General features: G+C 42.8%; 1 protein-coding gene across 1 annotated transcript; it reads right to left on the reverse strand.

Annotated features, from left to right (window-relative positions):
* Nucleotides 1-3,757: 3,757 nt before the first annotated feature.
* On the reverse strand, nucleotides 3,758-56,728 carry LOC126416962 (cytochrome P450 4g15-like; the record flags this gene model as incomplete). Its single annotated transcript, XM_050084842.1, has 4 exons — nucleotides 56,195-56,728; nucleotides 43,183-43,347; nucleotides 21,712-21,978; nucleotides 3,758-4,105 (listed from the first exon to the last, which is right to left on the reverse strand). Coding segments are annotated over exons 1-4 (1,062 nt in total), but the record flags the coding sequence as incomplete, so codon positions are not given.
* Nucleotides 56,729-144,179: the final 87,451 nt, after the last annotated feature.

Here is a 144,179-nt window from a genome sequence, read left to right on the forward strand (position 1 = left end):
GAGAAAATACGTATATGAGGAAATAATTTGAAACTAATAAAACCAATACAATTACGCATTTGCGTCATCAACCAGAAACGTTTTACATGCTTAGTGACAAATGTTTAACACATCTACTAATTTTCAAAGTAATGGGTCGTTTCAAGCTATTTCATACATGGGAGTTCGATTCTTTAAAGAATCGGAGTGTGTCTGGACGTGGGAGGAGTTTAAGAGTATCAATGCGAACCCAGGTCTCTCTCATTTTATTTCAGTCGTGAAATGCGTGTCTCTCTGCGCAGGCCGCAGTATAGAAATGGAGGACAGAAAGAAGGTCAGCTTTGATCTAAAAAAAAAAAGATCTATATTTCAAGTGGCAGTGCAGCTGTTATCAGTGCGTTGTAAAAAGTCATGTAGACGGAATGTAACTACAGCGACACATGTTCCACGTTCAAACTTAGTCCAACAGTCATTTCCATGGAATCGAACTGTTCGTAATTGCAATTCCCACTTATATACTCGTAAATGAATTGACAGCCTTTAGATTTAACGTGTTTCTTTTAGTACTTATGTAGATGTCCTTACACTTTCCGTTATTTATGGTCAATTGGAACTTTTCGCACCATACAGATACCTTGTCTAAACCAATTTGCTGTTGATTTTGATCTTATGATGACTTCACTACATGGTAAATGACAGCATCATATTCAAACAATCTGAGATGGGTGCTCAATTTGTATCTTAAATAGTCTTTATAAAGGTTGATACAAAAGCAACTGTACATATTTCAACGGTGTAATGTATGCATCAAAATAAGAGTCAAATGTAAAATAAAGTTTATTCTGAAATTGGTTCATTTCAGAGTTATGCAGTTTAGAAGGAATTACAAGTTAAACAAAAACACAAAAATAATTTTTATCAGAATGCAGCGAAACGAAGGGACCCGAAATTCAATGCACTGTACTTTTATCCCAGGACATGTTCAAAATGATGTCTATGTAGGGGAAGACAGTTTCGTGCTAGGCATCTTACCGCTCTAGGAATGTTGGAGCCTCACTCTGAATAATTGCACAGCCATTTTGAGTTTGCTGCTGTAGTTGCGCTATATTTTCAGTTGCATCACCGAACACAAGCTCCTTCAGACTGCCCGGAAGTTAAAAGTCCAGGGGGCTTATATCCGGAGATTTGACGGCGCCGGCAATTGGTCTTGCGCGACCAATCCAAGTGTATGGGTAAGTAACAATGAGATACTCTCTTGCCTCCCGACTGAAATATGGAGACGCACCGTTGTGCATAAACCACAAGTAGGTTCGTGTAGCAAGTGGGTCATTATGAAGGAGATCACCAAATTCATGTCCAAAAACTATCGATACACCCTGCCAGTAAGGCACTGTGGAATAACATGCGCTCCGAGTTAACCGATTGTCCACTACAGCACACCAGATGATCACTGCAAAATGATTTTGATATCCTCTTATTGCAGGTACACGAGGATTCTCATACAGGTAGACGTGCATCTTATGAGCTTTCACGATACCCGCACGGATAAAGAGGCTCTCATTCGTAAAAGGTACCCGAGGACCGCACAGTCGCGCTCGGGTAACCACCGACAGAAAGTCTGATGTCTAGGATAGTCTGTAGGTGCCAGTTCCTGTACTTTCTGCAGGTAAAGAGGGTGGAATTGCTCTGTCGGCAACAGGCGACACACAGTTGAATGAAGTGTCACTGCGGTATCACTTGCGTAGCGTGTACTTCACTATGTGATCAAAAGTATCCGGACACCTGGCTGAAAATGACTTACAAGTTGGTAGCGCCCATCATCGATAACTCTGGAATTCAATATAGTGTTGGCCCACCCTTAGGCTTGATGACAGCTTACACTCTCGCAGACATACGTTCAATCAGGTGCTGGAACGTTTCTTGGGGAATGGCAGCCCATTCTTCACAGACTGCTGCACTAAGGAGAGGTATCGATGTCGGTCGGCGTGTCCTGGCACGAAGTCGGTTTTCCAAAACATCCCAAAGGTGTTCTGTAGGATTCAGGTCAGAACTCTGTGCAGACCAGCCTATTACAGGATTGTTATTGTCCTGTAACCACACCGCCACAGGCCGTGCAATATGAAGAGGTGCTCCACCGTGTTGAAAAATGTAATTGCCATCCCTGAATTGCTCTTCAACAGTGGGAAGCAAGAAGGTGCTTAAAACATCAATGTAGGCCAGCGCTGTGACAATGCCACGCAAAACAAGGGGTGCATGCCCCCTCCAGGAAAAACACGACCTCACCATAACACTACAGCCTCCGAATTTTACTGTTGGCACTACACACGCTGGCAGGTGACGTTCACCGAGCATTTGCCATACCCACACACTGCCATCGGATCACCACATTATGTACCGTGATTCGTCACACTACACAAGGTTTTTCCACGGTTCAATCGTCCAATGTTTACGCTCCTTGCAGCAAGCGAGGCGTCGTTTGGCATTTACCGGCTTGATGGGTGGCTTATGAGCAGCTGCTCGACCATGAAACCCTAGTTTTCTCACCTCCCGCCTAAGCGTCATAGTACTTGCAATTGATCTTGATGCAGTTTGGAATCCCTATGTGATGCTCTCTATAAATGTCTGTCTATTACACATTACGACCCTCTTCAATTGTGGTTGTCTCTGTCCGTCAACAGAAGAGGTCAGCCTGTATGCTTTTGTGCTGTACGCGTCCCTTCACGTTTCCATTTCACTGTCACATCGGATACTGTGGACCTCGGAATATTTAGGAGTGTGGAAATCTCGCGTACATAGTATGACACAAGTGACACCCAGTCACCTGATCGCGTTCGAAGTCCGTGAGTTTCGCGGAGCGCCCCATTCTTCTCTCTCACAATGTCTAATGACTAGTCAGGTCGCCGATATGGAGTACCTGGCAGTAGGTGGCAGCACAATACACCTAGTATAAAAAACGTATATTTTTGGGGGTGTTGGAGAAGAAATGGTTCAAATGGCTCTGAGCACTATGGGACTTAACTGCTGAGGTCATCAGTCCCCTAGAACTTAGAACTACTTAAACCTAACTAACCTAAGCACATCACACACATCCATGCCCGAGACAGGATTCGAACCTGCGACCGTAGCAGTCCCGCGGTTCCGGACTGAAGCGCCTAGAACCGCATGGCCACCGCGGCCGGTGGTGTTGGATACTTTTAATCACATAGTGTATGGTTGGATCTTTCCAGGATGTTCTCAAGAGCCATTTTGTAATGCTTAGCACAACTGATAACACGCGTCGTAACTCGGAAATAATGCAATTTCAGAAAAAAATTTCTTTAACAGTTCAGGCTTATTTCGATGCATACATTACACCCACGAAGCTTGTACGGTTACTTTTGAATCTCCCTGTAGGTTAGGAACAGCAGAAGGCCTATATCACTTACTTGGAGAATGTCGGCTATCACTTCTGTTTTGCAAGGTGATTTTCCATCATCTACTACGAATTGCCGTCTTTCCCGCAGCAAATCACTCATTTGTAAGGCAATCTGACGTCTGAAGCTGGTTTAGACAAGATAGCTCTCCTGATTAGGGTATCGGTAGTTGACTGGTCGAGACTCTTTACCTCCATACCTTGAGGTATCGTGGCCGAGATGTGAGCCGCGGAGAGACGCCTGTGGAGGAGGCCGCAGACGGGCGGCGCCGGCGCCGGCGCCTCCGGGCGGTAGTAGGCGGGGTAGCGCGGGAACAGCTCGACGGGGAAGCCGGCCTCGAGCTTGAGCACGATGCCGTGGGCGAGGCCGCGCAGGTCCTGCCAGCTGAGGCGCGACTCGACGCGCAGGCGGCGCAGCACGGCCGCCACGGCCGCCTTGGCCAGCAGCAGGCCGTAGGCGCGCCCCACGCAGATGCGCGGGCCCGCGCCGAACGGCACGTACGCGTACGGGTGGCGCGGCCGCGCGCGCGGCTCCGAGAAGCGCTCCGGGCAGAAGTGCTGCGGGCTGTCGAAGTGGTCGGGGTGGCGGTGCGCCGAGTAGCTCAGCACCAGCACCGAGGCGCCCACCGGCAGCGTGCAGCCGCCGATCTTCAGCTCCGACGTCTCCACCTCGCGGTGGATGATCGGCGCCGGCGGGAACAGCCGCAGCGTCTCCTGCCGCGCAGAGGGCGGAGGTCACGCGGATGTGCCAGCACCGGAGTGACCAATTTTGCGTCGGGAAACAGTGAGTGGAAACCACAAATCCAAGGAAAGGCACTTCGCATCCTCTCCGACTGGATCAGTGAAAGAGGCTTAAGGGGAACTTTACTATCTTTGTCGCGAAAAAAGCATGTTCTTTGAGAATTTTTTTCACAGGATGCGTTATAGGAATCTATATCAAATTTGGTCAAAATTTTTACTGATATTTCCTGTACAAACTGAAATTATTTCGACCGGAAATGTCGCAGAGCAAAGGCGGAAGTGCCGTCGGAACGAAACAAAATTTCGATGTAGACTTTCACTCGCGGTATGTCACACGTCAACCGACTCGTCTGAAATCAAAATTGAGTTGACTTTAGCGAAGTATATAATATTCTGTAGGAGTTATACCTGGCTTAAGTTATTTGGACCATAGGAAACAAAGTGGCGGCCATTTGAAGAAAATAAGTTTTTTTTTCATCGACTTTTCGTCTTCATCGGCCAAGTAAAAATATTTCTAGTTGATGGATCGGAATAAAAGTGATACAACTCCTAGACAATTTAGTTAGCTTTGTCTGAAACAAAGAATCATGCCAATCGATTCATTAGATTTGAAGTTACCATACCGCGCCCAAAGAAAGTCATCTCGACAAAAACGCTTTTGAAGTTTTGACTACATGTAAATATAATAGTATGCAATGTAAGTTCAATCTGCTATTCGGGGTCCATAAACTAGTTCTTCCTCTTCCTCATAGAGGGCGTTCTGCTCGATCTGGGGCATCCTGCGCTGCTCCAGAGCTGCTCGTACGGCCGGTGACAAGCGGTTTTCGGCCGCTTGTTTCCGGTGGTCGACCGAATGCTTGGCGAACAGGATGACGTCCATCGTTGTCATGGACTTCGGAATGGCTGAATACCCTACGTCGAAGGTGCTCACTGCCAGGAAAGTCGCAGTCTACACAGTCTTCGCACCATAATGGAAGTTCTTTGGGGCTAACTTTAAACACACGCGTTCAAACTCTAATTTGAATTTTGTGTGTTTCCTCCCAAGCACCGGTACAATAACTCGTCCTCCGAAACAAGAAAACTGGTTCGTGTAAAAGGCCTGTTTCAGGCAGGTGTCGCCGACTTGTGTGGCCGAGCGGTTCTAGGCGTTCCAGTCTGGAATCGCGCGACCGCTACGGTCGCAGGTTCAAATCCTGCTTCGGGCATGGATGTGTGTGACGGCCTTAGGTTAATTAGGTTTAAGTAGTTCTAAGTTCTAGGGGACTGATTATCTCAGCAGTTAAGTCCCATAGTGCTCAGAGCCATTTGAACCAGGTAAGTTCATTTTTTTTTCAACCACGAATAACAAGCATTTCCGTTCCGTATTCGGAAAAACCGTTTCGGGAGTCGATTCTAAACACTTTTATGGATCGAAAAATGCAATTTAAACCGATTTTTGAAACCAAAAGATAGTAAACCTCCCCTTAAACACTACCGGAACACTCGGTTGCGAAAATTAGGTCGGACTCAAGCACTAAGATTTAAATTCTTACGTACTAGTATTTTAGAAGTTCCTCTTCAATAAGACAGCAAATCTTTCCTTTTTACCAACCAAATTATATCCCCACACTGTCTCTGTTTGTAGCAGATAATTAAAAACGCACGCTAAAAATCATTGTCTCCAATTTTTTATGTGAAAACTTTTAAAGCTTTTTAAATAAAACGAACTTTATTACTATTCTACATATTTATTTTTCTTGCCTACACATTTATTTCTCAGCATAATTACACTGGCGATCAACACATTTCTCCCAACGGGATCCCACTTTGTTGATACCTTTACTGTAGAATGTTAAACTTTGTTGACGTAGCCACAACCTCACTTCTGCTTGCAACAGTTCTACACTATCAAAGTGAATTTCTCGAAGATGTTCTTTAAGTTTTGGAAACTGATGAAAATCGGATGGCCGGCCGCGGTGGCCGTGCGGTTCTAGGCACTGCTGTCCGGAACCGCAGGAATGCTACGGTCGCAGGTTCGAATCCTGCCTCGGACATGGATGTGTGTGATGTCCTTACGTTAGTTAGGTTTAAGCAGTTCTAAGTTCTAGGGGATTGATGACCTAAGTCCCATAGTGCTCAGAGCCATTTGAACCGTCTGAACCAAAATCGGATGGGGCACGTTGGGGCTGTATCGGAGGATGATCGATGACAGTGAACCCGAGGCGTCGGATTGTTGCAGATGTCACAGCAGTAGTGGCACCGTCGTGATGAAGGAGAGAGTGCTACATGTGTGGACGAACTCTTGGATTTCGAATCATTAGAGTACTCTGTTCCTCACCCAGTGAATTATTTACATTACACACCGCCATGTTACATGCTACTATTAGGAGCCCGTTAGTGGCAGAGGCTGAAAATATGTGGACGTGAGGATTAAAAATGCAGAGTGTTAATAACGTTTCTTTCACTTAAAAAGTTTCAAGAGTTTTCACATAAAAATTCGGAGGCATTACTTTTCAGCACGCCTTCCAACAAGCGCTTTAATAGACCACAGGTCCCGCAGACTACATAAGTGCCTCCATTCCTTTCAGTATTTTGCTCCATTCCTGCAGGTGTCTTCAGTCACCAGGGCTGCCAGCACGTACGTCTAGTCATTCACCTTGCGCTGCCTTGGTTGTCCCGTGGGGAGTCTGGTGTTTGGTCTCTCGTCAAGTGCTTTCTTCGTCTGCCTATCTTCTACCACACGGGCTCTATGGCACACACACTTTATTCTTTTGGGCTTCGGCTTCTGAAGTATTGTTGGTTGTTGCATTAGAAGCTAGATTTCCTCGTTCTATCTCCATCTTCATTCTCTTTTATCTAAGATGGGTACCCATATCTTCTCCATTACTCTTGTTTCAAATATTAGAGGTCGGGGTGTAAATGTGGAAACGAGTGGGTAATGTGTATACGTCTGGTATCTGGCCTGCAGAGTACTGCTCTGTAGCGGGGCAGCCAGAAATTGTTGCAATAGTTCCTTTTCGTCACGGTAGACGGTTAGCAGTCAGTTGAGCAACAGACGCCGTGACAATGATGCAGTTTACGTTCGCGCATTTTCTAAACCTTTTTCTAAGTAAGTTTTGGTGTTACATTTATCTACATACTTTGTAGTTATCTTTTCTTTACGTCTGATAGCTTATAAAGGGAGGTGCATAGAAGGCTTTAGCAGTCGTTTGTCAACTTGAAATGGATAGTTGCTTAATGTAATGTACTGTAATTTAAAATGGCCGTTGTGTAGGTAATGTGGAAGCATACATACGATGGCATTGTGGAAACATTTCCACAGTACCAACATCAAATACATTACATCCAATACGTTTTGCGTCTGTTTCTAGATGTCACGATAGCTAACTGATCGGAAACCAAGAGCTATTGTGAAGAAATGGGATGCTGGAAACATGATTAATGCTATAATAGCCTTAAGGGAAAAGCATATGGGGTTAAGAAGAGCAGTAAAAACTTTCAGTGTACCTCAGACGACACTTCAAAGGTTTGTGCATAATGATATGTCATAATGATATGTCACCTGAAGAATGTGTTTCTTTGAGACTTGGACGTAAGCCTGTACTACCTGATGCTATTGAGAAACAGTTGGTACAGTATCTCATTGAAATGGATAATCGTTTCTATGGCCTTAACAGATTAGATGTCAAGACAAAGGTTACCAGATTAGATGTCAAGACAAAAGCATATCAGCTAGCGGAAAGAAATAATATTAATCATCCTTTTACTTCAAATGCTGCAGGTAGAGATTTGTTTGACCTTTTTCTTAGATGACACAGAAATAAACTCACAATCAACAAACCTATGGGGACCTCATTCTCAAGAGCAAATGGGTTCAACAAAGAAGCTGTAGACAAGTTTTTTGGTATTTTGGAAGCTGAGTACGGTAAACACTCCTTAAGTTACCTGAGGATTCAGATGAAGAGCCAAATGCACGAACTGTCTCTTTAGGCAAGTCAGATTTGGATCTCCCAGTTGGGGAAGAATAACCTACTGAAGAAGATGCCATTTGTATTTCTTGTGGAGGTGCAGTTTCCAAAGACGTTCTGGGAGAATTGTGGATTAAGTGTGTAGTGTGTGAGGAGTGGAGTCACTCTTTGTGTACCTGAAATGAAGGAGATATTAACATATGCGATTTTTGCAAGTGAACTTCACTTATGAAGCATTTTTCTATTGTAGTTGCGTTTAAAAATATTTTTGTGCAATTTAAATTTAATATAAAATAAAATGGTTCCTAAAATTTGTAATAGTTTTCGTTTGAAGCAGTCAGTTTCCCACAAATTTAAGGCGTTTCCACATTATTCGCACTTCCTGAAAAATTAATGAGTTGTTGTGCAAGCAGAAAATGTTTTTCAATTTTTAACATATTTAGTTTTTGTGTTTAATAATTGTTAAAACATTATGATTTAGCTTGGTCTAATTATTGAAGCTGAAAGAGAAGTAAACATTTCTTTTATACAGCAAAAACAAACTGGGTTTCCACATTTACACCCCTACCTCTAATAGTTTTTCCTTTTCTCATTTAGTAATGCTCTACGTTTCTCAACCCCACATGAATACTGGGTATATATCTCCGTCTTATACCCTAAGGTGACGAAAGTCATGCATTACCTCCCAATATCCTGTCGGACCACCTTAGTTAGCCAGGCGTAGGGCAGCAAATCGAAGTTGTCTGGACTCAACATGTCGCTGAAAGTCCCCTGCAGAAATACTGTGCCATGCTGCCTCAATAGCTGTCTGTATTTATGAAAGGGTTGTGCACGAATTGACCTCTCGATTATGTCCCACAAATGTTCGATGGGATTCATGGCAGGCAATTTGGATGACCAGATCATTCGCTCTAATTGTCCAGAATACTGTTGAAACCAATCGCAAACAACTGTGGCCCGACCACATGTTTTGAAACACAGTGTTCACGAATGGCACCAAATGGTCTTTAGGCAGCGGAACATAAACATTTCCAGGCAATCACTGGTTTAGTTGCAGCAGAAGACCCAGTCCATTCCAAGTGAACACAGCCCACGCTATTATGGAACCACAACAGCTGGCACAAATGCCTTTTTGAGAACTTGGGTCCATGGCTTCGCGGGGTCTGTGCCACACTCTAATCCTGCCATCAGTTCTTACCAACCTAAATCGGGACTCGTCTTACCAGACCACCGTTTTCAAGGGTCCATGCGATACGTTCACGAGGGCAGGAGAGGGTTTAAAGGTGATGTACTGTTAGCAAAAGCATTCGGGTAGGTCGTCTTATGCCATAACCAGTTAACGCCAAATTTAGCCGTACCTGTCCCAACAGATACGTTCGCCGTACGTCCCACATTGATTTCTACTACTATTTCACGCTGCTGCTTATCTGTTTGCATTGACAGCTGTAAACGAATGCAGCCGCTCTCTGTGTTTACGTGAAGGCCGTCTTTCTCATTCCATCAATTCCTCTCACAACTTTCTGATGAGCCACTCTTTCGACTAAAAGTAAATATTGTCAGAGCATTGCAGCTCACTCAATTGCAGTCTCACTGTGATGGTGTTTCCAATGTAATACAGGTGCCATTACGAGAAACGTATTCTTTTCTTTTAATATGGAAAGTTAGCTGTGTCCTTTTTATAAAACATACAGATCAGGTCCCAAGTACTCTCTGTTATACAAGATGACATTTGTTCGTTCGGTGAATTCATTGTTGGAGAAGTTGTTATACTCATCTGCAGTGATGGGTCACAGCCCAAACATGGTTTTACGCGGAGAAAGGGTCAAAACTAGCGCTCTGAGACGGCTGTGTGAGTAGGAATGTTGTTCTAAAACCAGTCCCCTTTCTCATCGTTAGTGATGAGGTCAGGTTCCGCCATCACAGCTTTGCCGATTACGTAAATGTGCATCTACGTAGATCTACATCACTACTTTCAAGTGACAGATTTTTTTTTTTTTTTTTAATCTTGTGGGACTTCACTGCTAAGGTCATCAGTCCCTAAGCTCACACACTACTTAACCTAAATTATCCTAAGGACAAACACACACACCCATGCCCGAGGGAGGACTCGAACCTCCGCCGGGACCAGCCGCACAGTCCATGACTGCAGCGCCCCAGAACGCTCGGCTAATCCCGCGCGGCCTAGTGTTGATAGAGGGTTCACTGAACCACCTTTACACTGTTTCCCTACCGTTCCATTCTGAGCTGTGCGCTGAAAAAACGAACAACTTAAACTTTCCGTGTATGCTCTGATTTATCTTCCTTTACTAAGATCATTATTTCACCCTATGTGGGTGAGCACCAATAAAATATTTTTGCATTCAGAGGACAAAGTAGGTGATTGAAATACTGTGCAAAGATTTCGCCGTAACGGAAAATGTCTGATTGCCGTTACAACTCGCGTAGCATATCCGTGACACTATCTTCTCTAGTTCGCCATAATACAAAAAGAGCTGCCCTTCTCTGAACATTTTCGATGTCCTCCGTCAATCCTATCTGGTAAGGATCCCATACCGCACAGCAATGCTCTACCACTGACAGAGCATAGTGTAGGCAGGTAGTAGATTTATTGCATGTTCTAAGTATTCTGCCAATTAAAAGTAGTCTTTGGTTTGCATTCTCCACAACATTAAATGTCTTACTGTGCCTGTGCTGTTCATAAGTGCGATACAATTTTCCTTCGGATATGCATGCATGTCAGTAGCAGCACTGCATCGTACTTCTGGAGAACACAGGTACCGCAATATCGTGCTTATCCGCCGAGACCGGGAAAGCAACTTTCAATTAAAATGTCTTCTCTGTACAGGAATACACATAGTGGATGTATGAGTGCAGGTTGTAGACACATGGGTGATGAAATATGGGAGTTTGGTCTGGTCTTGAGTCGTGATCGGATAGCCTCATGTTAAGAATGTTAAGGTGATCGCTCGTGATAAGTGGGTAAACCACACCTGCCACAAATTTGCATTTTCGTCATCCCATTATACAGATGATGGCAGTTCATTATTCGCAAATGCGGTTTCATTTCATGTATATCAACTATGTGATCGTTCGAATTTTCGCGCCGTACATATATTGTGTTTAAATCATTTTGCAACTGGTTGTGATCTTCTGACGACTTTACTAGACAATAAATATCGCCCACATTGTTCATATAGATTACGAACAGCACAGGGGGTATAACACTTCCTTGAGGATATCACTTCTGTTTTTCTCGATCACCCTCCGCCACTACCTATGGACTGTGATCTTTCTGACAGGAAATCACTAATCCAGTCCCACAACTGAGACAGCACTCCATGGGCGTCCAATGTGATTGGGAATCGCTTGTGAGAAACGGTGTCAAAAATATTCTGGGAACCTAGATATACAGAATCGTTCGTGATAAGTGGGTAATCCGCCCCGTCACAAATTTTCAGTGTCGTCTTTCCATTATACAGCTGATAGTAATTCATTATTCGCAAATGCGAATTCATTACTTCATGAGAATACAGAGCTAGTAATACAGAGCTATTATGTGGCACAAGAATTATATTTTATGAGTCCTTGCCGACTGTGTCAATAGATCGTTTTCTTCCAGGTAGCTCATCATGTTCGGACACAGTGTATGTTTCAGAACCTTACTGCAAATCGATATCAGTTATATGAGTCTGTTATTCAGCGGATTACTCCTGTTTCCATTTTTGAGAACTGATGTAACCAGTGCAACTTCCTAATCTTTAGGCACCGGTACGGATCTTTCGTCGAGCTAGCAGTTGTATATGATTGCTAAGTGTGGTGCATACTATGAAACGAACGTAACTGGTGTGCAGTTTGGACCAGAAAATTTATGTTTAGTGCATGATTTGAACTGGTTCACTACACCAAAGATGTGTAATTTTAAGTTACTCGTGTTTGCGGCAGTTCTTGATTATAATTGTGGGACTTTAACTTCGTCTTTTCCTCCCGTGAACTATGGACCTTGCCTTTGGTGGGGAGGCTTGCGTGCTTCAGCGATACAGATGGCCGTACCGTAGGTGCAACCACAACGGAGAGGTATCTGTTGAGATGCCAGACAAACGTGTGGTTCCTGAAGAGGGGCAGCAGCCTTTTCAGTAGTTGTAGGGGCAACAGTCTGGATGATTGACTGATCTGGCCTTGTAACAATAACAAAAACGGCCTTGCTGTGCTGGTACTGCGAACGACTGAAAGCAAGGGGAAACTACAGTCGTAATTTTTCCCGAGGGCATGCAGCTTTACTGTATGATTAAATGATGATGGCGTCCTCTTGGGTAAAATATTCCGGAGGTAAAATAGTCACCCATTCGGATCTCCGGGCGGGTACTACTCAAGAGGACGTCGTTATCAGGAGAAAGAAAACTGGCGTTCTACGGAGCGGAGCGTGGAATGTCAGTTCCCTTAATCGGGCAGGTAGGTAGGAAAATTTAAAAAGGGAAATAGATAGGTTAAAGTTAGATATAGTGGGAATTATTGAAGTTCGGTGGCAGGAGGAACAAGACATTTGGTCAGGTGAATACAGGGTTATAAATACAAAATCAAATAGGGGTAATGCAGGAGTAGGTTTAATAGTGAATAAAAAAATAGGCGTGCCGGTAAGCTACTACAAACAGCATAGTGAACGCATTATTGTGGCCAAGATAGACACAAAGCCCACGCCTACTACAGTAGTACAAGTTTATATGAGAACTAACTCTGCAGATGATGAAGAAATTGATGAACTGTATGATGAGATAAAAGAAATTATTCAGGTAGTGAAGGGAGACGAAAATTTAATAGTCATGGGTGACTGGAATTCGTCAGTAGGGAAAGGGAGAGAAGGAAACATAGTAGGTGAATATGAATTGGGGGGAAGAAATGAAAGAGGAAGCCGTCTGGTAGAATTTTGCACAGAGCATAACTTAATCATAGCTAACACTTGGTTCAAGAATCATAAAAGAAGGTTGTATACATGGAAGAATCCTTCAGATACTAAAAGGTATCAGATAGATTATATAATGGTAAGACAGAGATTTAGGAACCAGGTTTTAAATTGTAAGACATTTCCAGGGGCAGATGTGGACTCTGACCACAATCTATTGGTTATGACCTGTAGATTAAAACTGAAGAAACTGCAAAAGGGTGCTAATTTATGGAGATGGGACCTGGATAAATTGACTAAACCAGAGGTTGTAAAGAGTTTCAGAGAGAGCATAAGGGAACAATTGACAGAGGTGGGGGAAAGAAATACAGTAAAAGAAGAATGGGTCGCTCTGAGGGATGAAGTAGTGAAGGAAGCAGACGATCAAGTAGGTAAAAAGACGAGGGCTAGTAGAAATCCTTGGTAACAGAACAAATATCGAATTCTATTGATGAAAGGGGAAAATACAAAAATGCAGTAAATGAAGCAGACAAAAAGGAATACAAACGTCTCAAAAATGAGATCGACAAGAAATGCAAAATGGCTAGGCAGGGATGGCTAGAGGACAAATGTAATGATGTAGAGGCTTATCTCACTAGGGGTAAGATAGATACTGCCTACAGGAAAATTAAAGAGACCTTTGGAGAGAAGAGAACCACTTATACGAACATCAAGAGCTCAGATGGAAACCCAGTTCTAAGCAAAGAAGGGAAAGCAGAAAGGTGGAAGGAGTATATGAGGGTTTATACAAGGGCGATGCACTTGAGGACAATATTATGGAAATGGAAGAGGATGTAGATGGAGACGAAATGGGAGATAAGACACTGCGTGAAGAGTTTGACAGAGCACTGAAAGACCTAAGTCGAAACAAGGCCCCGGGAGTAGACAACATTCCATTAAAACTACTGACGGGCTTGGGAGAGCCAGTCCTGACAAAACTCTACCATCCTGTGAGGAAGATGTATGAGACAGGTAAAATACCCTCAGACTTCAAGAAGAATATAATAATTCCAATCCCAAAGAAAGCAGGTGTTGACAGATGTGAAAATTACCGAACTTTCAGTTTAATACGTCACAGCTGCAAAATACTAACGCGAATTCTTTACAGACGAATGGAAGAACTGGTAGAGGCGGACCTCGGGGAGGATTAGTTTGGATTCCGTAGAAATGTTGGAACACGTGAGGCAATACTAACCTTACGACTTATCTTAGAAAATAGATTAAGGAAAGGCAAACCTACGTTTCTAGAATTTGTAGACTATGAGAAAGCTTTTGACAATGTTAACTGGAATACTCTCTTCCAAATTCTGAAGGTGGCAGGGGTAAAATACAGGGAGCGAAAGGCCATTTACAATTTGTACAAAAACCAGATGGCAGTTATAAGAGTCGAGGGACATGAATGGGAAGCAGTGGTTGGAAAGGGAGTGAAACAGGGTTGTAGCCTATCCCCGATGTTATTCAATCTGTATATTGAGCAAGCAATAAAGGAAACTAAAGAAAAATTCGGAGTAGGTATCAATATTCATGGAGAAGAAATAAAAACTTTGAGGTTCGCCGATGACATTGTAATTCTGTCAGAGACAGCAAAGGACTTGGAAGAGCAGTTGAATGGAATGGACAGTGTCTTGAAGGGAGGATATAAGATGAACATCAACAAAAGCAAAACGAGGATAATGGAATGTAGTCAAATTAAATCGGGTGATGCTGAGGGAATTATATTAGGAAATGAGACACTTAAAGTAGTAAAGGAGTTTTGCTATTTGGGGAGTAAAATAACTGATGATGGTCGAAGTAGAGAGTATATAAAATGTAGACTGGCAACGGCAAGGAAAGCGTTTCTGAAGAAGAGAAATTTGTTAACATCGAGTATAGATTTCAGTGTTAGGATGTTGTTTCTGAAAGTACTTGTATGGAGTGTAGCCATGTATGGAAGTGAAACATGGACGATAAATAGTTTGGACAAGAAGAGAATAGAAGTTTTCGAAATGTGGTGCTACAGAAGAACGCTGAAGATTAGATGGGTAGATCACATAACTAATGAGGAGGTATTGAATAGAATTGGGGAGAAGAGTTTGTGGCACAACTTGACAAGAAGAAGGGACCGGTTGGTAGGACATGTTCTGAGGCATCAAGGGATCACAAGTTTAGTATTGGAGGGCAGCGTGGAGGGTAAAAATCGTAGAGGGAGACTAGGAGATGAATACACTAGCCAGATTCAGAAGGATGTAGGTTGCAGTAAGTACTGGGAGATGAAGCAGCTTGCACAGGACAGAGTAGCATGGAGAGCTGCATCAAACCAGTCTCAGGACTGAAGACCACAACAACAACAACAACTTCGTCTTTTTTGGTGAACGAATTTCGGAAGTTTGCATTTAGTAGCTGTTCTTTAGTAGCACCGTCATCGGTAACATTAACATCGCTATCGTGCCGTGGAGGTATTTACATGCGACTAAATTTTCTTTTTTTTTTATATTCTGCTACTTTGCGAGATAGATTTTCGGGTTAAACTATTAAGAGCACCTTTCATTTAATTACGCGCTGAATTTCTAATATCTGTAAAACTCCGGTCACCTTCTGGATTTTGCGTTCTTTTAGAATGGGTATGCTTTTCTGGTCGCTTCTGTAACACTGTTCTGATCTGTTCTTTGTACGTCTGGGGATCAGATCCGTCTCTTATTTATTTATTTGATATAGATGTCTCTCAACTGCTGTCGACATTATTTCTTTGAACTGAAGCCATATCTTGTCCATGCTTACATAGTTAGGACGGATAGGAAAATGTCTCTTAGGAAGTCGTGAAGTGAATTTCTAAATAGTCATATTTTGCTCTTATTTTTGGTTGATTTGGATGTCACGGTATACAGTCTCTTTGCAACAAATTTTTAGTCATTAATTCCTGTATCAATAATGCTCCCTATCTGTTCGACATTGTTTGCTACAAAGAGGTCAAGTATGCTTTCGTAATCACTTACATTACGAGTGGGCTCCTGAACTAATTGCTAAAAACAGTCTTCCGAGTAAGCGTGCTGTACAATTTCCGACGAAGATTTATATGTAAAACAGGCATTGAAACTGTATTTTCGTCAACAGATCGAATGTTCATTGACATCACCACCGAATGTAACCGTATGAGTTGGGTTCCTATTTGAGATGATAAGGAAGTTTTCTTTGAGCCTCTGAGCAACTGTATGATTTGTGTCGGGGGTGTCAGCAGAGGGAACCAGGAGCACTCGTGAACAAAATTACGACCCCGAAACCAAGGAATTTCTGTTTAAAGAAATGCTTCATCAATTACGGTCACACAAATAAAATTTTCTATCAACAATAATGTAGACGATAACGTAGTATATGTTCGTAAAGCAGATGTGTTTGTAACAAGTTTTGAGAGTTGTCGTTGAGAGGGTAGCAGTTGTGAGTTGTCACAGAGACGGTTGTGGATGTGATTGCTGACAGCTAAAAATAGTAGTTCTGAGAGTAGCGCTTGTGAAAATGTCGGTTTTGAGAAAAGTCATTGACAAATTATGATCCAATTTGACCTTGCGAGTCCTGAGAGTAGTGGTTGACAGTGTACCCGTCATGAGGACAACAGTACAGAAAATACTTGTTATGAAAGCATCCATTGTGAGGGTAGCCTCTGTGAGAGTGTCGATTAAGACAGTATCAATTGTGAAAGAGGCAGCTTGGAGAGCAGAGAGGACGGACTGTAAGAGTAGCAGCAGGGAAGGAAATAGCTGTTGAGAGCAGCAGATATAATGGAAGCAGTTGGAGTAAAGATGTTCTAGAGTAATTAGGTACGCGGCATGATTCGGAATAAATTTATCATTAAGTTTGCACATACAATAGGGTCCACATGAGATAAATAAATTCCCTGTGTGTGTAACAATTTTATACTGTATCGTAGTTTCTACTAGTCTTCACAATGTCATGTGCCAAATGTAACTGCAAAAAATGATCGTAGTATAAATATCAAAACAATTATAATAAGACATTTAAGAGTCCGCAAGTACGAGACGTGTGTGATAGTGGGATTTATGGGAAACGATTTCCTTACAATCTTGCATCTTCACAATGTAGACATTAACATAATGTCTAGCATCCAGCTAGATGACCAAAATTAGACAGAGCCACTGTTGGGAGTGATAGGTTGTAAGACGTGATACAGCTGGAAGGTATCCGTATTAGAATCCTTGCAGTATCATGTAGGAATCGTACCAATAACCCCGTCGTTGCCGCCCCTGGCGACAAACAAGGTAAAACAAAGTAATAAACTGCCAGCTGTTTCATCGAATAAAACCATGACGCTATACAGAGAGGACATGATTGCTGAAATAACAACATAGAAAATGAACCAAAACTGAAAATAAACCAGGGGAGAATGCTGTACCCAGAGGATAGTGTAGGTAAGAACACACCGCGATAGCAGTTTCTTGATTGGTGTTTCAATCCCGCGACTGATTTTTTAATCACGCGAAGGAATGTACATTACAAACTGTCATAAGCAGATTTCGCCATTTTCTACTGTTTTTGTTGTTGCAATACATGTGGTTGGGTTTTTTGTATCGCCTGAAAGTAATATAACTTCTACATATTTAAGTACTGTGTAGTACATTTCCCCCCCTCCTCCCCTGAGCCGTGGTCCTTTGCTGTCGGTACGGTGGCTTTCGTGCCTTAGTGATACAGATAGCCGTACCGTACGTGAAACCACAACGGGGGTATCTGTCGAAAGGCTAGACAAACGTGTGGTTCCTGAAAAGGGACAGCAGCGTTTTCAGTAGTTGCAGGGGCAAAAATTTAGATGGTTGACTGACCTGGCCTTGTGCCATGGTGCTCCTATAGGCTAAAAGTAAGGGGAAACTACAGCTGCAATTTTTCCGACGACTTGCATCTCTACTGTATGGTTAAATGATGATGGCATCTTCTTGAGTAAAATATTCCGTAGGTAAAATAGTTCCCCGTTGGTATCTCTGGAAGAGGACTACTCAGGAGGATGTCGTCATCGGAAGAAACAAAACTGGCGTTCTATAGATCAGAGCGTGGGATGATGGATTCCTTAATCGGACAGGAAGGATAGAAAACTAAAAAGGGAAATGGATATGTTGAATTTAGGTATAGTGGGGATAAGTGAAGAACAGGACTTTTGGTCATCTAACTACAGGGTTGTAAATAAAGTCAAATAGGGGTAATGCAGGAGTGGGATGCGAGTAAGCTACTATGAACAGTATAGTGAACGCATTATTGTAGCCAAAACAGACACGAAGCCACGCCTGTCATAATAGTACAAGTTTACATGTCAGCTAGCACCGCAGATTATGAAGAGATTGAGGAAACGTATGATGAGAAAAAAAAAGATAGTTAAAGGACACGAAACTCTAAATGTGATGTTTGTGATGGGGAACTGGAATTCGGTTGTAGGAAAAGGAAGAGATGGAAAAATTGTAGGTGAATATGGACTGGGGGAAAGGAATAAAAGAGGAAGCCGCCTGGTAGAATTTTTCACAAAGCATAATCTAGTTATCGCTAAGACTTATGATAATAAGGTTTCAGATGGATTATATAATGGTTAGACAGAGATTTAGGAAACAGATTTTAAATTGTAAGACATTTCCAGGAGCGGATATGGATTCTGAGCACAATTTAATGGTTACGAACGATAGATTAAAACATAAGAAACTGGAAAAAGCAAGGAAATTAAAGAGATGAGGCATGGATAAATTGAAAGAACCAGAGTCTCCTGAGAGTTTCAGTGGGAGCGTAAGACAACGGTTGATTATGACAGAGGAGAGGAGTACAGCAGAAGACGAATAAGCGGGTTGAAGAGGTGACGTAGTGAAGGCAGCAGAAGATCAAATAGTTAAAAATACAAAGCCTCATAGAAATCCATGGATAATACAAGAGATACTGAATTTTATTAGTGCAAGGATAACATTTTAAATCATTCAGTAAATGAAGCATGCGAAAGTGAATATAAATGTTTAAAAAATGGGATCAGCAGATGTACAAAATTGCTAAACAGGAATGCCTAGAGGAAAAATGTAAGGATTTAGAAGCATATTTCTCTAGGAGAAAGATAGACACAGCTTAGAGGAAAATTATAGAGGCCTTTGGGGAAAAGAGAACCAGCTTTATGAATATCAAGAGCTCATATGGTAAACCACTGCTAATCAAAGAACGGAAAGCCGAAAGGTGGGAGTATGTAGAGGGTCTTTACAAGGGAGATGAGCTTGAAAGCAATCTTATAGAGAGGAAAGTAAACGTAGATCAAGATGAGATGGCAGATAAGACAATGCGAGAAGAATCTGATAAAGCTCAGAAAGATCTAAGTCAAAACAAGGCCCCTAATAGTAGAAGATATTCCGCCAGAACTAGTAATAGCCTTCGGAGAGCCACCCATGACAAAACTCTTACATCTGCTGTGCAACATGTACGAGACAGGCGGAATACCCTCAGATTTCAAGAAGGATGTTGTAATCCCAATTCCAAAGATAGTAGTTGCTGACAGGTGTGAAAATTACCGAACTGTCAGTTTAATAAGTCATGGCTGCAAAGTAAAAACTCTAATTCTTTACAGAAGAATAGAAAAACTGGTAGAAGCTGACCTCGAGAAAGATCAGTTTGGATTCCAGAGAAATTTAGGAACACGCGATGCATTATTGACCCTACGACTGATCTTAGAAGATGGCTTGCGGAAAGGCAAACAGACTTTTCAAAAATGGCTCTGAGCACTAAGGGACTTTTGAGGTCATCAATCCCCTAGAAATTAGATCTACTTAAAACTAACTAACCTAAGGACATCACACACGTCCATGCCCGAGACAGGATTCGAACCTGCGACCATAGCGGTCTCGCGGTTCCAGACTGTAGCGCCTAGAATCGCTCGGCCACCCCGGCCGGCCAATCAGAGTTTTACAGGATTTGTAGACTTAGAGAAAGCTTTTTAGTGTTGAGTAAAATACTCTCTTTGAAATTTTAAAAGTAGCAGGAGTAAAATACAAGGAGCGAAAAGCTATTTACAATGTGTACAGAAACCAGACGGCAGTTATAAGAGTCGAGGGACGTGAAAGGGAAGCAAGGATGTGAAGTGATTGAGACAGGATTGTAGCCTATCCCGATGTTATTCAATATGTACACAGAACAAACAGTAAAGGAAACTAAAGAAAAATTTGAAGTAAGAATTAAAGTACAGGGAGAGGAAATAAAAACTTTGTGGTTTGCCGCTGACATTGCTAACTCTGTCAGAGACAGCAATGGACTTGGAAGGGCAGCTGACAGTTATTTGCAGTGTCTTGAAAGGAAGACATAAGATTAGCATCAACAAAAGCAAAGAAGTATAATGGAATGCAGTCGAATTGAAACTGGTAAGAGAATCAGATTAGAGAACCAGACACTTACAGTAGTAAATGAGTTTTGCTATTTGGGAAGCAAAATAACTGATGATGGTGGAAGTAGAGAAGATATAAAATGTAGACTGTCAATGGCAAGAAAAGTATTTCTGAAACAAAAAAATTTGTTAATATCGAAAATAGATTTAAATGTTAGGAAATATTTTCCGAAGGTAATTGCTTGGAGTGTAGCCATGTATGATAGTGAGACATGGACGATAAACACTTTTTATAAAAAATAACGGAAAACAGAGGTTACCGAAATGTGGTGCTACACAAATTCTGAATATAAGGTGGATCGATGAGGAAATTTTGAATAGAACTTATAAAACAAGATATTTATGGCACATCTTGACTAAGAGAAGGGATAGGTTGATGGGACACATTCCGAGACACCAAGGGATAACCAGATAAGTATTAGGGAATTATATGGGGTAAAATTCGTAGAGGGAGGTCAAGAGACATTTACAGTAAGCAGATTCAGTAAGATGTAGGTTACAATAGTTATTCTGAGATGAAGAGAATCGCACAGAATAAAGTACAATCAAGAGCTGCACCAAACCAGTCTCTGTACTGAAGACCACAAAAACTTCATAATATATTATAGCTATTTGGAGGATGTTGCTATTTCTTTAGTTAGAGAGTCTGACAGAGAAAAATTCTACATACTTTTAAAGCTAGTCACGTAACGTGTGGACGGTTAAAACTTACTTCATCCGTCATACATCATTTTGTGCCTTGAAACAGAAGAAGGTCTTCCACTGATCACGTATTAAAGGGAAATGAAATGAGATGCTCTAATATCTTAATAATTTTCCCTGTCTTGAGAACAGTATTTTGTGTTAGTAGCCACTAGCTTCAATTTTAAAAAAATTGATTGATTTGTAACAGATTTTTGTGGTATGTAGTAGAATAAGAAAGTAACACAAAACTATTAGATACGGCATCGACAAGTATCGATATATATGGCCATGTTGTATATTGAAACACATTTTCACATTAGGAAAGACATTACCTTTCCGCAGTAATTTTTGTAATTTCAGGATTACACTGCACCGCACATAAAGTGATTTCTATGATGCCAAAATGGAATAAGAAAATATATCTCACTTCTATTATAGGACTGGGTAGTGGCGAACATTCGAAAAGTGTTCGTGCGTACGACACTGCCCGCTGCTCACAGAAACTACAAAAGTGTGTGAGCTACTAAACCGCAAACATTAAATAGAAGAGAAGATGGGGAGATTTGCTTTATGCAAATGCCACAGTGGAGCCAGTTACAGTGGGTACAGTTAGGTAGCGGTGCAAGTAGCTCACTTTAATGACAGCGTCGAGATAATGCAGGCGACGCAGGTCAGCCGCTGTGGGGGTTCGCTGCGGGTCGTCTCCGAAGACGGCGTCCAGCTCTGCGACCAGGTTGTCCTGAACGCGCGGGTACATGCCGAGCAGCAGCAGCGCGAAGCAGATGGTGGTGGCCGTAGTCTCGTAGCCCGCCGACAGCAGCGTGTTCACCTCGTCCTGCAGCTCAGTCTCGCTGAGGCGGCCGCCAGACTCCGTGGCCGCCAGCAGGTAGTCCAGCACCACCTGCCAACGGTCAACACCTCATTGGTGCGGTTCTGTTTTAGGACAAAAGTATCTGAGAAGGGACCCGGGCGGGGAGGAGCGCCTGTTCCCAGGCACGAATCCGACCGGCGGATTTGTGTCGAGGTCCGGTGAACTGGCTAGTCTGTGGATGGTTTTTAGGCGGTTTTCCATATGCCTCGGCGAATGCGGGCTGGTTCCCTTTATTCCGCCTCAGTTACACTATGTCGGCGATTGCTGCGCAAACAAGTTCTCCACGTACGCGTACACCACCATTACTCTACCACGCAAACACAGGGGTTACACTCGTCTGGTGTGAGACGTTCCCTGGGGGGCCACCGGGGGCCGAACCGCACAATAACCCTGGGTTCGGTGTGGGGCGGCGGAGGGGTGAAGTGGACTGCGGTAGTCGTCGTGGGGTTGTAGACCACTGCGGCTTCGGCGAGGACGGAACCTCTCCGTCGTTTCTAGGTCCCCGGTTAACATACAATACAATACAATACAATCTGAGAAGGGCATAATAAATCAGAAGTGGAGGTAAGACATTAACTGTCCTCAGCAGCCACTCATCAAACACGGAGGAAGAAATCCTTCGATATACCGTAAGTGGGATGTGGAACACACTTCTTCCGATAGCCATTTTTGCGGAGTCTGGGCTCTTGCTGGTATAAGCCACCATCTGAACGAATACGAAGGCAGAGAACCTTATTGTGCTGACATAGTGATCTGTAGCTTAGCCAGAGGTGGTGGATAGATTGGAAAGGTGACGATTGATTGTGACTTGACGAAGGAATGTGAAAGCAAAAAACTACCTGAAGTGTCTTGGGCTCTGCAGAAATATCAACACATGCCATCTCTGCACAATTCTCACTCCACACAACCGCCGCTAAATCACCATAATTTCCTAGGTGGTTGTCTAAGAACCTGGGCTGATTTGATCTCAAAAGTGTGTAGAAGTGGCTATCATTGACACTGAGTCCATACTTACCGTATGGTTGGGTCGGTGACATGTTTTCTGACGTATTGGGGGTTTGGTTTTGAAAACACGATTTGTTTACATAAAGCACTTCAAGCTGCTTTTACTGCTGTTTATTTACTTTCCTGTTCATTGTTTTTCATTCTAGTTGTTCTAAATACACTCGACAACTGGTTCTTCCCTTCACTTGAGCTCTGGAAGGTGGTTTTGTAGCTACTGGCTTGTAGGGAACATTTCTACTCCAACAACTACACGTAAATGGACTAAGATTCTCTGATGTATGTATGTATGTATGTTAACTGGGGATCTAGAAACGACGGAGAGGCTCCGTTCCCGCCTCAGCCGCAGTGGTCCACAACCCCACGACAACTACCGCCGTCCACTTCACCCCGCCGCCGCCCCACATCGAACACAGAGTTATTGTGCGGTTCGGCCCCCGGTGGGCCCACCAGGAAACGTCTCACACCAGACGAGTGTAACTCCTATGTTTGCGTGGTAGAGTAATGGTGGTATACGCGTGCGTGGAGAACTTGTTTGCGCAGCAATCGCCGTCATAGTGTAACTGAGGCGGAATAAGGGGAACCAGCCCGCATCCGCCGAGCAGATGGAAAACCGGTTCACCGGACCTCTACACAAATCCGCCGGGCGGATTCGTGCCGGGGACCAGGCGCTCCTTCCCGCCCGGAAAGCCGTGCGTTAGACCGCACGGCCTACCGGGTGGGCAAGATCCTCTGATAATTGGAGACAATATAAAATGTAATCGCTGAATACGAACATTCGTAACGGCCTGTCAAGATATTCAGTGGCCCTAGAACTGGTTGAAGATGTAGATGCTGCGAGAATTGTGCATAACTGTCCCTCTTCGTACTTAGTTCGTCAGTATGGTTCCAACACTCTAGGTTCACAGTGTTATGTAGCGTCGTATCCACCAAGTAATAAATTGTCAAGGTCTCTTTACCTCTGAATTCGGAGTGTCAATTAATAGCTTTGCGTCCTGTTAGATTTTCAAAATATTAACGTTCGCGCAGATGACAACTTTGGAATTAGAGCACATTTTAATTTACACTTAACCACGACAATATTAATATTGTATGGAGAAGTAATCAAACCACAATTAGTTCATACACCGTAGTATTTCAATACATTATTTCCTCGTCTGGAAATCTGTATGTGCATCTAACAATGTTTCACCATCTAATGGAGAAATTGATGAAAGGAGATTTGAAAGTTAGTTTGAAAATAAATTGCAGTACTAAAAAATTTATGTGCAATGAACACATCAAGAATTTGTAAAGTTTACCGATGTAATTAAGGAACCAGTTGATGCGTTTTTGTCTTTAGAGCAGATGAAGACAACAACTGTTGGAAAGAGAAACAACAAGAAAAGTATGGAAGTGGTCACACAGCCGTTTTGATAATCCTAAAAACTTTCTCAAATATAATCTTGCGATATACCTGAAAACTAGAACTTCCAATCACTGTAAGCGTTCAGAGTTACGACAGTGAGATGTGGACTTCAATTCAAAACCATTCGAAACAGAGTTTCGCTCCTCTTCAAATCACAGTAGATTGTTACGTCTCCCTCCCGCCGCTCTTCTCCCCCCCCCCCTCCTCACTCTCTCTCTCTCTCTCTCTGTCACTCACACACACACACACACACGCGCGCGCGCGCTCACACACACCAACATCCCCACTTTTACCGTACCACGTTTACGTACGAGTTTAATAACAATAAACAAAATATACAGAGTGATCGCGTGATGAAATTAGTACTTTCAGGGATGACAGAAAATTGTATATGTATCAGTCTGAGGTGAGGAACACTGGTCTCGAAACGAGTGAATCGAAAGTTATAGCGAAAATCTTCCTGATAGCTCCTCTGACAATGCAATAAATGTACCAGTACTGTTGTTGTTAAGACTGTAGGGTAGGCAATCCCTATTAACACATTGGTGTACAGGTTGGGATAATAACTCAGCTAATCTACTGCAGATGGCGTACTGTGAACTGACAGGAGCAATCGTGGTGTGCAATATCTGTAATGTGCGAGACTGGCGTACATGTCTACAAGTTTAAGTAGGCCTGCTAACGTTGATCAGCTGTAACCAAATGCAGCTGTATCTAGCGGCGGAACTTGGCAGACGTGATTTTCGTATATGGGCAAGTAAATCTAGCAGCACGAAACCGGAATGGTTGTACAGGACAAAATATCCGCGTATAATACATCCTGCTCACACCATATTTCCAAGACTGTTCCAGCGATTAAGTGCAGTTGTTAACACAGTACAACGACCGAGAAGGACGACGAGCTACACGGACTCCACACAAAGATGCAGTGCTTGGTCCAGTGGACAAGGCGCTTGAAATCAGCACTCGATCAGCTGCACCTGAAATGGATTATTTCACAGAGTGCTATGTAGCGAGAATTACGGGAAATGCAGCTACACCCCTACCTATCAAAGAAACTGCTTGCTTTGAGTTTTGCTGACTTCGCACCCGGTGTCGCGTTTAGTCAATGGTTCCGGCACCGCCTTACAATCGATCCTCACTTTCTTGCGAATGTACTTTTCATGAATAAAGCCTGTTTCACCTGCGGCAGTTGTAGATAGGCACCACTGTCATGTTCGACCCATCAGAGTACCTACGATACAGCTGTGAAGAGGCATAAGCACAGATTACCGGTCACAAAATAAGGGCAGGCTTAATAAATGGTTGCTTACTAGGCCCGCTTCTTCTTCTCTCCGCTAAAATTCACATGGGTACACAGTTTGTATTAGAGATATGCTATCCACTTCCCTGGATCATATGCCTTACGTTATTCGTCAAAGGATATGTGTCTAATATTATGAAGCCTTATCTCACTTTGCAGTGATGGGTCTTGAACACCTGGATCAGACGTGCCCTGAAAAATAGAGAGGCGGAGGAGGTACTGTTTCGTGCCCAGCACGTTCACCTGATCTCGCCACAAATGATTTCTTCTTGTGGTGCCACGTGAATTGTCTTACGTACGAGACGCCTACCGACACTAAAGAGGATCACCTGATAAGAAATCTTGCTGCCTGTGACATTGTGCAGAGGACACCGGGAATATTAGAATGCATACGACAGAACTCTGTGCGGCGATGCCATGCCGGTATTGACCCTGGAGAACGCAATTTTGAACAACTATTGTGAAGTTAGCAGCTTGTGAAGCTTGTGCATTACTGTGCCAATGGCTTAGGATTTTCAGTCTCTCTAACATCAAGTTAAGTGCGCTGTTAGTAGTCCATCAACAGGGGAAATAAATTGGGTAGTATTCAGTGGGAATTATGTACGTCATGACCAGGTTTCAAAAGTAGGGGCCCTTAGTTTGAGCGCCGTGTGAGGCTAAAACGGAACTTGAGTTGATTTTCGCTGATAGCCTTCGACTCTGTCGTTTCCGGATTATGGTCCCTTACCTCAAATTGATACATTTACCCTACTTCACCATTTCGGAAAAAAAATATCTTAATAAAGTAATAAATTAATTGTACATAGATTTAGCACAACTGAAACTGTCAATCACAGAAATAATTTCCTAATATGAAAAACATTGATCAGAAAAATTCCGAAATAGGGGTCATGCGTGGGATTTAAGAGCTGTAACAGCCACAGCCTCCAACAGTTTTGACAATGTCGTAAGTTACTTGAAATAAATTCGAATAGTTCAGTCACCCTAATTAGTATTTCACTTAGTACTGCCGTTGTGGACGTACGTCAGATAACTTTGCTGTGCGACATTATCAGTATGGTCATTAATATTTGTCTGCCGACGAAGCTGTGAGAGTTGTTATTGGGATAATTCTATGTACTTCTTTATTTTCGACCTACGTTCTACTACGTTTCTTAGCAGGAGGTCTTATGCTTTCTGTCTTCTCTGATTCATATTCCTGTTGTTTGCCGATGTTGCTAGTGGACTCACGAACCGCATCGGATTTATTGTTGGCAGCTGGTAGGATTAGGCTGTGAACTGCGGCCTTTAACTGGCAGGAATGTCTTCTGCTGCCGGTCGGGCCGCACACCGATCTACGTGGGCTACCCTTCAGGCTAACTCTGTAAAATATGCTATAAGTCATAAGTTTATCCACAAAGTTTCGGTTACAGCAGGGGCAGACCAGTGCTTGAACTGTTCCTTTTCCCTGTAGTTTTTCCCATTTATGCATTTGATATATGTATTGAACACACCTCCTCCTTCCTCTCCGTGTAAATTTCTTCCTCCATCTCTCTGTCCGCCCCATCCTCTCACCTCCGTCTATCCCGTCCTCCTCACTCTCTCTTTCTACTCATCTCCTCCTCCCCTCTCTTTATCCTTTCAGTCCACTGCCTCATTCTGACCATACCTTCCACCTCCTTCTCTCTCACCATATTCTCCTCCCTCCCTGTCTTTCGATCTCCACCTCCCCCTCTTGATATTCCACCTTCCCACTACCTCCCTCTATCTTCCACCTGCCTCAGACCTCTCCCGCTCCTCCCCCCCCCCTTCTCCTCATTTCCTCCTCCCCTCATCCTATCCATATTCTCCTCTGTCCATCTCAAGCAGTCTCCAGTCACTGTATGTCCATCTTTTAGGCGATGGTTGCGGGACTCGATAGAGCATGTCAATTTTCAACCTTATTTTACTGGGCTACCAGTTTCAGCATTTTAATACTCCATCTTCATGCCTCTAAGAGACGTGTAGGAATAATCTAGCACGCTTGTGATCAAAACAGGGGCCAGCAATGGTGGTATTAGTAGATATTTGTTGCAGTGACCACTTAAGCCATCACCTGCCGACTATTATCTTTTTATTAAAATAGTAAATGTTACCCCTGAGTCAATATTGTCGAAAATTATGCAGACAGGAGAAGACTACCGATACGTTGGATGTTCTCAGTCCGCGGAGTTGTGTGGAGGCATTTATGTAGCAGTGTATCACTATCGGCTGCTGCCATTGCTGTTAATGATGTTATGGAGTAGGCTGTATCAAATACATGCATATGCTTTGATGTGGCAAAAAAAAAAAAAAAAAAAAAAAAGGTTCAATTGGCTCTGAGCACTATGGGACTTAACATCTGAGGTGATCAGTCCCCCAGAACATAGAACTTCTTAAACCTAAGTAACCTAAGGACATCACACACATCCATGCCCGAGGCAGGATTCGAACCTGCGGCCGTAGCGGTCGCGCGGTTCCAGACTGAAGCGCCTAGAACCGCTCGGCCACATCGGCCGGCGATGTGACAAAAGTCATGGGATAGTGACAAGCACATATACAGATGGCGGTAATATCACATACACAGGGTGTAACAGGGCGGCGCATTGGTGGAGTTGTCATTTCTTTGTGATGATTTGATTTGTGTGAAAAGCTTTCTAACATGGTTTTGGCCGCACGGCAGGAACTAACAGACTTTGAATGCGGAATGGTAGTTGGAGCTAGAATTTGGGACGTTACATTTCAGAAATTGTTAGGGGATTCACAATTCCGAGATCTAAAGTGTCAAGAGTGTGCCAAGAATCCCAAGTTTCAGGCACTACCTCTCATCACGGACAACGAAGTGGCCGTCAGCCTACACTTAACGACCAAGAGCAGCAGCGTTTGCGTAGAGTTGTCTCAGCGAACAGGCAAGCACTTCAGCATGCAATAACCGCAGAATTGAATGGGATCGTATGTCGAACGAAGCCGATTGGATTAGGACGTGGAAATTTGGCGTTAAAGGACTATGGCAACCGACGACCAAGGCGAGTGCCTTTAATAAACGCTAGACTCTTGACCATATCGGTTCGATCATACATGTCTGAAAATCCAAAGCCTGGTCAGATTAGGCTCAACTTCAGTTGGTAGAAGGTGATGGTGGAGTTTGAGTGTGGCGCAGACCCCATTGTGCAATCTGGTGGTGTCTCCATAATCGTGTGGGATTTATCTAGAAGAAACAGACTGGATCTTCTGGTCCAATTGAACCGATCACTGACTGAAAATCGATATGTTCGGCTACTTGTAGACAAGTAGCAGCCTTTAATGGATTTCATGTTCCAGAACATGTTACCATGGCACAATTGTTCGCGACTGGTTTGAACAACTGTTTGGACAATTCGAGTGAATGATGTGATCACCGATCGAGCATTAATGGGACGTAATCGGGAGATCAGTTCATGCACAGAATCCTGATCGGCAACAATTTCGCAATTATTCTACATCTACATCTACATACATACTCAGCAATACACCATACGATGCGTGGCGGAGGGTACCTCGTACCACAACTAGCATCTTCTCTCCCTGTTCCACTCCCAAACAGAACGAGGGAAAAATGACTGCCTATGTGCTCCTGTACGAGCCCTAATCTCTCTTATCTTATCTGTGTGGTCTTTCCGCGAAATATAAGTTGGCGGCAGTAAAATTGTACTGCAGTCAGCCTCAAATGCTGGTTTTCTAAATTTCCTCAGTAGCGATTCACGAAAAGAACGCCTCCTTTCCTCCAGAGACTCCCACCCGAATTCCTGAAGCATTTCCGAAGCACTCGCGTGATGATCAAACCTACCAGTAACAAATCTAGCAGCCCGCCTCTGAATTGCTTCTACGTCCTCCATCAATCCGACCTAATGGGGATCCCAAACGCTCGATCAGTACTCAAGAATAGGTCGTATTAGTGTTTTATAAGCGGTCTCCTTTACAGATGAACCACATCTACCCAAAACTCTACCAATGAACCGAAGACGGCTATCCGCCTTCCCCACAACTGCCATTACATGCATGTCCCACTTCATATCGCTCTGCTATGTTACGCCCAAATATTTAATCGACGTGACTGTGTCAAGCGCTACACTACTAATGGAATATTCAAACATTACGGGATTCTTTTTCCTATTCATCTGCATTAATTTACATTTATCTACACTCCTGGAAATGGAAAAAAGAACACATTGACACCGGTGTGTCAGACCCACCACACTTGCTCCGGACACTGCGAGAGGGCTGTACAAGCAATGATCACACGCACGGCGCAGCGGACACACGAGGAACCGCGGTGTTGGCTGTCGAATGGCGCTAGCTGCGCAGCATTTGTGCACCGCCGCCGTCAGTGTCAGCCAGTTTGCCGTGGCATACGGAGCTCCATCGCAGTCTTTAACACTGGTAGCATGCCGCGACAGCGTGGACGTGAACCGTATGTGCAGTTGACGGACTTTGAGCGAGGGCGTATAGTGGGCATGCGGGAGGCCGGGTGGACGTACCGCCGAATTGCTCAACACATGGGGCGTGAGGTCTCCACAGTACATCGATGTTGTCGCCAGTGGTCGGCGGAAGGTGCACGTGCCCGTCGACCTGGGACCGGACCGCAGCGACGCACGGATGCACGCCAAGACCGTAGGATCCTACGCAGTGCCGTAGGGGACCGCACCGCCACTTCCCAGCAAATTAGGGACACTGTTGCTCCTGGGGTATCGGCGAGGACCATTCGCAACCGTCTCCATGAAGCTGGGCTACAGTCCCGCACACCGTTAGGCCGTCTTCCGCTCACGCCCCAACATCGTGCAGCCCGCCTCCAGTGGTGTCGCGACAGGCGTGAATGGAGGGACGAATGGAGACGTGTCGTCTTCAGCGATGAGAGTCGCTTCTGCCTTGGTGCCAATGATGGTCGTATGCGTGTTTGCCGCCGTGCAGGTGAGCGCCACAATCAGGACTGCATACGACCGAGGCACACAGGGCCAACATCCGGCATCATGGAGTGGGGAGCGATCTCCTACACTGGCCGTACACCACTGGTGATCGTCGAGGGGACACTGAATAGTACACGGTACATCCAAACCGTCATCGAACCCATCGTTCTACCATTCGTAGACCGGCAAGGGAACTTGCTGTTCCAACAGGACAATGCACGTCCGCATGTATCCCGTGCCACCCAACGTGCTCTAGAAGGTGTAAGTCAACTACCCTGGCCAGCAAGATCTCCGGATCTGTCCCCCATTGAGCATGTTTGGGACTGGATGAAGCGTCGTCTCACGCGGTCTGCACGTCCAGCACGAACGCTGGTCCAACTGAGGCGCCAGGTGGAAATGGCATGCCAAGCCGTTCCACAGGACTACATCCAGCATCTCTACGATCGTCTCCATGGGAGAATAGCAGCCTGCATTGCTGCGAAAGGTGGATATACACTGTACTAGTGCCGACATTGTGCATGCTCTGTTGCCTGTGTCTATGTGCCTGTGGTTCTGTCAGTGTGATCATGTGATGTATCTGACTCCAGGAATGTGTCAATAAAGTTTCCCCTTCCTGGGACAATGAATTCACGGTGTTCTTATTTCAATTTCCAGGAGTGTATATTTAGAGTTAGCTGCCATTGTTTACACCAAGTCATCTTGTATCCTCCTACAGTCACTCAACGACGACACCTTCCCGTACACCACAGCATCATCAGCAAGCAGCCGCACATTGCTATCCACCCTATCCAAAAGATCATTTATGTAGATAGAAAACAACAGTGGACCTACAGCACTTCCCTGGTGCACTCCAGATGATACCCTCACCTCCGATGAACACTCACCATCGAGGACAACGTACTGGGTTCTATTACTTAAGAAGTCTTCGAGCCACTCACACATTTCGGAACCAATTCCATATGGTCGTACCTTAGTTACGAGTCTGCAGTGGGGCACCGAGTCAAACGCTTTCCGGAAGTCAAGAAATATAGCATCCGTCTGATACCCTTCATCCACGGTTCGCAAGATATCATTCAACCGATGACTGACTGGAAATGGATATGTTCGGCTACTTGGAGGCAAGTAACAGCCTTTCACGGATTTCATGTTCCCGAAAATGTTACCAGGGCACAATTGTTCAAGTTTGGTTTTAACAACTGTTTGGACAATTCGAATGAATGATATGATCACCCTTAGAGCATTTTTGGGACGTAGTCGAGAGATCAGTTCATTCACAGAATCTTGCACCGGCAATTATTGACGGCTATAGAGGCAACATGGGTCAATACTTCTGCAGTGAACCTGCAACGGCTTCCTGAGTCTATTTCACGTCGAGTTGCTGTGATGTGCCGGGCGTATGGAGGAACGACACGATGTTAGGAGGTATCCCATGACTTTTGTCGGCTAGGTGTAATTACCAATGTTAACAGGGGTCACGTTGTGCTAGGCACCTGCTTGTCTCGACTGTCCCCGCCCGCAGCCTCCTGCCGGCGGCAGGCGCGCTGGGCGATGACCTCCTCCGAGAAGGCGTTGAGCTCGGCGAGTGTGCGCGCCTCGTCGCGGTAGAGTGCGGTGCGGCGGTAGAGCCAGCCGCAGGCCCACAGCCAGGGCTTGCAGAACTTCTCCTCGACGATGGCGACGCTGCGCGCCAGCAGCTGCACGTAGCGGCGCTCGCCCGCCGGCGCCGGCGCCGCCCCCATCGTGGTGCGGCACACCGCCTCCAGCACGGCCGCCGCCACGTACGGGAACACGTCCAGCGTCGCGCCGTCCGCCAGGTCGGCCAGCGTCGCCGACAGCTGCTCAGCCTGCCGCGACAGCTCGGGCACCATGTCCTGCACAAGCGCGTCTTACCATTCCACTCACCTTCCGCACGTCCATTGATCACTGGTACCTTACAGGGCCATTAAAGGCACAGTAAGGTCCATTTTCTCTACTAAAAGCTCTAGAGTTTTAATTGATTTCTTTAATCCTTTTTCGGCTTAGGTTGAGGTGCCGGTTATTCTGTTATGATGAAGCCGATGATGATCAAGTTTCCGTATAACTTCCTGGCAGATTAAAATTGTGTGCCGGACCGAGACTCGAACTCGGGACCTTTGCCTTTCGCGGGCAAGTGCTCTACCATCTGAGCTACCCAAACACGACTCACGCCCCGCCCCCACAGCTTTAATTCAGCCAGTACCTCGTCTCCTACCTTCCAAACTTTACACAAGCTCTCCTGCGAACCTTGCATAACTAGCATTCCTGCAAGAAATCGCACACCCCGCTGCAGAGTGAAAATGTCGTTCTGGAAACATACCCAAGGCTGTGGCTGAGCCATGTCTCCGCAATATTCTTTTTTCAGGAGTTCTAGTTCTGCAAGTTTCGCAGGAGAGCTTCTGTAAAGTTTGGAAGGTAGGAGACGAGGTACTGGCTGAAGTAAAACTGCGGGGACAGGGCGTGAGTCGTGCTTGGGTAGCTCAGTTGCCGGCCGGTGTGGCTGAGCGGTTCTAGGCGCTTCAGTTTGGAACCGCGCGACCGCTACGGTCACAGGTTCGAATCCTGCCTCGGGCATGGATGTGTGTCATGCCCTTACGCTAGTTAGTTTTGAGTAGTTCTAAGTTCTAGGGGACTGATGACCTCAGATGTCCCATAGTGCTCAGAGCCATTTGAACGGTTTAGCTCAGTTGGCAGAGCACTTGCCCGCGAAAGGCAAAAGTCCCGAGTTCGAGTCTCGGTCCGGCAGACAGTGTTAATCTGCCAGGAAGTTTCATATCAGCGCACATCCCGCTGCAGAGTAAAAATCTCATTCTGAAAGTTTTCGGCTGTTCACTTAAGTAATAAAATGAAATTCTTGCAGCCGTTGTTTTGATGTGATTTTATCGTATGGCAACCAGTTTCTGTGACTCAACAAACCATCTTCAGCCTCTCTGTCGGACGGAGTTGTCAACTCTTATTCGCACTCGGGCATAGTTGGGAGTGACGCCTTCATAGCGACATCTTTTGTTGTAGTTGATGGCTGATGCTATCTTCATTAACTTGATCTTGTTACTTATAAATCCGCACGACTGTCACATTACTTAGTAATATACATCAAGTTTTTTTCCATGTCCCTACAAATACTTGATATACCTTCCCGGATAATGGGACAGTCTTTAGGATATATTACTAACAAGATAAAGCTAATGAATTTAGCATCAGCCATCAACTTCACCTAAAGATGTGTCTCTGAAGGCGTCACCCCCAACTACGCCCGGGTAAGAACAAGAGGTGACAACACCGACGAAAAGAAAGCCTGAAGATTGTGTGTTGAGTCACCGAAACTGATTGCACTGTAATAAAATAACATGATCTGTTATGATTAAAACTGAGCTCTGGCGAGCTACAGATAAAGAAAGCACCTCATATGATCATGCAAGTTAATTGTTGGAAATAATAACTGCGCGCAACAGAAATGTCTTACTGAATGGAATTTAACAGGGTTCCAGTCAAACATGTCAGTGTGGGTACCACATCGTGTACATGGACTAATTTATGGGAGGAAGGATCATCTAATCTATATCGGAAACAAGTGGTCATTACAACGGTCGTAAAGCAGGGCACGTCAAACTTCACACCTGCAGCATGCGCAGGCCATGTGGGGTCCATGGCCGGGCCCGTGACACGGCTTTGTTCCGTCCCTCTCGGAAGTGCACAGGAAAGTGTGACGTACCATAGAGCACTGCAGTGCGCCATTTTTCGGTCGGCACAACTCTCTGAGTTCGGCAGAATCGAGCTGTCAGAGCTGTTTAACCTTCGTGGAGTGAAAGGCATTCACAGTTCCAGTGGCTGATTGCACAAAAAGAGGTAGTCTAGCGACCTATTGTCGCACTTTTTTTAAATGAATGGGAATGACAAACGATCCGGATTACAATACTCAATTCGCATTAGCGACAGTTGTTGCATACTTGCTACGGCCGGGAGAGTAGCATACTGACCACACCCCCTTCCATATCCGCATCGAGTGACGCCAATGGGGTGAGAACGACACGGCGGTCGGTCGGCACCGTTGGGCTTTCATGGCCTGTTTGGGCGGAGTTTAGTTTATTTTATGCATGTGAAGCACCTTTTTCAATTGTGAAACTAATGAAGATACGATTACGTGGCAATTTGAGCTAGGAACTCTGTGAAATTGTCTGCATCTGCCCATATACTAATAGTTTGTACCAGATAAAAATTATATTGTGGTTAGAGCGCTCCAAAAATAGTTAAATAATACTGAAAATTTGTTTCGTTTGTCACCTTTGTAGTTACAAATTGTGAAGCATAAAGCCAAGCAGTATCGCTCTCAGGCTTCGTGGCGTGCCGGTTGGGGAAATGTGAAGCGATGTTGAGCGCTTTGGCACTCGTGTCGGGGCATGGCCCACGAGTCAAATTACTGGCCGATCCTACATAAAGTGAATCACACTAATTTACCCACTCATATGAATAAATGAACATTCAAATCTTGGACAAGATGTTTTTAATGGTGAGCGATAGCCTTCGCACAGGTGAGTGGACACGGTAAATGCAAAATTATGCAGATAAAACACGAATATGGACAGTGACTGTAAGTATTTGTAAATTACAGGAACAAAACGCAAAAACAGGCTCGAAGACTAGTGAGATTGGTTCAAGTGGCTCTGAGCACTATGGGACTCATCTGCTGAGGTCATTAGTCCCCTAGAACATAGAACTAGTTAAACCTAACTAACCTAAGGACATCACAAACATCCATGCCCGAGGCAGGATTCGAACCTGCGACCGTAGCGGACTTGGGGTTCCAGACTGCAGCGCCTTTAACCGCACGGCCACTTCGGCCGGCACTAGTGAGATTGCCAAAGAGCATACTAAAAGCCAACTAGTTGGCTGCGAAGTATTAAAACGATATAGCTGGCTCCTCAGTGGACTGAACAAAATACCGCGTACCTACGAAAGTGCCGATCGCAAAAATGGCACCTCTTACCAGACTCGCATCATACAGACGACAGGTCTGTAGAAACTGGCTACTCAGAGGTCAGCTCTCTTTCTGTTCTCTGTCCTCGGATGTTGTTGTTGTTGTTGTTGTCTTCAGTCCTGAGACTGGTTTGATGCAGCTCTCCATGCTACTCTATCCTGTGCAAGCTTTTTCATCTCCCAGTACCTACTGCAACCTACATCCTTCTGAATCTGCTTAGTGTATTCATCTCTTGGTCTCCCTCTACGATTTTTACCCTCCACGCTGCCCTCCAATACGAAACTTGTGATCCCTTAATGCCTCAGAACATGTCCTACCAACCGGTCCCTTCTTCTTGTCAAGTTGTGCCACAAACTCTTCTCCCCAATTCTATTCAATACCTCCTCATTAGTTACGTGATCTACCCATCTAAACTTCAGCACTCTTCTCTGGCACCACATTTCGAAAGCTTCCATTCTCTTCTTGTCCAAACTATTTATCGCCCATGTTTCACTTCCATACATGGCTACGCTCTATACAAATACTTTCAGAAACGACTTCCTGACACTTAAATCTATACTCGATGTTAACAAATTTCTCTTCTTCAGAAACGCTTTCCTAGCCATTGCCAGTCTACATTTTATATCCTCTCTACTTCGACCATCATAAGTTATTTTGCTCCCCAAATAGCAAAACTTCTTTACTACTTTAAGTGTCTTATTTCCTAATCTAATTCCCTCAGCATCACCCATTATCCTCGTTTTTCTTTTGTTGACGTTCATCTTATATCCTCCTTTCTAGACACTGTCCATTTCGTTCATCAGCTCTTCCAAGTCCTTTGCTGTCTCTGACAGAATTACAATGTCATCGGCGAACCTCAAAGATTTTATTTCTTCTCCATGGATTTTAATACCTACTCCGAATTTTTCCTTTGTTTCCTTTACTGCTTGCTCAATATCCAGATTCAATAACATTGGGGACAGGCTACAACCCTGTCTCACTGCCTTCCCAACCACTGCTTCCCTTTATGTCCCTCGACTCGTATAACTGCTATCTGGTTTCTGTACAAGTTGTAAATAGCCTTTCGCTCCCTGTATTTTACCTCTGCCACCTTCAGAATTTGAAAGAGAGTATTCCAGTTAACATTGTCAAAACCTTTCTCTAAGTCTGCAAATGCTAGAAACGTAGGTTTGCCTTTTCTTAATCTTCCTTCTAAGATAAGTCGTAAGGTTAGTATTGCCACACGTGTCCCAACATTTCTACGGAATCCAAACTGATCCTCACCGAGGTCCGCCTCTACCAGTTTTTCCATTCGTCTGTAAAGAATTCGCGTTAGTATTTTGTAGCTGTTACTTATTAAGCTGATAGTTCGGTAATTTTCACATCTGTCAACATCTGCTTTCTTTGGTATTGGAATTATTATACCCTTCTTGAAGTCTGAGGGTATTTTACCTGTCTCATACATCTTCCTCACCAGATGGTAGAGTTTCGTCAGGACTGGCTCTCCCAAGGCCGTCAGTAGATCTAATGGAATGTTGTCTCCTCCCAGGGCCTTGTTTCGACTTAGGTCTTTCAGTGCTCTGTCAAACTCTTCACGCAGTATCTTATCTCCCATTTCGTCTTCATCTACATCCTCTTCCATTTCCATAATATTGTCCTCAAGTACATCGCCCTTGTATAAACCCTCTATATACTCCTTCCACCTTTCTGCCTTCCCTTCTTTGCTTAGAACTGGGTTTCCATCTGAGCTCTTGATATTCATATAAGTGGTTCTCTTCTCTCCAAAGGTCTCTTTAATTTTCCTGTAGGCAGTATCTATCTTACCGCTAGTGAGATAAGCCTCTACATCCTTACATTTGTCCTCTAGCCATCCGTGCTTAGTCATTTTGCACTTCCTGTCGATCTCATTTTTGAGACGTTTGTATTCCTTTTTGCCTGCTTCATTTACTGCGTTTTTATATTTTCCCCTTTCATCAATTAAATTCCATATTTCTTCTGTTACCCACGGATTTCTACCAGCCCTCGTCTTTTTACTTACTTGATCGTCTGCTGCCTTCACTACTTCATCCCTCAGTGCAACCCATTCTTCTTCTACTGTATTTCTTTCCTCCATTCCTGTCAATTGTTCCGTTATGCTCTCCCTGAAACTCTTTACAACCTCTGGTTTAGTCAGTTTATCAACGTCCCATCTCCTTCAATTCCCACCTTTTTGCAGTTTATTGAGTTTTAATCTACAGTTCATAACCAATAGATTGTGGTCAGAGTCCACATCTGCCCTTGGAATTGTCTTACAATTTAAAACCTGGTTCCTAAATATCTGTCTTACCATTATGTAATCTATCTGATACCTTCTAGTATCTCCAGCATTCTTCCATGTATACAACCTTCTTTTATGATTCTTGAACCAAGTGTTAGCTATGATTAAGTTATGCTCTGTGCAAAATTCTACCAGACGGCTTCCTCTTTCATTTCTCTCCCCCAGTCCATATTCACCCACTATGTTTCCCTCTCTCCCTTTTCCTACTCTCGAATTGCAGTCACCCATGACTATTAAGTTTTCGTCAACCTTCACTACCTGAATAATTTCTTTTATCTTATCATACATTCTAATTTCTTCATCAACTGCAGAGCTGGTTGGCATATAACCTTGTACTACTGTAGTAGGCATGGGCTTCGTGTCTATCTTGGCCACAATAATGCGTTCACTATGCTGTTGTTAGTAGCTTACCCGCACTCCTATTTTTTTATTCATTATTAAACCTACTCCTCCATTACCCCTATTTGATTTTGTATTTATAGCCCTGTAACCGCCTGATCAAAAGTCTTGTTCCTCCTGCCACCGAACTTCACTAATTCCCACTATATCTAACTTCAACCTACCGATTGCCCTTTTTAAATTTTCTAACCTATCTGCCATATTAAGGGATCTGACATTCCACACTCCGATCCGTAGAACGCCAGTTTCCTTTGTCCTGATAACGACGTCCTCTTGAGTAGTCTCCGCCCTGAGATCCGAATGGGGGACTATTTTACCTCCGGAATACACTCCTGGAAATTGAAATAAGAACACCGTGAATTCATTGTCCCAGGAAGGGGAAACTTTATTGACACATTCCTGGGGTCAGATACATCACATGATCACACTGACAGAACCACAGGCACATAGACACAGGCAACAGAGCATGCACAATGTCGGCACTAGTACAGTGTATATCCACCTTTCGCAGCAATGCAGGCTGCTATTCTCCCATGGAGACGATCGTAGAGATGCTGGATGTAGTCCTGTGGAACGGCTTGCCATGCCATTTCCACCTGGCGCCTCAGTTGGACCAGCGTTCGTGCTGGACGTGCAGACCGCGTGAGACGACGCTTCATCCAGTCCCAAACATGCTCAATGGGGGACAGATCCGGAGATCTTGCTGGCCAGGGTAGTTGACTTACACCTTCTAGAGCACGTTGGGTGGCACGGGATACATGCGGACGTGCATTGTCCTGTTGGAACAGCAAGTTCCCTTGCCGGTCTACGAATGGTAGAACGATGGGTTCGATGACGGTTTGGATGTACCGTGTACTATTCAGTGTCCCCTCGACGATCACCAGTGGTGTACGGCCAGTGTAGCAGATCGCTCCCCACACCATGATGCCGGGTGTTGGCCCTGTGTGCCTCGGTCGTATGCAGTCCTGATTGTGGCGCTCACCTGCACGGCGCCAAACACGCATACGACCATCATTGGCACCAAGGCAGAAGCGACTCTCATCGCTGAAGACGACACGTCTCCATTCGTCCCTGCATTCACGCCTGTCGCGACACCACTGGAGGCGGGCTGCACGATGTTGGGGCGTGAGCGGAAGACGGCCTAACGGTGTGCGGGACCGTAGCCCAGCTTCATGGAGACGGTTGCGAATGGTCCTCGCCGATACCCCAGGAGCAACAGTGTCCCTAATTTGCTGGGAAGTGGCGGTGCGGTCCCCTGCGGCACTGCGTAGGATCCTACGGTCTTGGCGTGCATCCGTGCGTCGCTGCGGTCCGGTCCCAGGTCGACGGGCACGTGCACCTTCCGCCGACCACTGGCGACAACATCGATGTACTGTGGAGACCTCACGCCCCACGTGTTGAGCAATTCGGCGGTACGTCCACCCGGCCTCCTGCATGCCCACTATACGCCCTCGCTCAAAGTCCGTCAACTGCACATACGGTTCACGTCCACGCTGTCGCGGCATGCTACCAGTGTTAAAGACTGCGATGGAGCTCCGTATGCCACGGCAAACTGGCTGACACTGACGGCGGCGGTGCACAAATGCTGCGCAGCTAGCGCCATTCGACGGCCAACACCGCGGTTCCTGGTGTGTCCGCTGTGCCGTGCGTGTGATCATTGCTTGTACAGCCCTCTCGCAGTGTCCGGAGCAAGTATGGTGGGTCTGACACACCGGTGTCAATGTGTTCTTTTTTCCATTTCCAGGAGTGTATTTTACCCAATAGTACGCCATCATCATTTAACCATACAGTAAAGCTGCATGGCCTCGGGAAAAATTACTGCTGCAGTTTCCCCTTGCTTTCAACCGCCCGCAGTACCAGCACAGCAAGGCCGTTTTGGTTACTGTTACAAGGCCAGATCAGTCAATCATCCAGACTGTTGCCCCTGCAACTACTGAAAAGGCTGCTTCCCCTCTTCAGGACCCACACGTTTGGCTGGCCTCTCAACAGATACCCCTCCGTTGTGGTTGCACCTACGGTACGGCCATCTGTATCGCTGCGGCACGCAAGCTTCCCCACCAACGGCAAGGTCCATGGTTCATGGGGGTAGGCACTCGGATGCAGACACGTTTTCTGTGCGACAGCAAGTCATGCCTCTACAGTTGTCCAGCAAAAGGCCTTTACTCCATGATATCCCGGCAAGTGCTGTCTGTGTGGACACTGTGTAGCTATACAGCTTCTCTGGTAATTCATCGACGATGTGGGACAGCAGCCGGACTGAAGTACTTGAATAATGGTAACTGAATTGTCGTCTGACTGTTGGTGGGCTTGTTACTGCTGCGAAGATACGAAATCCAGATGATTTCAGCCTGATGCTCTCAACTGCACTTGGTGGCGTAACTGGCTTAATAAGGTGTACTGTTCCATTTCAAGACTCCGTTGGTCTTTGTCAGTGTGATTCGTAAGCTGATGACAGATTACACTTGGGGGCTCAAGATGACGCTTTTTGGCGTCGAAACTGGTAGAATGTTTCGAATAAATGACGTCGTATTACAATACAGCAGTCGGTTTCGAGTATCATTCCTCTAGTGCTCTATAACTTGACTGCTTTTCCCCCGGAGCAGGTACTTGTTGGCTAGTGGTGGCAAAGATTGCCATTTCCGTGCAATAGAATTTAAGTAAAGATTTTAAATACTCTCCTGGTATTGTGAACTTTTACTATTTTTAACTAACAGTGCTCTGAGGTTGGGAGGAGGGCAGTAAATCTCTCTTACTAGATGTCACAATATAAAAAATGGGCTATAAGGAAACTGATACGTTGGCACAGCCAAGAAACTGTGTACTCTTGAAAAAATACAGTAAGAACAAAACACCACACTGGCATGCGAAAGTTTAAACCGAACGTCATTTCGAGGAGTCGTAACGAAAAGTCATGAGGTCCTCTGGGAAGTGACGATATCTTGTCTTGCTAAAAGGCGTTTGCGAAGAAGTCTACGCTTTCTCGACATATAGTTCACGATGAAGCAACAATTGTAGAAAGGAACACCGTGAACGAATGAGTAGTTACTGGGAATTCAAACTCACTCCTTGGTTGGACACAACGAATAAAAAATGTCTTATCTTCCTTCGTTTTCCAATTATTAATGAATGTCTTACAATTTTTGGATCAGAAAAGCACAATCAATATTCAGATCTTCCTCCTCTTAGATCTACAAACCTATGAATTTAATCGGTTTACACGTTCTCGAACTCCCCAGAATGGTGTCGAATGGTTTCGAGGGCTTCTGTGGAACGTTGATGGTGCATCAGTCCATTAAGACTGTCTGCTGTACAGATCGAATATTGTCGGTAGTGTCATAGATAATAATCTTAGTAATCCACGCAATGCCAAGGTAACGTAGTGTGTGTGTAACTGGCCCTGTCGTAAGCGTACACTCCGCTGCAGAGTGAAAATCTCATTCTGGAAACATCCCTCAGGCTGTGGCTAAGCCATGTCTCCGCAATATCCTTTCTTTCAGGAGTGCTAGTTCTGCAAGGTTCGCAGGAGAGCTTCTGTAAAGTTTGGAAGGTAGGAGACGAGGTACTGGCAGAAGTAAAGCTGTGAGTACCGGGCGTGAGTCGTGCTTCGGTAGCTCAGTTGGTAGAGCACTTGCCCGCGAAAGGCAAAGGTCCCGAGTTCGAGTCTCGGTCGGGCACACAGTTTTAAACTGCCAGGAAGTTTCAATCTATATATGATTTCACATATTACCCGTGCACCTCAAAGAACGTGACTGAAATTTGCTGGAGACCCATCACGTGCATTTGTACAGGCTCTAACGTGTTTGAGGGGGAACATTCTGCGGCATCTCTGCAAAAGCGTTTTGAACAAATCCTTGCAAGTGTATGCTTCACGAATAGATCTTTTTACAGGCACAAGAATTTCTACTAACTTTTGCCTATAGTCATTCGCGAGCTCTGTTTTGAACCAGAATGTAAAATATTTTCTTTGAGTGTGGACTGTGGATCTAGCTGCTCAAGACAGTTTTCGAAAAACATATTAAAACTACTTAAGCACAACACTACCGGTCCGTACCACCTGCACTGAGTCCATAGACTTTTCAGTCTATGCTCGGTAGGTTAAAGTCGCCTCAAATTAATGTAGCATGATATCGGTATTTTCGTGCTGCTGAGCGTATAGTTTCCTTTGATGATACTGAAACTCTCAAGGCGGAATCTGGTGGCCGGTAAAAACATTCGACTATTATCTTCGCGTAGAATGTTACAAACGTCCATATAACTTCACAGTCTGACTCAATTTCAACTTCGATAGTCAGAATTGTTTTGCTTTGCAATGAACGTTCTCCCTCCCGCCGGGTCTGATGTATCTTTTCGATATGTACTCCGTGCTTCATTAACTATTTGGACCTTTCTCCTTCGGGTTTCAACTACATCTCGGTTCCGAAATTAATTTGAGCGTGACAACTGCCCCGGAGGGCAGCAACATCGAGAGCTTTGTTATGAATAGTCCGACAGTTTACTGTTATAAAAACACCACGTGCGCTCTACAGGTACTCTGCTACATGTGTGTAGAGCACCAACAACGTATCAAGTGTAGTCCTACAAGTCTCCATCCCATAACGCAGTTTCAGAAATCTGCAGTCAAGACCGTTGCAAAATCGATGGAGCCGTTGGTTGAGACCCCTCTATTCGGCTCCAAACCAAAGGCCCCGCTTTACTCAGGATAGTAGTCTGCAAATTGTGAGCTCTGCTTGTACTCCGCGAGTGAGGAGAGCTGTCTTCATCACTTCCACCAGCCACCCGTACCAACTCTATAATTGTATTCAGATATACGAGGTTCGAGGAAACAAAATGTCTCTAGAAAAATTCGTTCAGTTGGTAAAGTTAAACGAACGGATGCATGTGATGGTTGGAGCATACCTGCAGGACGTTGGAGCTGAAGGCTGGTGCGACGATCTTGCGGTGCGCCTTCCACAGTTCTCCGCTGGCTGTGATCAGGGACTGGCCCATTAAATTGCTGGCTAGTCTGTTGATGTAGCTGTCACGGGAAATCACTGAAGAATTCCCCAGCACGCACGCGATGTCCTGTAGCGAAACACAAAGTCGCCATCCACTTTTGGATATTTTCGTTTATCCATAAATTTTAGAACAAAAACGAAAGATATTAGCCCGGCAGTGGTGTATAGTGATATGGTACACCCCTTCTGATGATTTTCTGTAGTTAGTTACCAGACTCCATATCATACTGCTTTGTAGTTCGATATAGCTGCTACGGAATGTAAATACAGCGGTGCAAGAGAATTTTTGTAACATTAGTTGAGAACAAGGTTTCGTGAGATGCTGTTGAAACATGTTCGAGCATGATGGGATATGTGAAACCCCAACACACCATTGTAGTCCCATAAGAAGAATCAAGGTAGCTATTTCATTGCATTTTTGTGCTTTTTTTGCATGTGATACGGTGTTTGATCACACAACTAATAGTAAATATTGTTATACATGGACTGTTATAGGCCAGGAGGGGACATAGTACAAGCGTTGGTTGAACATGATGAGGGGGCAGCAGATTCCGATGGTGGAGATGAGGAGGATGCTGTTATTAACAGTGGTCACAACACATCATCAGAGCAGGAAGCAGAAGAAAACGATGATGATAAGGTCAAAGGTAGTTGTTATCTTGGGAAAGATGGAACGAGTAAATGGAGAAAAAGATTTCCACGACGTAATGTTAGAAAAAGGCTGCACAATATTATTACTCGTCTTCCAGGCCTCGTTGGTGATAACAAAAAATGTTATACCATTAGAACGTTTCAACCTCGATATATATCCAAATATTTTTGTCTAAAGTGTTTTTTACGAATAAGCGCCTGGAGACTCAGAGAAAAAAGTATTCGCAAAACAACGTACTAAAGCTGTAACGAAGCATGAGATGATGGCAGTGGGCTTCTGTATTTAGCATGAATCTACAGGGCAAGTAGTTTGAAACTGAAAGATCTTCGGGCATCTGATGGAACCGGGCTACAGACTTACTGTCTACTACATCTCTCCAAATATTCACGTTATTCTTGGCCTGTCCTCGTTTTTATGACCAAGATATTTGAACAGCCAGGAAGGAAGTATAAGCATTGGCTCCAGTTAGAGAGTAATTGTAAGAAGCTATTCTCTGTCAGTGAATATATTACTTTGGCTGAGAAATTAGAACCTGTTACATAATATTTCTAACTAATACTAACAAACAGTATTTAATCCCTAGTAATAACTTACAATTGATTAAATAACTAACTTTAGTGTTAAATTAGTCGAAATATGTAGAAAATTAGATGAGATACAGAACACCTCACACATTATTAGCTTTAGAATTCAGTGCCAAACAAGTACCGGATTAATAGTGTTTGATGCGGGAGGTATGACTGTATGGCAAAAATAATCATGAAACAATTATCATCCACCAGAAATAAAATTACAAAAATTGTTCAAGGAATTGACCTGTCAGATACGAAATGGCAACAAAAGAACGTTTTCATCAACACAATAATCTTACTGAAAATACATATTGGATGTGGCAAGATGTTTCTGAAACTGTATTCCACAATTGCATCGTTCTAAGGTATATAATAATTAAATTTATTAAAAATTATATATTAAATATCTTACAGAAAAGGTATATGTGGTGTCACCGCCAGACACCACACTTGCTAGGTGGTAGCCTTTAAATCGGCCGCGGTCCGTTAGTATACGTCGGACCCGTGTGTCGCCACTATCAGTGATTCCAGACCGAGCGCCGCCACACGGCAGGTCTAGTCGAGAGAGACTCGCTAGCACTCGCCCCAGTGGTACAGCCGACTTTGCTAGCGGTGGTTCACTGTCTACATACGCTCTCATTTGCAAAGACGACAGTTTAGCATAGCCTTCAGCTACGTCATGTGCTACGACCTAGCAAGGCGCCATATTTCAGTAATTAGAATGGATTCTGAAACAGATAATATTGTGAATCATGTACCGTCAAGAGCGACGTTCATCATTAATGGATTAAAGTTAAGTATCAAACTAATTACATCCTGAATGAGATTTTCACTCTGCAGCGGAGTGTGCGTTGATATGAAACTTCCTGGCAGATTAAAACTGTGTGCCCGACCGAGACTCGAACTCGGGACACACAGTTTTAATCTGCCAGGAAGTTTCATACCAGCGCACACTCCGCTGCAGAGTGAAAATCTCATTCTGGAAACATCCCCCACGCTGTGGCTAAGCCATGTCTCCGCAATATCCTTTCTTGCAGGAGTGCTAGTTCTGCAAGGTTCGCAGCAGAGCTTCTGTAAAGTTTGGAAGGTAGGAGACGAGGTACTGGCAGAAGTAAAGCTGTGAGTACCGGGCGTGAGTCGTGCTTCGGTAGCTCAGATGGTAGAGCACTTGCCCGCGAAAGGCAAAGGTCCCGAGTTCGTGTCTCGGTCGGGCACACAGTTTTAATCTGCCAGGAAGTGTAATTACATCCTCTTTCTGATTTCTAATTCCTTGTCATGTTCCAGACCTCACGTCAGTATAGTTCTTCCATCTTCACGCCAGCCTGCGTGAGCTAAAACGCGTGCATTTCGGCATCCACTCGTAACACGGTGTTGGCTCTTCTGCTAACACAAAAGTATACAAAGACACACGTTTGTTTAAATGCAATGTTGCGTATAGATTTCAAAACATTCGGTAAAAATTTTCGGATATTTGCTAGTAGCAACATTCACAATTCCTATATTAGTACAAACGTAATGTTCGTTTCTTCAAAATCTCAAATCTCCGAAAGTTCTTCACAGATTGCTTTGAAATTTTGACGCAACGTTGATTTCTAATATGGAGGGTATTGGGACCCAGTTCTGTAATATATGTATACAGAGTGAATCAACTACGGGTTGCACCTCAAATATTGCGGAAATGTGCTACAGATGTGGAGTTTTCAAAGAATGGGTTGGTCAGAGGCTCTTATTGTTAGCCGATAAACAGACTGTAATAATAGTTAGGTGTACTTTTGTGCAAACACACCCTATTCCAAATGCAACAATACTTACTGATATTAACAGCTTAACAGAGTAAATTAGAATGTCAGTGGTGTTGGTTGTGGCATTAGTGAGAGTTGTTTGTGAGACACCGTATTTTGAAAAGTTTCCACTCCATCACTTATTTGTGCCATTCAACCAGGGTAGTTGATAGGTACGACGTTATGTTTCCTACCAGTGTGCTTGTGTGTGCCTTCAGTGCATCGCGACTTGCTAGCGAGTTAGTGTGTAATAGTCCAAGCAGTACGTCGTGAATGGGCCTTGGGTTTTAGCAATGCAGAAAATGCCGACATGCTCGAGCTGTAGGGTGTAGGAAGAATGTAGTACGTTGTTAGGTGTATGCGACAAGATACCCCAATAGAAGTCAACCGTCTCGACAATTATTTATCAACCCATTCAACCAGTTACGTGATAATAGTTTTGTGACACCTAGACAACGTAACAGAAGGAAATAAGTGAGGACACAAGTGGGGGAAATTAATGTTATTGCTGCTGTGGCAGTTGATCCGCACGATAGCTTCCACTTGATCCCACGAGGAATTAGCATGGGTCACGCAAGTCACCTACAGGTTCTCCTTCGACTTAGATTCTATTCATATCACATCTCTCTCCAGCAAGAGCTGCATCGAAATTATTATGAGAATCGTGTTAACATCTGTACATGGGCATTAAGGCAGTATACTCCCATTCTCCGTATTGACTCTTTTCTACGGGGAAAGCGGGGGGGGGGGGGGGGGGGGGCGCTGTCTACAGGCACATACCAACTACACCCGACGATATGAAACGACATATTACTGCATCCTACTCGGACATCTCCGTTGAAAAGCCAGCACATGTGCGGCAGTTGTTGCATACCACACTAAAAGCGTGTATTGCCGTTGCCGGTGCTCATTTTTAACACACCTTGTGATGGTCAATAGTGTCTTTACTAATGAGTATACACAAAACTAATTTACACACGTATTTTGTTGTTCAGTGTACGCTACCACGAGTATTTTACAAATGTCAATGTGGGAACTTTTAAAAACACGATATCTCGTAAGCGACTCACACTAGAAGTCAGCAAAAAACGTCACTGACGTTCTAATTTGGCGCAATGTTTGCGGTGCAAGTTTTAAGTTATTCGCCATGTATTTTAATTCATATCCTGTAAAGAAGAAACATTATAACCAAAGTCCCAAAGTCTACCTTTCCGATTTACTTTAAATATGTAAGAAACATTTAGACACGTATAGTGAAACATCGTCAAGAAACAGGAAAGTTTCATTTGTGGCTTATTGATTTATCGCGTTCACCGCGATGTCACCAAACACGGATGCGACCATCATGATGCTGTAAACAGAACCTGGATTCATCCCAAAAAATGACGTTTTGCCATTCGTGCACCCAGGTTCGTCGTTGAGTACACTATTGTAGGCGCCCCTGACTGTGATGCATGTCAATGGTAGCCGCAGCCATGGTCTCCGAGCTGATAGTCCATGCTGGTGCAAGCGTCGTCGAACTGTTCGTGCAGATGGTTGTTGTCTTTCAAACGTCCCCACCTGTTGACTCAGGGCTCGAGACGTGGTTGCACGATCCGTTACAGCCATGCGGATAAGGTGCCTGTCATCTCGACTGTTAGTGATACGAGGCCGTTGGGATCCAGCACGGCGTTCCGTATTACCCTCCTGAACCCACCGATTCCATATTCTGCTACCAGTCTTTCGATCTCGACAATCGCGAGCAGCAATGTCGCGATAAGATAAACCGCAATCGCGGCAGGCTACAATCCGACTTTCATCAAAGTCGGAAGCGTGATGGTACGCATTTCTCCTCCTTTCACGAGGCATCACAACGTTTTACCAGGCACCGCCGGTCAACTGCTGTTAGTGTATGAGAGATCGGTTGGGAACTTTCCTCATGTCAGCACGTTGTAGGTGTTTCCACCGGCGCCAACCTTGTGTAAATGCTCTGAAAAGCTAATCATTTGCATGTCACAGAATCTTCTTCCTGTCGGTTAAATTTCGCGTCTGTAGCACATCATCTTCGTGGTGTAGCAATTTTAATGGCCAGTAGTGTAGTAAGCAACAACAGCTAACTTTAGTTTTAACTGTCGTAAACATATAAAAGTAGCTTGTCGGGAGCCATGTTAGGTCAGACTGTGGTGAGTTTGAGAGGAGAAAGACCTATGTCCTCCAAAACGAGGAAATGTACAGCAGACAATGTAGCACAAATTTCAAGTCAGAAAGTGTACTGGATTTTACCGAAATTTTGTTTGTGGGAGTTTGTTTGATAATCCAGGGACTGTACTGAATGATTATTTGGACAGAGTGTGTGTAATTATTATTATGAACTGTGTCAAACTTCTATCATACTTGCTGTGAGCCAGATTAGGCTGTGAGCAGTATTAATTAGTGAGTGCGTAGTGTTTGTACCTATTTGAAATTTGGATCTGAAACACAGTGTCACAAGAGTACAATTATGTGGCTGCGTTAAATATTTATCCACCACAATTAAATTTTTGTGTACAGATACTTCAGTGTAAGGTCACTGCACATGAAGAAGCACATTATAGGTCATCAGTCGAGTGTAGTATGTGGCTGTCGGTTTGTCTGTGCATAATTTAAGTAAATTAGACTCGAACTGGCGATAAATAATGGTTCATTCAACATCTAAGAGAAAAATAAGTGTTTGAAATGCTAAAAAGTGTTTGAACTGCAAATCTGGTGTAAACTATATTATTGTCACTAGCCTATTTTCAACCTCTCATTTCTCAGCCAGATTCGATGGAGGTGCAGCTATCGAGAGAATATTTGATCGGGTAAATACAGATATCTAACAAGGGACATGTGATTAGTCAGTAAAACAAACGAAAATTGGCTAGTAGATGATAAATGCTGAAATGACGAATACTCATGCACTCAATAGCACTTTGGATGGCCACCAAAATCACCCGATATTTGCAATTATATGGGACCAATTCGAACAGTGAGTGAAATATACGTGAATATCCATAAAATATTGTTGACCGCCATTTACACAGCTTATTCAGTACGAGCACCAGAGACGTCGACGAGATGCAGCATCCATAATAGGATGTGATGAACAATATTTTTTTTTTCAATTGATGGTGGAAAGATATAGCAACCAGTGATAAATATATTGAACAGAGAGTCTAGGCTGCAAAATACGCTTCATTATTTTAAATTTTTCCAATAACGTATTCCGCCTTGTTTAAGGTATCTGCAGATTGGCTGGCACAAAAGATACGTTCATGCAAATCTCTTAACTGGCAAACACCGTTGTCAATATTTTAAGCACATTGCGTGGTGTCTTCAGGGAAAATAATGTTGAGTACTCGGGAAACCACGTTCAAAATGCATAAAACAGACAAGTGCAACTGCCTACTAAAGTCTTTTGTGCATTTTAAAACGTGACTTCCAATGCACTCAACACTATTTTGTATCAGGACATCACGTAATTTGCTTAAAACACTGATGACGGTTTTTTCCTGCTAAGACATTTGTATGGGTGCCAGCCTATATGTTCAGCACCTTTGTAAGAGGTCCATGACTAAGGGATTTATTGCTAGGGCACTCGAGTGGATGTAACTTCGATGGATTGCTCACGAGCTGCCTGCGATATTTAAGCTACAATAGAATCGTAGACCAGAGAGCAGTGTCGGCAGCAGCAGCAGAAGTAGTGGTGGTAGCTCACAGTCTGGCGGTTGGGTCAGGCTGCTCGTAGAGACCAGTTGTCGAGTTGTATAGCTCACAAAGAGCACTTGTGTCCTGGAATACGGAGAATGCAGTCCAGTAGTGGTGTTTTGTAGCTTGAGAGTAGCAGTAGAGTTATGGAATTACCAGCCGGCCGACGTGGCCGTGCGGTTAAAGGCGCTGCAGTCTGGAACCGCAAGACCGCTACGGTCGCAGGTTCGAATCCTGCCTCGGGCATGGATGTTTGTGATGTGCTTAGGTTAGTTAGGTTTAACTAGTTCTAAGTTCTAGGGGACTAATGACCTCAGCAGTTGAGTCCCATAGTGCTCAGAGCCATTTGAACCATTTTTTTATGGAATTACCAAGGCCATTCGTGTAGAACGATGGTGGTGCCTGAGCGGTGTAGTATAAGGTAAAAGCAAAATATTATTGTTCTTTATTGCCCCGCGCATACGTAAATTACCACAACTGAATTTTGTACTATTGTTATATCAAAGTCCAAAGTAAATGTTTTCAAAAATCTTTCAATAATAATCTTTATAAGAAAGATAAAAAAATTGTAAGAAATTTATTGCTAGCGCACTCGAGCAGATGTAAGGTCAATGAACTGCACACGCGCTGCCTGCGATCCTATTGTAGCTTAATTATCGCCGGCAGCGCGTGAGCAATCCATCGAAGTTACATCTGCTCGAGTGCGCTACGAATAAATTCCTTAATCATGGACCTCTTACACCTTAAACAAGGCAAAATGCATTACTGGCAAAACACAAGAAAATAAAGGCTATTTTGGGGCCAAGCCGGTTTATCTGTTCAAAAATGATCAATAGTTGCCCGCAGCAGTTCCGATGGAATCTGAGCAATATGTTCCTGTATACTGTAGTTCAGAGCAGGTATAGGCCGAACGTGTTACTGGTAAAAGCATTCTTTTAGGTATCTTCAGAGCCGAGAGTCGCATGGATTCAGATAAGTCTTGTAGGCTATGCGTCTGAAAAACTCTGGAAATAACACGTTCATGAAATATTGCCGTAAGCAGATCTTTCACCCGGAGAGCAACATGAGGTGCTGCCCCAACTTCCACAAAGAAAGTGGTTCCACACAAGTGAACTCTTCCAAAGCAGGAATCACGTGCTGTACAGGGAGATCTCAATAACGCTTAGACATCACTATGCACATGCCAGGCCCTCGGGGAGTATTTTCTTCAGAAAAGAACGGATCGAGAATAAAGATGCTTATGAATTAAGCATTCATAAACGATGAATGTTATTGCTTTTCGTCCACAATGTTCAGATTAACAGTACCCCAAATTCGGCAGTTCTCATGTTCACTCACGTTATGTCTTGTTAGATGACCGTGAGGATGCCCTAACGTCATAAAAACAGTGTATAGCGCCATAATTGCAGCGATGGACACAATTGTAACTGATCGGTTCAGAATTTACTGCAAGATGTGCCTCCATAGAATATTGCCCTGCCACACCAACCTCACGCGTGTTTTGGAAAGTTATTACTATCGTATTTAAACCATTCAACCCTTTTAATGAAGACGGGCCTCCGCTCAGGGCTTTCAGACGCCGATACTCCCTCAATGTAACACTGTCATTGCAGTCGTTCACATAAAACTGTTTCACGAACAGCGCATCGGTCTCTCTTCTCAATGGCCACGCTGTTCACTCACTTAACGGCTTAAATGACAGCGCGGATGTCATAGCGTCACAAAAACATTGCACAGCACCAGAATTTCATCGATGGACAAAATTGGAACTTATCGGTTCCACATTAACGCATTAGCATGCCTACGAAGTTTTCCTGTCATGCGATAATTACAGCCCATACTGGACCTTCGTGGGCAACTATTTTAATTATAAGTACCCGATACATAACGTAAACACGAGAGGAAAATGTCAGTCACTGCCGGGAGACACTGATCTAGTATTGAGTAATACCGACTCTAGCGATGACAACGATCTCATATCGGCAAGGAGTCAACAACTTTCTTCATGTCAGCCACATCCTGCCGAAGTCAGTCGCTGGCGACAAGCGGAAAAATGCTCCTGTCGGAGCACAGGAGAGGTGAATATGTTTCTATTTGAAAGACCCTGACAGGTAAATGGGTAACCAGCTACCTCAATCCTCATGTTGCTTTCCTCACCAAATATATCTTGGCATGCGAATATATTCGCACTCTTTTGGCGGACAGTATTCTAAATCGTTTTACCCAGTCTCTGATTCTAGTTACGCATTCATACTCAGCACCTCACTGGCTCTTTTCGTCTGTACATGTCTCACACTCTTCAATAAAATTCTTCAGGGTATCAGACCGCATCGTCATAATTTAAAATGCGCTAACGTTTCGGCCAGCGTTGCAGCTAGCCTTCATCAGGGCCTAATGCAGGCTGCAACGCTGGCCGAAACGTTGGCGCATTTTAAATTATGACGATGCGGTCTGATACCCTGAAGAATTTTATTGAAGATGACAACGGCCGCGGAAGCCTGCGCTTACATGTCTCACACTGTTTCCGTTTTCTGCCATTCATTTACAGAACATCGCACATCCACGGTCTCCAATCTCTCTTATACTTTCTCTTTTGTCATTCTTTCCCACTGTCACTGTCTCCATCGTCCCTCGGTAGCTCAAAAATGCTGGAAGGTTCAGCTTATTTTTGTCTCTATAAACACGAGTTTAAAATTTAGGTCAAAAATGCGCCCTCCCTTATACCGTCGAGTTAAAGTTCGCCTGTCTGGGAAGGCCAGACCCTTCCAGGCCTATGGGCCTATATGGCCTCTACTCATATGTATTTTTTAGTTTCACTGTCTGCTCTATCTTTGGCGCCCACTGCAATTCCCTTTATCCATTTCTCTTTCTCCTACACTATTACTCTCTCCTTCCCATCACTACGTCCTCCCTTCTATTCCACTAGCACTGCCTCCTCTCTCTTCCTCCGTCACTGTTACTCTTTTTCAACAAAAACCGTAGATATGTTCGCATCCCTTAATTTTTACTGAGGAAAGCGGAATGAGAATTGAGGTCTTTGGTTCCACCACTCTTAAAGAAGAGCATTTGTTTTTTCGTGATCCAACAAGAATATCTTTCCGCTGGTTACCTCTTTCCCTGCTACACAAGGTTTGCTGCTCGCTTGTAGCAAATTCTATAGATCAGTTAAGTTGTGACAATTCAGTTATATACTTCGATATATTTATATATTTCGACACATATAAACAACAAATAAGTGTGTGAAATACATAAGATTAACATGAAATCGTTCACTTTACGTTTTCTCTGAATACTTTGCCCTCCGATAGCAATTCGTTAAAAAATACCGGATTTTGACTTACCTTAAAAGAGCAAAAATGTTATAACAAACATTTTACTGAATGACTTTCATTTTACGTAATTTTAACAATCATTGTAAGTTATTTTCAGTCTTGTTGAGATCTTTTACAGCTCATTTTTGTCACTGCAGTACCACCTTGGGCATATATGTATAGGAATAAAGTGCCCATTGTAATGAGACGGTTCGTCATAAAGTTTTGTTGGTGAAAAAATGCACCTAAAAACTTTTGACATCGGAACATCTGCAATGGCTCTAAACCCTTTCCATGTGTTTTTTACGTCATTGCATATTTTAGGTGCGTATGTACAGTAACTTTGAACCTCTGGCTCTCCGCATGCGATAATGATATCGAAAAAATTTTCGAAGTTCCCGAAGAATGTAGTCTTAGGAAAACACAGTAAAAGTTTTGTCTTTACGCTACGAATACAAATTGTAGAAGTGGCCTTCCTCGCAGTTGGTAATTTTCGTAGTAAAAATCATGGTTTTCCGGTTTTTTTCAGTTACAACCCACGAACAAGTGATGCTTCTATAAGCCGCCTAAGATCCATCATAAATTACACCTAGTGCAAAAGAAGAAACAGATTTACTTTATTTTTGTCTGCCTTTAAGGAGGTGTATAATGTTTAAATTTTGACCCTGTATTGGTAAACAAATACTCGCTAGGCCAAGGGCTGCCAAAAACGCCTGACATGTCTGATCAACAGAGTACTATGTATGACCCCTAAAAAACACGTTTTCGCACGTGGCTTTTTGTAATAAAATGGATCCGTGTACAGCGCTACGCGGACTGATTCATCGGAGTTCCATCTGCTCGAGTGCGCTAGCAATAAATTTCTTAGTCACGGACCTCTTACAATTTTTTTTATCGTTATGAGAAAGATTATTATTGAAAGATTTTTGAAAACATTTACTTGGGACTTTGATATAACAATAGTACAAAAATCAGTTGTGGTAATTTACGTATGCGCGGGGCAATAAAGAACAATAATATTTTGCTTTTACCTTATACTACAACGCTCAGGCACCACCATCATTCTCCACGAATGGCCTTGGTAATTTCATAATTCTACTGCTACTCTCAAGCTACAAAACACCACTACTGGACTGCATTCTCCGTATTCCAGGACACAAGTGCTCTTAGTGAGCTACACAACTCGACAACTGGTCTCTACGAGCAGCCTGACCCAACCGCCCGACTGTGAGCTACTACTACTACTGCTGCTGCGGCCGACACTGCTCTCTGGTCTGCGATTCTATTATAGCTTAAATATCGCAGGCATCTCGTGAGCAATCCATCGAAATAACATCCGCTCGAGTGCGTTAGCAATAAATCCTTTAGTCATGGACCTCTTACAAAGGTATCTTCATATATACTGGCATAACGGGTGCTGAGCATATAGGCTGGCACACATACAAATGTCTTAGCAGGAAAAAACTGTCATCAATGTTTTAAACAAATTACGTGATGTCCTGATACAAAATAGTGTTGAGTGCATTGGAAGTCACGTTTTCAAATGCACAAAAGACCTTAGTAGGCCGTTGCACTTGTCTGTTTTATGCATTTTGAACGTGGTTTCCCGAGTACTCAACATTATTTTCCCTCAAGAGACCACGCAATGTGCTTAAAATATTGACAACGGTGTTTGCCAGTTAAGAGATTTGCATGAACGTATCTTTTGTGCCAGCCAATCTGCAGATACCTTAAACAAGGCGGAATACGTTATTGGAAAAATATAAAATTATGAAGCGTATTTTGCAGCCTAGACTCTCTGTTCAATATATTTATCACTGGTTGCTATATATTTCCACCATCAATTGAAAAAAAATATTGTTCATCACATCCTATTATGGATGCCGCATCTCGTCGACGTCTCTGGTGCTCGTACTGAATAAGCTTTATAAATGGCGGTCAACAATAAAATCAAGATTAAGCCTTTCTCACTTGTTTGATCTTTTTACCCATGTCCCATTCTTTATCCATTACAAATGGAAACATTTATGTACGTACTTTATTGAATTCATAGCGACAGATTTCCATCTGGTGACCAAAACTGGGACTGTTTCATTTCAGCGTAAATCAGTTCCGTTCAAAATGGTTGAAATGGTTCTGAGTACTATGGGACTTGACATCTAAGGTCATCAGTCCCCTACACTTGGAACTACTTAAACCAACTAACCTAAGGACATCACAAACATCCATGCCCAAGACAGGATTAGAACCTGCGACCATAGCAACAGCGCGGTTCCGGACTGAAGCGCCTGGAATCGCTCGCCCACAGCGGCCGGCTTCAGTTCCGTATTATCGCAATAGCCTATGTACCAAGTTTCGCTGCCATATGACAATAACAAAAAAGTATGTGAAATCTTATGGGACTTAGCTGCTAAGGTCATCAGTCCCTAGACAATAACAGTCCACATTGGATCGCTGTGCATAACTGCACTTAAATTATAATCACCCCATAGATTAGTAGAAAAGCACAGTAAAGAATCCACCACCTTTCTCGAAAATGGTTCAAATGGCTCTGAGCACTATGGGACTTAACATCTGAGGTCATCAGTCCCCTAGAACTTTGAACTACTTAAACCTAATTAACCTAAGGACATCACACACATCAATGCCCGAGGCGGGATTCGAACCTGCAATCGTAGCGGTCTCGCGGTTCCTGACTGTAGCGCCTAGAACCGCTCGGCCACCCTGGCCGGCCCACCTTTCTTGGACAAGAGTTGTTGACTACCACATACTTCGTGATATCCGGGTGAAATATTGACAGAATAACACACATTTGTCGTCGAGAAAAGGAATTTGGCCCAATCGAGCATTAAGATCTTTCGGTGAGGCCCATAGTTCCAGCGACTACGCTTACCTGAGGGTCAGTGACGACGATGTAGAGTTTGGAGCCGATCCAGATACGGATGGTGGGTCCGTATTGCTCTATGAGCGCCAGCACCGTCTGGAAGGCGCGCTGGGGATTCCTGCAGAAGAGCGGCGCGTTGCCCACCAGAGGCCATGGTTCGGGCCCCGGGATGCGCGCCGCCAGCTGCCGCAGCCGCTGCCGCCCCCACCACCATCGCCACAGCGGCCAGAACAGCGCCGCCAGCACCACAAGCACCGGCCATCCCGCCCATTGCACCTGCTGTGACGTCATCTTCAGCACCTGCTACTCCAGTCTCGTGCAGAGCACACAGACACAGGTGCAGGTCCCGTGCAGACGGCTTCTCGGCTGCGTCGAGATCTACTCACTCCACCATACCCTTCTGTCCTATGACTTGCTGCAGTTTGCTGACAGTGGTATCAATGCGGTTAATCTTCAGTTACCTTCTAACCTACTGTTTCACCAGTCAAGAACAACAAACTGAATTAAAGACGTCGGAACTAGCAACCTCTCGTAAATCTTTGTCATGCGATGCTACAGAGCTGCAGACGTCATCTGCCTGATTTACCGTGACATACTTTACACAGATATGAAATTAAGAATTTACATACACAAAAGTAGCAGTAGTCGTTAACTGCACATTTGATAACCAGGTGATATTAGACGCGATTGAAATGCGGTATTCATTTACTCACAAGTAACTGAATCACGGCCACGAAGTTTTACATAAGGATGTCTAACATGCAATATAAAATAAAGGAGAGCTTGACCATTGTATTCTACCTTCTAGTTTTACCAACAAAGGCTCAGTGCTGATAATCTTAGGAGCTTGGCGTGGTCACTGACTACGTAGCTAGTTATCTAGTTCCTAATGTCTAGTTAAACTACCTTTTGTATCTCGATAGGTGTTATTTTACGTCTTTACAGAGCCTCTCTCACTCGTTGCTTCTTTCTCATACGCAGTGACAACTTCGTCGTTTCATACTGATCACAAATATTTCATAAATTTCATTGAAATTGGCAATTCAATGCCTCACCTAAAATATTGGAATAACTTCTTAGTTTTAAATTAGTCGTTCTTTTAAAGCTCCACGGAATAACTTTAATGAGAAACTGTGTTTGCATTATATGGTGGCATTAAAATCACTGTGCCATAAATTCAATTGCAGAAAGTCTGTCTTCTTCTTTCTGCTCAATCACACTACAAAATTTACCTGCGACTGGTAGGTACAGCCTTGTACCAAAAGCTACTCCAACAACGATAGCTTGCTGTTGACTGCACCGTCTAGTATTTTCTGCCACACTATTTCAAGCTTCTTACATATTGCCTCCAGAAGACAGCTCCTGCTTACCGACACGCTGAAGCAGATTTTCCACTCTACATTCATCGGTGGCATTACCTCTACATAAGAAGCTATATCAGTCACAAAAGGTCAAAGTTTTTATAGTTGTCACGGAACTGAAATAGTAGCCAGCAGAGCAGGTATATAACACTACACTTGTGCACAGATTGGGGGAATCCTCCAATAAATTGCTTACTGATAACTCAGAAAGTGCAATGAGAGTCTCCTACAGGGTCAAGGATTCCTTTTCGTGGTTTCAACTGTAAGAGTAAATTCACAAGATCTCTAACCAAATTTTATATTTTATGAATAACCATATATCAGCTTGATAGAAGCTTCCTGAGAAAATTAGGTCTCCTTCGAATCGTTCATCAAACAATGTTTACATTTGTAAACATAGTTGCAACCTGTTTACCTCAAAATGTGAAAGAACTGCCTAGGTTGTTTCTAGACGCACTTATTAATCTTGCATTCAAGTACAGGTATTATAAAACACGAGATCAGTGGAAATATCACTTGTGTTTTTCACTGGAAACCGTCTCTTAGACCAAGTGGAAAAGCGTGGAAAACACGATATAACTGGAGTACAAAAACAGTACAAGTATATTCATTGAAAATAAACATGGGACTGAAAAACAGACGCACACGTCCAGCAACTCGTGAGAATAGTGAATACGAACTCTGAATGGTGTGATAGCTCCTGCGATCTGTGAACCGAACGATTAGGTGTTACACACTCCTCAGCTATCTTAATCATCAGATACGAAATATTTTCCAATCACCTATTACACTTCATATTAATAGCTGAATGCTCACTGCGAAGTACGGTACAGATAATCGCCGTTTACAAAATAGAAGCGAGAGATGTGCTAGTGATCCTAAGTGAACGCTATTTGAGCACACGTTATTCTGACGTTATGTTCACACTGAAAGATTCTCCACTTCTCTAGCTTCCATATATATACGCTCGCGAGAGAGTCGGTGTTCCGGGATGCTTCCCACGCATCTTGCTGACGCGAAAGGATCAATTAATCTGTTCCAAGAAAACAGAAGCAAGGTGTAATCTGGAACTCCCTAATGAGACTGATGACATACTGCTTACGTGGCAGGCGCGATAGACCTGTCTAATTACAGATAAATGCAGGGTTACCCACTTCGGAAATAACTGTATACGGAGATTACGTCTTCGAATGGAGTAACAAATATGGCTCCCTTTACATGACGAAATAAGAAAAGGATAACAGAAGTACTGCACACCACGTTCTCGAGTAACCATTTGACCTGGCGCACACACCACTACTAAGATTTCCAAAATGTCTCAGTAGAAATCTTTCTAATTAAATGAATCCAAACATAGATTTTAAATTTTAATTGGCCGTGTAATCCCCTCTGGGACGTACAAGCTTATTATTTATCCATGCATATTATAAAAATAGATGTATGTACGTGTGTGTATGTACGTGTGTACATGTGCGTGTGCATATGTCCGACATCTCCTTCTAAACCACTCCACGGATTCCAACCAAACACAGTACACATATCTCTTAACGTGATGCAACTTTCGCTGTGGGATAGGAACCAGCAACCTACCATAGTTCAGGAAATATGTCATACACACTGAGGTGCGGGAAAACGGTCGCATCATGCGTGATGTTGAAATTTATTACTTCTTTCCCATTAACTCTATTCGTAACACGTTTGGCAGACAATTTCCACGCATGCCCGCTGAATGTATCTACAGAAATATATCATTGTAGGACACATAACTCAAGAAATATAAAGACTGAGGTGCGAGAGAAAAGTGCCGCATCACGAACGAAGTTGTCTGGTAGCATTTTTGACAGCTTTCAACTACGAAGTGCAAACGGTTGTGGGCGAAAACAATAGCCGTCTACAGATCTATGAAGATGCGTTTCCATGAAGAGTTTTACAAAATCTCGTTACAAACACGCGAAGCAGCTGCGCCCAGCGTTCAGATACTTTCCGGGATACTACACTTGTACATTTGCACGTGACGCATATTTCTTTGCACGATCCTTTCATAATTTGAAAGGTGTTTTCATGAATACATGGAAATGAAATTTTTTAAATGTTACACTACATAGTCACCTTTTGTTTTCGTTTCTAATAGAAAATTGGCAAAATGAATAACAGGGTAATGCGTGGTTGGTCAGCTGATACTGTCATATTAATACAAGTCGTTGTTTAACATTGTTATCAAATTTCTGGAAAAGTACTTGACCGATTTACTCTATAAACATTGGTCGAATATGAATTCAGACGCACATAGGTGATGTATGTTTTTAATATGTATAATATATAAATATGTATACATGTCTAATAAATAAAGGGGAAACCTTGTTAACAAAAATCACAAAGTTCCGTTGATCAGTTTACTTCTGAGTTTCACATGTTTAATAAACATTCGGACGAACGTAGGCAAACTATTAGTGTCCACAAAAATGATTCTAACATTTTCTGAGGATACAATATGCATCAGAGAACGAAAAAAGGTTTCTATACACATTGGTCGTAAACCGCGTATCTTCAGAATTGTCACCTGCTTGTGTTTAAGGAGAATATCTTAAACACCGAACACTTCGGGAGGAGACAATTGAGGAAACAGCTTGCATACTAGTCGTTTATGCAGAACAATGCGTTTGCACTGGTATCAAGCACGCTCCCAGCATGTAAGGGATCCGTGATACCACGAACATAGATGTTAGTATCCGACACCCAGGTCGATAGCAGACAGGAGTCGATTGTCGAGCACTGCAAGAGGCAGTGAGACTAGTGTCGAGTGTGCAGTAGTACTGGAGAGACGAGCAAGAATGGTGGTCGAGTGAGTAGTAAACGGTAAATTCACTGGAGTATGACAAATGAGCGCGTCCCCCTGATCATCGTGTGGTAGACCCTCATCGATACCGATTCACGAGTGATATGAAACAAAGTGACAAGTGCCGAATAACGTGTTTCGCGTCAATTGCGTCGGCCAGAAACAACCATGGCTTGTAATGAGGATTGTTGTAAATGTTAACCATCATCATTGTGTGTGACAAAGTACTTAAAATCGGCAACCAATAAAAGATATAACCGTAATTAGAGGTGTAAGGCGAAGGTAGCAACTGCCTCAGAATTTGTGTGTTAGTAGAAAATACATACCAGTTTGTACATCGCAAACTTTATGGTCTTTAATAATAGACAAACTTTCAATCATTAACTATTCCGTCTCAGAACAGCCGCACTCGGTTGAAATACCCCCGAAACCACAGCAGAAATACCGATGACCTTTCATCCATTAAGCACACGGTCATATAAATATAACAATTAACTGTTTGGTGGCTTCGGTAAATCACACAAAACCCAATAGAGGACCATAACGTGGGTGTTTCATCTCGGCTCCCGTGCCAAGGTCAGTGCAATCTTCGGATCCGAACAATGGTTTATTAAGCACAATTTTTGGTTTCAGTAGAAAGACATTGCAATTATTGGACGATTTTAGTGCAAGAGTAATCCGGTATTGTCGTTACGTGATTAAAATTATAGTATTCAAACTAGAAACTGTGTAACATAACATTTATCGTGAAATTAAAAATCGCGGGAATGAAGCACATTATTTAGACAATACAGTACAAAAGTCACTGAGATAAGTAAACAATTTGTTTTTACGATTTTAAGTTACAAAAGCAGTGTTAATAAACAATGTATTGACGTATGGACACGAAAACCTGCGTGAATTACTGTAAAATTCATATTTAAAGAAAAGGCACATATGTACATAATCTCGAGTGAACCAGCCAAAATTCCGTAACGAAAGTATCAGGAGCATGTTCTCAAGTGACTTTGTATCAGAAATTATCTTTTGCACGGTGTAAATCGCTTAATTTGATGTGGACCCATAAACTGTTCCTCGTTTGCGAGTGTTGACTGTGGCGTAATTGTTGGATGACGTCACCCAGACTGTGAGCGGCTAGCCAAAGCAGTTGAAGAAGTGAAGCAGTTCCACACGCTGCAATAGCAAGGATTTGCATAGTGGAGGTGTACCACACTGACCGGTGACTACAGCGGAGCCAAGTGGCTGAAGTAGAATCAACGACGACGCGGAGCTCGGCATCTAGTGGCGAACCCCCGAAGTGTACGACGTCTGCGCCACATACCCGCCGATTAGCGAAATACGTGATAGCAGCTCCATCCCGTTGCCAACCACCGAACTACAAGACTGCGTCAGCGCGATTCGTCGCGGACGTAAGCAGTCCACACGGCACCACACCAACTGCAACGACGCTTTGCCTGACAGCCGTCGTGCCGGAGGAGCCAACGCCAACACGACCAGTAACGCGACTTCAAACGTCGAAACATCGCGACTTTGACGAGCGTCGAGGGGTGAGTGGGGACGATTTGCTGGCGCGAGACTAATTAGTATTGCACTATCTTCAGAGCGCAAAGGAGCTTCAAATTAAGTTTGTCAATTGCAGAAAATATAAAAACAAAACTTTTTAACATTTCTTTGCGAATTTGCTCTGAAGCATGGTATGCTAATATGCATGTGTTTTCATACTGTACAGCACAGAATAGTGTCTCATTTGCATTATTCATCGTAAATTACATGTTTATATGTCTTTTAAGTTGTGTGTGTGTTTGTTTTAAATGCAGTCATTGATGTTTGATCTGAGTAGGTTTCTGTAATTTATGGTGTTCAATGGACAGGTCTGTTTTGTCAACATGGATATGTTGTTCATTTTTTTAGCTAATTAGTGAGTGTTTGGGTTACTAGGAGATTATTTTATTTTTCTTGTCAGTGCATAGTGCATAGTTGAAAATGGATCCTGAATTGAAAGAAATGGTTGTGGTGGAGGTAGTTAGAAAAATGGAGATAGGGCAGGAGGACAAGGATGAGTCAGGAATCGGTGGTAGTGGAATGTCAATGGATACCCCATTGGGTCATTCAACCAGTTACCCTGAGACACCTGTAAAACCAATTAGAAAGGAACTGAGTCTAGAGGATGGAGAATCACAGATGCTCCAAGGAATCAACAAGCATATAGAAGAGATACCCAAAGGAAATGATGAAATGAAGAAAGGAAATGAAGAGATGAGGAAAGGAAACGAATAAATAAAGGAAATGAAGAAATCAAGAAAGAAAACAGTATAGCAGAGATGTCCCAAGGAACCTTAAGGAAAGGACTGCAGGAATTCCAGGAAAAGATGAGAATAGCTCTTAAGGAGAGAGATGACAAGCTGCAGGTGAAGGTAGATCAACTCCGAGAAAAAATGAACGATATGAGGGCAGAGATAATTGGAAAAGCTGAGGAAGAGGTTGAGAGTGTCAAAACTGAATTGGTAGGAAGAATGCAAATTTAAACACACCAAAACCAACGGATTGAAGACGTGGTAAAAATACAACAGCAGTGTCAGGCTAATATTGGTAAATTGCGCAATAGCCAAGTGAAACTGGAGGAGGCTGTGGAACATGTAGGGAAGCAGCCTACTCACGCCTTATAAAATTCACATCAGTCTTTCCGTTGCATGCCAGCCTAGTCCGCTGTAACTAGCTCTGACATCATAAATATTGTGCAATACTTCAAAATGAAGTAAATAACCTGAAACGTTTCTAGGATATCAGGAGTAATACAAAATCAATGTGTGTTGGATATCAGTTCAATAACTTTAACCATTTTCGAAATTTGGATGTTTTTCTGTAAAAATCATTGGCGCAACAGAAAGGAGCTAGAAACTTAAAAATTTGTATTTAGATTCCATTTGCATAATAATTTAGTGTAAACAGTATTCTGAACCTCACAAATTAAAATTTTAGTTGAAATTCATGATTTTCTGGTTTTTGTCTTAGGAATTAAGGAAGCAAGATAGATTAAGTAGGCGAATAAATAAAGCTAGGATGTTTAAATTTAAGTAAAATGGAGATTCGCTATAATCATAAAAATGTGAAAAGTTTCAACAGAATAACTATAAAACTATAGCTATAGCGTATCTCCAAAGGGCAAGTTCATAGCTTGTCTACTGTGTGTAGTGTAATTAAATTAATTCTCTCGCCCAAAATATTTGACTTAGCCACGTCAGACTTTTATTATGATTACTTACCTGTGTGCTGATTGCACATTTAAATTGAGAGCTTCATCGGCCATCAGCAAATGAAGCAATGATTTATTCGATAACTTAAAGGGGTGCATTACTAACTCAGTGGCTAGTCGATAGAACAGATTTGATCAGGCGTTCCCATAACCGCCCGCACCACGGCCTTATATGTAAGAACGCTGTGCGAGAAGAGGAAGTCCCTAGTTCCCTCCAGACGCTGATTAGCGCACCACCTGTGCCGGGAGTCGCATCGCATCGGTATCGTTGATATAAACAGCCTCGTATGCCGTAATAAGTTACTCGGGATACGCGTAACCATGAAATCGTTTTCGAATGAAGTGTTAATTTTGGGATGACGTTAATGAACTATCTTTAGTTTGCGTATGTCGTATTTTCACGTGCCACCGCAGGACAGACATTCTACCATTATTAGTGTGGCGTTTGATGAACATTATCATCAAATTATGGCGAGCATTCACTTAAACATTTAATTTGAACAGTTATATTGGCATCAGCGCATTAGACTCTGAACTGCTCTGGTAGTTGGATTGTGTGGATTCTTTTTGGTCTGGGACTTTCAGAATATAGTGAATATTTTAGAGAGAATGGTTTTTGATTATGAATCCCGGACAATCTTCTAATTCCTCAGAGCTATAAGCTGTAGCTATAAATGTATTTCTCAGATGAAGTGGGCACTAGGAATTCTGATTACAGGCTTCACGTTTTGCTAATCACTTTCTGGTTGCCAATATTGTAGTTAGAGAGCCAGTGTTGAGAACGGCAAACAGCATAAGTACAAAACATTTATTCTACTATTCCACACGCCGCCCCACATATGTTGCTAATCGGGCGGAAAACAAACTGAGTAAAAGTGAAAGTGATTTTTAAATATTCGGATTCGGAAGCGAAGTGCGACACGCAACTGAGCAATGGAACACTGATAGACAGTGTTATGTGTGTATGTGGACGACGCAATTGGATTAACAACGCATCTGGATTGATGGAGCTGGCGCTGAGTCTAGCTGCACTGCTGGCATCGCGAGAAGTCAGTCTCTCCGCACCACAGTCATCCGTCGGAGCGACCGGAGCCGCGTCTGCTGTTGCGGGCTATGCCCACAACACAGCAGTTGTCGAGGTGCTGTCTGCAGTTCAACGCGCCGTGTCACATCAGTAATCCTGGTACGCCGCGCTGACAACGCCATTTGTCGTGCAGAAGGAACTAAGTTAAGTGAAAAGCTGTTAAAACTTTTACTAACCTGCACTAAAAGGCTGTCGGCGATGGAACCGCAAAAAGAAACAGAAGTTAAACCTAAATCAGGACCTATGGGGGGAAGGAACTGTAAATCCAGACAACGGTTCAAGTGTAAATATGCATGAAAATAGTAATGTTAAAGTGAAATCCGAACTAGTGTCTCCTGACAGTAGTTTGAAAAAGGGCAACGATTCAATAGTAGAGACCCCTGTAGTAAAGCAGAAATTAGAAAGTGTTACGTTATTGGATGATAGTTTCTCTGATGAATTAAAAATGAAACAGTCATCAGAGATGGTACAGTTTAAAAAGGAGAAGTTAAATATGACTGATCAATCAGAAGTTTCATTTAGTTTTGATGATTCTGGTGTTGGAGCTAGTTTTTCGTCACCTGAGTGTGATAAAAAGCCAGCTAGTGAGCAATCCCAAGAATACTGGGGCTATTGATTTAAATGTAGTATTACAAGCAATAGCTGCCAGTAATGCAAAAATGTCAGCCAGTAATGCTAGAATGACAGCTGAGTTAAAATCTGATATAATTGAGGTAAATAATAGGATTGTGGCCAGCCATACCAATTTTAATAAACTGTTTGAGGCAGTGGACAATAAATTAGAATCCAATAAAGCTGAATTAGAAACTTCCTTCAAGACTGGCTGCAATAAGTTGAAAGAGGATCTGGGCAGTTTAAATTATAAAATTGATTACAACCATAAGGATATTAAGAAAAAGGTTGCTCAACAGTTATCTGAGATGTATAAAACAGTAAAATCCGAAGTTGCTGAGATTCGCAAAGACTTCCAAACGGAAGATGGGAAGCTGGAGCACAAGTTAACAGAAATGATCGAGGTGGAATCTGAACTGTGCTCAGATAGGTTTAAAGATGTTAATATAAAAGTGAACATATGTCAAGCAGAAGTAGACGCAGTCAAAACTGATACTACTCATATTGTGCAAAGAGTAGATGATGTTGAAGTGAGAGTAGAAAATATTAGTGCTAACATTGACAGTAAAGTAGCTTCAGTAACTTCTGGTAATGATAGTATGCAACAAGTTGTAGCTGCAAACGCCGCTTTTATCGGGTGTCGGCAGTTCTTGTAGTTTGATCCAGATAAAAATATCCACCTGCTAGATTTCTGGAACGATTTTGAAGATGTGATTCCACCAACTTGGTCTGAACGATAGAAAATCTCATTTATTAGAAGCCATTTAGCGGATGACGCCATGCGTTGGTCAGCTGATGTTATGTTGAAGTGTAAAACATTAGCGGAATTTAAAACAGCTTTCATTAATGAGTATTGGTCTAGCAGTAAGCAAAATGAAGTGTTGGGAGAATTTTGGAGTGGAAAACGCTTCAATGGAGGCAAGGAATCTATTAAAGAGTTTGCCAGGTCATGGATCTCACGTTTGTGACATTTGGCCGAAAAGCTAAAACCTAAAATGATAATACTAGGTCTTGAAGCCAAACTGCCATGATATTCGCAGACTAGAATTATATTTGACCCTAGAGACGATCTGGATCATTTCACTGAGTATCTGGAACGTGTAGAGCGTGTGGCTGCCAATGAGGAGCAAGCACGTAATAACAGAAATGCTAATAACACTAGTAGTGATTTTAAGAACGAGCAGAATGGCAATGTAAACATCAGAACAGTAGGTGTTCGCCATCCTCAGAGAGGTAGGAATTGGAGACATAATTACCAGAACCAACAATGGCATCCAAATGATAGTAATTTTGTTCCTAACAAAAATGTGCAAGTAAACAACAGTGTTGAAAGCAGTGCTGTGCCAGTTAACTATAATGGAAATAAAGGTAACAGTAGTAGGCAGAGACTGGAAAACTAGTTCCCATCTATGAGGATACTGGCGCTCACCGGGCGGTTGCTTTTCCTAAGCCAGTAATTACAGTAATTAGTATGACAGATCAGAACACTCAAACTGAGGATTCGGATGATGGGTCGGTAGCATCCAATGATATTGCAGAAATATTAAACCACTCACAGTATTTGATAGATACCGTGTTAGAGACGCTTTCTAAGTGGGAAGAGAAAGAGAAGGCGCAGCAGTGTAATGGCAGGGAAGAGCTACAAAATACTGAATTGTCAGGTGAGGGGGCAGAAGAAATTCATGCTTATATTTACGCTGAGGATGATGTGCTCTTATCTAAAGTGCCTGTGCAGGATGTTGATACTGCACTAATAGATTTAGGACAGGAGGTAAGTGAGAATGTAGAGGATAGCCTGTTGGGGGTCAATGAACCCAGTAGCTGTGACCAGTTGTCACTGGAGAAGGAACGCGACGATAATAGTGAAAGTGGTTTAGCTGTAACTAGTGTTACGCGCGGTCTGGAGACGCAGAATCGCTCAGACTACAGTAATTTGGGTCATGTTCAGCAAACTAAATGTAATGAAGTCGTGCAGTGTTTCGATTTGAAATTAAAAGACCGACTGGAAAAGGCAGCTGAAAATGTAGTTCAGGAAACCCCTACACACTTTGACCTAAATGTAATGAAGACAGATGTCGATCACTTTAGTTGGAGACAAATCCAAAAGGAACTATTGGATGAGTTTGAGGAACCACCTGTACAACCTAGAATAAGCCACCCTATTATAATAGTGAATATGTTGGGTATCAATGTACGTTGTCTCTTAGACAGTGGAAGTGAGGTGAGTGCGATATCTCAGTCCTTCTTTGATGCATTACCTGGTAAAGACAAGCTTATAGTAATGCAGGTATCAGGACTAAGAATAATTGGTGCTACTGGCAAGGTGTCAAAAACGGTAGTGCAAGAACCTTTATTGCCCTTTGATATTAATGGTAATTTAATTGATCATCCATGCTTAATTGTAGACAATCTCAGTATTGAGGTTTTAATTGGCATAGATTTCTTGTCGAAATATCAGAGTGTTCTTGACTTTGAAAGAAGCCAGTTAAAATTGGTCTTGCCGATAACCGGAGTTATTACGGTATCTTTTATTGATAAACATGTTGTAACTAATGATGAAACTTGGTAGCTGCCTATACGAGTTCTGAAAAATAGGAGATATTGGGACGAAGGTGTTAATCTTAGTAAAAGTAAGCTAAACATAGAAGAAGAAGAAGCAATTATTTTGGACAAAATAGAAGCTAAATTGCAGGAAATCGATAAAATTTCAGCTAATCAGAAGGAAGAACTGAGACAGGTTTTAAAAAGGCATCATAAGGTATTTTCAAATCGACCTGGCGTGGTCAAAGGTTTTGAATGTCAATTAATGGTGAAACCTGGCCAAGTGCTTTTCAGGAAGCCATACCAAATACATGTAACTAGGAAGGAAGCAGTTCGAAAGGAGATACAGAGAATGCTTGAGTGGGGTGTGATTGAAAAAGCGGTCAGTGAGTACAATAATCCTCTTGTTGTTGTACCAAAAAGAGACGGGAGTGTCAGATTGGTCTTGGACGCTCGTTGGTTGAATGAAATAGTGGTTAGGGAAAGTGATAGACCGCAGAACATAGACGAGTTATTGCAAAAATTCTGGGGAGTAAAATTCTTAATCTCTATGGACATCACGTGTGGATATTGAAATTTGCCACTGGAAGGAAGTACACAGCTTTCTTGTACGAAGGAGTTTGTTACCATTACCGTGTGGTACCTTTCGGACTTTGTTTGTGCCTTCGTACGTCTGATGTGCCATGTTTTAGGACCAGCATTAAGTAATAAAATAACAGTCTACGTAGATGATCTGTTAATAGCAACTCCCACCTGGGAAGAACACATAGTTTTATTAGAGAAAGTGTTAGAGGCTATTGAGAGAGGCGGCATGAAACCAAAGATTGAAAAGACAGAGTGCGTTAAAGAGGAAATATGTTTCTTGGGATATATGATAAGTGGAAAAGGTATTCTGCCTGACCCAGGCAAGCTAGCAGTCATTGAAAAATTTGAGGCTCCCAGAAACAAGAAGCAGTTGAGATCGATGTTCGGTCTTTTCGGCTTCTATAGGCGTTTTGTTAGTGATCAGGCTTTTAATTCACTCTGTCTTCACCTCCTGCTGAAAAAGAATACCCCTTGGGTTTGGACAGCAGAATGCCAACAGGCGTTCGAGGTGCTTAAGCAATCTTTAGTTAATAGTCCTATTTTACATTCTCCTGATTTTGAAAAACCATTCTGTATGTCTGTTGATGCTAGTGGCTATGATATAGCTGTGGAGATATTCCAAGTAGAAATAGAGAACGAGCAAGAAGTGCACAAGACTATAGCTTTCGCAAGTCGATCTTTACAGGCAGCAGAGAGAAATTATGGCATCTCAGAACTGGAATCATTGGCAATTGTATTTGGGGTACAGAAATTTGAGCAGTATCTATTAGGTCACAAGATAATTGTTTACAGTGACCATAAGGCGTTGACCTTTTTAAAGACCTGTAAGTTGAGGAATGCTCGTTTGGTAAGATGGTCATTGTATCTCCAGCAGTTTGACCTTGAGGTTAGATATATTCAAGGGAAAGACAATCTGGTAGCTGATGGGTTATCTAGAAGTGCCGAGCTATGAGATGACGCGGGAATTATAGCAACTGACCTAAGTGAAGTACGAATGTTTGCGTTGCACGAAGTAAAGGAAGAAAGTGCATGAAAGAGGGTCATTAAGAACTTGAGACGTGAGCAGAATGCAGATGACCAGCTGAAATTAGTGAAGAGCTATTTAGGAAATGCGAACTATCCTATACCCAATTAAAAGAGCAAATGCAAAAACGTTGGTAGGAAAAGTGGAAAAAGATTTCTTCGTGAACGTTGACGTTCCGTAGAATTTACTGTCAGACAATGGGCCTCAATTTACTTCTGATAGATTTAAAGAATGTCTGGATAAGGCCGGAGTGAAACATCTGAAAATATCTGCGTATTTTCCCGAAGGAAATATGAGTGAACGTATTATGAGAGAATTGGATAGGCTTTGCAGGACTTATTGTGCTCGGAAACGCTCAAGTTGGGCAGAGTACATGAAGTATTTTGAGAATGTAATTAAAAACTTAAGGCATGATGCAACTGGTTTTGGGCCTTGCAAATTGATGTTTGGCCAAGAACCACACAATGTGATTGCAGGTATGGTGGAATTCCCTATTCTAACGCAAATATCCACAGACAAAAAGAAGTTAAGGGCTAGGGCAAATATAAGGAAAAGAACATTAGAAAGAAAGAAGCGTCATGACGCAAAAGCTGTACCCACCAGTTTTGAAATAGGTCAGTTAGTCCTTGTCAGAACCAAGGAAAATCAAAGAAAATAAATGCAGAAACAAAGAAATTCATGTTCGTATACCAAGAACCTTTCAGGATCATAGGAAAACCACATGCCAATGCATATAGGCTGGAGTACCCTAAGAGTAAAATGCTATTCGGTCTCAGGAACGTGATCGACCTAAAGAAGTTCATAGGTAGTGAATGAATTCTGTAGGGAGGAGGTTGTTCTGTAACCTCTACAAAGTGTGGCAGCTGTGCAGTCCCAGCTGTGTGAGATCTTCTTTTCTTTTCAGGTCTCACTCATTGTTCACCTTTCTTATCCACCAAAATTTCGGCTCTTACTCTCAAATACTAAAATCTTCCGATATGACTATCAAGCCAGCATTAAGCTAATAAATTCTGTAGGGAGGAGGTTGTTCTGTAACCTCTGCGCAGTGTGGCAGCTGTGCAGTCCCAGCTGGGTGAGATCTTCTTTCCCATTTCAGGCCTCACTCTGTCTTCATCTTACCTACCCACAGAAGTTTCGTCTCCTTCTTTGCAATACAAAAATTTTCCGTTATGGCCATCAAGCCATGAGTTCTGTAACCATTCTATCCACCGATTAGTGAAGAAAGTACGTAATGTGACAAACCTAACAGTGACATAAACAACAGAGAAGTATGACGTAATTAAGATACAAAGGTATTTGAGTAACAAGTATGTATAGAACCCTGGTAATATTATAAGTACAAAGTTGTTGTTTTATTGGAAATGGTCCACCAACAGTAATTTAAAAAGATATACAAATTCGTGTACAAGCAGGACCTGAAGTGGCAGTGAAACCTATTGTATGCTGTAGAGCTAACTAATTAATAGTAAAAGAGATTGCTTAGTGTTGTGAAAAATATGCAGATAAGTTGTAAGAATGAACTCGCCTTGTGTAGCAAGGAATGGCAGTGTAATAGAATTGAACAGTGTTTGTGGTTGAGACGTGAAGGACACGTCCTTGAAATATTTACATGGTTGGAGCTGGCCGTTATTTGGTGTAGTGTGTGACAGGACACACCTACACGTATTGAGGTTATGAGTTGGAGGCGTGAATGCGACCATAGGTATCCTTATGTTAGATGAGACAGAGCAGCTCATGGTGTCCTATAGGTTTAAGGAATTTAGCATTACGCTCGGCCATAATTACTTAATGCACTTTAGTGGTAGGTCGAGGGAGACTACCGGTGGTTTCAGCATCCAATCAAGTGGAAATGGATTGCAGCATGAGCAAACTGATCAGCTGCAATACACTATAGATATGAAATAAATGTGCTATCCTATGCGTTAAATGTTAATAGAGTGAGTGTTAAATAAGTACATACACTAGCAACATGATTGAGTAACATAATGGCAGACGTGGAACATTATTTATAGCTCAGCATAAATACACTTCGATGAAGTAAGTACATAATTGCAGATGTGGAACTGACACAGCAGCAGAGGACCAATAAGTGGATTTAGTAGTGTGTTTTGAACACTCAAAACTGTACTATTACCACATGTTACTCACATGTACAAAGAGGCTGAGAAGACAACTGCTAATCAAATATACTCATACTATCTCTAAGAATAAGGTAATCAAATATGAGTCAGTTAAGTAAATTAAAATACAGATTTGTCAGGAATGTACCTAGCATTGGTTCAATGTTCTGGCCCAGAAATAATAAATTGAGATTAAATAGGATTTATGATTGTATGCCTTGAGCATAAATTTTCTCTAGTACGTGACTAACGGCGTTTTGAGCCACTTGTTTACCGATTTTATGACAGTTAAGTAACCGAGAGAGTAAAATTGAAAAAGTTCTGTTAACTTTGTTCCACTAACATATTGAAAGATAAAATGTGTATATCCCCATTTCATTGTGACCCACCCTTAGATATTAAGTGAACAGAGTCTGAGGCACTCTTTTTGTTTGTTCTACAGGTCAAACCAAATAATGGCAGCCTGATAGCTGTGTGAAAGCATGGAGTGACTTGGTCACAACTCACAGTGACCCCTCCCCTTTCCCCATGTAATTTAAAGTGAACGTGAAGGACGCACACCATAGCAACTTCCCCTCCTCTACCCTTGTGAATGGAAGTGTAAAACGCCAGCCAAAGCGGCTACAACCACATGTGTAAAAATGAAATTGTCATGATTTGTGAAATTTGCTTTCAGGTTTAGAAAAGACTGCTAAGATATAATTAACTGTTTATATATCATGAATAACTGTGTTATTTTCTTTGAATTTGTGTATGTAAAAATATTTACAGACAATTTTATAGATTTACGATTTTCATAATTTTACATATTTTTATGTGTTTGTCTGTCTAAGGCAATACGTATGCCAAAGTGTTTCATTGATTTTGCTTAAATTTTGAGTGATAATGTTGCTTAAGAGGCAGTGAACATGCCAGCAATTTAAATAATTGAAGTAGGTAATAAGTTTTCTTTTAATATTTCTATATGTTTACATTTCAATTTTAATTTTTCACAGGTAGTTAAGCTGTACTCTTGCTTCCCATTTTTGTAATTAATTTTTCTTCATTTACATTTAAAAAAATTAAGTAGAGGGTGATGCAGGGAAGCAGCCTACTCACGCCTTATAAAATTCATATCAGTCTTTCCATTGTGTGCCAGCCTAGTCCGCTGTAACTAGCTCTGACGTCATAAATATTGTGCAATACTTTAAAATGAAGTAAATAACCTGAAACGTTTCTAGAATATCAGGAGTAATACAAAATCAATATGTGTTGGATATCAGTTCAATAACTTTAACCATATTCGAAATTTGAATGTTTTTCTGTAAAAATCATTGGCGAAACAGAAAAGAGCTAGAAACTTAAAATTTTATATTTAGATTCCATTTGCATAATAATTTAGTGTAAACAGTACTCTGGATCTCACAAATTAAAATTTTAGTTGAAATTCATGATTTTCTGGTTTTTGTCTTTGAAATTAAGGAAGCAAGATGGTTTAAGTAGGCGAATAAATAAAGCTAGGATGTTTAAATTTAGTAGAATGGAGATTTGCTATAATCATAAAAATGTGAAACGTTTCAACAGAATAACTATAAAACTACAGCTATAGCGTATCTCCAAAGAGCAAGTTCAGAGCTCATCTACTGCATGTAGTGTAATTAAATTAATTCTCTCACCCAAAATATTTGACTTAGCCACGTCAGACTTTTATTATGATTACATACCTGTGTGTTGATTGCACATTTAAATTTAGAGCTTCATTGGCCATCAGCAAAGGAAGCAATGATTTATTCGATAACTTAAGGTGGTGGATTACTAGCCCAGCGGCTAGTCGGGAGAGCAGATTTGATCAGGCGTTCCCTTAACCGTCCGCACGCGGCTTTATATGTAAGAACGCTGTGCGAGAAGAGGAAGCTCCCAGTTCTCTCCAGATGCTGATTAGCGCACCACTTGTGCCGAGAGTGACGTCGCGTCGGTATCGTTGACATAAACAGCCTCGGAGGCAGTAATAAGTTACTCGGGATACGCGTAACCATGAAATTGTTTTCGAGTGAAGTGTTAATTTTGGGATGACGTTAATGAACTATCTTTAGTTTGCGTATGTCGTATTTTCATGTGCCGTCGCAGGACAGACATTCTACCATTATTAGCGTGGCATTTGATGAACATTATCATCAAATTATGGCGAGCATTCACTTAAACATTTAATTTGAGTAATCATGCACAGGGAAAGAACCAGATGTGTGATCAGAACCAAGGTGGAAATAATTACCATGAAAGTTAGTTTAATGGCCCACCAAATTACAGAAATAGAGGTGGGGGGTAATGGACATAGGAACCATGGCAATGGTCGACAGTTTTATGCCAGTCATATGAGATGATGATGACAGGAACTATGAGAGGGGAGAAGATAGATGAAGGGATCATAAGGTACGAACTGAAGAAATAAGAGACCTGGTAAACTAAACAAGGTGTAGGGAGCCAGCAACTTTTTTGCTGGTATACCAAGTGGCGAATGGTACACTCCCAGCTGGGTGAGATTTTATTCCTTGTTTCAAGTTTCACTCCTCTACCATCTTTCTCAATCCTTAGGTCAAGAAAGTTAGTATGTAGTAGTTGCAATAGGTAGTGGCTGTCCAAATAATTCAGTCAGGAACCACGTAGCAGATTTATAGTTGACTTATATTAAGGACAACCAGTTACTGTTGATATAAAGTGTGAGATGTCAAAGAATTGATAAGTTAAAAATCAGTTTAGTGTCAGTACATTACAAAATTTATAGAGCCAGAAGTAATAAAATGAGAACCAGATCAGAAAGCCAATGTTTATAAAATGTAGTGGGCAGCTAATTGGTCAAACAAGAGTTTGTGTAAGCTTATAGAGTTGTTTTATGAGGCATGAAAAGGTCAAACAATTGTAAGAGAATTGAAGTAATGTATCAGCTTGTAAAAAGAAAGGCATATAAAGAAACTAATACAATATTAGATACTTGTTCGAATAAATCATGTGAAATATGATTTACAGAGAGGCCAAGGAGCCTGGAGTAGCATTTTTATGTAGTTATTGCAGCGAATATGGAGGGTTGATGTAGGTTGATGATAAACATACATTTGCAGTTGAAGTTGCTGCTAAGTTGAGAGAGTTATGTGTAATGAAGTGTATTGAGTATGAAATGTTTGAAGTATTACAGTATGTCACTTAGCACAAAAGCAACATCTGTTTGTAGTTATTTGTAGGTATACATATTGATCTAAAGTATGCTGATAAAACAGAAAGTGTAACTCATGAGTAATGAGTAATTCTTATATCCAATTAGCTATCAGCGTCAATTATGGTTGTACTTAAGTCGAGTTTTAGAAGCATAATTCTGCCACTGTGTAATGAATAATAAGTATCCATATAGCAGATTTGGATTAATCTCAATATAACACGAAATATTATAACTCTCATCTGAACATTAGTGATAATAATTCACATATGGCAGTATAAGTGTTTCGCAAAATGGAATGATTAGTAATTAAAACTTTTTCATTGGGAGACCACATTAGTTATAATGATGCAAGTAGTTATATAAGACATATTTAGTGGAATAATGGAGCATTTCAGATTATTGAATCAATCATAAGGAATTGTAAAATAAGTGCATAAGTCAAGGTATAAATGCTATATTTTGTTCTCATTTTGAATTTCGCTTGTGTTAAAGACTCAAATGAATAAGTTGTTAATTTCTTGTGTAACTTTAGTGTTCCTTGACCAAGTGAGTTATAAGTTAGTGTGCTACTAGTATGAATGGCAGGAACCCCGCTAAAAAGCCGACATACCAAACGGGTAGCTGGCATTCAACTAGTTTGTTTTCTTGTCTTTGCTGTAGCAAGTTATAAAAGATTAACTGATAACAAATATGTAGTTAACGGCCCATACAAACCTTTGAAAGGGAAGATTTTTAGTAATTGAATGTAAGACAAACTTTGTAGAAATATTTACCATCCTACGATAATTAAGATAGATTGACGATGTGTGATGTTTCTCTAGGGGCAATTTGTTACCGGAGTCAAGAGGGTATTACTTGTGATACGATGTAACTTTCAGATTTGAACCAGAATTTATGTTTCTTATTTTCATTTATATACTATGTGATATTTTTTTCCTATTATTCTTTTTCGCCTGTGGCTCCAAAGAAGGTTTTCAGGCCGGGGATGTAAGGGATCCGTGATCCCACGAACATAGATGCTAGTATACGACACCCAGGTCGATAGCAGACAGGATCCGATTGTCGAGCACTGCAAGAGGCAGTGAGACTAGTGTCGAGCGTGCAGTAGTACTGGAGAGACAGGCGATAATGGTGGTCGAGTGAGTAGTGAACGGTAAATTCACTGGAGTATGACAAATGAGCGCGTCCCCCTGATCATCGTGGGGTGGACCCTCATCGATACCAATTCACGAGTGATATGAAACCAAAGTGACAAGTGCCGAATTACGTGTTTCGCATCAACCGCGTTGGCCAGCAACAACCATGGATTGCAGTGAGGATTGTTGTGAATGTTAACCATCATCATTGTGTGTGACAAAGTACTTAAAATCGGCATCAAATAATTGATATAACTGTAATTAGAGGTGTAAGGCGAAGGTAGCAACTGCCTCAGAATTTGTGTGTTAGTACAAAATACATATCAGTTTGTGCACCACAACCTTTATGTTCTTTAATAATAGACAGACTTTCAGTCATTAACTATTCCATCTCAGAACAGCCACACTCGGTTGAAATACCCCCGAAACCACAGCAGAAAGACCGATGACCTTTCATCCATTAAGCACACGGTCATATAATTATAATAATTAACTGTTTGGCGGCTTTGGTAAATCTTACAAAACCCAATAAAGGACCACAAGGGGGCTGTTTCAAGCACAAGAGCACATACAGTTTTCTATAGCGTACTGCAGTCAATAGCGTATCTGTCAGGAATGTTATTTTCATCTGGTGTTCCTATGGTGTTCATATGGCGCAATGTTTGTTGTTATACAGCAATATATTACTGCAATATTTTTTCTGTGGTCGTCACTGGATGTACAGCCAATTGAACACAGAAGATGCCACATGTGTTATGGTAAGAGGCCAGCAGATCGAAGCTGGGATCACGTGTTCAGTACCTGCAATGCAATCCGGCAGTTAGCTTGGGTGTTCCAATTAATGATTGATTGCATGAGATGTAAGGTGGAAGGCTCCATTGAAATGGATGACAGTCACATTGAGCACGTCTTGTGAAAAGTTGCGCAGAGACAGGGTATTACTGACAGTATTGGTAGTAGACTGTAACTCCGAAAATATGAGGTTCACAACCAACATTTATTAGAACTTTCTACTTCCCTTGTTGCATATCACATCCTTTATAAATATTGCACCTTTTTTTCTGGACACTGCGCATGAGAAGGAAATGCTAGCAAAAATCACACAATACTGGAGTAAACGTGCAGAACGACATAAGCCATTTATTTTTAATAAGTTTACTCTAAAAATATATGTCGTACATAATACAGAAATGTTGCTAGCAAAAATCTCGAAAAGTGATTGAGTGATTTACTTCACATTTTTGTGAAGTACCCATATAAACGTTTGAGTGGATATAGGCTATATTTTGGAATGTAAATAATACATAAATATTCATTTGAAATACAGAGTACTAGGGGTATAAGTTCAGTTATTTTTATGGATTACTGAGGTCAGTGCACTGAACAGCATTACATCAGTACTGGCTTGTGTGTGTAGTAAACGATGGAGAGGCTTCGTCTCGCCATAGCTCTCAGTGGTTCACGACCCCATAACAGGCCACAGCAGTCAACCCACCCCACAGCCGCCACACATCGAAAAAAAGTTATTGTATGGTTCAGTCCTCAGTGGACCCCTCCCCCCTGCCCCTGGGAATGTCTCATACCAGATGAGTGTAACACCATATGTTTGTGTGGTAGAGTAATTATGGTGTATGTGTAAGTGGAGACAGTGTTTGTGCAGCAATCGCCAACATAGTGTAACCAGCGTGCATTCGTCAAGGTAGATGGAAAACTGCCTTAAAAACCATGCACAGGCTGGCCTGTACACCGGACCTCGACACTAATCCGCCAGGCCGATTCGTTCCGGGGTTCGGCATGCCTTCCTGCTAGGAAAGCAGGGCATTAGATCACCCAGCTAGCCGGGCTGCCAAGTACTTCCTTTGTTTGCAAAAAATGGTTCAAATGGCTCTAAGCACTATGGGACTTAACATCTGTGGTCATCAGTCCCCTAGAACTTAGAACTACTTAAACCTAACTAACCTAAGGACATCACACACATCCATGCCCGAGGCAGGATTCGAACCTGCGACCGTAGCAGTCGCGCGGTTCCGGACTGAGCGCCTTAACCGCGAGACAACCGCGGCAGGCCTTTGTTTGCAGACTAATAGTTATAATGAGAAGTAGGTTTCCTTTGATGGTTAGTACCACAAAGTCCATGGTGAAAAAGGAAGGCCATAATGATTGTTTTCCCCGGGTTAGCGTGTGAGGTGTTGAGGCGCGAACACAAGGCGGGTAAGCCCCTAGAGACAGGCGCAATTAACTTAGTGGTGCACTTATGACCATGGAGAAAGCCTCAGGTAGCAAATTATAAGACATGTTTGCGGGAAGACCGTTAGAGATAAGACAGGTGACACACAGTGAAGAGGGTGTGTACACTCCTGGAAATTGAAATAAGAACACCGTGAATTCATTGTCCCAGAAGGGGAAACTTTATTGACACATTCCTGGGGTCAGATACATCACATGATCACACTGACAGAACCACCGGCACATAGACACAGGCAGCAGAGCATGCACAATGTCGGCACTAGTACAGTGTATATCCACCTTTCGCAGCAATGCAGGCTGCTATTCTCCCATGGAGACGATCGTAGAGATGCTGGATGTAGTCCTGTGGAACGGCTTGCCATGCCATTTCCACCTGGCGCCTCAGTTGGACCAGCGTTCGTGCTGGACGTGCAAACCGCGTGAGACGACACTTCATCCAGTCCCAAACATGCTCAATGGGGGACAGATCCGGAGATCTTGCTGGCCAGGGTAGTTGACTTACACCTTCTAGAGCACGTTGGGTGGCACGGGATACATGCGGACGTGCATTGTCCTGTTGGAACAGCAAGTTCCCTTGCCGTTCTAGGAATGGTAGAACGATGGGTTCGATGACGGTTTGGATGTACCGTGCACTATTCAGTGTCCCCTCGACGATCACCAGTGGTGTACGGCCAGTGTAGGAGATCGCTCCCCACACCATGATGCCGGGTGTTGGCCCTGTGTGCCTCGGTCGTATGCAGTCCTGATTGTGGCGCTCACCTGCACAGCGCCAAACACGCATACGACTATCATTGGCACCAAGGCAAAAGCGACTCTCATCGCTGAAGACGACATGTCTCCATTCGTCCCTCCATTCACGCCTGTCGCGAAACCACTGGAGGCGGGCTGCACGACGTTGGGGCGTGAGCGGAAGACGGCCTAACGGTGTGCGGGACCGTAGCCCAGCTTCATGGAGACGGTTGCGAATGGTCCTCGCCGATACCCCAGGAGCAGCAGTGTCCCTAATTTGCTGGGAAGTCGCGGTGCGGTTCCCTACGGCACTGAGTAGGATCCTACGGTCTTGGCGTGCATCCGTGCGTCGCTGCGGTCCGGTCCCAGGTCGACGGGCACGTGCACCTTCCGCCGACCACTGGCGACAACATCGATGTACTGTGGAGACCTCACGCCCCACGTGTTGAGCAATTCGGCGGTACGTCCACCCGGCCTCCCGCATGCCCACTATACGCCCTCGCTCAAAGTCCGTGAACTGCACATACGGTTCACGTCCACGCTGTCGCGGCATGCTACCAGTGTTAAAGACTGCGATGGAGCTCCGTATGCCACGGCAAACTGGCTGACACTGACGGCGGCGGTGCACAAATGCTGCGCAGCTAGCGCCATTCGACGGCCAACACCGCGGTTCCTGGTGTGTCCGCTGTGCCGTGCGTGTGATCATTGCTTGTACAGCCCTCTCGCAGTGTCCGGAGCAAGTATGGTGGGTCTGACACACCGGTGTCAATGTGTTCTTTTTTCCATTTCCAGGAGTGTATTAAGGTATCAATGATCACAATATCTGCACTTGCAACATCCCATAATTCTGGTTAACTTTAGAAGCAAAAGTCCTCCTCCTTTAACGACAATGTACAAGTTTTTATGTTAAAACCAACTCCGAAAAAGAAATTATTGCGATGTGCTGTGAAAGCGTGCTGTATAGTTTTCTTTCTCACTGTTTTAAACATGGTAGTAGCGTATGTATACTATGAGACAAGTTGTTTCTCCCATGTATGTTCATTCTTCATACTCTTTATGTGTTGCAATTTTAAAGAAAAATTGTATATGCAAAAATGTGCTTTTTTTTCTTCCTCGCCTTCGATTTGACAGAAAACAGTGCAACTGAATTTATGGTTTATCAGTTTACGATTAGAATACTACTATAGAATCTGAATCGTCCAGAACTTTTAATCCTCCGCATTCATAGATTTAAACTATGAGAAATATTGTAACTGGAGCTACTATCCTCACAGGTCCAGCAGCTGGAGAACTCTCTCTCACACTCGCTATACGAGTGATCCCAACCGAAAGGGGAGAGAGGAAATGGGCAGAGACAATGGGAATCACAGAGTGATGGGAGGAAATGGACGAAAGAAGGGGAAGATGCAGATGGACAGAGAGAGCGGGGAAGGCGTTTAGGATGTATATCCAATTTAATAAATGAAGTTAAAGAATTCTGCTGCCTAGGCATTAAAATAATCAATGACAGATGGAGCAGGGAAGACATCAAAAGCAGACCAGCAATGGCAAAAAAAGGCATTCTTGGCCAAGAGGCGTCTACTAATATCAAATACCGGCCATAATTTGAGGAAGACATTTCTGAGATTCTACATCTAGAGTATAGCATTGTATGGTAGTGAAAAATGGACTGTGGGAAAACCCAAACAGAAGAGAATCGAAGCATTTGAGATGTGGTGCTACAGACAATTGTTGAAAATTAGGAAATTCACTGGTAAAATTCTAAAGGTAGAATCAAATTGAGGTCCATCGTAATACACTGACTGGAAAAAAATCGCTGTTGTGGCCACCCACTTCAGACATCTTAGCGCCTACTACATCGGAATCCCACTTCACGTCCAACCATCATGGGGTGCCTGCATCACAGGGTGTATATTCATCAGGAAAACCTACATCGTCTGTGTTGTCAAAACAAATACTTACTGGCGGCCACAACACAATACATCACCAGGTCTCCACCAACAGCCGCTAGGGACCGCTACCCGTTCGAAGAGCCTGCAGAACAGCTTCTCCAGAGGTCACAGGTGGCCTAGGAACTGCTTTGCAATGCCCAGCATGTGATCGCAAATACTTCCGCCAGATACATCCGCCAACGCGCTCTATAAGGCGGCACACTGCCGGCAAAAGGCAATTCGACACACCAGTCAGAAGGATACAGAGCTGGCGCTGCAGCAGCCACAGGCAGACGCCTCTTCTAGCTGGCCGACCTCTTGGTATAGTCGACAAACTTGTTGACGTTGTAGAATTATTTGTGTTCGCCTCCCGTGAAGAGTCTGGTCTCTTCTATTGTCACTCTTACGTGTTATTTTGTATTTGTGTCTGTCCGCAGTTGGGATCGAATCGGTTGTTCTTTTGGAGACTGTGTTATTGTTTCGTTTTGGTGAGTCCAATAAATAGTATTCGTACTTGTGATTTTCGTATTTTTATTCTACTAGGGCAGATGCTTCAATTGCAACACCAAAAATGGGCTGTGCGACATAAACGAAAGATGGTAGGTGCGTTTCCACATCTGACAGAGGTCTATTAAAATTTCGAACAAGTCGCATAAGACTGGAGGTAGTAGTGCCACTATGAAGAGGGCTTAAATATATGCTGTAACGTACCATGCATTAGTTACCTTGGATATTGGACATAGTATATTGATGTTAGTCAAGAATGCCATTATGGCTACAAAGACATATTATCAACACATTACTGACTTTAAATGAAGTCATATAAGAGGGCTAAGAGAAGCTGGATGTTTTCTGCGATATTGCAGAAAGATTTGACAGGAATGTAGCCACTGTACATTAACGCTAGCAGTGGTGGTCACGAATGTGTGGTCGTAAAAACAGCGGGATCTGGACGGCCACATGGCAATACCAAAAGAGAAGACCACCATGTTCAGCGGTTGTCTCTGGCTCATTCAATTGCATCTGCAGCAGCAGTTTGAGTAGCAGTTGGCATCACAGTGACACAACGAACTGCTACAAATCGGTTACTTCAGTGGCAGCTTCGAGTCAGGTGCCATGTAGCGTGCATTCCAGTGACACCAAACCACTGCCATTTGCGACTTCAGTGGTGTCAAGCGGGAGCTCGTTGGAGGGCAGGGTGGACAGAGGTTGGTCGTATTTCCCAATGAAGGATAGTTCTGCATTGGTGCCAGTGACGACTGTGTGTTGGTTAGGAGGAGGCCGGTTGTGGGCCTGCAACCAAACTGTCTGCATGCTAGACACATCGGACCTACACCTGGAGTTATGGTATGGAGTGCAACTTCGAATGACAGCAGGAGCACTCCGCAGTTATCCCAGATCTCCTGACTGCACAGTTGTACATCAATCTGGTGATTCAACCTGTTGTGCTGCCTTTCATGAACAGCATTCCAGGAGGTGTTTTCCAACAGGATAATGCTGGCCCACTTACCAATGAAACCCGGTGTGTCGGCGTGCTGGCCTGGCCTGCTTTATCACCAGATCTGTGTGCAATCGAGCACATGTGGGACACCATCGAACGACAATTCCAGTGTCATCCACAACTGCATTAAGCGTCCATGTGTTGACCGACCAAGTGCAACAGGCGTGGAATTCTCCATCCGACAAACTGACGTATAGATCTGTAAAACACAATGCATGGACGTTTGCATCCTTGCATGCTTGCATTCGACGTTCTAGTGGTCACACCAGTTATTAATGAACCAGAATTTCACATTTGCAGTAGTTTATCTCGCGCTTACATTAGCCTATGATATTGCAATGTTGTTACCTAAACAAATGTATTCCAGAAATTTAATTTCTCTGCATTAATAATTTTTTATGTTCTGATTTTTTTTTTTTTTTTGATCAGTGTAGTTATGGTGATATGAAAGGATTTCCACAACACAACCTAGTGCGCAGACTTGATTAAGATAATTTCAGGGTAGAAGACTCTCATGGAAAACAGTGAAACGTACAGTATACTCTTCACATGCTGGCAAAGAAACAAATAGAAGTGTTTTAAATTATGAAAACGCACTGGTCTCAAAATAAATCCCGCTACCACTACTCGCTGTTCCACTAAGTCGACCATGTCGTTCGCTCTTCGCCCTTGAAATGCACACTGTTTCCAACATTTAGGACCAAGGAATTGCTGTAGAGAGCGAGTTGTGATGCGTCCAGCTGTTCTGTAAATGTGCTGCGCAGAAGCTGATGATAACTTAGAAAACGCAGAGGTGCTATAATTTGATTAGCAACCTTTCTACTCCACAATCATACAAAGACTTTTATTTTAATACCGACAGCATTAACATGAGGTTCCTCATAACCTCTGATATAACTTGCAAAATAACCGACAAGCGTAGAAATGACCTTGTGTGCCTTCTATGCAGACGACTACCAGTTTCACTTAAGCTCCTGATCTCCAGATACCATGCTACTATCTCCGGCGGTCGTCAGTGATCAGATGGCCACCAGACCTACGACCTACTCTAAATGCGAAGAATTTTCAAGTAGTTCTTCTCCACCTGAAATAAGTTACGTCTAAAGTCCAAAAAAAGTGCGTTCTGTTTTCCTCGATGGCATCCCAACTGCACATCTGAAAAAAGTGAAGAACTTGGGTTACCTGTTTGAAACATGGGCCTAATGAAAGGCAGGATTCAGTGTAGAGGGGGCCTTAGTCAGTTACTGTTGGTTGCTGAGTTTGTTTAACCACATACGCATTATTTGGAACCAATTGCAATAAGGTTGACAATAAGGAACAATTATCAAACTTGACTGTTAAGACACAATGTAAGATAAAATTCTTAAGCAAGATGCACTCACGGCTGAAGGCATTATTGACCAGAAATTCAAATTACTTGTAGGCTAAAGGACCCAAAAGTAATAACTTAAAATTAAAATATTTTAAAAAATCCAGTCATCGTAATCTGATCAGACCAAAAGAGAAGTGGGCCTCAGACAGTGCTCCATGGATCGGCCTGGAAAAGTCGCTCAACTTCGTAACCAAGCAGCCAAGAGATGTATTCCCTTAACACGGATAGTAACTCAAACTAGTGGCAGTTTAAATGCAGACCAACACTCTTGTAAAATCTATAACGTCTGATAACCTATACAACATTGGAATAACCCAGGCAAGGCAGTACTGGCGGACAGTAACGTCTCTACAGAATCAGGTGTTTAGAACTTCCAGAAGCAGAAGGAACCACTACAGCCAAAGTAGTCCAAAAGAAACAACATATCCAGACCACAATCAAGGAGGCTGTCGAACTACACGCCTTACCGGACAACAGCGGCAAGGCAAGGAAAGATACAGTCCACGAAGTTACGCTAAGCTCGAGGGAGGGTAACTGGGGCGTTAGCGGCCTATAGGCAGAAAAATACCGCTGGTTGAACTTCACCAATAACCACAAGGAATTCAATGATTAATAATGAGAAGGTGAGGATGGATAACTACTACTTTTGCCAAGTCCAAACACTCCACTCATTGTTCTTTGTCTCAGCGACCCTTCGAGCAGTAACGCGCGAACAAACGGTGTGATCTCAAAATAGTGGAGGTTTTGCTACCGCTCAACTCAACTCAAACGTACTGGGTCCAGTGGACAACGAGGTTGTGGCTCTCGCAACTACAGCCCCTTGATCTAGCAGTGCCAGTGTGCCGCCAGCAGTTCTGGCATGTCCCCGTGCTGCCGGACCTCACTGCTGCTCTGTCCTAACCGAACTCCCAACACACTCCAACTCGCAAACGCTTGACGTCCTTCCAAAGATAGTACCATGGTACTAAATATCGATAACCGTCGCTGCTGCCACTCACGGACAGACAACGCTAGCAAACGTAGTGGCGCCAGAAAACACAAGAAGAAAACGAGACGCGACTATCCATATACCTACCAACAGCACCAATGCGAGCTGTAACACAGCTCACTGTTCACTGGAGGAAATATACTGTCGCCAAGTATAGGAAGACTTTTGCTTCCCGCCATGCTCTCCAGAAGTTTAGCGACATATTTCCACGGGGCGTCAAACGTAAACTTGTGTTATCACACTATCTACTGATCTTTGGATATTGCAATACTCCACAACTGGTGAAAACTTGAAATGGTTTGAACTAAACATTAATTCTTATGTACGAAGCATCTGCATCATCCATCTATTTCATCTTATCGGTGCTTCATATGTCCATTTTAAAGGTTTGTGTCCAAATAAGTTTCGTGACTTCCATCCCCGGTGACTATTTCATCGGTTCAGAATGTGCACGCACTTTAATACCTCAGACAAGGGAACAAATACCTTGTATCTCATAATAACCACAACACAAGGTCTCACGTGTAGAATGCTAGCTGTTCCCTTCCATAAATAGAAATATTTGCAAGCTATTTCTCTGTAGTTACTGTCCACTCCACAAAAACCTGCCCTACAGTTTGCGCGTAGTTCAGTAACATGTTGCATTTGAGGAAAAGCTGAAGTACTTCCTTTCCCCTGGCTCGTTACCTTTTCTTAAGAAAGTGAGATGTACGGTTAGTTTCTCTCCATGAAGTGTAAAGCAGATACCTTTGCCCAGCTATGCTTCTCACAGCGCCTACACTCCTGAAATTGGTATGCATGTAGGTTTATTCTGGAAACACACTCTCGAAGGTTATGTGATCTTTGCCCAAAACATTTTCCCGACCCTGCCTAATGGTTAACGCTGAACCGTTGAGCCTCTCCATTACTACATTCTTAAAACTCAGTTTTCACGTCACCCACCGACATCATCCACAGTAGGTTAACTCCTTGTTTATCTTTGATAGAGTGTAGTGCGATTGGCTCCTGATAGAAATTCAGTCGACGTCGTGGTCAGAGAATAGCGGACAGGGAGTGAGATGGAGGAGTGGTTGAAGGTTAATACTGAACGTTCTTACCCTGACTATCTTCATACACTCCAGATCCTTGAAGCACAAAAAGTCTTAAGTCCGGTCCAAGTCAGGTCACCCGCTGTAGGGGCCTAAAGTAAATCCCCAGTGAATGCAGAGTGGTAAGTTAAAAAGATGGCCCTGAGTAGTATCCTGCATTTTACTGGATAAAATTTTAGCCAATATTCTGACCTACTCACGTAACCTGAAAGACCCAAAAAAATGGTTCAAATGGCTCTGAGCACTATAGGACTTAACATCTGAGGTCATCAGTCACCTAGAACTTAGAACTACTTAAACCTAACTAACCTAAGGACATCGCATTCATCCATGCCCGAGGCAGGATTCGAACCTGTGACCATAGCAGTCGCGTGGTTCCAGACTGAAGCGCGTAGAACCGCTCGGCCACACTGGCTGGCATCTGCAAGATTCAATTCTCTGATAGTAATTATGAGTCCCGAAGCAAAACTGTCTTACATTGTTCGTAGTTATTTTTAAGCAAAATCAGCTGCTCCAGAGAATATTTACCATTAAATTAAAGTCACAGTTCTGGTACAACATACAGTCACTTCAAACTGTGAAGGAAAACCAATCAACTGTTGTGACACAGGTCTGATATATCGTCCATAAAACAATACAAAAACTGTTCCTCATTATGACCCTAACACCTTTTTAAGTAATTCAAATAAATCAAATAAAATATCAGTCTAATAAAAACTGGCCTCGTGGAAAACTAGTGATCAACGTCAGTCCAACCAGTATACGTTTCAATGTACATAAGTTAAATGTGAAGTAAAGTCATGCATGAGGCAAGTGACCATTATTACGATACACTGACATGACAGAAGTCGTGGGATTATCCTAATCTTGTGTTGGACCTTTCTTTTGTCCGATCTAGTGCAGCGAATCGACGTGGCATGGACTCAAGAGGTCGCGAGAAGTCCTCTGCAGAAATACAGATTGAGCCATCCCGGCTCTGTAGTCGTCCATAATTGTGGAAGTGTAGTTGGTGCAGGATTTTGTGCACGATCTGACCTCTGGATTACGTCTCCTAAGCGTTCGACAGTATTCATGTCAGACGATCTGGGTGGCCAAATCATTCTCTCACACTGTCTCGAATGTTGTCCAAATCATCGCGAATAACTGTGACCCAGTGACATGGCGCATTGTCATCTATTAAAATTCCATCGTTGTTTTTTAAAATGAAGTCCATGAATGACTGCAGATGGTTTATAAGTAACCAAACATAACCAGTACCTGGACCATTCCATGTAATCGCAACCCACACCATTATAGAGCCATCACCAGCTTAGACAGTGTCTTGTTGACAACTTGAGTCTGTGACTTCGTGGAATCTGCGCAACACTTGAAACCTACCATTAACCCTTACCAGCTGAAATTGAGAGTCATCTGCCCAGGCCACTGTTTTCCAGTCGTCTAGGATCCAACAGATGTGGTCACAAGCCCAGGAGAGGCAATGCAGGTGATGACACGCTGTTACAAAAGACCTGACAGCTTGAGCTAAAGGAGTAATGGAAGAGACCAAAAGATATACCCCTTCACATCTCCCTTGGAGAGGGGCCGTTCCGTTGTCGCTCTTGGAGCAAGAACAAGTAACGAGAGCATGTACACTCATACATGTACTCAAAGAGCGAGGAACAAGTCTCTTCTCAGTACTTCACTGGGAGAGCACCTCTGTCGAGAGTGAATCAGAGTGCGACTCTATATTGAGTCCTTGCGATTAAGTGTTGTTCACTGTGTTGGCCACCACACTTATTGTGCGGTGTGAATGGACAGAGTTATAGTTAAACGCTTGCATGCGAATGTTTGAGTGGCAACGCGGTGGACTTGTTATCTGACCAGCGTACCACACCAACAGGTAGACTAGGGGCGAATAGGAGTCCTTGACTTCATAAAGGCGTAGGGAGAGTTTGATTGGCGAAGGTCAATCCAGATAGAATGAGTGTTATCTTATTTGTCGGCAGCGAGCGGCGGAGACAGCAGTCATCGCAGCTTACGGTATTGTGCGCTACAGCTCTTGCGAGCCCCATATTTCCTCCGCAACAGTACACTTCACTGCATTTCACACATGACAGCCTCGGCCGTACCTAGCAACATTCTAATGGGTAATTATTCAAGTCGAGTAGGTGCGGCTCTCAGCCATTCTGCCAAGTCAATAACAATCTTAAACATTGAATAGAAATTTCAATAGCGAATCCTATCCTGAAGAGGTAACTTCACATTCCAAAAAGAACCCGGAAATAACTTGTTCAGTTCATAACTAAAAGTGCCATTGTGATTTCTCAGAATTTTTGCAAAAAAATAATAATTTTCGTTAGTTTCATGTTTCTCTTACACTAACTAGCACTACTCCAATACCCAAGTATCCCACTAGTTACATAAGAAATATTTTGAATGTGTGTGTCATTTCCTTACAGTTGACGACTCCAGAAGATATTTATTGCGGGAAGTTTTTCAGGCCTTTCTCTTTAGAACGTTAGGAACGTCTGTCTGACTTCTGTAGTAGTGTCGGGGTGGAAATTGCATGTTGCAGGAGCCACAGGGTAAAGGGTACATCTCAGATTAATCCGTCGCACAGAATGACAGAATAGCACCCACACGTCGCTCACAACAGAAGTATTTTAAAAACATAGTAATGGATAGCTCTAGAAATACACTTGATCGTAATCACTTGGCACAAACTCTACTGCATCTACCTAGGAGCGACTGCTGCAGGTAAACATGGTACTTACAGGTGTACGGGAAACTACCATTAGCAAACAATAGATGGAAGTCTACAGAGTTGCAGACGAAGAAGATGTTACAGATTGTACAGTGGCATCAAGACACATCAACAAACGTGCATTTGTTATATCATCTGTGTCATGGCTGTGAAGCAACTTACTAGTATATAAATAAAAGAAATATTTTATTTAGGCAAATGGCAATTATGAAGTTAGTGATAAAGGGTGAAGCCAAATATTTGTTTCAATTCGGGAATATTACGTGGTTCCACACTCATCGTCAAAAGATACTATCACAACAACTGTGCGATATGACAAGAGACATAAAATCAAAATGTAAAATAGCAATACAAGAAATGTTTCAAAGTTAAATTATTGTCGCCCGCTGTCGTTAGTCACTCAGTTTGGTGTCAGGTGATTTCACCATCCACAATACCTCTATATATTACGTAACTCGTTATTATAAACAGCTTCCTGTAACAGTCTGTTTTCAGACATTAGCACGTAGCATTTCTCCCACCTGTATTTTCCGTCAGCTGCTCAGCAGTATCGTTTTGTAAATGTTTTTGTCTTTATGATGTGCACGAGGATTAAAATTACGTAGCGACTGTCATCATAATGAACCGTCAAAACTGCCTACAATTAAAGTTGCAACCTGAACATCTTACGTAAACAACAAGACTCGTCATTAGCCAGAAAAGGGACTGAAGACGTTGACAAGGCAGCGTACTGCCGTGTTCGCACCCCAGAAACAGTGAAGGGAGGCAGTAACTGCAAACACTCCAGTATTTGTGTAAGTGGAGTGCCCATATGCTACGTGTCCAAACGCAGATACCCTGCGTAGTACAACACTCGAGGTGATGACACAGTATGGGAGTAAATGTTAGCGCGCATGTCGTTGCTTCTTACCGATAAAAGGTGTCCAGACGTTACTTGAGATTTTTGTGGCCTTTGTGATATACGTACATGTTCCTTTCTGTCTTCAATCTTACTTTCTCTGGTCACACACTTTCTTTGTGTTGGCCGTTAGGTTAAAGTTGCACAATTATCTGAAAGCGGACGGTGAGTTTAGACTATCTTGTCGTGTTTTCTGGAAACCTGACGATGGATCAGCTGATCAGGGCTCTTATATTGGGAAAGGGGATGTATGAGTTTACATTAAATTGGCACCTTATTATATGAATTTCAATTATAGCGATCAGCCTGATGGTATATTCCTCAGAGGCCTCGATAAATGACGTCGCCTCTCTTCTTTGTTTCTATCAACATGTTACGACGGTCGCCAAAGATGGAAAACTTTTTCTAAAATGGCTTACTGTGTATTAGAAAGTTATCAAGACCCATTTGTAAAGTTAAGCTGAGTGACCCTGCTGCTCTACACAGTTGACATTGTCGATCACTACTACATAGTCGTCGCCTTTTATTGACAAAAATAAAAGAAAGAGTCCTTGATTTCCGACGTTTATTTCCGAAACTCACTACATAATTTAACCCGAAGCGTTCCCTTATGCCTTCACACAGGTAGCGATTCTTGCAGGTTACCAAGCAAAAAATAACAACAAATATAATGAATATTTTATAACGAACATGGCTATGCCTTGCACACATGGCAATAGGAAGTACATTACATTGTGGAGGCAATTGTTTTCTATTTTTAGGAAATGTAGTAAATTTATGATTTCAGCCAGTGTACTAATCAAAAATTTATTACACAGCCTGTTTCGTTCTTAACAGCCCATCTTCTGGTGTATGCAAACAGTAGAAAACTAAAATACGGCACAATGAGTTATCACAAAGACAATTATAAATATAGTATTCATCGGTACAACTTGTTGAGTTCTTACACTTTGAAATCATAGTCAGGCGTGACACAACTCACAACCATTACAAACCATCGTAGCACATGCCAGCCTCTCTCTTTAACCGGCAGCAGCTCATATAGCGTCTCGTAATACAATGACGAAGCACTTGACAAAACTTATAAAATATACGATCCTCAGTAGAGAACACATTGTCAGCGGCACCCCACCACGGCGTGATCACGATTCCTAGCGGTATGGAATATTTATCGTTCATTCTGCATTCTCTTTTTTTGAGCAGATGCGTTAAATTCACTCCTGCTGAAGATCTCGTGCTGTGCTCTGCACACATTTGACCAACTAAACATATGTCTCTCCTTCCTGTTTCACGTCACCAAAAAATTTACGGACGTTAACAACAATCAGTCACGGCTGTCCGCACAGTCATTTTCCACAATCACTTTCCATGTTTGTACTGTGAGGTAGAAGCGCACGGGAACGTGACCCAACTAATCATCGGCCCAAGTCAGCTACGAGTAATGTCTGTACTAGGTTCACTTTTCCAAATATTGTACTTAAGGTCTGGAAGCAGCGCAACAAATAAATGCAAATTCGCTCAGATGTGTGGAGCATCATGACCAGTACACCTCATACGTGGACATAGCTCATAAACTACGTTCTAAAAAGTATTCGTTCCAGAAGAAAAGTTAATCATCTACAGTCCCAAGAAATTTGGCAGTTAGCTTCTGAAACACCCCATATGGTTAGTATCTACAATTCGTTACAAACACTACACTTCAGATCCAATGTAATCCTTACACATGATGTCCTGTCTCAGCTAAATGAAAAGCAACTACAATATTAAAACAGTCAACGCGCCTGTCAAGGTATATAATGAATTCGTTAACGTGTCGTTGACAAGCGTGAAGATGTTGATGAGGAGCTCAATGAATCAATGACGAATGTAGGTGGCTCGCTTAAACTGTACCCAGTTACCTGGTAACCAGTTTTAAAGAAAACTGTTGTCTTTGATGTCCAACTTGTCGATATTGTACTGCTTACTTAACCACTGTCTTTTGAAACTTTGGTATCAGAGTGAGCTTTCTCTCTGTGAAAGCACTATGTTGCTATAGGTTGTCAACAATTTCCCAGTGTTAGTGGTCATGCGTCGACTTGGCGTGGGGAGAAGAGTCAATGTTGAGCGGATAAGTTATGAGCAGGATTTGGAAGAGAGTATAACAAATTGTTAAAGTGTTACGTTGATTTGTAGAAGAAAAGTATTTAGCTATTCGGCGGAACAGCGCGTGGGACTAATTAAGAGATTTATTGTTGGTGCAGTGTCGTGTTTGAGAATCAGAAACTGTCTTGGAGAAACAATGATAGGAGCACGTAAAAGAAAAGGCTTCCTAATCAGTTATTACCTGTGTAATTAATACGGAAATGCAGCGTAGGGATGGTTCCTTCAGAGTGAATAAGGAACAAATATAACTATTAAACGAGATTACTTGCAAAGGAAACAATACATGAAGGTATTTTAACTTCTGCTGTTATCATTTCAAAGCAATGTTTTTCGATCTTTAATTAAATAACTTTAATAGTTGAAAAGTGTAAGAGACATATATTCGTGTTAGGAACATGGTCAGCTTATTTTCGTAACGAAGGGTGATCTCTACGCAAAGCTCAGATACTCAGGTTCGATAGTGCCGCGAAAATAAACTAGAAAAGACACTAATATAGAGAGAAGTGAGGAGTTTTAGGGAGTTCTAGCCAATATGCTTCCACAAAACATCAGATGTAAAGGTGCAACATAAAAGGAGTTGAAGAAAATATCAAACGATTGCGACCTCTCAATTCATCATAATTTACACCTGAAGGTTTGACTAAAATAGAGGACGCCGTTCTGGATAATCATCCTAAGATTAGAAGCTTTTGAGGCGGAATCGCACGGACATTGGTGAAGAAACAACCCGCAAAATAGATCACTTATTGCTAGCCTGACCAAACAGTTTTCTGGTTTTCAAATGGTTGAAATGGCTCTGAGCACTATGCGACTTAACTTCTGAGGTCATCAGTCGCCTAGAACTTAGAACTAATTGAACCTAACTATCCTAAGGACATCACACACATCCTTGCCCGCGGCAGGATTCGAACCTGTGAGCGTAGCGGTCGCTCGGTTCCAGACTGTAGCGCCTAGAACCGCACGGCCACTCCGGCCGGCTTTTCTGGTTTTGACCTTAGAAGAAGACACTCGATAAGATTAAACAGAATAAGAACTGGAATGGTTCGGTGTAAAAGAGCAGTGACAAAGCGATATCTTGCAAACGATTCTTTCTGTGAGTGTAGTTAACTTCAAACTACGGATCATATTGTGTAATTTATGAGTTGAATGGGGAGACATTAAAGACATCCATAACACCTCCAGATAAATCCTCCAGTGGCTGAGTCATCTTCAGTGTGTTGGTTGGCCGTAGTGTATACAGCGCATGTCTAACCTGACAAATATACCGTTTTTTAATATAATTATTTTTGTCTCATGAGGTTTTGTGCTTCTCAGTACAGATGCACTATCTGTTTGCAGAGTGTATAACACATTTTCCTATCTAAGTAATAAATATTTTTCCTCGTATAACACCTGTTTTATTATGATCCGTGTTTTTTACTTTGTGGTGTATTACTGCATTCGCCAGTTTAGTCGCTGTGTTTCGCGGCCCCTGTGTTATAATGTGCACGAAATTTTTTCGTTACTGGCTTAGATTAAATGCTATCATCTGTGCTTACCTGTGTGATCTAGACTACGTACCATTCAGTCAATATGTATGTGAATAGAAACCAGCCATGGCATAAACAAATGTTCTTTAAAATGAGAGGGTTGTGCTCCTACTTCAGCATTAATTCATACTGTAGAGGAATAACAGGTGCCATCCACTCCAAATGAAGCAAAAAAGGAAAAATGACTGCGCTGAAGTGCTGCAGAGAAGACAATACATAAGATACAGACGCAGCAAAACCTCCACAGAAACTTCATTGGCGCATCAGAAGCGGGGAAGAGCACAGCTTATTGCGAACTGGAAGGGTGGTGGGGGGGGGGGGGGGGGGGAGGACTTACTGCCTTGGATACAGCGCGCTGGTGCACGTGTCAGGAAGGACGTGACGGCTACGTCCGTCGTGATGGATTACTTGCCAGCAAGCCGTCCCCCCATCTCTCCAAGACTCTCTGCCGTCGGCATGGGTTCATATAAAGAACATGACGAAGATACCACACTTCTTCTCCAGAAAATTCAAGGAGAGAGCGGTTCGGTGAGAAAGTGTATTCTAGTCTTCACTTAAAACTTCCGAGCTGATAGGCCGTGGTCGAAGTATAAAACTATGTCCTGACGTTTCGTCTCCGACTGCGGGAGACATCCTCGGAGGTAAAGCGCTGATTATATAGGCAGTACAGAGGGCGCCACTGTCGATCACGTGGCGTCGGCTATGAGACTGTCTCTGGTAATGCCAACATTCTCGATTGAAAGTAATCGATCGTCAAGCTTGCGGAGCAACGCTGACATCCAAATTTTATCCAGTTTAATGTCTTCGTCTTTCCTGTTAAAATTATTACGATGTTTATCAATCTCGATAGCCTCTCTATACAAGCGTGCATAACAATGCGAGGTTATTGATATGACGCTCGTCTCGCAGAATTTTATTTCATGATCAACTTCCTGGTAAACATGTTCCGCTACGGCCGATTTATCCGTGTGACCCAGGCGGCAATTCCTCTCATGTTCAGCAAGACGGGTTTTCACACTTATCTTTGTGGTACCGATGTAAACCTGTCCACAGCTACGAGGAATTTTATATACCCCGGTGCAGCCAAAGGGTGTCGTGCATCTTTTGCCGAGCTTAAAAACTCTTTTATTTTCCTGGTGGGTCTGAAAGTAGTTTCCGCCCCATACTTGCCTAAAATTTTCCCAGTGAACGGAAGAAAAACTTTGCCGTTGGGCGACTGTTGTTCGTCGTTACTCCTGATTCTCTGCCTAGAGCGAAGTGCTCGATCTATATCCTTGCTAGAACAGCCATACTTCACAAAACTTGACCGTAGATGTTCAATCTCATCTTTTAAATAAACAGGTTCACAAAGTTTGTATGCCCTGTCTACCAAAGTTTCCATTACACTTCTTTTATGTCTAAGGTGGTGGTTTGAATCTTTATGTAGATAACGATCAGTATATGTGGGCTTTCTATACACCTTACGGCCCAACGTTCCGTCCCGTCGTTTAATCACAGACACATCCAGGAAATTCAATTGCCCATTCCTTTCCGTCTCCATAATGAATTGGATTTTCGGATTAATGCTGTTTAAATGTGTCAGGAAGGCACCAACTCCTCTGCCCCGTGTGTCCATACTACGAACGTGTCACATAGTATGATCAGTGTATCCTAGGTTAGTCTTTCTACATCTACACCTTCATCTACTTAGAGACTCCGCCAGCCACCGTATAGTGTGTGGCAGAGGGTACTCTGTACCATTGCTGGTCGTTTCCTTTACTGTTCCACTCGCAAGTAGACCAAGGGAAAAACCACTATCTGTATGACTTTGTGTGAGCCCTGATTTCTCGTATCTTTTCTTCGTGGTCCTTACGAACAGTGAATGTTGGCGGCAGTAGATCATTCGGCAGTTAACTTCAAATGCCGGTTCTCTAAATTTTCTCAGTAGTGTTTCTCGAAATAGAGGGTCGCCTTCCTTCCGGAGATTCCCATTTGTGTTCCCGACGCATCACCCTAACACTTAGGTGTTGTTCGAACCTGCTGGTACCAAATCTAGCAGCCCACCTCCGAACTACTTCGATGTCCTCCTTCAATCTTACCTGATACGGATCCCAAACACTCGAGCAGACTTCAAGAATAGGTCGCACCAGCGTCCTATATGCAGTCTCATTTACACGTGACCAAGCTTTCCTACAAATTCTCCCAATAAACCGAGGTCTACCAGTTGTCTTCCGTAGCACAGTCCTCACATGCTCGTTCCACTTCATATCGCCCAGAGATTTAAAACCATGACTGTGTCAAGTAGTAGACTACTATTGCTGCACCGAAAGTTATAGGTTTGTTTGTCCTACTCATCCGCATTAAATTATATTTTCCTACATTTATAGCTAACTGCCACTCATCACACTAACTAGAAATTTCGTCCAAGTCATCTTGTACCTTCCCACAGTCACTCTACTTCGACGCCTTACCTTACAACACAACACGATCAACCAACACCAGCAGATTGCCGCCCACGCCGTCTGCCAAATCATTTATGTATATAGAGAACAACACCGGTCCTAAAACACTTCCCTGGGGCCACTTCTGACGATACCTCTGATGAGGGTTCTTCACTGTATGAGAGCTGCTTGCACAAAGCGAAACAAATAAAAGCAAAAAGTTTAATGGCGTCCATCTGCTTCTTCATCCAGTAAGTCGTAACATCTGTGTTGAAATCCAAAATAATAAATGAAGGGATTGCTAAGCCCATGTACGCAAGGATATTGCAGTGAAGCTAACTGACACAAACTCACTATAGATACATCGAACTGGGTAAGTGATGTTGGGAAAACTCTGTTTCTTGCTGACTGGGTGTGAAGCAACTGGGCCAGTGATGTGTAACTACTGATTTTATCAGTTTTTAATAAGGCTTAGCGCCGTGATGTATGGAAAGTAACCTCTGTAAAGCTGTAAGTGAGGCACGCAATCCAGACATACTGTCGACTGCAACAAAAAAAGCAATTATTTTCTGTAGTCTGCACTTGTACTTTCCACTTATGGCACCAAGAACCATCATCACAGCATCCTGCTATAAAACATGCACAGTGGAATTATAAAGTATTATTGAAGAAGTTGTGGCAAAATAATTTTCTAAATGATAGCTAGAGCATGAAATAAAGTGCAAGAATAATGTACCCAGACCCTTATCCTTTGGCACACTGTCGTGAAACTCGTTTACTTAAGTAAGCGTATCATTATACTTGCATGTAAAGGTGTATTAAGCACGTAAGATAGACGTCAATTGCCCCCAGAAGAAACAGAACATCTCGTAAATCATGGAAAGCAAGATGATAAACAAAACGTAATCAATTGAACAGATTCCACTACAAAAAGCATTAATGGCGTAAGAATATTCCAAATTTGTGTTTCAATCGATCTATCGTATACGGTCCGTACCTCTGTAAACCATCGAACTAACTACGAAACGTTCCTGTCCGATACGCATCGTCCATAACAATAGAATTGCTCGATGACGAGCCAGAATGATTTACAATGGAAAAATTATCTGGCATTCAGATGGCATAATGGCGCAGTGCTGGCATGCATTATTACACTTCTGGCCGTGGAACGCTTTCCCGCCGGCCGGTGTCGCCGAGCGGTTCTAGGCGCTACAGTTTGTTTTCAGAAAAGGCTAAAATCACTCAGATTAAGAGCTTGGAAATGTTAAGCTCGTCTCCAATGTTACGAATTTATTTTCTCTTATGTGAGACTGCAGGAGACATAAAGAATCATTGTTGCAAGGTAATCGACCTCAAGCTTAAAAACCAGTAAGACGAAAAATATATTAATAGTATGATTAATCAATAATAATAATATTGTTGATGGTATAATTATAATTTTGATGGATTAGTTACACTGAAACGTGCGACGTGAGATACTGCAATATATATTAATTTAAGTGTCTCTGTAAAGGATGCTCCCCTAATTTGTCAGTCAAGTAAAGAGGTGAACATGCATAGAGTGAGAGACTTCAGAAAGAAACGGTGACTGGCGTTCTGAGTGTGACCGACATCATGTCGGTCGCACTTCATGCTGCGCGAGCCCAGAGTCTAACTTATATCACATTCTCGTGGGCTAAATCAAAATTCCACAGACACTTGCTCATGGTCATACATACAATGAGGACATAAGTAAGGTCAGTCTCGAAAGTAGGATTAACCTTCATTTTTATGTAGGACTTGAAGTAGCGGAGGGGGAGAGTGGATGGAAAACATGTTAGACTAACTGTAGGTGAGTTTGTTTAGACTTGCGATAGTGACAAAGCCGTATTTCTTAATGGGGCCGGCACGTTGCTTCAGTTTTGGCATTGTTAGTGGTAGTTAATGTCCAGATGCAGTTCCTGACGATGCCACTTCCGCATGGGACGGAGTTGTGTACAGCACCACTGCGTCGTGTGAGAATGTTTTCTAAATGTTTACCAATCGAGTAACTGAGATGGGACGTGGGTACCAACCCGGTATTCACATAGCCGGATGTGGGAAATCACTTAAATATCACATTCCTGGCTGGTCGACACACTTCCCTTCATCATACGTCAGGACAATTTGATCCGAGGCCAGCGCGCCTTCCCCGTGTAACGTTAGCAGGTTCAAAAAAATGGCTCTGAGCACTATGAGACTTAACTTATGAGGTCATCAGTACCCTAGAAGTTAGAACTACTTAAACCTAACTAACCTAAGGACATCACACACGTCCATGCCCGCGGCAGGATTCGAACCTGCGACCGGAGCGATCGCGCGTTCCCAGACTGGAGCGCTTAGAAACGCTCGGCCACACCGGCCAGCACTGCGTTGGCAGGTGCTGTAACGCTCTGAGCTATTCGGGTGGGTAAACACGAATATCCGTTGAATTTAGAAATCATTCAGTAGTTGGTCAGAAAAATCCCAATGCCGTTGATATCCGTATCACACTACTTGCTGTATACGGATCGCATTTGGTTAGTGAACGTTCTGTGCACCAATACCGTTGTTTTCTTCAAGAGTAGAAGGATGAACGTTGATTACGCTGCCAGATGTACCCGTCCGTCTGTATTCAACAACGGACTAGAACACAGAATTGAAGAACCAGTTCGTGGGAACTTTCGTGTCACTATTTCCCAACAGCTGCACAAATTTCTTGGCATGTTTTGTATTTTGAATAAACAATGGGGGTACTACAAGTTCTGTGCTCTCTGGCAGAAAAATATGGAGAGAATTTTGTGAATGAATTATCTTTTAATATTTCCACACTTCTCCTCTTAAAGCGGCTGAAGGCCTATCATTTTAAAAACAATTTTTTTTTCTGGTCATCAGTCTACTGACTGGTTTGATGCGGCCCACCACGAATTCCTTTCCTGTGCTAACCTCTTCATCTCAGAGTAGCACTTGCAACCTACGTCCTCAATTATTTGCTTGACGTATTCCAATCTCTGTCTTCCTCTACAGTTTTTGCCCTCTACAGGTCCCTCTACTACCATGGAAGTCATTCCCTCATGTCTTAGCAGATGTCCTATCATCCTGTCCCCTTTCCTTATCAGTGTTTCCCACATATTCCTTTCCTCTCCGATTCTGCGTAGAACCTCCCCATTCCTTACCTTATCAGTCCACCTAATTTTCAACATTCGTCTATAGCACCACTTCTCAAATGCTTCGATTCCCTTCTGTTGCGGTTTTCCCACAGTCCATGTTTCACTACCATACAATGCTGTACTCCAGACGTACATCCTCAGAAATTTCTTCCTCAAATTAAGGCCGGTATTTGGTATTAGTATACTTCACTTGGCCAGAAATGCCTTTTTTGCCATAGCGAGTCTGCTTTTGATGTCCTCCTTGCTCCGTCCGTCATTGGTTATTTTACTGCCTAGGTAGCAGAATTCCTTAACTTCATTGACTTCGTGACCATCAATCCTGATGTTAAGTTTCTCGCTGTTCTCATTTCTACTACTTCTCATTACCTTCGTATTTCTCCGATTTACTCTCAAACCATACTGTGTACTCATTAGACTGTTCATTCCGTTCAGCAGATCATTTAATTCTTCTTCACTTTCACTCAGGATAGCAATGTCATCAGCGAATCGTATCATTGATATCCTTTCACCTTGTATTTTAATTCCACTCGTGAGCCTTTCTTTTATTTCCATCATTGCTTCCTCGATGTACAGATTGAAGAATAGGGGCGAAAGGCTACAGTCTTGTCTTACACCCTTCTTAATACGAGCACTTCGTTCTTGATCGTCCACTCTTATTATTCCCTCTTGGTTGTTGTACATATTGTATATGACACGTCTCTCCCTATAGCTTACCCCTACTTTTTTCTGAATCTCGAACAGCTTGGACCATTTTATATTGTCGAACGCTTTTACGAGGTCGACATATCCTATGAAAGTGTCTTGATTTTTCTTTAGCCTTGCTTCCAATATTAGCCGTAACGTCAGAATTGCCTCTCTCGTCCCTTTACTTTTCCTAAATCCAAACTGATCGTCACCTATCGCATTCTCAATTTTCTTTTCCATTCTTCTGTATGTTATTCTTGTAAGCAGCTTCGATGCATGAGCTGTTAAGCTGTGTGCGATAATTCTCGCACTTGTCAGCTCTTGCCGTCTTCGGAATTGTGTGGATGATGCTTTTCCGAAAGTCAGATGGTATATCGGCAGACTCATATATTCTACACACCAACGTGAATAGTCGTTGTGTTGCCACTTCCCCCAATGATTTTAGAAATTCTGATGGAATGTTATCTATCCCTTCTGCCTTATTTGACCGTAAGTCCTCCAAAGCTCTTTTAAATTCCGATTCTAATACTGGATCCCCTATCTCTTCTAAATCGACTGCTGTTTCTTCTTCTATCACATCAGACAAATCTTCACCCTCATAGAGGCTTTCAATGTATTCTTTCCACCTATCTGCTCTCTCCTCTGCATTTAACAGTGGAATTCCCGTTGTACTCTTAATGTTACCACCGTTGCGTTTAATGTCACCAAAGGTTGTTTTGACTTTCCTGTATGCTGAGTCTGTCCTTCCGACAATCATATCTTTTTCGATGTCTTCACATTTTTCCTGCAGCCATTTCGTCTTAGCTTCCCTGTACTTCCTATTTATTTCATTCCTCAGCGACTTGTATTTCTGTATTCCTGATTTTCCCGGAACATTTTTGTACTTCCTCCATTCATCAATCAACTGAAGTATTTCTTCTGTTACCCATGGTTTCTTTGCAGCTACCTTCTTTGTACCTATGTTTTCCTTCCCAACTTCTGTGATGGCCCTTTTTAGAGATGTCCATTCCTCTTCAACTGTACTGCCTACTGCGCTATTCCTTATTGCTGTATCTATATCGTTAGAGAACTTCAAACGTATCTCGTCACTCCTTAGTACTTCCGTATCCCACTTCTTTGAGTATTGATTCTTCCTGACTAATATCTTGAACTTCAGCCTACTCTACATCACTACAACATTGTGATCTGAGTGTATATCTGCCCCTGGTACGCCTTATAATCCAGTATCTGATTTCGGAATCTCTGTCTGACCATGACGTAATCTAATTGAAATCTTCCCGTATCTCCCGGCCTTTTCCAAGTATACCTCCTCCTCTTGTGATTCTTGAACAGGATATTCGCTATTACTAGCTGAAACTTGTTACAGAACTCAATTAGTCTTTCTCCTCTTTCATTCCTTGTCCCAAGCCCATATTCTCCTGTAACCTTTTCTTCTACTCCTTCCCCTACAACTGCATTCCAGTCGCCCATGACTATTAGATTTTCGTCCCCCTTTACATACTGCATTGCCCTTTCAATATCCTCATACACTTTCTCTATCTGTTCATCTTCAGCTTGCGACGTCGGCATGTATACCTGAACTATCGTTGTCGGTGTTGGTCTGCTGTCGATTCTGATTAGAACAACCCGGTCACTGAACTGTTCACAGTAACACACCCTCTGCCCTACCTTCCTATTCATAACGAATCCTACATCTGTTATACCATTTTCTGCTGCTGTTGATGTTACCCGATACTCATCTGACCAGAAATCCTTGTCTTCCTTCCACTTCACTTCACTGACCTCCAAAATATCTAGATTGAGCCTTTGCATTTCCCTTTTCAGATTTTCTAGTTTCCCTACCACGTTCAAGCTTCAGACATTCCACGGCCCGACTCGTAGAACGTTACAATACAACTAAGATAAACTTTCAACAGGCAGAAGGCCCAAGCTTTATCTTGAAATAATGGAATACTTTATAAGTAAGAACCTCAAAACTTCAAGCGGCTGAAGGCCGGTGCTTTAAAACAATACAATAAATTTTCAACAGGCAGAAGGCCCAAGTTTTATCTTCAGACAATGTAAAACTTGCCCAATTTAGAAATATTTGCTTTTAAAACGCCTGAAGGTCTTTGATTTTAAAAACAATTACGAGCATACAAATTCCAACCATCGGCCATGAGCCATTAAAAATACACAGTTAAACGCTAATTAGAAGGCAGTATAGGCAACGGCGCTCAGAAATTTCCAGGGGCTCGTTCTGCCCTTGACATCTTAACGTTCGCCTAGGTGAGACAAGAAGTCGGCCCAAATATACGCGATCCGCCGGCAACACAACCAAGAGACAGTCAGGGACCCACCGACAAGACGACTTACGAGCCACCGACCAGTATACGAGATTTCCAAAGCCAAAACGTTACAAACATAGCCGCCTACATTAAGCTGTCAAAACTACACACAACGTTGAACAGCGACAACAGGTGAGGAAAGGACTGCCTGAATTTACGTCATCCACCAGGACAGGTAACCAGAACACTAACGGCCACAAGGCAGAAAATTCCGCTGGTGCACTTGAATTTCAGACCGACAAATATGGTTAATTTCAGCACACGGCGGCTAAATCTTCACCAACTCGAACACTCGCTTTTGCTCCCAGAAATACCGCCAACAGCGAACCACCAACCAAGGGGATAATGTGAATAGACATGGTTTCGGTAGTAAAATCACCACTCAACCTTCATGTCCTGGGTCGGTGAGCCGCGAACCTCGTAGCACTCGGAACAGCCCCCACACGCAGCGACACTACGTAGAGACCGACAGCGGGCCCGGCCGACTGCCCCGCACGGAGACTTGCTTGCTGATCCGCCCCAACCGACCGACTGGCTGCGCACCGCCAGGCCGGAACTATATTCTTTTTAATTCATTGACCTTAAACCTTAAAATGTTATAGCATTGTCTTGGATAAGAAAGTGATTTGTGTAAACCGAACTGCAGAGACAAAAACGGGTAAGAGGTTGTTGCAATAAGGACTTCTAGGACCGTGGAACAGAACAAATATAAATTGCATGAAGCTAGCTAATTTTTGTGTGTTCCATTATACTGATAACGAATATCACAAAGAAAATTGAAATTTAACTATGATTTCTGTTCTACAAAGGTTTTCATCCATTAAGGATAATAGAAGAAATTTATTGCCAACGTACGTATAATTTTTACATACACTGACGTGACTAAAGTCATGGGATACTTCCTAATATCGTGTCGAACTTCTTCTTGTTCGGTGTAATGCAGCAGCTCGACGTGATACGGATTCAGCAAGTCGTTGGAAGCCTCTTGCAGAAATATTGAGCCATACTGCGACTCTAGCCGCCAATAAATGCGAAAGTGTTACCGGTGCAGGATTTTGTGCCCATCTGATCTCTCGATAATGTCCCATAAATGTTCAATGGGATTCATGTCAGGCGATAATTCGCTCGAATTATCCAGAATGTTCTTCAAACCAGTCCTGAACAAATGTGGTCCGGTGACGACGCATTGTCCTCCATAAAAATTGCACAGTTGTTTGGGAACATGAAGTCCATGATTGGCTGCAAAATGGTCTGCCAGTAGCCGAACATAATCACTTCTACTTAATGATCGCTGCAGTTGGACTGGAGAACTCAGTCAGTTCCGTGTAAACAAAGCAAGCTTCATTACGGAGCCACCGCCATCTTGCACAGTATCTTGGTTCCATGGCTTCGTGGAATCTGCACCACACTCAAACCTACAGATGAGTACATCTGACCAGGCCACGGTTTCCCAGTCGTCTAGGGTCCAGCCGACATTGTCATGAGCCCACGAGAGACTACGCAGGCGATGTCGTGCTGTTAGCAAAGGCACTCGCGGTCATCGTCTGCTGCCATAGCCCACTGACGCCAAATTTCACCGTATCTTACAAGGGGATACGTTCGTCATACATCTTACATTCCTACATTGATTTCTGCGGGTATTTCACTCAGTGTTGCTTATCTGTTAGCACTGACCACTCTATCCAATCGCCGCTGCTCTTTGTCGTTAAGTGAAGGCCGTCGGCCAGTGCGTTTTCCTTAGTGAGAGTAATGCCTGAAATTTGATATTCTCTGTACACTCTTGACACTGTGGATCTTGGAGTATCGAATTCCCTAACAATTTCCGAAATGAAATGTCCCTTGTGACTCGCTTCAACATTGTTACGCACTGAAAGTACTTTAATTCGCGTTGTGCGACCAAAGTCATGTTAGAAAGCTTTCACATAAATCAACTGAGAGCAATTGACAGCTGCACCAGCGCGCTGCTGTATTATACCTTGTGTATGCGATACTACCGCCATCTGTATATGTGCGTGTGTATGACAAGCAAGAAACAACATAATAAAAAATTATTTAATGATAGTTGACACCACTTCGGCATTTTACTTCAGTTATTATTGTAAGTGGAGCTGATAGTAATTGTCCCTGTGGTTTATTTTGAAATATTTTTTTTTTATGCACCCATATCGAATTCCATGAAGAGATCTATAATCAGCTGCGGAAAAATTTTCAACGACGAACTAAATCAAAACTTAAAGAGGACATTTTCGTTGGCCAAAGTTCGTTAGTCTCTTCAGAAACAAGCAATTAAATGGAACGTCAGTCTGTGATGGGAAGGTTGCCTGGTAAAGTTTTAAAAATGTTTGTTTCCGTATCTGAGGATGTAAGAGTTCAGAAGATTAAAACGAGCCTGTTAGTGAAATGCTGTCGTTTTATGAAAAGCTTTTTATGACATGTCTTCATGGCGAATTCGACATAATCCGGAAAACTGCGGGGCAATTACCAACGGATAGGGCGAGCGATTATTTCAGGGAATCGCAGTCGTGGAGAGCAGGCATGTAAGCAACTGCTTTTCTGCTACTTACACAGATTGCTGCTGGACCATTTGTAGGGATGCACCAGATGTAACTTACAAGCGATAAGCCAAGCGGAGAAATTTGAGCAAAAATTCTTCACCGTATCATGTCGGATCCTTGTTGACAGTTTGTAGTACTCAACAGTGAGTGCTCTAGCTGTACCTACTGTTACTTTCTTTATGCGTTATAAAGTATTCGCTTGGTTTAGTACGTTCGATCATTTCTGTAAGAATCTGTAATAAATGGAGAAACCCGGATGGTTGTATTGATCTATTTTGTAATCCTGTGTACTGAATTCTATCACTGCAAGTCTTTCATGTTCGTCACTGCGAGGAATTCATAGTTATTAACTAACTGGATGATAATCCCAGTGTTTCCCAGGTATTTACTTATTGCTGCATGTGTCCACTCCCACACCACGCAGCGTCTAGCCTTGTGCTTACCGTTTATGACGTCATATCTCCTGAACTATGTGTCGTACAATGATATTATTTTGTAGTTCCATTCAGCGGCGTACGTGGATAATGTCTGCAAGCTGTGTTGCGGATACAGTCTGTAGTAACAAAATAATAAATTTAAATGTTACGCACTATGCGGAAGTTTTCCTCATATCTCACTGTTTATGACATCGTATCTCCTGAAGTATATGTTGAACAATGACTTATTACTGTAGGTACATTCAGTGGCATACGTCGATACTGTCTGCGAAATTTATTCCGAATAGAGTTAGTAGCAAACCAATAATAAATTTGAAGGTTACGCATAATGCGCCAGTTTTTCACACATCTCATTGTTTCTGACATCGTATCTCCTGAAATGTAAGTCATACAATGATATAATCTTGCATTTACTTTCAGTGGTATACGTAAACAGTGTATGTAAAACGTTTCGCGAATGCCTCGACCCACGGTACCGCAGTCAGTTCTGATATTTCACACAAACAGCAAAATACGTACCGTAGTTACGCCAAAAGAAGAAGTGTGTGAGAGGGTGTCGTCACATTAGTAGAATATATCTCAGTAAAATCGGGATTAGAATGGGCAGAATGGTGTTAAGATTTATTCTCCACTGTCCAGGTAGCCCACAACAAACACAGTTTCTTTACAGTCCTTGTCACACCATGTTGCGGTATGTTGTAGACTAACACACACACACTATGTGATCGAAAGTATCCGGACACCCCCAGATACATATGTTTTTCATATTAGGGGCTTTTTGATGCTAGGTACTTCATATCAGAGACCTCAGTAGTCATTAGACAACTTGAGTGAGCAGAATGGGGAGCTCCGCGAAACTCGAACGTGGTCAGGTGATAGGGTGTAACTTGTGTCATACGTCTGTACGCGAGATTTCCACACTTCTAAACATACCTAGATCCACTATTCCGATGTGATAGTGAACTGTAAATGTGAAGGGACACGTACAGCACAAGAGCGTAAAGGTCGACCTCGTCTATTGACTGACAGAGACGGCCGACAGTTGAAGAGGATCGTAATGTGTAATCGGCACACATCAATCCAAAACATCACACAGGAATTCCAAAACCCATTGGGATCCACTGCAAGTACTGAGACAGTTAGGCGGGAGGTGAGAACACTTGGATTTCATAAGCCACACATCACGCCGGTAAATGCCAAACGACGCCTCGCTTGGTGTAAGGAGCGTAAAAATTCGACGATTGAACAGTGGGAAGACTTTATGTGGAGTGGCGAATAACGGTACACAATGTGGCGATCCGCTGGCAGGGTGTGGGTATGGCGAAAGCCAACGTGTGTAGTGCCAACAGTAAAATTCGGAGGCGGTGGTGTTACGGTGTGGTCGTGTTTTTCGTGGCAGGGGCCTGCACCTGTTTATGATGCATGACAATAACGTCCCTGTAATGACTGGCCTGCACAGAGTCCTGATATGAATCCTATAGAACATCTTTGTGATGTTTTCGAACGTCGACTTCGGGCAAGGTCTCACTGACCGACATCGATTCCTCTCCCCAGTGCAGCACTCCGTGAGGAATGGGCTGCCATTCCCCAAGAAACCTTCCAGCATCTGATTGAACGTACGCCTGCGAGTGTGGAAGCTGTCATCAAGGCTAAGGGTGGGCCTACACCATACTGAATTCCATCATTACCGATGGAGGGCGCCACGAACTTGAACGTCATTTTCAGCTAGGTGTCGCATACTATTGATCATATAGTGTAGTGGTAATTGCAGTTCATATGGTTCATTCCAAAGTATCCATGTCTCTTCATCAATAAATGAATAAATAAATCATTAAAATAAAACAGTCGCAATATGGTTAATAATAACTGGCTGCCTAGTGTGGCGGTCTAAGCGTGTATGTGTAAAATGAGACACAGATGGACAATGACCGGTGACCATGAATCATTGGAACTAATGCTGATACACAGCGGTCACTACATCTCCGTTATGTACTTCATTTAGTAAAGATAGGCCAGCCGTCTGGCGATAATAAATATGACCTCGTTGAAACTTATTTAATTCCTCAAACTGTTCTCGTACACTCCATCTAGCCAGTCTGATATCAGTATGTAATGTCTACTTGGTATGCAGCAAACTATCTTCGGTTACCGTCCTCTATCGATGTCCTCTGTAATTGAGTGCTTCTTTCTTTCGTATGTAAAAGTGTTCATTTTTCATTTAATATTAGCTAATTTACCATATTGTAAGCTGTTACCCGCAAGAAAACATTGCTTTTGCGAAACTATATTGCGTCATCCAAGAGGGAATGGTGTATATTAGCGCCTGTCGCGACATTTGGATATATTACAGCAAAGGAAGGTGACTTCCACTTCGTTCTTCGTGATCCGCAGTCGAGGGGTTGAAACGACGATGGATAACGTGCTTACATTTCGACCTTACGGTCCACTTGAATGATGATACCCACATCTCGTTACATGGGCTGAAGATGTAATACGTTTGGCACGAACCCGAAAATTGGATGCGCTGTATAAGCACGTCAGTTTTATTTTTGCCCATCCTGTGTATTGCAAACCAAGAGGAATACATTTGCCATGGCTGGCTCAGCAATAAATCAATCGTTCAAAGGAAGTGTCGTCTACTCAAGAGTTCTTGTTTACAATTGGCATTTAAAAACACACAAGACCCGTAACAGTTCGACAGTGATAAAACATGACAAAATGCCGGCCGGAGTGGCTGAGTGGTTCTGGCGCTTCAGTCTGGAACCGCGCTGCTGCTACGTTCGCAGGTTTAGAATCCTGCCTTGGGCATGGATGTTTGTGATGTCCTTAGGTTTGTTAGGTTTAAGTAGTTCTAAGTTCTAGGGGACTGATGACCTCAGATGTTAAGTCCCATAATGCTCAGAGCCTTTTTTTGAACCATGGTAAAATGTTTGGTTTCAAGCGTAATAATTGTGCGAATTCAAAGATATTGACTAGATAGCAGTTAGAGGTGTAGTAGAAAGAGAGCTGAATTGACGAGCTAAAATAGTATCAAGAGCCACCACCAAATATACAGTGTGATTCTTATTAACAAATAAAACCCTTGAAGTGACGTAGATGACGCTGAGACAGGTAGTTTAATATAAGACATCTGGGACTGCAATGTCGGGAAATACTCCAAAAGTGTTTGACAAATGCTCAACGTGTGACGTCACCAGATGACTTACCTCTTCTCACTTGCAGCTGTTGGGCTTGTCGATTCTACTCTCACTGGTAGTGGGCAGTGCTTCACAAGGCTCCGACAAGTTAATTCGTCTTCACAAATGTAAATCGTTTCATCGTAGTCTTTTATTACCACTACTGTGAGCGGTACAGTATCACACTGGATTATGTAAGAAAGAATACAGGGTGCGCTTTTACTGCCCATACCGGCAAAGGTGAGATTGACAAGACCAACTGCTGCACATTGGCTGAGGTATGTCATCTAGTGACGTTACGTGTTCAACACTTGTAATCAACTTTTGGGTTATTTCCAGACATATGCAGCCCCATGTGTCTCACATCACGTTACTTGTCTCGGCGTCATCTACAGGTGGTAGGCAAAATAATGTGAACACCTGTACTTACTTCGGAATGATTTATTAATAAGGGGTTGGATCCCCATTTGACCGTAATACAGCTATGATTCTTCTTGGAATATTGGTATATAATGATTGTATAGCATCCAGTGGAATGTTGTGTCACTTTTCGATCAGAAACTCCCCCTAACTCCTGCAGTCACGAGGCAGGCGGTAATCTGCCCCGGTGTCTGCGCTCCAATATTGCCCACAAGGATTCGATAATATTCAAGTCCAGGGACTGTGGTGGCCACGGAAGACGCTGCAGTTCAGTTGCATGCTCCTCACACCAGTGCATTATCGTCCTGAAATAAGGCAGCATTGTTGGGGAATAAGATTTGAGTCATGGGGTGCACCTGATCACCTAAAAAGTTCACATAACCGTGGGCTGTAACACGGCCTTTGAGAGTAATGATGGGATCAGCAGAATACCATGACATGGCTACCCACACCATCACACTTCAGCCTCCATGCTTAACCGTTGAAATAAGGCAATGACAAGTGTAGGCTTCTTTTGGCGTTCTCCAGACGTAAACCCAGCTCAATGTTGGATATAACGAAAACGTTGATACGTCGGACCACACTGCTATGTCCTGCACTTCTGTGCCTAGGAAACCTGCTTTCTAGGATTTTTTTCCTTTATTGCCATTTGAATTCCCAACCAGAGGCGGGTTGGCAGCAGCATAAGCGCTGCTCTTCAGCCAATAGACATGAATAGACAGCAAGACATTTAAAAACAATATAAAGGAGATATCATGGCGGAATATAGAAACAAAAAATGCGAAACAGAAATAAATGAGACATAAAAGCGATGATTGTAAATCGTAGATAAAAATCTAAAAAAATATGTTACACAAAAAAAACACACACTGCATTAAAAGGCACCAGGCAAAGTACAGCCAGAGCTTAAAAGTCCATAGAACGAGTAAAACAATCACATGACGCATGGCGTAGCAAGGAACTGTCATGAACAATAAACAGGTTGAGCACACAGTTAAATCCGACATCAATAGATGACACTGTAGAACGGCACCGAAACACAACACTAACGTAGCACACTGATACCGAATAAAAACCTGGGAGGATCTGCATGGGAGGGGGGAACGAGGGAAATGGGAAGAAAGGGGAGGAGGCGAGGAGGACTGGAGAAAAGGGGAATGAGGTGGGGGGCGCGCCGAAGGAGGGATGGGAAGGGAATAAACGGGAGAGGAAAACAGCCGAGACAGCCGAGAAAGGGGTGCAGCGACTCGGGGACAGGAGTAGGAAAATCCACTCTGGGAGAAGGAGGAATGAGAAAAAAGGGGTCCCCAAGGAGGGAGGCAACAAGGTCAGGTTATAATTGGAAGGAAGGGTGTATGTCATGGCGGAGTTCATCATGTGGGAGTAGGAGGCGTTGGAAATGGCTTTCATGAAGGAGATGGAGGGTGTGGAGGTGGAAAGAGGGAGGGATGCAACGATAGAGGTGAGGCTATGGGCGGGGGTGGAGAGGAAGGAGGAAACCAGGAGGTGGGTGGGGATCAAGCCTGCGGACAATGTAAAGAATGCACAGATGTTGGAGAAAAAGGAGGAAGTGGGGAAAGGGGATGAGTTCGTACAGGAGCCGTTTGGGGGAAGGAAGGCGGATACGGAAGGCAAGAGACGAATTGCATGGCGTCTGAGGATTTGGAGGGCCTTGTAAAAATGGGTGGGTGCGGAGATCCAGGCAACGCTGGCATAACAGAGGATAGGACGTATGAGGGATTTTTAGGTGTGGAGGATGGTGGAAGGATGCAATCCCCATGTCCAACCATACAGGAGTTTCAGGGGTCGGAGGTGGGACTGGGCTGCTTTCTAGGATCGCTAGACAACAGTTCAAGCAAATCGTATTACAAAAATAAATGGTTCCAATACTTAACTTTGAGAAATACAGAAGTGTCGCAAGCAATGGGTGACAGACAAATAAGAAGTCTCTTCAGTATATACAGCTCTTAATACAAGTGAAACAATGTAGTTTCTAAGTCACTGCTGTAGCGTTCGTAGAACGGCTACTTTTAACTCGGCTGCGGCCGGGTGGAGCCGCGCTCATGTTCTCTTCGCCTTGAACCCGCTGCTGTCTCGGTGTCGTCATAGAGAGGAATCGGTCAGCGGACTACCGGCTGACGTCGTCTCACACCTTTCCCTGCTCTAACGCTCTTGATTGGTGTGCCGGAGCTTGACGTTCCACTGATCAGCCGTCCAGGATTTAGCTCCTGACACCATGATTTACGCTTCTTTGCATTGATTGTCGTCACTGATGGATTTGGTGTACTAGGTCGTCTATGAACATTCACTGTATGGAGTTCTCGCAGACATTGTCGAAAGATACCTTGCCTCGAAGATGGTTATTGAGCTCTGCAGTCACTTTAGCCGCCATAGATTTGTGTTGTTTTGACACAATTCTTGTTAGCGGACGACGATCTCTGTAATTTAGTTTTGATTTGCGTCCACTATGACGTTTACAACATGATGTCTTTCCATGTTTTTCGTAGGCTGCTGTCATGAATATTGAAACAGTTGCTGCTGAAACATTCAATAAGTTGGTTGTTTAGTTCAGTTTAGATTAGGTATGTCATGTTCGGTAGATCATTTTCACGACTATTTTATAGATATGATGTAGAACAAGTCAGATTACAAGATATATATATACACACATGAGTAGTGCTAATATTAATATTACTGAAATTTTTAGTTCTACACATGCAACTACATTTAGAGGTGCATTTTCTTTTTCTTACCGATTCTGAAACAGAAACTCGTTCATGGAATAGAAGGTGTTGTCCAAAAGAAATAATTTTAAGCTAGATTTAAAACTTGATCTGCTACCTGCCAGTCACTCTCTTCAGTTGGGCAAATGATCAAATATTTTCGTTGCTGAATGATGTACCCCTTTTTGACCAACTGACCGCTTCAATAACGGATAGGAAAGGTCATTTTTTCCTCTAGTGTTGTACATAAGAACATCTCTGTTCTTCGTGAATTGAGATGGGTTATTTATAACGAATTTCGTCAGCAAATATATGTACTCTGATGGTCTATCTAAAATACCTAACTCCTTGAATAGGTGCCTACATGACGTCCTTGGGTGAACACCACTAATTATGTGATTCTTGAGTTTCTCCCGGCGTATTTGATAATCAAAATATCCACGGGTGTACTGCCGGTCTACAGTGTCCAACGGGCACAATATTTCGGCGATCACACATATCGCCATCATCAGGTGAACTGACGGACTGAGCTCCTGTAAACGTGCAGGCACGGAGATCCGTACGCTATGGCTGCTCAGAGGGAACTGGGTCGGTCGCGGCGGCGGCCGATTTAAATACCCGCCGCCCGCGGCGCGCTCCCTCCGCTGCCCGCGCCCCGCGCCACGGTCGCGCGGTGGAACAGATTGCGACGGCGTCTGAGATGCCGTCGGTGTGATGGCTCTGTCCGCCGTGGTCGACACAACTATACTTTTGCTCCATTTACTCTTGATTAATTTATTCAAAATTAAGGAAGAATCTATTTTCTTGGAACCACTTAATAATTCTTTGAAAGGCATCCTTAACAATATCTTCAACTGCTTTTCCTGGAAGGGGATTTATTACAACACTCGTGTAATCTGCAAGAAGTACTAGGTCTGCTTGCTGAGTGTTAAGTGAGAGGTCATTCACATGAATAAGGAACAGCAGAGGACCCAAAATTGAGCCCTGTGGGACTCCCTTTGTTATAACTCCCCATTCACTACAATTTACCACCCTCGCAACATTATTTGTGTTATTCAGCACAACTTATTTGCTTTCTGTTCGTTAAGTATGATTCAAACCAGCTGTGTGTATAGCCTTCAGTTCCATAAAACCTGAGTTTTTAAAAGAGTGTGACATGACCCACACAGTCAAATGCCTTGTAAAGATCACAAAAATTACCAAATCGCGATAATTTGTTATTTATGGCTTGTACTATTTGATGGGCAAATGTGTAGATAGCATTCTTAGTCGAGTAACCCTTCTGGAATCCGAACTGTGACATGCTGAGTAAATTATTTTCACTTAAATGTGAGACTACGCTCAAATACATAACTTTTTAGTATATTTAGAAAATGAAGTCAGCAATGAGATTGCACTATAATTATTTAAGTTACTATTGTCCCCTTTCTTATTAAGAGGTTTGACAATTACGTATTTCAATCTGTCCGAAAAAATTCCCTGTGCCAGGGAAGCATTACACGTATCACTAAGGTATCCCCTTATTAAATTAGAACAACACTTCAAAATTTTGTTAGAGACTCCACCAACAACACGTGAGCTCATGTTTTTCAGTATATTTATAATTCCCTTAATTTCAGGTGGAATGTTGGTGCCATTTCTTAATGCCTAAAGTCTTGGAGAATGACATTTTTAACAGTTTTTTGGCCTCTTTAAGTGAACCCTTTAACCCTAATTTTGCTGCTACATTCAGAAAGTGATTGTTAAAAATACTTGCAACTTGTGAATTATCAGATGTGTGTGAAAAATTATGGGACTTAACTGCTAAGGTCATCAGTCCCTAAGCTTACACTACTTAACCTAAATTATCCTAAGCACAAACACACACCCATGCCCGAGGGAGGACTCGAACATCGAACATCCGCCGGGACCAGCCGCACAGTCCATGACTGCAGCGCCCTAGACCGCTCGGCTAATCCCACGCGGCTGTGAATTATCACTCACAACATCATCATTTATCTGTATTGCTATGGTATGCTGTGCACTGTCAGGCTGCCCCGTCTCCTGTTAGACAATATTCCGTATAGTTTTAATCTTATTATCTGCATTATTAACTGCCGCGCGGGATTAGCCGAGTTGTCTCGGGCGCTGCAGTCATGGACTGTTCGGCTGGTCCCGGCGAAGGTTCGAGTCTTCCCTCGGGCATGAGTGTGTGTGTTTGTCCTTAGGATAATTTAGATTAAGTAGTGTGTAAGCTTAGTGACTGATGACCTTAGGAGCTAAATCCCATAAGATTTCACACGCATTTGAACATTTTTTGCATTATTAATTTCTGTCACAACACATAAGCTTCTCGACTTCTTAATGACTTTCCTTAAAATATTACAGTATCTTTTGTAGTAAGCAAGTAACGTCGAAACCTTACTTATTCTGGTATCTCCGTATATTTCCTTCTTCCTCTTGTACGATATCTTAATTCCTTTAGTAATCCGTGGCTTACTTGACTTTGTAATGGCTTTTTTGGATAAAATTTCAGGAAAGCAACCCTCAAATATTGAGACAAATTTACGGTGGAATAAATTGAATTTGGTATCAGCATCGTTTTCTATGTGTACTTCATCCCACTCTACCTATTCTAGGCTGCTTTTAAAACTCTGTACCTTGTTCGCATCAATAAGCCTCCCTGCCTTGTGTGAACCTGCCAGAAGCCTGGAAGGTGCTGTATGTGTTATTTCCATTAACAGTGTTGTCTTAGTTACTGATGATCCAGCTAATCGAGTCCCCACAACCTGCCCTCTTTCGAACTCTGTTAGGTCTCTCATTGCACGTCGATCTCGGCCTCTGAATGCAAATACGAAGTGTACACTACTCGTAAACAACCTGCACTGATGCTCAGTCCATACTGAACACGCATTGTCCAACGCGACACGTGCCTTACCTGCGTTGTTGGCCGTCAAACAAAACCATCCCATTACTCCCAGTGTTCACATTATTTTGCCTATCGCCTGAACTCGTACGTCGTTTCGGCAGTCTCTAAATGTCAATAAGAATCATCCTGTACATATGGGGCACCATGGAGCGAAATTTGGGAGACTTGAGCTCATCTCCAATAACTGTCCTTACGTCTTCGCTGGTAGGTGACTGTTCATGGAAAAGAATGTTGACTAAACATTTTCGGTGTCTCGTGGGGTCCCTGTGTGTAGCAGATATCCGAAAAACAGTGATCATAATGCAACGGTTCACAACTCGAATGGTTGTTACTTCAGGATATGATTTTATAATGTTTTGACCAACAGTACATCACAGTAAGGCAATTCGATGAAGCAGATTCTCAGAATTTTGTTCTGTGACGAGGACAACATAACATCGTGAACCATTTATTAAACATTTTGTCTTCCAGTACGGCACGATACCCTGCTGTTCCTGGCGTTGCGGGCTATGTGTTTACCCGCATCTGTTGCCCTGTGATATAAAAAAGGAAAGTTTCCGTGAGTGAAGTATTATGAAAGCAAAGGAGATCGTTTGTGTATAAGAGTATCAGACATGTTTCGAAGTATCTGTGCATATGCTTCCCTGATACAGCTCGTCTCTCATAAAACCCAGTTTTAGTGCCGAAATTTTTAGGATGATAGCCTCTATGAATTTATCTACTTTCTAAAGTACGTAAATATTCTGCAGAAATGAAAAGACATAGAGGCTTTTCAAATCCATGGCTGCAAAACACAGCGAGTTGCCTCTCTCGTAACTCATTAAATGTAAAGTTGCACATTTAATAAATAAATATCATGTAAAGTCCATTTGACATTAATATTATGACCGTGGCAACTGAAGTTCCGAGAAATATGACCAATTAGCATTCTCCACAGCCTCGTCACTGCCTGGCAGCTTATTCGGCGAACATGGAGTTCTGACGGGAATAGAAATGACTATTAAACGATAAAGAAAAAGCTCCACTTACCTTTTCTTCAATTTTTTTTAAAGTACTGTACATTGGCGATTGCCAAGATGCACTCATTATATGCTATTGTTACGTGCTGTATACGTTAAAAGCTGTACTAATAATTAATCATATCACGCTTCACAAAATGGCGGGTGAGATTTTTACAAAAAGTCCCATTCTGCTGCGCATAATTACCCAGAATTAATGTCTGTTAACGTGCACGCCTTCCCGGAGTCGAAGACAACAGCTCGATAAGACAACTACTGCGTATCTCTGCCTTGTTAAGAATCGCAGGGGGGGAGGGGGAATTGTATTAAAATATATCGTTATAAAACTACTTTTGCTAGAATGGGGTCTTTAAAAGATGCACAAGTTTTTACATTGCCCCCAACGTTGGACAGGATTGTGCTTACTGCTTCATTTTGACCTTCATTAAGTCTCTGTACACGTGGTTCACATCGTTATTCAGTGTCAGCGAACTGCTAAAAAGCACTGACACAGAATATTCCTCAGAGTTTATACATATGCTACGTTACGAAACTGGATGGTTTTTATTGACACTACTTCATCTACTGCTTAGATTCTTAAAACTATTCCAATCACAGATATTCATTTTCCAGACTTTTTGGTTGACAATTACAAAGTTTCTGAATAGTCACTTACTTATACACATAGAATTACGAGAGTATCTGCAGGGAAGGAAAGATTCATCCACAAACGTTTACTGCAGAGGTAATCCTATGGGTCTTTCATAGTCTTTACGTCACAGTACATTAAGCAATCTGATTCATTATGAAATTAATTGTCTTTCAATGTGAGTCTTTGAATACGCTCAGAAACAGTTAAATCATCGTAGTATTACACAGTCTGCAAGCAATACTTTTTTTTTTTTTTTTTTGAGAATAATACACGCAACAGTATTTGCGCTACATAAACATTCATAAAGATCGATTCACATACATATACATATGTATTTGTCCTAAAGTGTATACTGAATTATAAAGACATTCAACTATAATTTCTTTCCCTTTTATTGATGGCAGTTTCTGATTCCTTAAGCACAGATCGCAATAGTTCTCAGAAATGTGATTTAAAATTCAATTACGCAATTATTGAACTTTATTCCATTATTTCATAAGTTTATAACAATCGATTTCTGTGTTATCACGATGTCTGGTATCAGAGTGCTCCATTACATTCTGACATTCTGTCCCCAAATGCATGCATAGTGATTTAAGTTTTTACGTACCAAAACTCGTACATTACTGTCAGCCCAACTGAGATGGGTAAGTAAATTAAAATAAATTAGAACTTAGGCCATACTTCTTAGCATATTAATTATTCCTTTCGTGGACAGAAAAACCCATACTAGCCATCTAGTTACGTGTTTGCAAGTAGGACCGGGAAAACCCTGGCTTTCGTGGTGACAATTCTATCGGTCCTTCACAGGCAAATCCTTCACTGACTTCATTCTTGAAAATTCAAGAAGAAATACAGTGCACAATCACGTCCAGCAGGGACCAAGTATCGTATCATTTACAAACAGACAACAACTGCAGCTGTTCAGCGTAGAATGCACATAACAACTACGAATAAAGGAACCACTTGCATCCTATATCTGCAATACCGTTACCTAAGACATGCGTAGTCAGACTAGATATTAAGCGGGGTCCCTAATTACACTAAATAAACAATCTTCCCACGTAGTAACTGAAACCACCTTACCAGCACAAACTGACATACACAAAAAATATAAATTATACTACAAGTCACATGAAATAAGAAAGAAAACCTACGTGTACATGTCAAACACTATCGATAACCTACGTCTCAATCCACTTGTAAAAGAGGTTTAATGCCTTTTTAGGTGTACAAATCGTGGTTTTTACGTGAATCTAGAAAATGTAGCAAGTACACTACTGGCCTTTAAAATTGCTACACCACGAACTTGACGTGCTACAGACGCGAAATTTAACCGACAGGAAGAAGATGCTGTGATACGCAAATGATTATCTTTTCAGAGCATTAACACATGTCTGGCGGTGGTGGCGACACCTAGAACGAGCTGACATGAGGAAAGTTTCCAACCAATTTCTCATACACAAACAGCATTTGACAGGCGTTGCCTGCTGAAATGTTGTTGTGATGCCTCGTGTAAGGAGGATAAATGCATACCATCACGTTTCCGACTTTGATAAAGGTCGAAATGTAGTCTCTCGTGATTGCAGCTTATCGTATTGCGACATTACTGCTCGCGTTGGTCGAGATCGTATGACTGTTAACAGAGTATGGAATCGGTGTGTTCAGGAGGGTAATACGGAACGCCGTGCCGGATCCCAACGGCCACGTATCACTAGCTGTCGAGATGACAGGCATCTTATCCGCATGGCTGTAACGGATCGTGCTGCCACGTCTCGATCCCTGAATAAACACATGGGGACGTTTGCAAGACAACAATCATGGGCACGAACAGTTCGACGACGTTTACAGCAGCATGCACTATCAGCTCGGAGACCATGACTGTAGTTACCCTTGACGCTGCATCACAGACAGGAGCGCCTGCGATGGTGTACTCAACGACAAACCTTGGTGCACGAATGGCAAAACTTCATTTTTTCGGATGAATCCAGGTTCTGTTTACAGCATCGTGTCGGTCGCATCCGTGTTTGGCGACATCGCGGTGAAAGCACCTTGGAAGCATGTATTCGTCATCCTCATATTGGCGTATGACCCGGCGTGATGCTTGGGGTGCCATTGGTTCTTGTACGCATTGACGGCACTTTGAACAGTGCACGCTACATTTCAGATGTGTACGACCCGTGGCTCTACCATTCATTCGATTCCTGCGAAACCTTACATTTCAGCAGAATAATGCGCGACCGCATGTTGCAGGTCCTGTACGGGCCTTTCTGGATAAAGAAATTTTCGATTGCTGCTCTGGCCAGCACATTCTCCAGATCTCTTCCCAATTGAAAACGTCTGGTCAACGGTGGCCGAGCAACTGGCTCGTCACAATACGCCAGTCACTACTCTTGATGAACTGTGGTATTGTGTTGAAGCTGCATGGGCAGCTGTACCTGTACGCGCCATCCAAGCTCTGTTTGACTCAATACCCAGGCGTATCAAGGCCGTAATTACGGCTAGAGGTGGTTCTGGGTACTGATTTCTCAGGAATTATGCACCCAAATTGCGTGAAAATGTAATCACGTGTCCGTCTAGTAAAATATATTTGTCAATGAATACCCGTTTATCATCTGCATTTCTTCTTGGTGTAGCAATTTTAATGGTCAGTAGTGTATATTCCAGAGTGAGAAGTTCGTGTTATTTCGTACAGTCTGAGACACAGGATTTCCCACTCCTTAATCTCCTTTTCTTTACAGGGAATACGCACTAGGAACAATTGGATTATTAAACGACACCTCAACGTACAATTTGATTGATCTCCTTAGAGACGGCAGATCTTTTCGTCCAGTGAGTGGAGAAAGACGACAGATTTTGAAGGGGTCAAGACGAATGAAGTATAGTCGACGCTCAGAGCAATTGGGCGCGTCACGTTTTCTTCGGCTAAGATACAAAGTAAATCAGCTTGCTGCTGGTCATCAGTATGATGCGAGTGAGTAACTTTTGTTCGATAGTAGTTACGGTCTTCGTGGAACTACAACGACTTAGGATGCTGCACCATGTAGGCCTGTGTTTCGTACCCAAAACCGCACTCGTACTAGTGGGCAGAATCTGCCGCACTCTTTGGCAAAGTAACCTTCAAGGTTCAGTCCCCTAAACGCAAAACCAAGGTTACGGGAGAGAAATTTATCACAGCGTTTTTCTTTACAAGGAAATCAGTGCCAAGGATACAATTCTCAATAACGTTGTCAACAATGAGGAAGATGTGAAACACTATCTGTTCCAATAGTTCCGCTCTAGGGTGGGCTTGCGGCCTTTACAGCCTTTCTATGTGTATCTATGGTACCAAGTATCCTACAAACCTTAACAGCCACCTTGTGATCTGATATCTGCCTGAATAATCCAGTGGAGATCAAAGTCATCTCTGCACCTGAATCAATAACTGCCACGGTTTTACTTTCTTCAAATTCATGAGAAACAGTCACGTTCAATTGGTCGCTTGCAAATAAATCATCACGCATATCAATTTCATCACTATATCTGAGGTTCTGATGCCCACATCCGTCTCTCTCACACATCCCCCGCGACCAGAACGGTGGGCCAACTTGACTGGTCAGATTTAGTTTTCCTGCACTGAGCGATCGGTTCATAATGACCTTGGTCCTGGTCACTTTTTCTATTCTGGTTATTGTAACCAGGGTGGTACCACCCATTTTCTTTTTAATATTACGCCACGGCCAGTTATTTACTCTCACGATGATTCTCTCTTTTTCATTGGCGTTTGCCATTCACCGGACGAGTTCTTTTGTGTTAGAGAACATTGAAGTTCACGCGAATTATCATCAAACACACGGGGAATCACAATGCTTAAAACTGCCACAAATGTGATCTTCTGTGTGTCATTCCAGCTCGGAATGACAACTTTAAGTGACTCTATCAACAAAACGTCGTGTTTATCACGACGTCTTGGTGAGAAAGTGGCAAATAGTCCATACTGGAGCCTGTTTTCACTCATCAAATAGGAAGGAAGACATTGTGCTGCCTCCATAACATGAAGTACAGGCACTGATTTTACTTGATTATGTCTGCTAACTGTGTGTGCACCTTCATGGTCATTGTACATGACGTAGATTTTTATGCTTGGTGCATCATCTGATTCAGGCATAGATGATCCAGCCCCTGATGGTTGCAGCTCATTTTTCAGCCCGTAAATTTCTCGATGCATAGATTTCATTTCTGCACCTAATTGGTCAACACAATTATCATGGCCCACATCGTGCTTTGGTAGTTTCTTCCCCATAACTACAGAAACGCACACTCGTATCACGTAAATGGTTTCGGGGTGCAGTCACAACTTCGGCATTGATTCGTTTGCTTTGGTCTTCACTCCTCTGAATTATGTGATCATTCACAGTTTGTTTACTTTGGTGAGCAATCCAACTGGACTTTTGTTCCTTCATTTAAGAAACATATTCGCTCAGTTTTTTCCTAACTGTTTGTTTGTTTCGATTGCAATTTCATTATTCAGCGAACTCCTTAACAGTTTCGCCAATTTTTTACTTGCTCAGCCACTATCTGATCGATCTTTCTCATTTTAGATCCGATCTTGTTGACCTTCCTGCTCAAAATGGTTCAAATGGCTCTAAGCACTATGGGACTTAACATCTGAGGTCATGAGTTCTCTAGACTACTTAACCCTTACTAACCAAAGGACATTACACACATGCATGCCCGAGGCAGAATTCGAACCTGTGACCGTAGCAGCAGCGCGCTTCCGGACTGAAGCGCCTAGAACCGTTCGGCCACAACGGCCAGCGAGCTTTCTGGAATAGAATCTATAGTATCAATACAACGTTAACAGTACATGTACAAAATAACTTAATCCAAAACGTGGAAAAACGTAAAATACGGTCATGGCGTTATTCCTGCATTCTGCAGATATTTCTATCTACACTCCTGGAAATTGAAATAAGAACACCGTGAATTCATTGTCCCAGGAAGGGGAAACTTTATTGACACATTCCTGGGGTCAGATACAGCACATGATCACACTGACAGAACCACAGGCACATAGACACAGGCAACAGAGCATGCACAATGTCGGCACTAGTACAGTGTATATCCACCTTTCGCAGCAATGCTGGCTACTATTCTCCCATGGAGATGATCGTAGAGATGCTGGATGTAGTCCTGTGAAACGGCTTGGCATGCCATTTCCACCTGGCGCCTCAGTTGGACCAGCGTTCGTGCTGGACGTGCAGACCGCGTGAGACGACGCTTCATCCAGTCACAAACATGCTCAATGGGGGACAGATCCGGAGATCTTGCTGGCCATGGTAGTTGACTTACACCTTCTAGAGCACGTTGGGTGGCACGGGATACATGCGGACGTGCATTGTCCTGTTGGAACAGCAAGTTCCCTTGCCGGTCTAGGAATGGTAGAACGATGGGTTCGATGACGGTTTGGATGTACCGTGCACTATTCAGTGTCCCCTCGACGATCACCAGTGGTGTACGGCCAGTGTAGGAGATCGCTCCCCACACCATGATGCCGGGTGTTGGCCCTGTGTGCCTCGGTCGTATGCAGTCCTCATTGTGGCGCTCACCTGCACGTCGCCAAACACGCATACGACCATCATTGGCACCAAGGCAGAAGCGACTCTCATCGCTGAAGACGACACGTCTCCATTCGTCCCTCCATTCACGCCTGTCGCGACACCACTGGAGGCGGGCTGCACGATGTTGGGGCGTGAGCGGAAGACGGCCTAACGGTGTGCAGGACCGTAGCCCAGCTTCATGGAGACGGTTGCGAATGGTCCTCGCCGATACCCCAGGAGCAACAGTGTCCCTAATTTGCTGGGAAGTGGCGGTGCGGTCCCCTACGGCACTGCGTAGGATCCTACGGTCTTGGCGTGCATCCGTGCGTCGCTGCGGTCCGGTCCCAGGTCGACGGGCACGTGCACCTTCCGCCGACCACTGGCGACAACATCGATGTACTGTGGAGACCTCACGCCCCACGTGTTGAGCAATTCGGCGGTACGTCCACCCGGCCTCCCGCATGCCCACTATACGCCCTCGCCCAAAGTCCGTCAACTGCACATACGGTTCACGTCCACGCTGTCGCGGCATGCTACCAGTGTTAAAGACTGCGATGGAGCTCCGTATGCCACGGCAAACTGGCTGACACTGACGGCGGCGGTGCACAAATGCTGCGCAGCTAGCGCCATTCGACGGCCAACACCGCGGTTCCTGGTGTGTCCGCTGTGCCGTGCGTGTGATCATTGCTTGTACAGCCCTCTCGCAGTGTCCGGAGCAAGTATGGTGGGTCTGACACACCGGTGTCAATGTGTTCTTTTTTCCATTTCCAGGAGTGTAAAAGAGAACATCTACTGAAATTACTGAGTACAGAATTCGCTACTATGAGTTTTAATAAAGTTGTTGTTGAAATACTTTTACTGACGCCACTTGTCGTATCTCGTTGAAGCTTGAGATATAAAAAGATGACCATTATGTTAAGTTTGAAGGCCTTTTGACCTTTTTATTATGAATGTGGCAGTTGAAATTACGAGATACGAGAACAATTTACTTTCTTGACAATCTTGCCGCTGCCCTGCATTTTATTCTGTGAGGAGGGAAATCTGAGGAAATCAGTAGTGTCTACTTTATTTACCTTTCTTTCAATTTCCTTTACAGGAATAAAAACTGCCGATTTCCAAAATACACTCATGTATGTTACTTCTATGTGGTAATATGTTAGAAGTTGCCGTAATGTTTAATCATATTATGCTTCCACAAAATGGTGGCTCAAATTATTATAAGAAGCATCAATGTGCTACGAATGGTTACTCACAACTAATCTCTGATAATGTCCGCGCCTTCACTGAGAGCAGGATCAGTGAGATTCACAATGCACATCGCTGCCTTGCTAAGAATCACGAGCGCTGTGTAGCAAAAGTACTCTTACTACAGTAAAGTCTTTAAAATACACATCAGATGGTAGACATCATGCATGCAAGTTCCTCTCTTCTTCAAAATTTGCGTTTAATTTTTTCGTAACAAATACATATTTTGAAAGGTACTTGCAGTATTTGTCCGTAAGTGTCTCATCTAACAAGTCCTTTAGGTTCAAATGGCTCTCAGCACTATGGGACTTAACAGCTGTGGTCATCAGTCACCTAGAACTTAGAACTACATAAACCTAACTAACCTAAGGACATCACACACATCCATGCCCGAGGCAGGATTCGAACTTGCGACCGTAGCAGTCGCGCGGTTCCGGTCTGCGCGCCTAGAACCGCGAGACCACCGCGGCCGGCAAGTCCTTTAGGTTTTCAGTTTATGGGTAATAAGAGAAAACTTCGTGAAGAGCACATACTGTCTGCGTTAACGTCTTTCAGCTCGGGCTACTTATTGCTTATCGATAGTGTTTTTGTTAATTTAAAGTGCGCCATGATACAAAGAAGATACCTACAAATGGATTACTTTCTGTGATTTTATGTTTGCGGGGTATTATAAAATTGAAATTAAAACAAAAAACTGTAAACTTACACTGGTAACTGAGTATTATCTCTTCTATGCTAAACTTATTTACTTACATATGCGTCTTAACATTAATTAATTATCTACTATTGATTATTAAGTTGGTTTGTACCACGGATTATGGTTGTGATACGTAGTAATTACATTGAACTCGTTTATTAGTATTCAAAAATAAAGAATTACATCTCTAAAAGTAGACGGAACGAGGTGGCGCATTGGTTAGAACACTGGACTCGCATTCGGGAGGTCGACAGTTTAAACCCGCATCCGTGCGTCGAGGTTTAGGTTTTCCGTCATTTGTCTAAATCACTTCAGTCAAATGCAGGGATGGTTCATTTGAAAGGGCACGGATGACTTTCTTCCCTAATCCGATGGGAACGATGACTTCGCTGTTTGGTACCCTTCCCCCAAATTAATCAACCTAAAAGTCGTTATATTGCCTGCTGAAATTTGCATGAAAATGAGTCCATGTATTTTACTTTTTTATTGAGTAAGTGCAACAGACAGAATTATACACAGTCGTTATCACTCTCTGTTCAATGTTTCCTTTTGGGAGTTTATAGGATAGTAAAGCAAAGATAATTAATTTTTAAGTCCTACAATCGTGTACCAGCACCTTGATTTATCGAGGAGGTGATTGAATATTTTGATAATTTATTCTTTACCATTTTCTGTACTTGAAGGTCTAGTAATACGGAGGATGTTAAAAAAATATATTCCATATTTTGAGAGTTCTTCGGACTAAAAGAAGACAAAAATTTCCAGCAAACATGGGGTCTAAAATACAAACCTTTCGAGGTACGAGTATTTCTTCATCTTCGCTACTATGAAACACATCTTTTCTACTGCAAGTCCTTTGCAGTTATGAACAACCTACAGAATGCAGTAATCAAATGCTTTTGCATTGTAGTTTTATCGTTGCACTTACCAGCTTAATGGTCTCTTATTATTTCACAAGGTAAGTGGGAGACGGTTACTTTATTTTACAAGATCATAATAGAAGATCAAGTCTTCCATTTCTCTTGTGGAATACTAGTTCTCTGTTATACTGGTAAGTACAGAATACTGCACTGTAGGAGCTCAACACAACTTGTTTCCATTAGAATTAATGTATGCGATGTACTTAGTCAGGGCTGTGAATAAGGTTTGTAGTTACAACACTGAAAGATGTCTCGTACGTGCTATATCCATGAACAACAGTAGAGCAGTGCGTCGTCTTTTGTTTACTGCGTTATGCAGGTCATTCGTAATGGTAAAGAGCTTGCAATGGAAGAGACGTGTTTCGCAGCAACGAAGATGAACAAGTATTCGTAGCTTTTAAGGTTTGCGTTTTAGCGTCCATATGTACCGAAATCTTGTCTATTTTTGATGGGACCGATGGCCTTTGTAGTTGGGACCCTTCACCCCCCACAAACCAACCATCTGTTTTTGGTCACTACTACCACATCCCAAGCTGTGGATATATTTTTTAACACACTGTACATTGCAGATCACTTTCGTTTCTAGTTTAATACAGTGCATTTTGTAAGATATTTGGCTAACGTCAGGAAAACACGACAACATGTTTCAGTTAAAATACCTCACGGAAACATTATTACAGTGTTGGCAGCCACATCGAGATTCCCCAAGTATTTGTCATTAGCAGCATAGCATTGCTTTATGGTATGTAAGTACGGTAGGGTAGCTATAGAGGTGTAATGGACGTTTTATACACGCTTCAAAAAGTTTTTCGGTACCCTTATGACTTCTCTGGTACGTGTTTCATCGCAAACCACTGATTCAGTAATGTTTCGGATCTCAGGAAATCGCCCTCTAATGAAGGTAAAACAAAACCGTGTTTTTAGTGCAGTCTGGGAGAGAGCTGTTCATATGTGTTGTGGACGGGACAGAATGGCTTTGTGTACGATGTTCCGTGTGCCAACTCATTTCGAAGGAACATTTCAAGCTACTAATGTGCACGCGTTACCGCATCACGACAGGATTGGTTGTCAGCGAGGGAAGTTGCCTGTCGATTTCGTCAGAACATTCAGCCGCTACTGTGAGATACAAGATCAGCCTTGTTCAGATCGCCGAGGTCAACAATACCAACTGATGATTGGCTACTGACAAACTGTGACGCGTAAGTGCCCCCAGGACATTAGATCTATGCGCTGGCTTTTTGGAGGCAATGGAAGGCTGTGTCTACATCGACAGTACATTAGCATTTCGACGAGAGTTTTGCTCTTGGTATGAGTTAGGAACAACAGTACAACCCCCCCACCCCCCACCCCCAACACTTTTTTCGTGCAACAACCATGGTGTAAGAATACGTAAAATGGTATTTGGATCGTGTTTGGTTCCTTTCAATGACAAGCGCAGGATTAGTCTGAAGCTTGATGCTGGTCATACATGAGTGTACAGGCGACTGGGTGTCAGTGCACAAGTCAGGCATACAGCCAGTCAGGTTTAGTAGGGAGGCGGGTAAGTCCTGTCTAGGATCGGTACCGGTACCATATTGGGTTACCGGACGCCTCACATAGCTCGAGGGTAATTTGAGGTTTAAGCAACTTTGGGTATAGTCTCTTCCAAACTACTGCCTAGCCCCACAATACTGTCTTACAAGTGTGCATGAGTATCCCAGATCCACCACTGTGAGTACCTTTTGTTAGGAGGCAGGCATTACCCGAAAAGAATGATTACATGAGACTAATCGAGAAAACCCCATCACACGCTGGATGGCCTTAGGAGGACTGCCGTCGAACAGTTAGGACTAGTTTGAGCTGCAAGCTCTCACCAGGTTTCGGACTGCTCGCAAAGCAAGATAAAAACATGGCGAAAGTGTGGGATGGAGGGCGGCGAAATTGAACGTTGTCCAGTAGCAGATTTTGAATTAAGAAAAGGTGGAAGAATACAAATATTTTTTGTCATTGTTGCTGTTTCACATGACGGGCCGCGCGCAATGGCAGCGCGGTCTAGGGCGCAATGTCACGGATTGCGCGGCCTCTCCTGCCGGAGGTTCGAAACATCCCTCAGGCATGGGTGTGAGTGTTGTCCTTAGCGTAAGTTAGTTCAAGTAGTGTGTAAGTCTAGGGACCAATGCAGTTTGGTCCTTTAGGAATTCACACACATTTGAACATTTTCATATAAAGGCATGGCACACTAAACAGATAAAAAGACTGTTGCAGGAGCAACAAAAAAAAGTGTGCCAGATTTAAACGAACGCAAATTCCCCAAGATTGGTGATTTGTTTACAGAAGCTCGAAATTTAGTTCAGACTTAAATGCGAGATGCTTATAACAGTTTCCAAAATGGAACTTTATCTCGAAACCTGGCCGAAAATCCAAAGAGATTCTAGTCATATCTAAAGTACGCTAGTGTCAAAACACAATTAATGCCTGCTTTGCGTCATAGTGGTGGAAATACTACTGATGATAGGGTTCTTAAGGCGGAGTTACTAAACACAGACATCCGACATTCCTTCACCAAAGAAGACAAAGTAAATATTCAAGAATTCGAATCAAGAACAGCTGCCATCATGAGTAATTTAAAAGTGGATATCCTCGGAGTCGTGAAGTTACTTAAATCACTTAATAAAAATAGGTCTTCCTGTCCAGATTGTACACAGGTTAGGTTCCTTACGGAGTATGCCGACGCTGTAGCTCCATATTTAACAATCATATACAACCATTCGCTCGACGAAAGATCTGTACCCAAAGACTGGAAAGTTGCACAGCTCACATCAGTACTCAAGAAACGCAGTACGAGTAATATACGATTTAGAAGTCAATCTGACCAACCATCTTAGGTTGTTTGCAGATGATACTGTCGTAACGTCATGAGAATGTTAAATTCTGCCTAGTCGTCAAACGTGGGGTGTCTAGGCAATCTGCTTTCTCGGCTAGCTAGACAACATTCAAACAAACCGTATTAATGAGTTTGATTACAAAAGGAAGAAATTACAATACTTAACTCTATTACACAGAAGTGTCGCAAGCAAAGGGCAACATGCAAAATAAGCAGTGTTCTTCTGTACAAACAATTCTAATAGAAGAGAGGTAATAGAGTTGATCCTTGTATTCAGGCCGCTAGTCCTAAAGCTTCTACTCGACTGGGCCGCGACCAGTCTGGCTCAGCGCTTATGTTCTCTTCACATATGGGCCCCAGCTGTCACGTTGTCGTGCTGGAGATGGGTCAGTCAGCGTGTTATTGGCTGACGTCTTCTCACTGCCCTCTCTGCTCTATCGCTCCCAACTGGTGTGACGGCGCTTGACTTTAGGCAGCAACAGAGAACAACAAAACAAATTGCAAAACTATTTAAAATAGATATCTGTATTATGTGAAAACTGGAAACTACTGAAATAATGAAAAGTGTGAGGTGATTTACGTGAGTTCTAAAACATATCAGTTAAATTTTATTTACATGATAAATCAGTCGAATCTAAAGGCCGTAAATTCATTATGAACAATTCTAAACATTCTGCGTGGTGTCTGTTTGTTCTATATCGTGTCTCCCTACCACTTTCGCGCAACGACGCTCTGAGCGTGTTTTTTAGGGAATTGACTAGTTTCAACCTGGGACCTGTTGCTGGTAAGGAGACGTCAGACCACACATGACATGTAGAATTCAGAAGAGTTCAGTGAGACTAGCGATGATATAACCAAATACTTAATGATTTCAGTGTCAGCACCATTGCACTCCCTGTAAAGGAATCTTAATACTAACTAAATTTAGTGGAAGGGGTTCAAGGCTTTCCTATTTTTAGTTAGCTGGTAAAACAACGTCGAAAAAGCAGTTAAGTTTACCATTGGAAATTTTATTCTACTCACAAAACATCGTTTATAAATTGCACTATTGATAAAATGAAATGTTTTAATACAGGATGGTAAAAACCAACTGCGTTCAACAAAAATGTGAACGAATATTCCCTAAATGGGTTTCCAAGTTCTACAATGGATCGAAGGGTGACCTATGCTCTATCACATCTATAATCTAGGTTTAAATTAAGTTTCACAAAAGAGACAACTATAAAAATGGTCTACAGTGACCCTCAATTATCTTTAATTACTTATCTAACTTGTCGTAAATTACAGTGGCTGATGCGGCTTCTCAATAACTATACAACAGAAAAATCATCGCGTTTGAGATTTTTACTTCAAGTGGCAAATGTGAACACCATGAGCTTTAATTGACGATCGACACTAGTATTACGCAAAAAGGGGATGTAACAGATGAGACTTCTGTAGTTCTGAGTGAAGCCTTATGCGCTCAAAAACGCGGCATCGCGTGCGTTCATTACCTTGTCGGTGTTCGTCAGGGGGCGGCGGGCAGCACAGCTCCGTCCAGCTCGCCCTCTCGGAAGCAACTCTCTCCTAACTTCCCTTACTACAATTTACCAAAGTTGGTTTAAAAAAAACTATCTGGCTGTGTTTTCATCTGACCAATCAGGGTCTCAATGTTAACCTTAAGCTCCACCTACAAAAATTCTGTCTATCCACTGAGAAACGTTATACTTTTCGTGGTGGGACAATGTTTTTAAAGGTTGCAACGTAACAGAGAAGCGAAAAAGTCTCACGCTAAAACTTGCAGCTGGCGTGGTCCTTCTAGCGTTATCGTAAGATCTATACTGTTCTTCTGGAGGGCTCTAGCTTTTAACATGGGCTGGGGGGCGGTCTTGACGTAACAGAGACGCAAAAAAGTCTCACGCTAAAAAACTTGCGGGTTGTGTGGTCCTAGCAGTTAGCTGGCGACGTGGGTGACCGTCCGTCCCTTATCGTAGGGCCTTCTCGCTTAACACGGTTCTGCTCTCGGCTTCTGTTCTCGTTTCTCCCCTCGAAACTGCGTCTGTCTCATGGTGGGAAGGTATGACATGCATTTAGGCGTTCTTGTGTTAGTCTGTGGTATTCCATTTGCTCACTCGTTGCTCGTATTACTTTGGTTAATTTAATGTCACGATTTATTCGGAGCTATGTGACATACTACTGGAATTGTTTATCATGTCAGGGTTTTCATGGAAGGTGTTGGATTTGCCTGACACCTTACACAATTTAAATTGAAAAAAAGCACATAGAAAATGTTGTCGGGAAGGAAAACCCAAGATTTCGTTTTATTGGCAGGCCACTTAGAAGGTGCAACAGATCTACTAATGACACTGCCTACAATACCCTTATCCGTTCTCTTTTGGAGTACTACTGCGTGGTGTGGGATCCTTACCAGACAGAATTAACAGAGAACATTGCGGAAGTTCAGTGAAGGGGAACGCGTTACGTATTATCCAGAAATATGGGAGAGAGTATCACGGCAGGATACGGGGTGGACATCATTAAATCAGAGGCATTTCTCGATGATGTGGGATTTCACATCCCAACTTCCTCCTTCGAATGCAAAAATATTTGGTTGACGCCGACCTACATAGGGAGAAACGATCTTCATAATAAAATAAGAAAAAGCACAGTTCCAACGGAAAAAGTTAGTCTTCGTTTTCTCTGGGCGCTGCTCGAGAGTAAATAATACATCATTATTGTGAAGGTCGTTCAGTGAACCCTCTGCCAGAGACTTAAGTGTGTTTTGCAGAATACCCATGCAGATGTAGATGTAGAGAACAAGAAAGTATTTTCATTTTATTTGTGTAGGCTTTATGTGTCATTATCGTCAGCGTTGAAATAGAAGCTCACAAAATTTCACAGGTGAACAAACGGTTTTCTTAGCAGTTTACAATTTTTGTATGCGGTAAGTTGAGTATTCAGCCTCTTACGGTATTTATTGAGTAGGTATTCTGTTGTGTTGGCTGAAGAGCCAACACCGTTTTACGAGGGGAGGCCGAAATGCGCGCGTTTTAGCTCACGAAGGCTGGCGTGAGGAGGGAAGTACTATACTGACGTGAGGTCTGGAACATGACAAGGAATGAGAATTCAGAAAGCGGACGTAATTAGTTTGATACTTCACTTTAATCCATTAATGATGAACGTCGCTCTTGACGGTACACGAGCCACAATATTATCTGTTCAGAAGACATCGTAACTGAATATGGCGCCTTGCTAGGTCGTAGCAATTGACGTAGCTGAAGGCTATGCTAAACTGTCGTCTCTGCAAATGAGAACGTATGTAGACAGTGAATCATCGCTAGCAAAGTCGGCTGTACAACTGGGGCGAGTGCTAGTGAGTCTCTCTAGACTAGACCTGCCGTGTGGCGGCGCTCGGTCTGCAGTCACTGATAGTGGCGACACGCGGGTCCGACCTATACTAACGGACCGCGGCCGATTTAAAGGCTAACACCTAGCAAGTGTGGTGTCTGGCGGTGACACCACGTATTCAATCTTTGTTCACTACAGAACAAAATTTATTCTTAAACATGAAAAGCCTTTAGCTAAGTTACCAACGCTGTCCTACTATTGAACTGTTTATATATTATGTGGCAGCGTATAAGCTATGAGCCGACATTATGCGGTAAGGACACACAAGTCCATAATCACTCTGTCAAAGTAAGAGAGTTCCTCCTTCTGTACGTTTGACTATGGGACTACGTCGGATACTGAATAAAACAGCTTCTGCACGTATAGCAATCCGCCGAAATTCAGCATCTGAATCGTATGAAGTATACAAAATGCTGCGAAACGAAGTGTGGCGTAATGTGCAGAACGCCGACATCAGACGTTCCCGTTCCGTTTTATGCAGTGTGACGAACCCTGTAACACTGTAGAAAAATTTGCGAATCACCGGCATAACATAGCCAAAATTTGCTTGTGTTTATCAAGTCCCGCAACTGATGTCAGCTTTCAAGCTGTGATAAATTATCATCGACAAGATTGCACTTTCTCGAGAAGCACTTTTTTTGTTTTGTTTTTCAGAATGCATAAATCACGAACGCATGAGAAGTTTCAATCAGATTTGATTTATTTGTATGAAAGTTCGGTGGGAGTAGAGTACCTCTACTAACCTAAACGGTGGAAGTAAAGATGAAAAGATTTGACAGGCATAAATTTTCGAAAATTGCGTTTGTTTCCAAGATTTAGTTAATTTGGAATAGTTTAAGAGTATGAAAAGTATATTAACAAATAGGATGAATTACGTTAAGTACATGTGAAATGTGTGGCACATTCGTAAACGGGTAAATTCACAGGCAAAAATCTAATTTCAGTATAAATGTGGATGAAGTATTTCAATAGAAATCAGAATGAACTATTTCAATATATTTCTGCACGCATAATTTCAACATGGATCAGGAGGAATTACTTTGATATATGTTGGAATGAACTATTTGAATAAAACTTTGAGTGAACTGTTTCCATGAAAACCACGACAAAGAATTTCAATATAGTTCTGGCTGTACAATTTCAATATAAATGAAGGGGTACTACGTCACTGTAATCTCATTTAAATGAAACACTTATTTAGCCTTATTTCTCAAACGTTATTGTTATTATACGGTCTAGATTTCTGGTTATAGGCCAATTTTGTAGTGCGTACACAACTGATCCCAAAGATGACAACCAAGCAAAGACACACAAGCCAGATTCTTAATATATTGATTCATTACTTAGACTATGAAGGTTTTACAATTCTGGGCAGACTGGTTGAATATGAAATGGAGTGAATTATTTCAGTATAATTTTGAACAAACAATTTGAATATAATCATCGGACAACTACTACAGAATAAAATTTTACGATCTTCTTGTACTCCTTTCCGTCTATAGGTTCAAATGGCTCTGAGCACTGTAGGACTTAACTTCTGAGGTCATCAGTCCCCTAGAACTCAGAAGTACTTAAACCTAGCTAACCTAAGGACATCACATACATTCATGCCCGAGGCAGGATTCGAACCTGCGACCGTAGCCGTCCGTAGGTCAATTACCACTGCAATACACTGAAACTACCTTTGAATTAATACAGGATACTACGTGAACACTGTTTAAGGCACTTCAGAGCTCTACAGTTTCACGCTATGGTCTATTCTTATTCATGCACAGAGCACGCCAGACGCTTTAATATCTCTACGCAGCTTTTTTTAAAAAAAATACCACCTGCTGTAGGTTTACGGGGACGGAATTCCTGGCGTACCGCCGTTATAATCTCGGCCGCGCAGCAACGCTCTCTGCCTCCACAGCGAGGGGAACCGGTCGAAGGCAGGCCTCGATTGGTTGTCCCAGGCTCGGCCACCTGTTCCCTTCCCACAGTAATTACCACGCTCTTCGATCGGCCCCTTTGCCTCTGATCCGCCTTTTTTCTGTCCTCCCCTGATCCTCTATGATTTTATTTTCCTTACCGGCTCCTTCCAGTTAGGTAATTAGCGCAAGCCCGTCATTAGCGCTAATTGAGAGAAGGAAGCCGATTCATAATTATCGGCCGGACGCTACGACACGTGGCACCAGCTAATTGGCCGGTCAAGGGGTCACCGTCTGACCGGTCCCTTCCCCTACCAGCTGCTACCCACTCAATGTTTTTGCTTCAGCGCAACCTCGCCACTTTCCCTGTGTGTTAGTCTCTGTGGGACGCGATCGTAACATTTACAGAGACGTCTCCTTCTACTTTTTTCACTGTGCAACGTGAACCCGGAACAAAACGATTGCAAACTGTTGGAAGACTGAATAAACTTACGTAAGTATTCACCAAGACAGAACACAATACAAAGTATTACTGCCACCTCAATCGGCGAAGCGAAAAATTTTGCCATTCTAAAATATTCCGAATGTAAAAAAAAACTACGTATAAATACTTTCAGTTATTATAGTAGGTAAAAAGAAATGCTTCAGTTATCCATACATATTATAAACATGTATGTATGTACGTGTCCATGTCTGTGTGTGTGTGTGTGTGTGTTTTTCACATTTCCTCCCAAACCACTGGACCAATATCAGCCAAACTTGCTACACATATATCTCACTGTCAGGTGAATATCGCTGTGGAGGTAAGTACCACCTACCTATGAACGGGGTAGAAGTGAAAAAAATCGTATCCCGCGATGTGCGAATTCTCAGAATTTGTTCATCCATTATTTCAGAATGAGAGTATTAAGCGACTTCCAACAAACTTTACGTACAATTTCAAACCTTTACGAAATGTTTCCTCGCTAAGAACACCTACAAAATGATGATAGGAACAATGTTTGTGGCGTACTACCTTTCCCCTGTTCGTGCAGTAAAAGTACCTCAAAAGGCATGATGATATAATTTATTATTTATTTACTATTAACTGTATTCGGGACACAAAAATGGCTCTGAGCAGTATGGGACTTAACATCGGATGTCATCAGTCCCCTAGAACTTAGAACTAATTAAACGTAACTAACCTAAGGACATCACAAACATCCATGCCCGAGGCAGGATTGGAACCTGCGACCGTAGCAGTCGCGCGGTTCTGGACTGAAGCGCCTAGAGCCGCTCGGCCACCACGGCCAGCTATTCGGGACACATTTTATAGGGAGTATGACTATATACAACTGAATGGAAGTGCAAAACCATAACATTGTACTACTCATAGTTCAGGAGATATGGTTCAAATGGTTCAAATGGCTCTGAGCACTATGGGACTTAACATCTGTGGTCATCAGTCCCCTAGAACTTAGAACTACTTAAACCTAACTAACCTAAGGACATCACACACATCCATGCCCGAGGCAGGATTGGAACCTGCGACCGTAGCGGTCACGCGGTTCCAGACTGGAGCGCCTAGAACCGCACGGCCACACTGGCCGGCTCAGGAGATATAACGTCGTAAACAATAAGGTACCTCAAAAACTACTGAATCATCCATGAAGCTTAAATTTATTACTGCTTTGCTACCACCTCTATTCACTGCACATTTTGCAGCGACATAAGCTGCTGAATGTACCTACAACATTATGTCATTATATGACTCATAATTCAGGAGATATAACGTCATAAACAATGAGCACGAGGCCAGACGCTCCGCAGTACGGGCGTGGACAACCAACTGTAAAGCCGGGTTTGTGCGCTAGTGTGGTATAAATGTCTTCTCTGCATATTTGCCCGATAACGGTCCTTGAAGGGTTTGACGCTAAACTCTCCTAGGGCAAACGTTAACAGTTTCTTTGACAGTTTTGTACGAAACATGTTAACAATGGAATTCGTTTTACGACACAGTTCCATTTTACTGATAGGAAAAGTAAGTTTTCGTTGTTGCTAGCAGTTTTCTCGTTCATGGTTAAAAAGTTATATTATGGCTTATACTGTGTTTACGAAAAATTGATCCGACGTTTGTTGGTTCTTGGTGGGTGATTACACTCTAACCGAGTTACGTAACATGCATTTATGGGGAAACACGAAACAACAGTCGAACAACTAGGTGTTTTTCTGCTGAAGGATTCCTAGGGAAAAGGTTGTCAAATTATGTGACATTTCAAAGACTTGGTGGCCGTCTCAGTAAATAGGATCTTCTCGACCGGACTGACGAGAAGCTTCGCAATGTACAAATTCTTGAAAATGAGGAAGCTGTATTACAGTGAACTGAGAACAGCCCTACGAGACGATCAATTACCCAGGAAGTATATGGGGCGATAGCAAAGTTTCGATTAGAATGCCGTACAATTCAGCATCCGTACGCCAATGAGCCAAAATCGCCGTGCACCGACACACCAGAATGAAGATATCAGTTTGTTAAAACATAGTTTCCTGCAGAAGTCCTTCGCTGCCTGCTGCACATACTCGTCCGACACGAACTGTCGACGCTTCAAGTTGTTTCTTGAGCGACCGAAGGCGTGAAAATCGCGTGGTGAAGTATCGGGACCATAGGTCATGGGACGAGCGTCTCCCACCTGAAGTGGCGTACCTTGTTCGTTACGACGTCTACGATATGGGGACGTGTATTACCATGTAGCAGCAGAACCCCCTGTCGCAGTTGAATTTCGACAGATTTGCTGGCCAGTAGATTTTCTTCTTTGTCCTATTGACGCGTACCGGTGTTTGTACCTCGGCAGCCAAGAAAAGAAAAACAGCACGTTGGTTCTGTTTGGACCCATTTGGTGATAAAGTACGCATAGCTCAGGTTTCTGCATTTACCGCACCTCGGAAAGACACAAATGGTGTACTAATCCCTTACCCACAAGTCGGTGCTTCTACACCCGCATCGTAATCGTCCTTCATTGCATACACGCTGCAGAAATTCCTTCAAACAGAAACTTACTGATCGGCTTATAAGTATCTTCACTGCCAATATTTGGAATGTCCTCCACGATACGGACATGTATCCACTCAGATATCAGAAGTTATAAGACTTATCAGCTTATTACTTTCCCCAGCGCGTGAAATTCTGCCAATTATGCAGGGTGGTCCATTGATAGTGCCCGGGCCAAATATCTCACGAAATAAGCGTCAACCGAGAAAACTGCAAAGAACGAAACTTGTCTAGATTGAAGGGAGAAACCAGATGGCGCTATGGTTGGCCCGCTAGATATGGCACTGCCATAGGTCAAATGGATATCAACTGCGTTTTTTTTAATAAGAACCCCCATTTTTAATTACATATTCGCGTATTACGGAAAGATATATGAATATCTTAGTTGGACCACTTTTTTCGCTTTGTGATAGATGGCGCTGTAATAGTCACAGACGTATAAGTACGTGGTATCACGTAACATTCCGCCAGTGCGGACGGTATTTGCTTCGTGATACATTACCTGTGTTAAAATGGACCGTTTACCAATTACGGAAAACGTCATATCGTGTTGTTGTATGGCTATTGTGATCAAAACGGCCAACGGGCGTGTGGCATGTTTGCTGCTCCGTATCCTGGACGACATCATCCAAGTGTCCGGACTGTTAGCCGGATAGTTACGTTATTTAAGGAAACAGGAAGTGTTCAGTCATATGCGATACGTCAACCACGACCTGCAACAAATGATGATGCCCAAGTAGGTGTTTTAGCTGCTGTCGCGGCTAATCCGCACATCAGTAGAAGACAAATTGCGCGAGAACCTGGAATCTCAAAAACGTCGGTTTTGAGAATGCTACATCAACATCGGATGCACCCGTTCCATATTTCTATGCACCAGGAATTGCATGGTGACGACTCGTGTACGACGTCCTGTACAGTTCTGCCACAGGGCACAAGAGAAATTACGGGGCGATGACAGATTTTTGCACGCGTTCTATTTAGCGACGAAGCTTCATTCACTAACAGCGGTAACGTAAACCGGCATAATATGCACTATAGGGCAACGGAAAATCCACAATGGCTGCAACAAGTGGAACATCAGCGACCTTGGCTGTATAATGTATGGTGCGGTATTATGGGAGAAAGGATAATTTGCCCCAGTTTATGGATGGCGATCTAAATGGTGAAATGTATGTTGATTTCCTACGTAATGTTCTACCACTGTTACTACAAGATGTTTCACTGCATGACAGAATGGCGATGTACTTCCAACATGATGGATATCCGGGACACAGCTCGCGTGCGGTTGAAGCGGTATTGAATAGCATATTTCGTGACAGGTGGATTGGTCGTTGAAGTACCATGCCATGGCCTGCACGTTCACCGGATCTGACGTCCCCCGATTTCTTTATGTGGGGAAAGTTGAAGGATATTTGCTATCGTGATCCACCGAGAACGTCTGACAACATGCGTCAGCGCATTGTCAATGCACGTGCGAACTTTACGGAAGGCGAACTACTCGCTGCTGAGAGGAATGTCGTTACACGTTTTGCGAAATGCATTGAGGTTGACAGACATCATTTTGAGCATTTATTGCATTAATGTGGTATTTACGGGTAATCACGCTGTAACAGCATGCGTTCTCACAAATGATAAGTTCACAAAGGTACATGAATCACATTGGAACTTTCTGTATTTTAATTTAAAAAACCTTCCTGTTATCAACTATTCGTCTAAAATTGTGAGCCATATGTTTGTGACTATTACAGCTCCATCTATCACAAAGCGAAAAAAGTGGTCCACATAAAATATTCATATTTCTTTAGCTACTGCACGAATATGTAATAAAAATGGGGTTTCCTATTTTAAAAAAACAGTTGATATCCATTTGACCAGTGGCAGCGCCATCTAGCGGGCCAACCATAGCGCCATCTGGTTTCCCCCTTCAAGCTAGACAAGTTTCGTACTTTGTAGTTTTTTCGTTTGACGCTTATTTCGTGAGATATTTGGCCCGGTCACGTTCAATGGACCGCCCTTTATCTACATTAATTTGTACACATCTTTGAGTCCCAGACGCTTGTTTTGGTTACTGATGATTCCTTTGCAACAGAAAGAATATCCAACAGCTGCAATAGTCATCTCCTAAGGCTGGAAAATTCTAAGACAACTCGAGTGTTCCACCATTAGGAGGGATTTACTATCATTGTGTGGGCTGGTACAGTTCAGGACCGGCTGATTGGGTAATATCTTCTGTCTGACATGCTCGGTGGAAGAAATTTCGCAACTATCTCCATGAAGTACCACAGAGTATGTTAGAGACGTCCCACAAGCAATCAGGCAACGATGAAGTTTTCAACATGATGGCGCCCCACCACGCTTTCTCGATGACATCAGAAAACGTTTAGACTATGTTTTCCTCAGTTCTTGGATTCGTAGGGGTGGATCAGTACCGTGACAACCACGTTTCCCTGACATCCCTCCTATGGATTTCTTTTTGTGGAGGCAGATCAAGAACTTGATGGCACGAAACCTTCAGCAACATCTGTATAACAATGTTCATCACTCGCCAGTATGAACGCAACCTCTGAACGTCATTAACGCCAAAATCTTCATGGACCCCTAGCAGGTATACGGAGTGCCAGTGACATTTTTGTCACAGAATAAAGTGTATCTTCTGATTTTCTCTAAACACTTTAAGGTTTAGTACACGTACATTTTTGAGATCATATCAGAGTGTGTGAGTGTGTGAGTGTGTGAGTGTGTGCGTGTGTGTGTGTGTGTATGTGCATCTGTGAACTCTTTCTTCCACACTACTTAATTTCTTCATAGTTCCTGAAATCTATCATTCTTTTTGATTTACCTATGTTACTTTCCCATCAGTGATATTTCTTAGGACAGTATCGTACGTAAGAGCACGATCTGTTGTTTTTACTTTCCTTTGCTCTATTTCGTTAAAGATGTATTCCAACAGATACTTGCTTTCCATCTTCTTTATTGGATTTATCTTGTGAACAGATGGCTTTCGTTACTTTCTTTCATATCGACATTTCTATTGCGTCATATTCTCTTAGTCTTTCTTACCTAAGTGGGGCACGCTAGACACCTATGCATTTGCAGAAGGCTCCTTACCTTAATATTCATGTGGTTACTTCTTAACAAACTTATAGTGTTCTGTAAGACGCGCTCAGCACGGGTTACTCATCATTTAATTTCCATGTTGGATCCGGTAGCTTCAAAAATGATGCTTCCCAAGTAACAAAGCTCTTTCGCTTGGTCGATTTTTGTGCTACCCAGTCTTACATTTGTTTACAGCCAATTGCTTACTGTTGTTAGAGATGTTTAGAGGCACCTGTTTATTACTGAAGCATCATCTCCTTCGAATTTAACTCGTATTATTTGAAAGGTGTTGGTACGCCTATCATCCTCTTTCTCTTTTTCTGGCCCTGTGACTAGAGCAATGTCATTACTGAGTCTTAAAAAGTGGATTGATAGTCTTCGCATTTTTGTGTCTTTGCTTTCCAGTATTGTGGTCTGAATTATTTCCTTGTGTATTTTGTTTTTCACCGTTTATTTTTTATTTTTTTACTTGTGGTGGTACTTACTGTTTGCTTTTTTTATGTGGTGTATATACATCTTTATTCTACTGTCATCTTCCAGATTATTTTCCTTTCTTAATTTCTTCTACATTTTTATAAGACTTCATGCTTATTCGCTCGATCCAAGCTCCCTCAGCTCCATTTTTACCTAATACTGAATTTTATCTGCAACCTTTATAATTCCAGATATTACTGTGTACCACTTCCTTCATGTTGTCAGAATTTCGTGAATCTTGTGGCTCACTTACGTATAACTAACTTTCAACCATTAGCAACACCTGTGCTAGAGTAAGAGCAACTACACTTGATTGGGTTTCAATGTCGTCGTTTAACTAATGTGTAGTTTGTCTGATACATCTAAGTCACTTGGAAGATGGTAATAAGAAATTATCATCGAATGATTTTTTTGAATTCAACCAGCGCCTCACCTCTCGTATTCATTTTTCTCAAACTGAATTTTATAGCAGCTTACTTGTCCGTAGAAAAGCCGAAAACAGCACTGAAATCGTCCATCGTTAATGCGTTCCCTCATCTGAAGCTACTAGTTCGTAGTTTCAGAAAATCCCCATATAATTAATACACTAGTTCTAACTCCTCACCAGCATGGAATGAAGCTAGAAGAAATATCTAACATTAAGTAAATTAGTTGGTCTGCGATTGGTTTTCCCCATTCGCAAACTGTCGTTAGCATGGTGTCCGTTCACCGTTTTCTGGCCAGTTGCATACTCGTTGTGACCAGACTTCATTCTTTCCACCCTTTTTCGCTTGCATTGTAACTTAATTTCTGTTCTTCTGAAGAGAACATACCTTGAGCTTCCTATTTGGTTTCAGACACTTCCTGCACGCTAGTATCCCTCCTTTTATTTCCTTATTTTAATCTCTTCCAGTTTCTCAAATGTAAATAAAAATTCTTACATTCGAAATTCCTAAATTATTAATTTTTGTGTAAGCTTCAAGAAATGTTTGTTTTTCCTTTTTAGCTTGTTATTGATTTATACAGAATATTAGTTACAAAAATTAAATAGTGGAGTCAAGTTAAAGCTGATACTGATCACACTTGTTTACATGAGGTTGGACCGCCACACCAACTGGAAGGTAAATAACGTGACAGCTAAGGACGGTTCCTCAGTTAACTGCTGCTATATTTCTATTCTTGTTGCTGCCAGTGCCTTGAAAGAGAGGCGTAGTTCGAAACCTGAATGGATTTGTAAAAAAGGGGAATTGACGTATGGCGTCTGTTACGCGGTTAAATTAGTGCCATGAGCTTAATGTCAAGATACACGTTTCCAAAATGTCAATAGCAACAGTAACGAACCTGAGGTCACAAAAACTTGAGGTCATGAATACTTTCTTAAAATTCCATTTACCTCGTGAGGTGTTACACGTTTGCAGTCCCTGGTGCAAAGACATATGGACAGACTGAAACGATACCACTGAGATCGTTGCTCATGCTACAACAATTCGAAGTTTTAAATCCTCTTGGGTCGTCCGAAGCTGTGCTTATACTTCACCTATTAGTTAACTACAGAGGGAAGTTTCCAGTGTCATCAAATAAGGCGAACGTACAGGCCAACTGATACTGCCCTCATGTCTTATGCAGCGATCGGCAAAGAGCGGAGTGGGCGCCCTTCTAGGTACGGGAGAGTACTGTGCCGCTCACTCATTGTGATGGCCCAACATACGAGAACGTGTTGAGAAGTAATGCCCTCAAATTTTTTACGTGGAATGTCTTACGGGATTATTAATTAATACAGTCATTAACATGCTACATCTTTGTTCTTCTTCTCTGCACATTTACTTCTCAACATAGTCACTATGGCGAGGAATACATTTCTCTCAACGAAAGACCACTTTGTTGTAGAATTACTGTATAAGGTTTGACTTTGTTGGAGGAGCCACAACATCACCTCTGCTTGCACAGCTTCACCACTCTCCAAGTTGTTCTTAAAGTTTTGTAACCAGACGAACATCGGATGGGGCCAAGACCGGCTGTATAAAGGATGTTCCATGACAGTGAAGCCTAGGCGATAGTTTGTTGCAGATGTCGCAGCGCTCTCATGCAGCCTGGAAATGTCATGCTGCAAGAGAAGGTGCTCCATGTGTGGAAGAACTTATGGAATTCGTACATTAGATTGCAGAATTTTGTTTCTCACGCAGAGAAATACGAGAGGCTTTAAATAAGTAAAGGAAACACTTTTTTTCTGAAAGCAGGTTGACTTTATTCAAGTTTTATTCCCTCATGGTACCACTGTACTTGTCGGAATCAGAGCCAACGTCTTGCTGCATTAATAACCTCCACACCATCCACGTACTACATCCAGCAGAGTGCATTGGGCCAAACAGACGGAAGTCAGGAGTTGCGAGATCCACGCTATAACGTGGATGAGGAAGGATAGTTCGATGAAGTTTTGTGAGATCTTCTCGGATGCACCGACTCGTGTAAAGGCTTGCGTTTCCATGGACAAACGGAAGTTCGTACGCTCTTTTGTGGCGACTAACCCACTGAAGTTGTTTCTTCAGTTTTCTTAGGGTAGCACAGTACCCTTCAGAATTGATCGTAGCACCAAGAGGGAGGAAATGAAACAGAATATCCCCTTCAGAGTCTCAGAAGACCGTTGCCATGACTATACTGGCTGATGGTATGGCTTTTAATTCTTTCTCGGAGGGTAAGTGGTGTCGCGCCTCTCCAAGGGTTACGGTTTTGTTTCCGGCTCGAAGTGATAAATCCCTTTTTCGTCACCTGTGACGATATGTGACACATAATTGTCACGATCACCCACGTAACTGCAAGCAATTCCACACAAATGGTCATCTCTCGCTCTTCATGGCCATTTGTTAAGCAGCGAGGAACTCTGCGGTAATACACCTTTGAGTGCCCCAATTCGTAGACGAGCGTGTCGGAAGTGCCATCAGAGATATCAAGTTGATCAGCGAGGTGTCTGATTGTGGCCCGTCGATCACCTCGAATAAAAGGGTCCACACGTTCGAACAATTTATGGTCACACCCGTGTGAGGCCGGGCGGCACATGGGAGATTGGACAGATTTGCGTGATCTTGTTGTGATGATGACAGATACTTTTGTTCACTGCCAGATCTCCGAGGACATTCTGCAAGCGCCTATTAATATCTGCCTCACATCGTAGCAGGCTTGCACCTGATCCTGTGGGTAGCATTCTTCGGTCCTTGCAATAACAATATTCTGCACATTCATCGTTCCTGTTGGACACCATGTCTACATACACTTGTGTCTACAACTCCAGTGCTCTTCTCAAATTCCTCGCCCATTCTCCGTAAAGAAGTAACATATCTAGTCTCTCCTTCTTTGTAAAAGTTATTTATTTATTGATACTAACCATCACAATACACACGTAAACAACAATGAAAGCTACATTTCCTCTGTGACCCTTCTATACCAATGACCTTATCCGACTATAGGTATTTCCGTACTAGGATATGAAATCACGAACCTCCACATATGACAGCAATCGGTTACATGTTAAAAATATATAAATCGTAAAATTTTATAGTTACTCCGAAATTTGTAATCTGATTTTAGCTAATGAATCACCATTGAATTTGTCCCATTTACAAAAACGATACCAGCAGCCGAAATTACTATAGATCCAGTTGAGAAACCGAAGATGATACCGATAACTCTGTAACTGATGCAGTTGTAAAAAGAGACTATACGTCACTTAGTGAGGACTTTATCACATTTCATCTGGGTGAATACAAAAGTACGACGTCTTAAACGGTTTCTGTGATATATGGCACGAACAGTTTCGCCGCATGTATTCAGAAAATGAGGAAAAATTAATGTATTGTGATTCCTCGGTTTCTTCCGGCGTATTTCTTGCTCGAACAGTCCACGGGTGTACTGCCGGTCCATAGTGTCCAACGGCCATAGTGTCCAACGGCCAATATTTCGGCGATCAGACACGTCGCCATCCTCAGCGCACATGACGATGGTGACATGTCTGATCGCCGAAATATTGTGCCCGTTGGAGGCTATGGACTCACAGTACACCCGTGGACTGTTCAAGCAATTTATGTAATAATTTTATACGTGAACAAATACAAAGTCACATAAATATTCGACATGCAATAGCCACTCACAGACAGCAGGTGGCAGCGTGTCGCAGGTAAAGCGTGTCGCGGGGAGGGGGGGAGGGCGGAAGCGCAAAACAATGGCTTCGTTGTAACGAGGAAGTGGAGCGATTTACCTGACGTCCAAAAGGGCATGATCATTGGCTTTCGGTACAAGGGTAGAAGCATTATCGAAAGGACTTAATTTGTAAATTGGTTAAAGTATATCGTTCACACCAAAATCCCGAAGTCCAAAGCCGGCGCCGAGGCAAGCGTGGTGCACCATAAGCCATGGATCACAGGGGTGATGTTTACAGGAGAATAGATGTGCAACTGTTGAACAACTGATCACTTAGATGAAACGAGCGGCTACCAACAGTGACTCCTCAACGACCGTTCAGCGAACGTTGCTGCCTAAGAACCTCTGAAGCGTACGTCTGGTTCATGCAGCCGTGATGGCTGTCGTTCCTTGGTGACGAAGGCTGCAATTTTCAAGCAACTGGATAGCTGACAGGTGGCCTTTTCGGATGCACTACGTTTTATCCGCCTTCTGACAGATGGCCTTTGGTGTGTACGGCGTGAAATGTATGCAAGTAAACACCCTGCAACCAAGACAGAGCGTTATGGTCAGGAAAAAGATTTTTTCGTATTTCCTTGAGTGATCTCGCATTTTGAAGGGCACAATTGATCAACAGAAGTATGTTTCTATCCTTCGGGACAATGTCCACCCCATATGTAGCTCGTTTTCCCTCAGCACGATGTCATTTCCCAACACGACAATGCAACATGTCACAAAACTCGACGTGTATTTCCGTGTTTCGAGGAGCACCACATGAGTTTTTGCCGTACTGCTGAGGTCACAAAATTCCCCGGCCTAAACTGTGCGAATAATCTTTGGGACCACATCGATCCGGCTATTTGTGCCATGGGTCCTCGACAGAGAAGCCTGGCGCACCTCGCCATGACAGTGGAGTCGGCAAGGCTCCACACCGATGTAGGCGCTTTTCACAACCTCAGTGTGTTTATGATGGTATCAGTGCATTTCTGTAGCTCACAAGCGACAAGCCATACGAACATAAAACCGACTAATTCATTTGTACAACGACTAACGTTTGAAGATTTAAAGGAGGTGTGTCGTCAGGTCCAGGGAAGCAAACAGCGTGCAAAACTTCACACGTGCACTATATTCTGCAAGCACGCAGTATGAGCCTCAGCCAGCGGTAAGGCCTCGGCTTTGCTCGGTCCTTCTCGGAACTACTCGGTACATTGCAACATTCCATTTAGCAGTTCGATGCAACAATGTTCCTTCCAGTGTTTGGCGTTGCAT

The sequence above is a fragment of the Schistocerca serialis genome, chromosome 8 (assembly GCF_023864345.2).
Source record: "Schistocerca serialis cubense isolate TAMUIC-IGC-003099 chromosome 8, iqSchSeri2.2, whole genome shotgun sequence".
NCBI classification, from domain to species: Eukaryota; Metazoa; Arthropoda; class Insecta; order Orthoptera; family Acrididae; genus Schistocerca; species Schistocerca serialis.